Below are 125,298 nucleotides of genomic sequence, written 5' to 3' on the forward strand. Positions count from 1 at the left end.
AGGGAGGAGGCCAGAAAACTGGGTCTCAGACAAAGCAGCTGCTGCCCCGGTTCTGGGAACAAAGGCCAAAGCTTCCGGGCAGCCCTGGAGTGCTCAGGGGCTCTGGGAGGGCCAGCAGGGGGCAGGAATTCCGCCCTACCCGCCATTGTTTGTGCAGCCTCCTGGCCTCATGTCCTGCACGTAGCCACTGGCTCCCTGCAGGCCTCCAGGGGCGGCTGGGACACTCCAGGCCCCTGCTCGCTGCTGCCCCTGCCAGCGGCTCCTCTGGCCTCCGCCTTCTGTCCAAGGCCCTCTGTGCAGCCTTGGGCACCCCGGGCTCCATCCACCCCTTCCTGTGGCCTCTCCTGTGTCAGCCCAGGTGCCGTCCCCAGCACAGAGCCACACGGGAGCCCCTGCCCCGGTCACTCACGTCCCCCAGTGTTCCCTGGAGACTCACTGGTGCCCACACTTTCCCCTGAAAAGCAGCCCCATCTCCAGGAGCAGTCAGTCGGCCCTGGCTAACCGCGAATCCCCCTCCCGTCCCTGTGGGGTCCCCTGTCATTGGAGCCCCTGTGTCTGTGTCTCCACGGCGTGGCCGTGGCGTCCTCGGGCCCCTCGGTCACTGCAGGAAAGGCTGTGGAAGCCGTGGGTTCTCGTCTTCACGCAAGAAAGAATTCAGGCGTGAGACAGAGAGCGGAGTGCTGAAGCTTTACTGGGGACAGGGCACCCGTCAGAACACTGGGGACAGACAGCGCGCGCGCCAAGTCGCTGGGACCGGGGGAGAGTGAGGTTCCGTGGTTGAGTGAACACACCTGGGCAGCCCAGGCGGGCGGGCGGCTCAGCAGAGAGGCAGAGGGCTCCCGAGGTGCTTAAGGAAGTCTGTTTACCCACCTCCCCTCTCCTCCAGGACAAAGGACAAAGGAGAACCCTGGTGGAAGGGTTTGTTGGGTGAAAACTAGCAAATTCCTCACCAGATTTGCTGGGGCCAGGCAAGGCAGAGGGACTTCCCTTGGGGCGTCTGAGAAGGTTTTATTGCCCCGTGTTATCAGGTCAGGTAACCCCTGTGGTCCTGAGAGAGGAGTCTCCTGGGGGAAGGGCTGGGAGTCCGAGCAGGGTCCGAGCAGGGCTTCGAAGTGCAAGGTGCTGGTCTCCAGGCTGTCCCTACACACAGAGGCTGCCTAACACCTCCACACTGTCCCGGGCCAGAGCCTCCCGGTGCATGGTATGCATGGCCCTGTTCCTGTCGATGGCCTGTGACCCCAGGGTTAAGCAGTGGCTCTGCCCTTCCAGGCACCACTTCGTGTCCCCAGCGGCAGGGTGCAAAGGCCCAGCCCGCCCTGCCCCCCGCTGGTCAGACCTGCTGACTGGCTGAGGACGCCTGTTCAGAGCCTTCGTAGACTTCGCACAGGTTTTACTGATTTATTTGAAAGGCTGAGTGACAGACACAGAGACATCTTCCATCCGCTGCTTCACTCCCCAGATACCTGCCACAGCCTGGGCCAGGCGGGAGCCCAATCCCGGTCTCCCGCGTGCGAGGCAGGGCCCCCGGGGACCTGGGCTGTCACACAGGGCTGATGGCAGTGGCATGGAGTGAGGGGACGCCACAGCCCAGGTCGGCGTGCCTGGGGCACACCCCGCTTCCTGCTCACCCACCACGCGGCGCCCATGCCCGGATGGAGCTCCCGGGCCCCTGCTCTGGCCCATCCTCACTCCACCCCTGCCACTCGTCCTTTCAAATAAATAAAATACAACTGAAACAGCAGAGAGCGAGTGCTTTCCGGGTGTACCTGCTGGCGGGGATGGGGGAACCCGTTCTCTTAGCCGAGGAAGAATCCTGAAGGCAGAGGCGTGGCCGGCCAGGCAGCAGCAGAAGGGGCAGGCAGCCCAGGGGAGGAACGGGTGGACCCGCGCCCGCCACCCACCCAGGGAAGCCGATGCCGTGCGGCTACACAGGGACCGCAGCTCATCTGCACCCAGACTGCGGACTGTGCGGCGCTCCTCCCTCCTCAGCCACAGGTGAGGGGTGCAGGAGTGACGGAGGAGGCATCCGCCCCAGGTGAGGGGTGCAAGAGTGATGGAGGAGGCACCCGCCCCAGGGGAGGGGTGCAGGAGTGATGGAGGGGGCATCCGCCCCAGGGGAGGGGTGCAGGAGTGATGGAGGAGGCATCCGCCCCAGGGGAGGGGTGCAGGAGTGACAGAGGGGGCACCCGCCCCAGGGGAGGGGTGCAGGAGTGATGGAGGAGGCATCTGCCCCAGGGGAGGGGTGCAGGAGTGACGGAGGGGGCACCCGCCCCAGGGGAGGGGTGCAGGAGTGACAGAGGGGGCACCCTCCCCAGGGGAGGGGTGCAGGAGTGATGGAGGAGGCATCCGCCCCAGGGGAGGGGTGCAGGAGTGACGGAGGGGGCATCCGCCCCAGGGGAGGGGTGCAGGAGTGACGGAGGGGGCACCCGCCCCAGGTTCCCCGGCTCAGCGCTGTCCCGCGGGGAGCCCACGCAACCCCGGGCACAGGACGGCCTCCTGTCCAGTACTGGGCCTGGGCGGGATCCCGCGGGGTAGAACTCGGGGCGCTTCCCCCGAGGGCTCAGGGGCTCCCCCGACTCCTGGCCCTCCCCAGGCCGCGCTCGCACGCATGCGCCGACGCCTAACTTCCACCCCGACTCCACGGCACCTGGGCGCGCGCGCGGCCTGCGGCCCTCGTCTGGGTCGTGGGGGGTCCCAGCGCCGTCCCCAGCAGGGGTGCGGCAGGAACGTGCGCGTCTGAGCGCGCACCCTAGCCCCCGAGCCCTGCCCGGGGTCCCCGCTACGCCGCGCCGCCCCCGGGGTCCCGTGGCCCGCCCGGAGTCACGTGGCCCGCCCCGGCCTCCGCAGCCTCCGCCCGCCTGTCCGGCGCCCGCGTACGTGCGTGTGTGCGCGTGCGCGGAGCGCCCGTAGCCCCCACCACCACCACCGTGCGCGCCCCGCCCCCGGGGCACCGCCCTGCGTGCGCGCGCCCGGCACGCGCGCCCGGCCGGTCTTATAGGGGCCGTAGCCGGCAGCGGGCACGGCGCTCGGTGGACGGCGGACGGCGGGGACATGGCGGCTGTGCTGTTCGCGCTGCTGGCGCTCGCGCTGCTGCGCGCCGGGGGCGCCTCTGCGGCAGGTGGGCGCCGCTCGGGGGCTGCGGGCGGGGGCTACGGGCCGGGGCGGGGGGGCTACGAGCCGCCGCCGCCCCGGGGGTCCCGGCCCGGGCCCTCGTCGGGAGGGCGGCCACCCTGCAGAGCAGGGCCCCGGGTCTCGGGGGCCGCCGTCCCCCTCCACGGTGCACGCGGCCGGGGCTGACCCCCGCGTGGGACGCCGCTCGTGGCCCTCGGCTGCAGTCCGCGGCCGCTGCCCGGGCAGGCTGGGCCCCGGGATTATCATTCCTGCGGGGATTTGGCCGGCGGCGCGCCCGCGTTTGCGGGGTCTGCGCGGGCGTGCGGGCCCCCTCCTCCTCTGCCTGTTGGGGGTGGGTCTCCAAGGTCACCGCGAGGTCGCCCAGGCCGCTGGGGGGAGCCCCGCGTGGAGCCCCAGGGCCCGGCCGGGAGCTCCCGGGCCGCTGCTGACCCACTTCGGCGGCTTCCTCTTCCCGGTCCCCGGCCTCGACCGAGCGCGGGGGGCGCGAGGGAGCCCCAGGCGGCGCCGGGTTTCCTGCGGGGCCCCCGCGGAGCGCGCTCTGGCCCTGCCGGGCTTAGTCGACCGTACCCCGGGGCCGGGGGCCGTGCGGGATCTCAGCCCTGCGCGGAGCGGCGGTGTGCGTGGGCGCACGGTGCGTGGTGGGGTGTTGCTTCCGACTTGGCTCCCGGGCGCCTTATATGGGTGTTCGGGTCTTGCCCGTGCACGCTTCTGCTCTCTGTGCGGGGCCTGGCCGCGCTGGGTTGGCCACCTCCTGTCCCCCCGGGTCGGGGCCTGGCCAGCTCTGTTCTCCAGGCGCACAGCCGCGGGCCCCCGCGGGGGTTAGCCCAGGAGGGCCGCACTCTGGCCCGCCCCGAGCAAACGCTTAACCTCTGGCCTCCGGGGGAGGCTTGGCTGAGGGTGGGGCGGCAGAGGCGAGGCCCCCAGCGGGTGGGGCCCTTCCCTCCCGAGCGGCCCCGCCTTAGGCTGGGCTTGTTTACCGAGGCCGCGCCTGGCCCCCTGCCCGCCTGGCCGCTCTCTAGTGAAGGTGACTTGAACCTGAGTTGCAGATCACGTGGGCCGAGTGGAGCTGTGGCTTTTCTGAGACTGACCCTGGGGCTGGATGTGGCGTGGACTGGGGCGGCCAGGGGCCTCACCCCAGGGAGCTGGGCCACCAGTGTCCCCCTGACGTCCAGCTGCTCTTGTCGGAGGCTGCGTCTGTCCCTTGGGGAGCGCCAGGTGGTGCAGACCTGTGGAGGGGCGGCCGGTTCCCCACCTTGGACACCGGGGCTGGGACAGCTGCGGCCAGGCTAGTACGGCCTCTCCCGGTACCTGCAGGCGGCCGGGGTGTTCGGGGGGCACCTCGGCTTCACTTCCTGCCTGACTCAGCTCTGCCAGGGCTGTGGGATTTGCAGCTAGGGGTCCTTCTGCTGGAGGCCACCTGGGCTGGTCCAGCGGCCTCCAGGCGGGCCAGGGAGGCAGGTGCCTCGTCCCCAGGGCACCTGGGGCCGGAGCGTCAGGACCCAGGGGAGGGTGGACGGGAGCCCCTGCCCGCCCCTGTCCGCCTAGGCAGTGTCCAGGACCCTCTGTTGTGTTCAAATAAGGAAGCCGATGATGGCCCGGGTGTCCGTGCCAAGAGGGCCCTGCGCCCCTCACTGTCCCCACAGCTGCCTTGTTCGCAGAGCCCAGCGCCCGTCCCGTGACCTTAGGGGCTCAGCCCTAGCTGGACATGCGTGTGCTCCCCCTGCCCTGCCTTCCGTGGGGGCAGCCCGCTCCTGTTCTGCCGTGGGGGCCTCACGCTCTCGCCCTCTCCCCGTAGCTGGCTTTGTGCGGCCCCCACTGTCGCAGGAGGGGCGGGCGGGGGGCAGCGTGGAGCTGCACTGTGAGGCCGTGGGCCGCCCGGTCCCCGAGATCCAGTGGTGGTTTGAAGGGGACGGCCCCGGCGACGGCAGCTCCCAGCTCTGGGACGGCGCCCGGCAGGGCCGCGTGCACATCCACGCTGCCTACCGCGAGCACGCGGCCAGCACCGTGTCCATCGCCCAGCTCAGCGCCGAGGACGCGGGCACCTACGAGTGCCGGGCCAGCAACGACCCCGACCGCAACCACCTGACCCGGCCGCCCAGGGTCAAGTGGGTCCGTGCCCAGGCCAGCCTGGCGGTCCTGGAACGTGAGTGGCAGAGACCTGCCTCAGTGTCCCTCTTGTGCCATCGGCTCCCACCCAGTAGAGCCCAGGCCCTCTCCTGCCCGGTTCTGTCCCTCCCACCCACCTGAGCAGTCTCTGGCCTGGACGCGGGTGGGCCCCTCGCCCCCGTCCTGTCCGCCCATGCGTCCATCGCTCCGACCCGCTCCATCCGTGCTCCCTCCCTCCGTGGGCGCCTGTCTGGCTCTTGTCCTGGTCGGTGGGGCTGGGTCTGCTCCCTGGGTCAGCCCAGGTTCAAGGCTCTCCGGACCTCCCATGGGAACGTGCTCAGCTGACCGTGAGGCCGCTGTGTCGAGCCTGGGGTAGAGCGGGGCGGGGCGGGAGGTGTGGGCGTGCTGCAGGGCTGCTCCTAGCCTAGCCTAGCCGGGAGCTGATGCCTGGGCCACACCCCTGTGCACAAGGGCCCTCTGGAGGGCACCCTCTGAGCCAGGCCTCGGCGTGGCGGGGGGCCGACCCCTCCTCTCCTGCCCCTTGCTGACCTCTCGCCGTGGTCTCCCAGCGGGCACCGTGACGACTTCTGTGCAGAGCGGGGATTCCTGGGTGCAGCTCACCTGTACCTTGAACACCAGCGCCGCGGGCGTCACTGGGCACCGCTGGCTGAAAGGGAAGGAAGTGGTGAAGGAGGACCAGCTGCAGGGCCTGCACACCGAGCACAAGTGAGTGCGGGGGCCGGGGCCGCCCAGGCGGACCCTCCTCCTCCGTCCTGGGGGCTGGGGCAGGGGGCCAGGTCTCAGCCCGGACCCTCCTCCTCCCTCCCGGGGGCTGGGGCAGGGGGCCAGGTCTCAGCCCGGACCCTCCTCCTCCCTCCCGGGGGCTGGGGCTGGGGGCCAGGTCTCAGCCCGGACCCTCCTCCTCCCTCCCGGGGGCTGGGGCTGGGGGCCAGGTCTCAGCCCGGACCCTCCTCCTCCCTCCCGGGGGCTGGGGCAGGGGGCCAGGTCTCAGCCCGGACCCTCCTCCTCCCTCCCGGGGGCTGGGGCAGGGGGCCAGGTCTCAGCCCGGACCCTCCTCCTCCCTCCCGGGGGCTGGGGCAGGGGGCCAGGTCTCAGCCCGGACCCTCCTCCTCCCTCCCGGGGGCTGGGGCAGGGGGCCGGCGTCAGCCCGGACCCTCCTCCTCCCTCCCGGGGGCTGGGGCAGGGGGCCGGCGTCTCAGCCCAGACCCTCCTCCTCCCTCCCGGGGGCTGGGGCAGGGGGCCAGGTCTCAGCCCGGACCCTCCTCCTCCCTCCCGGGGGCTGGGGCAGGGGGCCAGGTCTCAGCCCGGACCCTCCTCCTCCCTCCCGGGGGCTGGGGCAGGGGGCCGGCGTCTCAGCACGGACCCTCCTCCTCCCTCCCGGGGGCTGGGGCTGGGGGCCGGCGTCTCAGCCCAGACCCTCCTCCTCCCTCCCGGGGGCTGGGGCTGGGGGCCAGGTCTCAGCCCAGACCCTCCTCCGGGGGGCAGCCCGGGGTCCTGCACGAGCCCCTCCACGGGCCCAGGCTCACAGCCGCTTGTCTTGTCGCAGCGTGACCGGGGACGACAGGTTTGGCAAGTACTCCTGCCTCTTCCTCCCCAAGGACACGGGCGAGGCCACGCTGACCGTGGACGGTGAGCGGGGGTCATGCTGGGGGCCTCGGGCGGGGCTCCTGCCGCGCCTGGGGTGCGAGGCTCCCTCTGGCTCCCCCCAGGGCCCCCCAGAATTAAGGCTGTGAAGAAGTCGGAGCACGCCAACGAGGGCGATTCGGTCACCCTGCTGTGCAAGTCGGAGTCCTTCCCCTCCGTGACCGCCTGGGTCTGGTACAAGGTGGCCGACTCCGGGGACCAGGTGAGGGCGCGGGGCAGGCCAGGGGGCGGTGGGGGGCCCACGGGGCGCCCTGTGGGGCCGGCCTCAGCCTCCCCCTGCCTCCTGCCCCCAGGTCATCCAGAACGGCTCCCAGAGCAGGTTCTTCATCAGCCACTCGGAGGCCCAGTCGGAGCTGCACATCAAGGACCTGGACCTGACCTCCGACCCCGGCGAGTACGCCTGCAACGGCACCAGCCTGCAGGGCACGGACACGGCGGTGGTCACCCTGCGCGTGCGCAGCCGCCTGGCCGCCCTCTGGCCCTTCCTGGGCATCGTGGCCGAGGTGCTGGTGCTGGTCACCGTCATCTTCATCTACGAGAAGCGGCGGAAGCCGGATGAGGTGCTGGACGGTGAGTGACCCCCAGGGGGCGCCACGCCCGCGGCTCAGGCCCAGCCGCCCCTCAACTGCTCTGCAGGGCCTGGGTGTGCCCAGGAGAGGGAGGGGGGTGGGGACGGGGAAGGGGGGCAGCACTGACCCCTGACCCTGCCCTTCTCTTCCACGTGGCTGTGGTGCTCAGACGAGGACGCCGGTGCCGCGCCACTGTGAGTCCCGCTGTGGGGGGGGCACGCTGCAGGCTCCCTGTCCTCAGAGCTCAGCTGGGCCCTGTGGGGGTTTGGGGGGGGCTTTGGCCACTCAGGGGGCCCAGGCTGCAGGCCCTGTGGGAGTTGGGGGGGGCTTTGGCCACTCAGGGGGCCCAGGCTGCAGGCCCTGTGGGGGTTGGGGGGGCTTTGGCCACATGGGGGGGCCAGGCTGCAGGCTCCCTGTCGTCAGAGCTCAGCTGGGCCCTGTGTCTCCAGGAAAAGCAGCGGGCACCACGTGAATGACGACAAGGGCAAGAATGTCCGACAGAGGAACGCCAGCTGAGCCGGCCGCTCCGGGTTGGGGTGCAGCTGCGAGGAGCTGAGCCCTGCCCACCAAGGGTCCGCCCAGGGCTGGAGGCCACACCCCTACACCTGCCTGCTCCAAGGCTCCGCCCAGGGCTGAAGGCCACACCCTTACACCTGCCCTCCAGGCCCTTGTGGGGGGGGGGGACACCTGCCCTTTGAGGAAGGTCACAGGAGGCCCGGCCTCCAGCCTGTCTGGCCACGCCCTGCGCTTCCATTTTTATTCCTGGCTTCTGAGGGCACAGGACAGCTGTGGGGCCTCAGCTGCCCGCAGGGTGGCAGCCTCGTCCCCCAATAAAGACTGACCCCACCCGTGCACTGTGGCTTTGTCTGCCCCCAGCTGCCCCAGGCTGTGGGGGTTGGGGATCCCAGGCTGGGGCGGGTAGGAGGACTGTGTTGGGCCCTCTGGTCCCTGGAGGGAGGGACAGTGACCACCCTTGGAGCCCAGGCCCCCCACTCCTGCTGGGGATGGTGGGGGACTTCCTGCCAGGCTCAGACCCCTCCCCCACTCCCACACATGGGAGGAACTTCCTGCCAAGCACAGACGCCCCCCACACACGGGGTGGATTTCCTGCCCGGTGCTGGCCCCCCCAACAGGCTTCCTGGGCACGTGGCTGTGGCGCTCTGAGACCTGGTGCCCCCGAGTCCCCTGCAGGGGCCACCGGCTGGGCCAGGGCAAGCGTCCACTTCGGCCCTGAAGGGTACTGTGGGTCCCCAGGACCAGGGGGCCCGCCGCAGCTGCACAGATGCTGGAGGGAACTTGGGGAGCAGGGACTTGGGGTGAAGTTTGGCTGTGGTGGGGGCGGTGATGTGGGGCCTCGGGCCCTCAGCCAGCCTCTGCACCTGTCCCTTGGCTGGCCAGCCCCTCCCAAGTTCACTGGGAAGCCGGAGATCGGGTCAGACAGGGATAGGAGTTCTCCGTGTTGGAGGGATGCCACGCAGGCTGAGGGTGGATGGTGCAGTGGGCTCTGCTGCCTGGGACGCCAGCGTCCTGCGCCCTGCTGTCCTCCCAGCTCGGGCCTGGGGCTGCTCTGAGATGGGGGCTCCATTCCCATTGTCCCCAGAGCCCTGGGCCAGGTGCGCGGCGGGGGCCCTGGAGGAACGCCAGGCTTGGCTGGCTGAGGTTCTGCTTGGAAATCCAGACCCAAGCGGCCAGCGCGGCCGCCGAGGCCCCGCGCTTCCTCCTGGCAACCACCAGAGGGCGCCGCGCACACACCGAGCAGGCGCGGACCCGACAGGGAGCCCTGTGCGTCTCCCCGGCTCCCAGCACGGACTCAGCACCACTCTGTCCTGTCCGGGAGCACCGGCTGCCGGATGCACCGTGGTTTGCGTCCCTCTGGCTCGCCGCCGCCTCGGGTGGGCAAGACGGGTCCCCTCCTGCGTTTGCTGGGCGAGGGGCAATCCTAGGATGCTGGCTTGGTGCGACCAGGGGTCCCACGCACAGGCAGAGAAAGGCCAGTCCAAGAGGCGACGAGGGGCATCGGACGCCCGTCCCCCGGGTACCCCAGCTGGCTGCAGTGAAGGCGCCAGAGGCACTGCGGGGCCTGCACCTGCCCCTCCGCGTGCAGCAGCCTCGGGGCGGGGGCACTGGGGTCCCTGCCGCCCACTTCCTGGCTGCAGCCTGCCTAGCCCTGGCTGTCAGGCTTCTGAGGAGTGAACCCGTCTCTGCCTGCCTGCCTTGCAAATGAAATGAAAATACCAAAACTTGAAAGTTTTTCCTCTTAATTTAAAAACCTTGTCACATGGCCATGCTGCCGGAGGGTCCGTGTTCCTCCAGGAAGCGCCTGCTGTATGCCCCCCGCACCCAGGCCCTGTCGCAGCAGCTGGCTCACTGGGTGCTCAGCAGGGGCGCCCAGTGGGCAGAGGGGCAGGGCTGGGTGTCCAGCAGACAAGGCCCATTCATGGCGGGAGTCCGGCGGGCACAGCAGCTGGCTGCCTGCCTCTCCGGGGCGCAGCCGCCCCTCCCCCAGCACCCTGCAGTGGAGGCCCTGGGGGCCTGGCACCGACATCCTGGGGACGTCCCTTAGGGCTGGAGCACACCGGGCGGTGGGAGGCCATGCCCTGGCCCCCGGCAGAGGTGAGGGGTCACCAGATGCCCGTCCCCATGCTGCAACCCCCAGACCTGGGGCACAGCAACTGAGGGAGCGAAAAGACCCAGGGAGTCCAGCGCCGGGCAAACGGCAGCCGCACCAGCCTTGTGTGGGTCACGTGTGTGCCTCGTGTGTGTGTGTGTGTGTGTGTGTGGACCAGCCGGGAGCTCCTCCGTGGGCCCCGTACCTGGCATGAGCCACGCCCCCTTGCTAAGCAGGAAAAGGGGGTGCAGCTGCTTCGCTGGCTGCCTGGCGCCGGCCTTCCACACGGAAGCCCTCAGGTTCTCGGCACGGATGGGGGAGGTGCGAGCAGACCGCAGGACGAGGCCGGCCTGCTCGGGGCCCAGTGGGCAGGCAAAGCGGCCTGAGGGAGGGACCGGGCAGCCCCCAGAGACGATCGACGTGGCCCCCACCCTTCCCCTGCCCCCATCACCCCCCTGCGGGGCCCAGGACCTAGACCTCTGTCACCCACGCAAGGTGCGACGAGGCCTCAGGACTCTGCTAAGGCCACGCCCCGTCCAGAGCACCTGCTGGCCCCTGACCTGCATGGCCTGCTCAGTGGGTGACCAGTGACAGGGCAGCACCCACCTGGCTGTGCGTCCTGCCTCTGCGGCTCCAGGCCCAGGTGTTGAACCTGCATCTGCAGCCTAAGTGGACGGGGCGGTGGCCCGGCTGGGGGCACAGGCTGTGGTGACAAGAACCTGGTGACCTCTGGGCCCCTGCTGTGGGCATGGCCCGCCCTTGAGCTGGCCATGTCCACCTCCCCTGGTGCCCAGATGCGCCTCAGGGCTCTGGCAGCCGGCCCACCCGGCACATCCCCATGGTAGACATACAGAGCCCACCTCTGCTGGGTGGGCCGTGGCACTGCCAATGCCACCACCGAGAGCCGCCTGGGAGACAGCTGCTCTGTGGCCGGCACAGAGTCCCCAGGGTGTGGGGCAGTTCGGCAGGGCACGGGATGGCACGCCAGCCCGCACACCCTCTGCACCCGGCCGGCGTCTACAGGTGCAGGGACCCCTTGAACCTCTGCCCTTGGAAACAGACCCCAGCAGGTACCACCTTGGTGGCCCAGCAGGACCGCAGGTGGCGGCGGGGGGGGCTCCAACCTGCTGAGTGGCAGACCCCTCACTGCCCCTTCCTCACCCACTCTGGGAGTCGGGGGTGGAGGCCAAGGTCACTGGGGTCCCTGGCTTCAGCCCCAGAGGCTGGGAAGAGGGGGGCACCCAGGGGCCGAGCTCTGGGACTCTCTGGCCCCAGCACCCCGTCAAGGTCCCCGCTGGACTCCAGCGCACCGTGTGGGGGGGTGTCTCCAGAGCCCGTGGTGGCCACGACCGCCACCCTCGTCGTGCTGGACTCTTTCTCGCTTCCCCGCTGCGCAGGTCCTGGGGAAGGGGAGACACACGGGACCCCCAGTGGCCTGCCCTCCCCGCACGCCTCAGAGGTCTGTGCCCAGAGCGCGCCTGATGGCCGCGAAGAACGCACTTTTGTGGCGGAAATCTGCGGGCCGAGCCGTGACCTTGGGCTTGTCCTTCGCTCGGCCGCGCGGGCCTCAGTTTCCCCTCGGCTGCCTCCGCGGGCCCGGGGGCCGCATGACCTTGGGCGTCCGACCCCCCCGGCCTCAGTTTCCTCCGCCAGGGCGCGGCGCGCGGGCAGGGGGCGCGGGCAGAGGCGGGGCGACCGCCCCCGCCCCGCCCCCGCGGTCGAGACTCCGCCCCCCGCCGCGCCCCGCCCCGCCCCCGCGCCCCTCCCTCGGGCTCGGGCCGGCGGCGGCGGCGGCCGCTCCGCTCCGCACTGCCCGGCGCCGCCTCGCCATGGACGCGCGCGGGGGCGGCGGGCGGCCCGGGGAGAGCCCGGGCGCGACCCCCGCACCACCGCCGCCGCCGCCGCCGCCGCCGCCCGCGCCCCCCCAGCAGCAGCCGCCGCCGCCCGCGCCGCCCCCGGGCCCCGCGCCCCCAGCGGAGCCCGCCCGGCCCGAGCCCGCGGCCCCCGGGGCGGCGGACGAGGGCGGCCCGCGCGCCCGGCTCCGGAGCCGCGACAGCTCGTGCGGCCGCCCGGGCACCCCCGGCGCGGCTAGCGCGGCCAAGGGCAGCCCGAACGGCGAGTGCGGGCGCGGCGAGCCGCAGTGCAGCCCCGCGGGGCCCGAGGGCCCGGCGCGCGGCCCCAAGGTGTCGTTCTCGTGCCGCGGGGCGGCCGCGGGCGCGGGGCCGGCGGATGAGGCGGGCAGCGAGGAGGCGGGCCCGGCCGGGGAACCGCGCGGCAGCCAGGCCAGCTTCATGCAGCGCCAGCTGGGCGCGCTCCTGCAGCCCGGCGTCAACAAGTTCTCGCTGCGCATGTTCGGCAGCCAGAAGGCGGTGGAGCGTGAGCAGGAGCGCGTCAAGTCCGCGGGGGCCTGGATCATCCACCCGTACAGCGACTTCAGGTAGCGCGCGCCTGGCTGCTGGGCCCCTGGGTGACCTCCGGCGCGCCGGGACGCGCGAGGCTCCGCCCTCAGGGGCCCCGGAGCGCCCCCTTCCCCGAGCGCGTCAAGTCCGCGGGGGCCCGGATCATCCACCCGCCCGGCGACTCCAGGTAGCGCGCGGGCCGTCCTCGGGGGGCGCCCTCTCCCCCGCGCCCTGTCGCAGGACGCGGCGGCAGAGCCCGGGGCTGCGCGCTGAGGACGAGTGGAGGGCAACGCGGCCTTCCAGGAGGAAGGGAGGGCGGCGGGGAACGGGTTAAGTGGGGCCCGCGGGCCTGAGCGGGGCGGCGCGCGGCGTCTCCGCGAGCCGCGGGAGCTGTGCGGGGTGAAGGTGGGCGTGTAGCCGCCGACGCGAGTGAGAGCGGTTCGTGCGCGCCCAGGCGCCGGGCCGGGTCCAGAGCTGGGCCGCTGTGAGTGGCGTCCTCTCTCCCCGGGCGCGGGGCTCCGGGGGACGCGGGCCCGGTGGTGCGGGAGGCGTGCGCCGGGTGTGTCCGGGCTGCGTGCGCGCGTGCGGGGTGAGTGGGGCGCCTCTGGGGCTCTCCTGGCCCGCGCTCAGGGCGCGCGCGACTTCAGCACCGCGGACAGCGCCCGGGCCCGCCGCGCCCTCCGTCCTGGCTGTCCTCGCCCGCGCCTGGGCCCACCGAGCCGGGATTCTCCTCTGCTCCCGGACGCCCCCTACCCAGGCCTGGGGAGCAGGGTCTGTGGGACCTTCTGGTTCCCGACCCCTCCCCACCCTCAGTGCCTGAGAACTGCAGGCTCTGGGGTCCAGGGCCACGGAACAAAGTCCAGTTCCCAGTGGTGCAGTCAGACCCCGCCAGCAGCCTGACCTTGCCAACCCCTGTCCAGCTCGGGGAAGCTCGGGTGGGTCCTGTCTTGGACACAGGACGGTCAGGAGCCATGGGTTTCCTGCTCTTTGCCCAGCCCCGGTGCCAGCTGGTCAGAGGGCTGCGTCCCCCCTCCAGCCCAGTTCCCTCCAGCATGACCGCCCCACCCCCAGCAGGACGCCTATGGGCGGGGAGTGGGTACAGGGCTGAGGCTGGGCACTGAGCCAGCCGTCCCTTCCCTGGGCAGTAAGAGGCCTTGGGCTTCCTCCTGCTGGGGGCAGCTGTCCCCAGGGTGGGTGGGAGATGCTGTGGGCAGTGGAGGCTCCTCCAACTGCTGTGACCAAGTGAGGGGCCAGCCAGACAGATGAATCGTCTCTGGGGGCTGGGGAGGCACACGTGGGTGGGACCCAGTGGCCACATTATTTTATTATTTTTAAGATTAACCAATTAATTAATTTGAAAGGCAGAGTTACAGAGAGAGAGGTCTTACACCTGCTGGTTCACTCCTCAGTTGGCCGAGGCTGCTGGGGCTGGATCAGGTTGAAGCCAGGAGCTTCCTGTGGGTCTCCCACATGGGTGCAGGGGCCCAAGCACTTGGGCCACCCTCCACTGCTTTCCCGGGCCATAGCAGGGAGCTGTATCGGAAGTGGAGCAGCTGCGACTCGAACCAGCGCCCATGTGGGGCGCTGGCCCCGATTAGCCACATTTTAAAAAGGGACCTAAAAGTTTCCGAGCAAGGTCACTCGGGCCTCAGGCCCTGCTGTGGTCGCCATGTGCCCCCTGACCCTGGGATTCCACAGAGACAGACCCACACTGCGGGCACCCAGCTCAATGCAGGACACTGACTTCTGCCGTGGTGTGGTGGGTGCACGGCCTGTGGGGAGCGGGACGGACAGACCTGGGGCAGGCAGTGGACAGCGTGAGAGCCAGGGGCTGCTGGACCTGAGTGGGACCAACGCAAACACTGAAGTTTGTTCTCCTGTGGACTTGGACAAGAACCTGTGTGTGCTCATGCGTGTGTCTGTGTCTCATGTGTCTCTGTGTCTGCGTGTCCGTCTGTGAGGGGTGCTGGCCAGGGTCCTCTCCATGTCCCCTTCACGTTGTCCTTCCTTCCTCACGGCGCTGTGGGGCGGGCACTGTCTGAGGCCCTTGACCATGGGGCCCGTCCCAGGCCAGTGCTGTCCCCTCCTCGAGCGTGAGGTTTGCTTCCTGCCCCGGATTCCTCTTCAATAAAGCGGCCTGGGCCCACCTAGGACCCTTAGGGCCTGCCGAGCAGGGATGCTGTTCCGGTTCCAGGTCCAGGCAGAGGGGGGCAGGTGGAAGGAGGGGTCCTGGGCAGAGGACACTCGAGGGGCAGGGGGCTCAGGCTAGATGGCCTGATGGCGGCCGCGGCGGTACTCGCTGACTCTCAGGGCCTCCTTCTGGGTAGGGGAAGGTCGTGGCCCCAGCTCTCCTCACCCTGCACCTCTGCATGGGCCTCTTCCAGTCCACAGCACACGTGTGCCACGCTGCTGAGAGACAGGGGGCAGGGGCCACATCCTCCAGTCCCCCACGGTGGCCACTGGGTGGCCATGGCAGGTGTTTCTTCCCTAACTCCCTGCTTGGGAAACTTGCCCTACTGTGACCTAGGGGTCCCCGCTCAGCTTCCTGCTGCCTGGCCTCTGACCCTCACCCCACATCCGGCCAGCCCAGGGCCCCGTGCCCCCTGCCCATGCCCGCAGTGCCGCCCCAGGCTTCTCTGGCCAGTGAGCGTCCCTGGCAGGGGAGCCGGCATCTCTGTCTCTTAATCTGTGACACCTGCTGTGCCGCCCCAGCTCAGACCCTAATCCCTCTAATCCCTCTGGGATTTACTCCCTGATTCCTGGCTGCCTCCCGCTCCACTCCAACCTCACACCCCGCGGGGAGGGCCCCGCCTCCACACTGGGGCCTCAGCAGGAGCTGAGGACCCCTGGGGCTGAGCAGCAGAGCTGCAAGCTGGCCCCTCACAGCCTGACGTGCCTCGGTTTCCCCACCGTCACCCGAGCTGGTGTCTGATCAAGCCGGCTGCCGTGGGACCAGACGACCTTCGGGGTCAGGGAGCTCCCGAGGCCGGACGGTGACCCGGGGGTCTGAGCAGGGAAGTGGCTGGTCCAGCTGCACAGTGGGGGTGGAGGTGGGGCTGGGTCTTCCCAACACCCCAGGTGCTTCCCGGTGGCCCTGTCTCTGGGGCCAGCAGCCCCCGCCCCGTGGTGCCCAGGTCACTGGTGGGCAGTGTCCAGTCCGGGCCAGCCGAGTTGGGCCCTGGCCAGCCTCTGGCTCTCGCAGACAGAGCTGCTGTGCGTGCCTGGGTATAAATTGCTTTTTAATGACTTTCTCTTCCTTTTGGATGATTTCCTCTGGATCCGTTCCCCGAGGTGGACGCCAGGCACCGCGTGGGCCGTGCTGGGCAGGGGCGGGGCCTGTGGGAGCTCCTGCCCGGGACAACATCCAGGCCTTTCTCTGCCTGCATTGAGATAGGGGGGTGGGTTCAGGCCCAGCCCCTCTCATGGCTGCCCGCTCAGCCACGGGACCCCTGCCCTGGGTGGCCTCTGCCCCACCCCCAAGCTCCCACGGAGCTCCCAGCCTCCCCTCCAGTGCTACCATGAAGCCTCTGACCCTCTTCCCCCGACCCCAAATCCTGTGTGGAGCCCCTGACTCTCTCCACCCCCCTCAGTGCTCCCGGAGAGTCCCTGACCCCCCCCCCCCGCCCAGTGCCCCCATGATGCTCCACACCCTCGGTCTCTCCCTGGGTTCTAGGCCCACAGACCGCTGCATGGTCTGAGAGCGACTCGGTTTCCGACTTCTACGCGCGTCTGCTTTACTTAACAACTTTATTTGACTGAAACACAGAGGCAGACAGGTGTTCCCCAGGGACTGGGACCTGCAGAGAGGGAGGACGCAGGCGTCCCACGAGCCTCCTAACAGGACCACCTGCCCTGGGGCGGGGCCTGGAAGGCGGTGGGGCCACTGGGGTGGGGCTGGGGCGGGGCCTAACCTGAGTCTGTGTCTCTGGCTTCCTGGTGTTGGGGCCCGGTTGGGGAAGCCAGACCGGCGCGACTTGGACCTCAGACTCTGGGAGCCTCCTGCCCTCCCGGGTGCTCGGCGGGCATCTCTTCATGCGGGAAAGACTGACACCGCTCACCGGCCCAGAGCCATGGGCTGTAACTACACCAAGACAGGCTGGGCAGGTGGGGGCGGCTGCGGTGGAGGCGAGGGTTCCTGGGTGCCGGACGGCGGGGAGCTTGCAGGGGGCCAGGTGGCCAGGCTAGCAGGCTGCAGCAGGGAGCGGGGGCCGGCCGGAGGGCTGGCCGCCTGGCCCCGCTGAGCTGACACGTCTCCCTGCGCGGCCGCTCCCGCGGGCCCAGGTGTGCTGGCCTCCGACAGCGGGTGTGCAGCGTGCGCTCCCCCCCCCCCCCCCGCAAGAGGCGCGCCGGGCTGCAGAGACGAGGCCCCGGCGTGCGAGGGGGGCAGCCTGGGCCCAGGGTGTTCCTCCTGCCGGCCCTGTCTCCTTGCTGTTTGGAAGCGGGTAGAGACCCCCCCCATCTCTTGGTTCACTCCTGAAATGCCCCCAACAGCCAGCTCCATGCCACACGCCCCCCCGTGGATTTATTTTAAAGATTTATTTATTTATTTGAAAGTCAGAGTTACACACAGAGAGAGAGGGAGAGGTCTTCCATCCACTGGTTCACTCCCCAATGGGCCACAGTGGCCGGAGCTGCGCCGCTCCAAAGCCAGGAACCTGGAGCTTCTTCAGGGTCTCCCACGTGGACTTGGGCCATCCTCTACTGCTTTCCCAGGCCACAGCAGAGAGCTGGATCAGAAGTGGAGCAGCCGCCGGCGCCGCGGCTCACTAGGATAATCCTCCGCCTTGCGGCGCCGGCACACCAGGTTCTAGTCCCAGTCGGGGCGCCAGATTCTGTCCCAGTTGCCCCTCTTCCAGGCCAGCTCTCTGCTGTGGCCTGGGAGTGCAGTGGAGGATGGCCCAAGTGCTTGGGCCCTGCACCCCATGGGAGACCAGGAGGGGCACCTGGCTCCTGGCTTCGGATCAGCGCAGTGCGCCGGCCACAGCGTGCCAGCCGCAGCGGCCATTGGAGGGTGAACCAAAGGCAAAGGAAGACCTTTCTCTCTGTCTCTCTCTCTCTCTCACTGTCCACTCTGCCTGTCAAAAAAAAAAAAAAAAAAAAGAAGTGGAGCAGCCAGGACTCGAACCGGTGCCCACATGGGATGCCGGCCCTGCAGGTGGCGGCTTTACCTGCTATGCCACAGCGCCAGCACCCCCAGGGCCTGTCTTGATTTCTCAGGGTCCCAGCGGGAAGGACGTGGTCAGGGTGGAGCAGAGCAGGATGCCAGACATGGGGGCTGTGACGCAGCCGTGGGTGCAGCCGTGGGTTCCTTGGCCTGGGCAGCCTGGTGTGAACAGAACCTGGCCCCTGAGTGTGTGCAGAAACTTAAACCCCAAAGCTGTGGAGGCGGAGCCCCAGGAGTTTGGGGGGGGGGCAGGGCCCGGGAGGGGCTGGCTGGCCGCCAGGCACCCACTCCTCCCGTGATCGCTGTCCACTGTGTTGTCGGCAGACACCGGGGGCCCCGGGGTTGAACCCTGAACCCCAAGCCACCAGCCGGAGGGAAGCTTCTCCTGGCCAGGCACCTGTCAGGTGCTGTCCGTTGTGAGCACGTGCCCATGCCCAGGCTCCTGTCCTGGCCCATGCCCAGTGCTCTGGGACGCGGTCAGCGGAGTGACCACCCTGGCTCTGGGGGGCTGATGGCCCTGTGCCCAGTGCTCCGGGACACGGTCAGCGGAGTGACCGCCTGGCTCTGGGGGGCTGATGGCCCTGTGCCCAGTGCTCCGGGACGCGGTCAGTGGAGTGACCGCCCTGGCTCTGGGGGGCTGATGGCATTTTCCCCACCGCCAAGGGGCCTGTGCTCATCCCTGCCAGGTGCTCGCTCCCAGCCTGCCATCTGCCGGGGTGGGGGGGAAGGCCTCTTCTGCCCCCAGGTGGAGTCCTGGGGTTGACCTTGGGCTGTCGGGACGCAGCCCATCATTCCTGTGCCTGCGGCTGCCGGAGCCAACGCCAGACCTTGCCAAGTCCCGTGGGCCTCAGCCTCTCCCCTCTCTCTACGCCCTGGACAGGCACCTGGGCTGCACCCGGCGCCTTCTGATCCAGCGCCCAGGCCCCTCCCCACCCCACCCTGGGGGCAGCTGTCCTTCAGGCCTTGGGAGCATTCTGTGTGCACTGAGTGCCCTTGGCCTTGGTGAGGTCCAGGCGTGGTCAGCGCCTCTGGGTGGAGGACTCCCCATCCTTGACATTGTCCTGGGGTGGCCAGCGGCAGCAGGAGAGCAGAGGCCCCGCCTTGGTGAGGTCCAGGCGTGGTCAGCGCTGCGGGGGGGTGGCAGCCCCCATCCTTGACGTTGTCCTGGGGTGGTCAGCACCAGCTGGGGAGCAGGGGCCCCGCCTTGGTGAGGTCCAGGCGTGGTCAGCGCCGCAGGGCGGGGGACTCCCCATCCTGGGTTGTCCAGGCATGGTCAGCGCCGCGGGGCGGGGGACTCCCCATCCTGGGTTGTCCAGGCGTGGTCAGCGCCGCGGGGCGGGGGACTCCCCATTCTTGACATTGTCCAGGCGTGGTCAGCGCCGCGGGGCGGGGGACTCCCCGTCCTGGGTTGTCCAGGCACGCAGGCCTGCCCTTCCTCCGCAGGTTCTACTGGGACTTCACCATGCTGCTGTTCATGGTGGGCAACCTGATCATCATCCCCGTGGGCATCACCTTCTTCAAGGACGAGACCACCGCCCCCTGGATCGTCTTCAACGTGGTCTCCGACACCTTCTTCCTCCTGGACCTGGCGCTCAACTTCCGCACGGGCATCGTGGTGGAGGACAACACGGAGATCATCCTGGACCCCGAGAAGATCAAGCGCAGGTACCTGCGCACGTGGTTCGTGGTGGACTTCGTGTCCTCCATCCCCGTGGACTACATCTTCCTCATCGTGGAGAAGGGCATCGACTCCGAGGTCTACAAGACGGCGCGCGCCCTGCGCATCGTGCGCTTCACCAAGATCCTCAGCCTGCTGCGCCTGCTGCGGCTGTCGCGGCTCATCCGCTACATCCACCAGTGGGAGGAGGTGCGGGGCGGGGCCTCGGGGCGGGGCCTGTGCAGCACCAGTGGGAGGAGGTGCGGGGCGGGGCCTCGGGGCGGGGCCTGTGCAGCACCAGTGGGAGGAGGTGCGGGGCGGGGCCTCGGGGCGGGGCCTGTGCAGCACCAGTGGGAGGAGGTGCGGGGCGGGGCCTCGGGGCGGGGCCTGTGCAGCACCAGTGGGAGGAGGGGCGGGGCGGGGCCTCGGGGCGGGGCCTGTGCAGCACCAGTGGGAGGAGGGGTGGGGCGGGGCCTCGGGGCGGGGCCTGTGCAGCACCAGTGGGAGGAGGGGCGGGGCGGGGCCTCGGGGCGGGGCCTGTGCAGCACCAGTGGGAGGAGGGGCGGGGCCTCGGGGCGGGGCCTGTGCAGCACCAGTGGGAGGAGGTGTGGGGCGGGGCCTCGGGGCGGGGCCTGTGCTCGCTCCAGTGGGAGGAGGGGCGGGGCGGGGCCTCGGGGCAGGGCCTGTGCAGCACCAGTGGGAGGAGGTGCAGGGCGGGGCCTCGGGGTGGGGCCTGTGCAGCACCAGTGGGAGGAGGGGCGGGGCCTCGGGGGGGCCTTGCTCCAGTGGGAGGGGGATGGGGGGCGGGGCCTCGGGGCGGGGCCTGTGCAGCACCAGTGGGAGGAGGGGTGGGGGGCGGGGCCTTGCTCCAGTGGAGGAGGTGCGGGGGCGGGGCCTGTGCACGCACCAGTGGGAGATGTGGGGCGGGGCCTCAGTGCGGGGCCTGTGCTGGCTGCAGTGGGAGGAGGGGCGGGGGCGGGGCCTCATGGGGCGGGGCTTGCAGTTGCACCAGTGGGAGGTGGTGCGGGGCGGGGCCTGTGCACACACTAGTGGAGGAGGTGCGGGGGGCGGGGCTTGTGCATGAACTAGTGGGAGGAGGTGGTCGGGGCGGGGCCTTGCAGCACCAGTGGGAGGAGGTAAAGTTGGGACCTGTGGCATGGGGTGGGGCTCTGACCGTGCAGGGGCCATGAGGGACACATGGGCAGGGGTGGGAGGGAGGGGCGGCCCCATCTGCAGAGGCAGGCCTCTGGCTGTAGGGATGGAGCCATGAGGGCCCCAGGCCAGGTTCTTGGCCTTGATGGGGACCAGGGTGAGGCAGGGCTGGGGTGTTGGGGAAGCTGGGTTAGAAGGGGGACCAGGGACAGTCCCCTCACCCTGTAGTCCCGCCTCCAGCCCCGGACCCAAAGGGACCCCACTCCCACCATGCCTCGCAGGGCCGGGAGTCCAGGGTGCCAGGGTGGCCTGGGAGGCGGCAGGGCGGGGCCGCGTGTGAGGCCTGCGGCCCTGCCCCACCCCCAGATCTTCCACATGACCTATGACCTGGCCAGCGCGGTGATGCGCATCTGCAACCTCATCAGCATGATGCTGCTGCTGTGCCACTGGGACGGCTGCCTGCAGTTCCTGGTGCCCATGCTGCAGGACTTCCCGCAGGACTGCTGGGTGTCCATCAACAAGATGGTGGTGAGCCGGCCCCGCCCCGCCCCGCTGTCCATCAGCAGCATGGTGGGGAGCCCGGGCCCCGCCCTGCTGTCCATCAGCATCATGGTGGTGAGCCCAGGCCCCGCCCCCGCCCCTGGTGTCCATCAACATCATGGTGGTGAGCCCAGGCCCCGCCCCTACCCCTGGTGTCCGTCAAGATCATGGTGGTGAGCCCAGGCCCTGCCCCTGGTGTCCATCAGCATCATGGTGGAGAGCCGGCCCCACCCCCTGTCCATCAACATCATGGTGAGTCTCGCCCCCTCTCATTGGCTGGGCCGTTGCCTCTGCCCCCGCCCTCCCCAGAGGGGTCAGTACCCAGCGTTTTATGTAGGACTCAGGCATTTTTTAGAGAATTACTTGAAAGGTGGAGTGAGCGAGATCTTCCATCCGCTTGTTCACTCCCCACATGGCCACGACAGCCAGGGCTGGGCCAGACTGAAGCCGGGAGCCTCCCCAGGGTCTCCCTCGCGGGTGCAGGGGCCCAGGGACCTGGGCCACCCTCTGCTGCTTTCCCAGGCCACGGCAGGGAGCTGGATCGGAAGTGGAGCAGCCGGGCCTGGACCTGGTGCTCCAACATGGGGTGCAGCGTGGCAGGTGGCAACTGACGGCGGCCCACGGTGCTGTCCTGTCCTGGGCGTTTGTGGCCTGGGACCCGGGTGCTCGTGTGCTGGGGGCGCTGCCCACCCCGAGCTGGTGTGGGCCATTCAGCCGGTGCCATGGGGGCGTAGTTACCCCTTTAGTTACCCGTGCATGTTCACATGATCCCTCCCTCCCTCCCCCAGCGAGAGCAGAGTGGCCCAGCCTGGGGGCCCTGAGGCCAGGATGCAGGAGCCCAAGGCCCACTCCAGCCCAACTGCCCTCCGGTCTGGGTCCGAGCCCCCCAGCTGGCCTTGCCTTGCGGCCCCTGAGCGCCCACGCCCCCGGGGCGCACAGACAGCCCCTGCATCTCTGTCACCTCTGCGTGGGGGTGGGGGAGGGGCATGGCCCACCCATCCGCTGCTCCCCTTGCAGAACCACTCGTGGAGCGAGCTCTACTCGTTCGCGCTGTTCAAGGCCATGAGCCACATGCTGTGCATCGGGTACGGGCGGCAGGCGCCCGAGAGCATGACGGACATCTGGCTGACCATGTTGAGCATGATCGTGGGCGCCACCTGCTACGCCATGTTCATCGGCCACGCCACGGCCCTCATCCAGTCGCTGGATTCCTCGCGGCGCCAGTACCAGGAGAAGGTCGGGGCGGGGTGGGGGCGGCGGGGACCCAGAGGGAGGCAGCCCTGGCCCTAGGGCTCCCCAGAGCTCCGACTCGGTCTACCCCAAGTCCAAGGCCGTGCCCAGTCCCCTCCGGATGCTGTGCTGTCCGCCCTGCCGGCTGGCCCTGGCCCGGGCCCAAGAGCTCCCCCCCACCCCGGCAGTGCCAGCCGGGCCCGGCAGGGTCAGTCGGGTCAGCTGGGCCCCGTGCCAGGCGCCCCGGTGTCCGGAAGCCGGGGGCCTCACGCCCAGACAGGAGCTGGTGCTGCCACCCTCCCGCCGCCACGCGCCCGCTGAGCTCAGGGCAGCTGCGGCCAGGGGGGAGCGGGGGCCGGGACACCCCAGGGTGCCGCCCTGGGACAGCAGGGCCTGGCACCCACACCCCTGTCCTGCTGGGGGGGGGTGGCGCCTTCGGAAGGAACAGGGAGCAGAGCCAGGGCTGTCCTGCAGGTGTTAAGGCTTGGATTTCGGGGCGCCGCGCCCCCCTCCGGAGCTGGGCGGCCCGAGCTGAGCCCTGTCCACGCCCCGCCCACAGTACAAGCAGGTGGAGCAGTACATGTCCTTCCACAAGCTGCCCGCGGACTTCCGGCAGAAGATCCACGACTACTACGAGCACCGCTACCAGGGGAAGATGTTCGACGAGGAGAGCATCCTGGGCGAGCTGAGCGCGCCGCTGCGCGAGGTGCGGGCCGGGCGGGGCGTGCGGGGGCGGGGCGGGCCGGGCGGGGCGCGCGGGGGCGGGGCGGGCCGCTGCGCGAGGTGCGGGCCGGGCGGGACTCGCGGGGGCGGGGCGGGGCGGGCCGCTGCGCGAGGTGCGGGCCGGGCGGGGCGTGCGGGGGCGGGGCGGGCCGCTGCGCGAGGTGCGGGCCGGGCGGGACGCGCGGGGGCGGGGCGGGGCGGGCCGCTGCGCGAGGTGCGGGCCGGGCGGGGCGTGCGGGGGCGGGGCGGGCCGCTGCGCGAGGTGCGGGGCAGGGCTGGGCCAGAGCGGGACGTGTGGGGGCGGGGCGCACGCCGGGGCCTGCGCGGGACGTGTGGGGGTGGGGCACACTCTGGGGCCTGCGCAGCACCGCCAGCTCTGTGGCGCCCACCTGAGACAGGCCTTCCCTGTGCATCGAGGCCAAGATGTGGGGGGGCCGTGCGCCTGCCGCAGGCGCTGGGGGACGAAGGGACCGTCTGTCCTCTCAGGGACACTGCACCTCCGTGGGCTCTGACCCCGGCCGGCCCCAGATGGGGCGCACACCCTCAGGGCTCCCAGGAGGCAGGCGCTGTGGTTGACGTGGCTGGAGGGGCTTCATGGGGACCCTCCGCACCCCCACCCGCCACGCCCCCTGCCTGAGGCCGGGCAGCTCTCGCACGGTCACGGTGCCGCTGTGTGTGGCCGCTGACTCTGTCTTGACGGTTGTCTGCTACTTTTTCTGCGGTACACAGTGAGCGCTCCATGTATGCTCGCTTCTACAGGAGCTGGACACGTGCGCTCACTCCTACTTGTGTAGCTGGGAGCTGGACAAGCCCCGCCTTGTAGTATACACTCAGGGCTTCCTGTACAAAGATCCTGCAGGGTCAGCCCCTACTGTCTGTATACAGCAGGCACCCAGTATACACTTGTGCACAGGGCATACGGCAGGCACACAGCACGCACGTGAACACCGGGCTGGCGGTACGCCCGGGGCCACCCCGAGACGTCTGTGCTCCCGAGTGACCTTGGCGGGCTGGCCAGTAGCAGCCACAGCCCTGCGCGGCCGGGACACAGGAGTGCGGCCGCGGTCACGGCCGGCCCGCAGGGCCCCCCCCCCCCGCCCCCAGGTTTGTTGCCGGCCTCCTCCCGCGGGCGCGGCGGGCAGCCACGGCCGGCGCCCGCCCGATCGCCGCCGGACACTTGCTCTGAGCCGGGCCAGCGGCGCCGCCGCCCGGCCCCACTCCCGCCCCTGCCCGCAGGAGATCGTCAACTTCAACTGCCGGAAGCTGGTGGCCTCCATGCCGCTGTTCGCCAACGCCGACCCCAACTTCGTGACGGCCATGCTGACCAAGCTGCGCTTCGAGGTCTTCCAGCCCGGGGACTACATCATCCGCGAGGGCACCATCGGCAAGAAGATGTACTTCATCCAGCACGGCGTGGTGGGCGTGCTCACCAAGGGCAGCAAGGAGATGAAGCTGGCCGACGGCTCCTACTTCGGGGGTGCGCGCCGGCGGGCGGGGCGGGGCGGGGCGGGGGCGGGGCGGGGGCGGGGGGGCGCTAGGCCCCGCGGCTGTCTGAGTCCGCCGCATCCCCGCAGAGATCTGCCTGCTGACGCGGGGCCGGCGCACGGCCAGCGTGCGGGCCGACACCTACTGCCGCCTCTACTCGCTGAGCGTGGACAACTTTAACGAGGTGCTGGAGGAGTACCCCATGATGCGGCGCGCCTTCGAGACCGTGGCCATCGACCGCCTGGACCGCATCGGTGAGTGCCACGGGCGCCTCCCGTCCAGCCGTACAGGAGGGGCAGCGGCCGGCCTGCAGGGAGCAGGGGGCAGAGGGAGCAGGAGCAGCCACGGGAGTTCTCCGGGGGGGGGGGGGCCTGGGGGGGCTGCAGTCCACAGCGGGGGCAGGGATGGGGGCCCCAGGGTGGTGGTGAGGAGTGTGCAGACGCTGGACAAGCAGGCCCTCGGTATTCAGAAGGCACGCGTGGACAGGACAAGCACTGTACACAGCAGGTGCTCGCACTTGCAGATGGCACGAGCTAGCTGGACTTGCTGTATACAGCAGGCACTCAGTACATAAGTGCACTCGGCAAGTGCGTACAGGGTCGGAGGCTCGCTCCACACTGCAGGGAGGAGCTGCCGTGGGTGCCGGGTGCACGGTGGTGCCAACATGTGTCGGGGTGCACACAGCGGGCGCCGCAGTGCTGAGGGACTGCCCCCGCCCCCACCCCGCCGCGGTGCTGAGGCGCAGCCCCTGCCCCCGTGCCCACGCCCTGCCCCCACCCCGCCGCTGGGGGGCTGCCCCTGCGCCCTGCCCCCACCCCGCCGCTGGGGGGCTGCCCCTGCGCCCTGCCCACGCCCTGCCCCCACCCCGCCGCTGGGGGCTGCCCCTGCGCCGTGCCCACACCCTGCCCCCACCCCGCCGCTGGGGGCTGCCCCTGCGCCGTGCCCACGCCCTGCCCCCACCCCGCCGCTGGGGGCTGCCCCTGCGCCGTGCCCACGCCCTGCCCCACCCCGCCGCTGCGGGGGGCGCTGCCCCTGCGCCGTGCCCACGCCCTGCCCCCACCCGCAGGTAAGAAGAACTCCCTCCTCCTGCACAAGGTGCAGCACGACCTCAGCTCGGGCGTGTTCAACAACCAGGAAAACGCCATCATCCAGGAGATCGTCAAGTACGACCGCGAGATGGTGCAGCAGGCGGGGCTGGGCCAGCGCGGCCTCTTCCCGCCGCCGCCGCCGCCGCAGGCCACCTCGGCCATCGCCACGCTGCAGCAGGCCGTGGCCATGAGCTTCTGCCCGCAGGTGGCACGCCCGCTCGTGGGCCCGCTGGCGCTAGGCTCACCATGCCTCCTGCGCCGCCCACCGCCGGGGCCCGCGCCCGCCGCCTCGCCAGGCCCCGCGCCTGCCGCCAGCCCCCCGGGCGCGCCTGCCAGCCCCCGAGTCCCGCGGACCTCGCCCTACGGCGCCACGCCCAGCTCACCCGCCGGGCCCCGCGCCGGGCCCGCACTGCCCGCACGCCGCCTGAGCCGTGCATCGCGCCCACTGTCGGCCTCACAGCCCTCGCTGCCCCACGGCGCGCCGGGGCCCTCGGCCGCCACAGCGGTGCGCCCCGCCAGCAGCTCCACGCCGCGCCTGGGCCCTGCACCCACTCCGCGGGCCGCTGCGCCCAGCCCGGACCGCAGGGACTCGGCCTCGCCCGGGGCAGGCGGCGGCCTCGACCCGCTGGACTCCGCGCGCTCACGCCTTTCGTCCAACTTGTGACCCCTGCCGCGCCGCCCCAGGGGCCCGGGCGGGCCGGGGGCGGGGTCATCCAGACCAAAGCCATCGCGCGCTGCCGCTGCCCGCCCAGAAGCCATAGAGGAGTCCTAGGTAGCTGCAGCCGGAAGGGCGGGCCGGGCCTGGCCGCACCCCCCATCGCCCCGCGCCCACCCCCATCGCCCCCGCCCCGCCCCCACGGCGGCTCCGCTGCGTGCCGCGAGGGGGCGCCTTCACCTCGGTGCCTGCAGGGTGGGGCCGCCGTCCCGCGGGGTTTCCCAGTGCTGCCCCCACCGCGCTCACGCAATAACCGCCGGCTCTCGCGGTCACGCACCCCACGGGGGCCTCCCGGGCCGAGAGCCGAGGCGGCAGCGCCCCCACGCCCCCCCACCTCCATTCCGCGCAATAAACGACAGCATCGCGCCCGGCAGGGCGGCCGCGGCTTTATTGGGGGGGGGGGCGGGGCGGCGCTCAGCTGAAGAAGTAGGTGGAGTGCTTCACCTGCTCCAGGTCGAAGGCCCCTGCGGAGGGAGGAGGCAGCACTGAGCGCGGGCTCCGGCGCGCACGGGGCGGGTGGGCAGGCGGGTGGGCGGGCCCCCGTCCCCTTACCCGTCTCGGGCACCGCCAGCAGCGTCTCCCGAAGCCTGGTGGCGTGGAGGCGCTGGGAGAGCTTCTGCGACCTGGGGCTGGGGCGGGCGGGGTGAGGGACGAGCGCGGGGGTGGGGTGAGGCTCCGGTGTGTGTGGGGGGGGGACTGGGCCGGGCCTCACCTGGGGCTGGGGCGGGCGGGGTGAGGGACGAGCGCGGGGGGTCTGGGCTGGGTGGGGGTGAGGCTCTGGTGTGGGGGGGAACTGGCCCGGGTGGGGGTGAGGCTCTGGTGGTGGTGGGGGTAACTGGCCCGGGCGGGGGTGAGGCTCTGGGGGGGGGGGCTGGGCCGGGCCGGGCCTCACCTGGGGCTGGGGACCGGCGGGGGGTGGGGGGGTAACTGGCCCGGGCGGGGGTGAGCTCTGGTGGGGGGGGTAACTGGCCCGGGCGGGGGTGAGCTCTGGTGGGGGGGGGGTAACTGGCCCGGGCGGGGGTGAGCTCTGGTGGGGGGGGTAACTGGCCCGGGCGGGAGTGAGCTCTGGGGGGGGGGGGGGCTGGGCCGGGCCGGGCCTCACCTGGGGCTGGGGCAGTACCGCTGCACCAGGAACCGGGACAGGTCCTGCAGGATGGGCTGGCTGTGCAGGTGGACGAACTGCTCGCGGCACACCTGGGGGGGGCGCCAGGAGCCAGGCTCAGGGCACCCGGGCCTGCCCGCGCTGGGGCCCCGGGCGGCGGTGGGCAGGGGCGCAGGGTACCTCGTTCATGACGGGGACGTCGGCCGCGTGTGTCCAGAAGCAGTCGTGGACGGACACAAAGGTCAGGCCCTTCCTGGTGGGGGGGACACTGTTGCTGGCCCTGCCCCCGCAGCTCTGGGTGGGGAGCCCTGCCCCGCCCCGCGCCGCCCCCGGGCCCACCTGTAGCAGTGCAGGGCGGTGAGCATCATGTGGGAGGAGTCCAGCGAGTGGATGAAGTTGGGGGGGAACCCGTTCCTCTGCTTCAGCACGTTGGGCTTCCTGCGGGGCCGTGGGGGGGGGCGTGTGTGAGGGGCCGGCACCGCCCCCCAGGCCGTGTGTGAGGGCCCAGGCCCGCCCCCCGGGCTGTGTGTGAGGGGCCCGGCACCGCCCCCCGGGCCGTGTGTCCCCCAGGGCCGTGTGTCCCCCGGGGCCCTGTGTGAGGGGGGCCGTGTGTGAGGGGGGCCCAGGCCCGCCCCCCACTCACTGGCTGGTGTCCGCACTGACGCTGCAGGAGACGCTCTGGATGCCCCCTTTGACCTGCAGGCGGGGCGGGGCAGGTGCGGGCGATGGGTGAGTCCCGTCCAGGCCCCGCGGGGGTGGGGGGTGGGGGGCGGGCGCGGCGTACCAGCAGCTTGGCGTCCCGGTGGTAAGGCTGCACGACCGGGATGCCCAGGGGCGTGACCCACTCCACCGCCGAGCCCGCGTGGGAGATGAGCCGGGCGCTCTCAGTCAGCCAGTGCTGCGGGACAGGGCGCCGTGAGGAGGGGGCGGTGGGGAGGGGCTGTGAGGGGCCGTGGGGAGGGCCGGGGGGGGCGCGCACCTGAATGGCCCGGGTGCCCGAGAACATCTCCTGCAGGCTGTGGAACACCTGCCGCACCAGGTAGTGGGAGGCCTCCCACACCAGCTCCTGCGGGGGGAGGGGTTAGAGCAGAGGGGCGGGGCCCTGGCCTCCCACACCAGCTCCTGCGGGGGGAGGGGTTAGAGCAGAGGGGCGGGGCCCAGGCCTCCCACACCAGCTCCTGCGGGGGAGGGGTTAGAGCAGAGGGGCGGGGCCCTGGTCTCCCACACCAGCTCCTGCGGGGGGAGGGGTTAGAGCAGAGGGGCGGGGCCCTGGTCTCCCACACCAGCTCCTGTGGAGGAGGGGTTAGAGCAGAGGGGGCGGGTCCAGGCCTCCCACACCAGCTCCCGCGGGGAAGGGGGGATACTGAGGGTATGGGGGACACAGTGGGTGGGGCCGGGCCTCCCACACCAGCTCCCGCGGCGGGGGATGGGTGATACTGAGGGTATGGGGGACACAGGGGGCGGGGCCGGGCCTCCCACGCCAGCTCCCGCGGGGGGCACGGCCGCACCTGGGGGAAGTCGCTGAGTTCGCGGAGGCGCTTCTCGATCTGTAGGCGCCCGCCGTAGCGCGTGACGCCGTACACCACCGTCATCACCGTCTGCTTCACCACCTTGCGGCTGACGAAGCCCTCGAGGGCCCGGGCCACCTGCATGCCCTGCTCCGCGTCGCGCCTGCGCAGTACCTCCACCTGGCGGAGGCGGGCGGCTGGGCTGAGGAGGCTCCAGCGGGGGGGGGGGGCGGCAGGCGGAGGCTGTGGGCGTCACCCTGGGGCCTGCCCCACCCAGGGTCTCAACAGTGAGCCAGGGCTCCCGGGCCCGGCGGGGAGGGGCGGCCGCCCACCTGCACGGCCACCCCGCTGTACACGTCCTGCGGCAGGTCCGAGGGCAGCAGGTTCACGGAGGCGGCGCCCACGCTGTCGCGGCCCAGGGCGGCGTAGTGCTGCAGGCCATTGCAGGAGCCGTCCTGGGGGAGGGGGGGCAGCCTCAGCGGGACCACCACTCGCCTCAGGACAAGAGGTGCCGGGGGTCAGGGGTCGTGGCTGAAGCCGCACCGTGCGCCCAGCACCGTGCTCACCTGGTGCACGGGGAGGTGGGAGATGTGGGCGGCCGGGTCGGGGGCTCGCACGGCGCGCGCCACCTCCATGCAGCAGGCCAGGGTTTGCCAGGGCTCGTCGGCCTCCATCCACCACTTGCGGCCCTGCAGGGGGCACCAGAGAGCTGAGCCCAGGGGTCCCTGCGTCCGCGGGGCTACCCTTGGGCCAGGAGCCAGGGGCCGCGGGGAGGACAGGGAGCCAGGGGCGCCCCAGGAGCTGCCCAGGCGGGGCAGCCCACCGTCATGGGCCGGTCCGCCGAGTCCAAGATGTCGTCCATGACCTCGTCGGCGAAGGCCAGGCGGGCCTGCAGGGACTCGCGCTTCTTGAGCCCGGTGAGGTTCACCAGGTGGATCTTGAGCCAGTCGAGCCCGTGGGGGCCCAGCGGGCGGCCGTGGGCGAACTCCAGCAGGGCGCGGGCCAGGTCGCTGCCCAGGTGGTTGAAGTGGGGCGGGCAGGGGTAGGTGCGACCCCGGAAGTCCATGTTGTGGGGCAGCCAGAAGACGCGGTGCCGCAGGTGCTGGGCCAGCGAGAGGCGGTACAGGGCGTCCGCACGCAGGCTGTGCATCTCGCGGGCCGCCTTCAGGCACCGCGCCAGCTCCCGCCGCAGCTCTGCCTTGCGGGCCGGCGAGCTGCCGGGGGGCAGGCGGCCCTCGGGCGGCCGGGGGGCCTCGGAGGGCGGGGCGGGCACGCCCAGGCGGGGGCAGCCCTTGGCCCTGAAGAGCTGCAGCACCAGGTCCAGCACCGGGCCGTTGACGCGCCAGGCGCAGTTGCCCAGCTGGGTGAGGGCGTCCAGGGCCCCGTGCAGCTGGGCGGGCGGGCAGCGCTCCAGGAGCCGCTGGTGCTGCGTGGTGCCCTCCACCGCCCGCATCAGCTTGGTGGGGCTCAGCAGGAAGGCGCCGGTGTGGGGCGACGTCCAGGGCAGCGGGGGGCACAGCATGGGCACCTCGGACGCCTCGAAGGTCAGCGTGGGCTCGGCCGCGGCCACCAGCAGCTGCGAGTAGGCCGGGTGTGGCTTCAAGATGCCGATCTGGGGGGAGGCGGGGGCGGGTGAGAGCCCGGCCGCCGCGCTGCGGGGGGGGGGGGGCAGGCCTGACCGCGGTGGGGGGGGCCCTCAGCGCACCTGGCGGAAGCTGCGGAAGGAGTACACGTGGTACAGCACCGGGATGAGCCTGCAGGCGCCGTGCGGCGCGGCCAGGCTGCGGGGCATCCGCACCGCCTGCACCAGCACCTCGGCCAGCTGCTTGCCCAGCTGCAGCAGCACCAGCAGCGGCCAGGGCTGCGGCGGCGGCGGCGTGGGCGCCCCCAGGGTCTCCCAGTACTGCCGCGGCAGGCAGGGCTCGGCCACCTGTGGGAAGCTCCGTCAGGGGGCACGGGAGGGCCGGGGCCGGCGGGGGGGGGGGGGGGCGGGCGGGGGCGCGCGCGGCCGCCGCTCACCTGCGTGTCGGAGGCCAGCAGGTGCAGGTACCGCAGGTAGTGGCGCTGGAGCCGCTGCGCCTCGCCGCTGAGCCGCTTGCTCTGCACCGCGTGGCGGCTGAAGGTCCGCAGCCCCAGGTCGTGGGCCAGGGTGACGAGCGACTCCCCCTGGGCGGGCAGCGCCTGCAGGGTCTGGGGGAGGCGGCGGTGAGCCCAGGGCCGCCCGCCCGCCCTGCCCCACCCCGCCCGGGCACAGGCGCACCTGCAGGGTCTGGGGGAGGCGGCGGTGAGCCCAGGGCCGCCCCCCCCGCCCCCCCGCCCCGCCCGGGCACAGGCGCTCCTGCAGGGTCTGGGGGAGGCGGCGGTGAGCCCAGGGCCGCCCCCCCCCGCCCTGCCCCGCCCCGCCCGGGCACAGGCGCACCTGCAGGGTCTGGAGGAGGCCGCGGTAAGCCCAGGGCCGCCCGCCCGCCCCCGCCCCGCCCCCCTCCCCGCCCGGGCACAGGCGCACCTGCATGAGCATCCGCACCAGCTCCCGCTCGCTGAGCAGGCACAGGAAGGGGTAGAGGGACGGGCGGCCCTCGTGGGCCTCCCGCGCCAGGCTGGCCTTGGTCTCCTGCAGTGTCCGCCGCAGGGCCGCCTCCCACTGCGCACGCAGCGCCTTCAGGGTCTGTCGCTGCGGGCAGACGCGGGCCAGGTCACCCCCGCCTCCCTCAGGGCAAAGCCTGCAGGCGGAGGGCGGGCGGGGGCCCTTACCGCGTGCAGCATCTCCTTGGTGGGCGGGAGGGCCTTCTCCACGGACTCCACGTGGACGCTGCTGCCCAGCTCCATGCGCAGCTGCTGCTGGAACAGCCTCTGCAGGGTCTTCAGGGGCAGGGGCAGCTTGGGGTAGGACGCGGGGCCGTCCTGCGGGCGCGAGGGGCGTGAGGCCAGCCCGGCACGGCCTGGCTCGGGGGGTGGGCCCTGGGGCACGGCGGGAGGGGCCGGGGGCCACATCCCCCGTGTCTGCACTCGCTTCCCACACCTGGACCCGCGCGAGCACACGCAGCCCACTCGAACAGGAAGGCGTCAGGCGTGGCCGTGCAGGTGCGGCCAGCGAATCCACGCGGGATCGCTCGGCTCCACTCGCCTCCTGCAGGGCGCGCCCTGTACGCGGGTCCCTGGGCCCGCGCGGGAGCCCAGACAGCTCTGGCTCCCGCTTCCCTCGCAGGCGCCGGGCGTGAGGCAGCGGATAAAGACGTCTCTGAGAGAGGAGCTGACTCTAACACACGAGCTAAAGACACCACTAAAGCCAGAGCGCTGAGAATCGAGACCAAATGTCCACATGGAACCAGAGGGGAACGGACACTCCGGAGGTGTGGCCACTCGGAGCCATGCCACACCCACACGGACACGCCACGTGGTGTGCCACGCAGCGCCACACGGACATGCCACGCGGTGTGCCACGCTGCAGCCACACGGACATGCCACGCGGTGTGCCACGCAGAGCCACGTCGCAGCCACACGGACATGCCACGCGGTGTGCCACGCAGAGCCACGTCGCACCAAGACACACCACACATGAGCCATACAGAGCTGCACCACACCCACATGGACACGCCAGCCTGTGCCATGCAGAGCCAGGCCACACAGCCGGGAGCAGGGCTGCAGCCCTGACCCGTGCTACAGCACAGAGGGCCACGAGGATGGCACGCTCACGAGACGCAGGCACAGAGGCCACACCGCGGGGGACTCCACTGACAGGAGACACCACAACAGAGAAATCCAGACAGCAGTGGATTTGTGGTTGCAGGGGCGGGCGAAAGGGCAGGCTGCCGGAGGCCTCCTGCGTGCCCCCGGCCCCGCCCACCCCACTCGGGCCCTCCCGCTGGGGGCCCTTGGCTGCCGACCACACCCCACCGCGCCCCCGTGCGCCAGGCTGAGGCTCACCGTGTCGTAGACCTCCCTGAGCAGTGTGGAGGTGTTGAGCTGGGGAGTGGGCCGCGGCGCGGGGGGGCTGAAGGCGGGCTCGGCCTTGACAATGGCCCTGAGGAGCAGGGCGCGCTCCTCCTCCGACAGGGCCGTGTCGGTGAAGAGCTGGGCCGGCTGCAGCCCGTCCTGGCGCATCTGCTGCAGACACCTGGGGCGGGGGGCGGGGCGGCGCTGGGACGGCGTCTCCCGTCTCCCCAGAGCTGGGACGGTGTCTCCCGTCTCCCCAGAGCTGGGACGGTGTCTCCCGTCTCCCCGGGGCTGGGACGGTGTCTCCCGTCTCCCATCTCCCGAGCCTCGCGGGGCGGGGGCGGCGCTGGACGGCGTCTCCCGTCTCCCCGGAGCCCACCCGCAGCACAGCCTCCTCCCGCTACCTTCTGACAATGCCGGCGTCCTGGTCCCGCCGCCCCATGCACTGCAGGGCGGCGGCGTAGGACTGCGCGTCGGGGGCGAGGCCGGCGTCTCTGACCATGAACAGCACGTACAGCAGCTCCCGGAAGGCGCCCTGCGGACAGGGCGACGCGGGCCGGTGCGGGGGCCGCCGCAGCCTCCTGAGTGCTTCTGCCCTCCCCTCCCCCCACGGAGCTGGGAGCCCGGCACCAGCGGGCACTCCCCGGTCACTCAGGACACAGGGGCGGGGGCATGGTCTCTGCAGGGGGCCCGGGGCGGGTGGAAGCCACACTGGCTGGGAGCTCGGACCTTCCCCACTGAGTGTCCAGAGGGAGACAACCCAGCCGCGCTGGCCAGCAGCCAGGCAGGGCAGGAAGACACCTCCCAGGGCAGCCTTGGGCAGGAAAACCCCACGCACCCAGCACGCGGGCCGCTCGACCAGCTCCCCGTCCCCGTGCCCAGGGACGGTCACCCGGCCCCACCACAGACCCGACTGCTCTGATGGCCACGTTGCCGCCCAGCCGGTCCCCTGCTGCCACCAAGAACCCGAGCTCCCCCGTGACAGCGTCTGTGCACGGCACGGCACGGCCCTAAGTGGGGACCGGCGGCCAAGGCGCATACCCTGGGGTGGGCAAAGGCGGGGCGGCAAACACCCGCGTCAGGCGGGCAGGCTCCCAGGCCAGACGCCGCGGAGGGCCCGCGGGCAGGCCGGAAACCGTGTGGGACTACCACCCGGGGGTTCCTAAGGTGAGGACGGGACGTGGGGCCGGCCCTGCCGCGCACGCGCGCTCACCTTGCGCGCCCAGCCGAGCAGGACGGCGTTGTACATGGCGAGGGTGAGCAGCGGCTGCCGGCGGGGCCGGCTGTGGTAGGTGACCAGCACGTGGTGCGCCAGGGGCAGGTGCTCGGTGAGGACGCAGCACTCCAGGAAGGCCAGCAGCCTCTGCTGCTGGCCCGAGGGGGGCCCCCGCCTGCGGCCCGGGGCCTGCGCCTCCTCGCGGTTCAGCCTCTGAGGGGCCTCCTGCAGGGCCTGGGCCAGCCGCTCCTCCCAGGGGCTCTCGGGAGCCCCCCGGGCCCCCCGCTGCAGGCAGCTGGCCAGCTGCGCGCTCAGCAGCCGCGGCTCCACGCGCAGGGCCCGGAGCGGCAGCTGCTGGGCGCGCGCCTGCAGCTTCAGCTCCAGCCGCTGGCGCCGCCTCTGCAGCGCCTGCTGCTCCTTCTCCAGTTTGTCCGCCCAGCGGCTGCGCGGCTCTGGCGCGGCGCCCGCCCGGGCCTGCCGGGGTCGCGGGGGGCCGCCATCCCCACCGCCGCGATCCGGGAGCCGGGCCACCTCCAGCCTCTTCACCGTCACCTCCGACACGTTCTCCGCCTGGAGCTGCCGCACCCGCGCCTCCAGCACTGCGGGGGAGGGGGCGGTCAGGGGACCCCCAGCTCTACAAGCCCCTCCTCCCCAGCCTCCCGCCCAGAGCGCCGCACCAGCACTGGGGTCCCTCCAAGAGGGCACCGCCGCTGCCCGGCCGGGCGCGAGCTTTGCGCTCGTCTGCTCAGGCCTGCGCCCCCCAAACACAGAACCTGGGAACGTGGGGCGCTGACCGTCCCCGCCCCCGCCCCCGTCCCGTTCCAGGCACTGGAGCGGAGCCTGGACGGCCCCAGTGCACTGGGCGCAGGAGACGCCGGGGGTGGGCAAAGCCCTGGGCGTCTGCGCTCGCGGAGGGGGACGAGAGAGGGGACGGGGGTCGGGGGTGACACGATCCGCTCTGGGCTTTGCTTTAAAACCGGAGGCGAGGCAGGGGAGAGGCGGCGGCTGAAGCTGGCGGCTCGCCGGCTCCCGCCTGCACCCGCTGCCCGGCCTCCCCGTCCGTGCGGCGGGGAGCCCACGAGGGAACCAGGAACCAGGGAAGGCGCCCCCCAGCCGGCTCACCCTCCAGCAGATGCGCGCGGCCCCAGTCCTTCCGGGGGTCCTGCTCACAGGGGCTGGCCGACGAACTCCGGCTGCGGCCCAGGGCGCCCCTGAGGGTCCCTGCGGGAGAAGGCAAGCAAGCTGAAGGGGGCGGGGGTCGTCCCGCACGGAAACCGCGGGGTCGGCGGCCCTAGCTCAGGGGGCATGGCCGTCGGTCCCAGGCAGGACCCGAGGCTCAAGGCCAAGGGCTCCAACCCCAGCAGGGGTCGGGAACGCCCAGTCAAACCCGCGCCCACGGCCGCAGGACCCCAAAGGGGCAGAGGGCCCGAGGCCAGGGGCGGCAGAGCTCGCGTCCAGAGAAGCCCAAGGCCCCGGCTGCAGAGGCGTCCCCCCACCCCAGGCCACGCGCCCCATCCCCGCGTTACCTTCCTCGGCCAGGAGCGCGGGGCAGCCCGAGGGGCGCAGCGCCTGCCTGAGCCCCGCCGCGCCGCGGCCCCAGCGCAGCGCCGACATGCCGCCCGCCGCGCCGCCCCGCGCACGCGCGCGCGTGCCGCCTGCCGGGTGTTGTGGTCCCGCTGCCGACGGCGGCTGCGCAGAGGCGCGCAGGGCGGAAGTGCGCCGCCGGGACCACAACTCCCAGGGAGCCGCGCGGCCCGGAGACAGGAGGGCATGCGCCGGCGGAGCGCACTGATTGGCCGCACCCTCAGTTCCCAAGGAGAAGCGAGTGTAACCGTGGCAACCCGGACGCGTCTCGGTCCGGCCTGGGGACCCCGGACTATCCTGCGATTAGGGCAGCGCCCTGCAGTGTAGCGCTTCCGCCCGTGGCCCGCGTGGGTCCAAGCACGAATTTTGGGTGGAAACTACTTTTTAAAAACGATGTGCTTCTGGGGCCGGCATAGTAGTTGCGTAGGAGGCTAAGCCTCTGCAGCGCCGGCGTCCCACACGGACGCCAGTTCGACTCCCGGCTGCTCCTCTTCTGATCCAGCTCTTTGCTATGGCCTGGGAAAGCAGTGGAAGATGGCCCAAGTCCTTGGGCCCCTGGCCCCACGTGGGACACCCGGAAAAAGCTCCTGGCTTCGGATCGGCTCATTTCCGGCCGTTGAGGCCATTTGGGGAGTGAACCATCGGATGGAAGACCTCTCTCTCTGTCTCCCGCCCTCCCCCCTCCCTCCCTCTCTCTCTCCCGCCCTCCCTCCCTCTCAGACCTCTCTCTCTCTCCTGCCCTGCCCCTCCCTCCCTCCCTCCCTCTCTCTCTTCCTCCCGCCCTCCCCCCCCCCCCGCCTTTGCTGAACAGGTGCACCGATCTCCTCCTAGCCCCCTTGTAGGCGGTGTCTCCCTGTGTCAGGTGCTGTGATCACAGCTGCATCAGATGCCACCTGCTCTGCAGGAGGCCTGACCCTCTGACCTTTGACCCCTGTAGACCTCGCTGGCCCTGGCCTGGCCCAGCCCTGCCTGCTGCCTCCAATCTCCCAGTGGCTGGGAGATTGATCTCCCCCTCTCTCTCCCTCACTCTCTCTCTCTGCCTCTCTCTCCCTCTCTCCCCCACCAATCTTTGTAACTCCGCCTCTCAAATAAATACATAAATAAATCTTTTTTTAAAAAATGTACTTGTCTGAAAGTCAGAGACAATGCCTCCTGTCCACCACTTACGCCCCAGAGGGCTGGGCTGGGCATCCGAGACCCCCATGGGGGAGTGGGCTGAGCTGGGGTGCCGGGGTGGGGGGCAGCTCCCCGACTTCAGCCTGTGGTGGTCAGGCTGCCTGGGGCCACACAGCCTGACCCTCAGGGGGTGGCTCAGTTTACCCACGAAGCCCTGGGCTCTGAGGAGCGGGAGGAGCGGGTTAACCCCCCTGGGGGGTGGGGTGGACAGTGAGGAATGGGATGGGGCAGCCCCTAGGGTCTGCATCCAGCACTGGCCTCCCGCTGAGCCCTGTCAGGAGCGGGCAGAGCTGGAAGGATGCCCCCGGGGGCCCCCACCAAGACTTCAGCAGGTGCCAAGTCCCCGTGTGAGGCACCGCCCGGGGATGCAGGAGCCTGGCAGAGAGGTCTGGGGGCGGGCGGGCACCCACGCTCCGGAAGGGCTGGGTCCTGGGCCCCCACGGCACATTCCAGACTCGGCTGCCCACGCAGGCCGGGGCTGCTGACGCCAGCAGCCGGGAATGTCTCCAGCAGCCGGCAGCGTCCTCCGGGTCCCGCCCCTGCTCCCCCAGGATGCCCAGGGGCTGTGACCTCAGCACTGGCTCACTCCCGGGGACACCCCTGGAGCCCTCAGTCGGGCAGGGCCAGGAGCGGGGGTGGAAGCCAAGATGCAACTGGCCGTGTCGCCTCCCGGGCCTGGGTTCTCTTCCACGTGTGAGACCCCCACCCGAGTTTCAGAGCCAGCGTCAGGCCCGTGCCCCCTGCCCGCGGCTCCTGGAACCTCCCTTTGTGCCCACAGCCCCGGCCACCCCCATGCGCCAGGCCTCACACCGAGCCAGTCCACGGCCGGCACTGGCTTTGCGCTCCTGAAGCCGAGGTCGAGTTCCCTGTAGCACAAGGGTGCACTGGAGGGCCCGGGACTCGGTCACACGAGCTGCACCCGGACGGCCGGACGGAGCCGCTGGACGTGAGACCTGAGCGAAGCCGCGAGGAGCCGTGGCATTTCTCTGGCTGTCTGCCGGGACCAGTTCCCAAAACTGGGTGCCGTGAAGCCGCACATGGTCACTTCCTCCGGTTCCTGGAGGCCAGGGGCCCACGGCCGGGTCCCCCCGCCTCCTCCAGCCAGGGGCCCGCGCTGTGCCCTCCTCGGCCTGAATTTCCACCAGCGGCTGCACCGAGGGCCTGGGTGCCGACCGCCCCAGCCGCGTGGCCATTGTGTCCACCCGGGCTGTCCCCAGCTGGGGTAGATCTCACAGCTCCCACAGACTGGAGCCAGCCCCAGAGGGGACAGCGCGACTCCCGGCTGAGCCCCAGCTGTCTCCAGCAGAGAAGCTATTGTGGGAGGGGGCGTGTGGGAGGGGGCACCCACCCGACACACCAGTGGGCAGGTGTCCTGAGAGCTGCCCGACAGCCTGGTTTCGGCTTCTCTCACTGGTGGGGAGCGGGGTGGGGCACAGGCGCTGCCCCTTGCCCTCGCCACCGCCAGGCCGGCCACTAACCCCGCAGGTGGGGGACTCGGAGCCCCTAGATCTGCACATTGAACGGGTTTCCTTTCCGAGTGAGGAGAATGTTGGGACGCGGAGGTGGCACGCGCCTGACCGATGCACTCAGCCTGGGCGAACTGCATGGTGCTGCGACTCATGTTCCAGGGAAGCCGGTTCCAGCAAACTCACCGGCACCCGGGGCCGCGCCTGGCCCTCTGCGCGAGTCACCTGGGCTTGCGGCTCGGCCAGGAGCTGACCTCATGCCCGGCCCACGGGGCCGGCCCCGCCCCGCCTCCGTCCCCGGGGCCGACGGGGAGCCCCCGCTGCGTGGAGGCGCCCGGGCGTCCGGCAAGACCCAGGCCCCCGCCTGGTCCCTTTCCAAGCTGCTGCTCGGCGCCGGGCCGCGGGCAGGGGTGGGAGGCGAGCGTCCGCCACTCCGCGGGGCGCACCTGTCGCAGGCAGGGCTCGCGCGGGCAGGTAAGCCTCAGAGCCCGGCGCCACCCTGCGGGCCGGCTGCCGCCCACGTGCCGCCCACGAGCCGTCCGCCCCACGCGTGGCCAAGCCCACCCCGGACCCCAGCACACGCCCCGCCGGCTGCCTCCAGGCCACGGTGGTCGCGGGTGACTCACGCACACTCTCCGCCCCGCCAGCCAGACACGCGCGCGCCCGGGCCGAGCGCCGCGTCCTGATTGGGCCGCGCGCCGCGCCTGGCCCCGCCCCCTGCTCCCTATTGGCCCCAGGGGCCCGCCCCCTCGGGACGCCCCGCCCCGGCCGCTGAGGGCCAAGCCGCGCAGCGCCGGGAGGCAGGAGCGGGCGGCGAGCGGGGCGCGCGGCCATGCGCCGCCGCCTGTGGCTGGGCCTGGTCTGGCTGCTGCTGGCGCGGATGCCCGGCGCCGCGGGGACCCCGAGTGCGCCGCGGAGACCGCGCAGCTACCCGCACCTGGAGGGCGACGTGCGCTGGCGGCGCCTCTTCTCCTCCACCCACTTCTTCCTGCGCGTGGACCCCAGAGGCCGTGTGCAGGGCACCCGCTGGCGCCACGGCCAGGACAGTGAGTGCGCGGGTGCGGCGGCGGCGGGGGCCGCGGCCCGCACGGGTCCCGGAGCGCCTCGCCACTGCCGGTCCGCGGCCTCGGTTCCCTCGGCTGCGAAGTGGGCAGGGCTGCTGGCCGCTCAGGGGACCCGAGGCTGCGGGGGGTCGGGAGGGGGGGAGAGACGTCGGGCTGGGAGCTGGGGCGGGTCGGGCCGGGTCCCGGCCATCAGAGCCGACAGCCACCCTGCCTCCCTGGCGGCGTTCATCTGGGGCTCCCAAGGCCCTCATTAGGCTGCACGCGACCGAGGCAATGACAGGGGACTGGCCGGGCCGGTCCCTCTGTGAGGGCATGGCCAGGCGCGGTGGCCTCGGGCTGGGGGAGAGGCCAGGCGCAGGCAGGTGACCGGGGACGGTGGCCACGTCCCTCTGGGCCTGGGTTTCCCCTCCCGGCTGGCAGCGCTGGGTGGCTGGCGCAAGGGGTTCTTGTCTTTGTTTTCCGTGGGCTGTGCGGGGACCCCAGGCCCTGAGGGGCTCCCAGAGCAGAGGGGTGGCCCGGGAGGAGGGGCCTGGGTGGAGCCTGCACAGGAGAGGCGGGCGGCGGGCAGAGGCCAGGGAGAGGATGGGGAGCGGGTGGTGCTTCCTGGGAGCCCCTCTGCTGGACGGGAAGTTGGCTCAGCAGGCTGGGGCTGCTGCGTCACCTGCTGGTGACCGGGTCCTCCCGCTGCTTCTGGTCCCCCAAGCAGCTGGCGTCCAGCCGAGTGTTGCCCAGGCTGGACACCCTCGGGAGAGAGGCCCCCTGCCCTTCCGATCTGTCAGAGTCCAGGGCGTGGCCAGCGTGACCTGGAAGAGAGGAGTGAGTGGGTGACCACAGGGCGGGCGGGGCCGGGCTCCCTGCCTGACCAAGCCCCCCCTCCAGGTGTGGTGGAGATCCGCTCCGTGCGTGTGGGCATCGTGGTCATCAAGGCTGTACACTCCGGCTTCTACGTGGCCATGAACCGCCGGGGCCGCCTGCACGGGTCGGTGAGTGCCGGCGGGCGGGCGGCAGGTGGCAGGCGGGGTCCCCTGGCCTCACACCCCGCCCTTCCCCACAGCGTGTCTACACCGTGGACTGCAGGTTCCAGGAGCGCATTGAGGAGAACGGCTACAACACCTACGCCTCGCTCCGCTGGCGCCATCATGGCCGGCCCATGTTCCTGGCCCTCAATGGACGGGGGGCCCCTCGGCGAGGTGGCCGGACGCGCAGGCACCACCTGTCCACCCACTTCCTGCCCGTGCTGGTCTCCTGAGGCTCCGAGACACGGCAGCAGCTCAGTGACGGACCGCAGAGGAGCAGGTGGACAGAGTCCGGCAGACCCGGGGTCAGGGAGCAAAGGCCCGGAGGCTGGAGGGCACTGGGCCCCGGCCACGCACCTCTTCTGCGCATGAAGCCAGCGTCTCCTGGGTGCCAGGTGCTGAGGCCTGGCGGGCCCAAGGAGGACCCAGCAGGTACCTCCTGGGCTGCCCGGACTCTCGGGGACACAGAGGCTGTGGTGCAGTGGGCGCCCCCTGCAGGCCGACGGCCTCCACGCTGTCTCTGCCGCGAGGCGCCCGCCGGCTGGACTTGGCCAGCGCCCCTCGCCTCGGTACTCAAGTTGTCCCCCTGCAGACTTCCTAACCCACAGCTCCCACTCTCCAACAAGAACAGCGGCTTCCGGCGAGGGGCTGCGAGACCCGTGGCGGGGCCGTGGGCAGTCAGGCAAGCAGCAGCCCACGCGTGTCTCCTGGGTGCAGTGCCGTCCCCACGCGGGTGATGGCTGCACACGCGGAGCCCTGGAACTGAGGACATCTGTGCCCTGGCCCCCGCCACCGCGCGGGAAACCCCAGGGAGCTCGTGGCTCCAGCGTCGGCCGACCCCGGGGGCCTCGGGAGCGAGGCAGCACGTGGAGAATCTGCGCTCTGCCTTTCAGATAAGTAAACAACGTTGAAACGCAAAACCGGAACAGCGAAGGCAGCATCGCTCAGGGAAGACAACGCTCGTGGATGCCAGGGCCCGCCCCGCCCGGTGACCTGGGCGCTCGCCGGCTTCATGGGGTCCGGGTCGGCCGAGGCAGCGGCGCGGGTGGGGCCGCGGGAGGGATCTTCCCCGAGACCGCCGCCCCGCCCCGCGGCCCGCGCCCACTGCCCATGGGCACTGCCAGGGCCGGGCCCCCACCCCGGGGCGGCGGGGTCCGGGCATCTCGCTGGGTCTCCAGCGCTCACAGCTGTGGGCCCGGGGCCTGCGTCCCAGCCCCCGCCTCCCCGGGATGGACCCCCGGCGCAGGCGCGGAAGGAAGACGCCAGCCCCGCGGGTTTCCAGGGGTATATTTTAAAAGCCCCCCCCACACACGGCTTCCCTAGAGGTGTCCACCGCAGCACTTGGTCCAGGGCGTCGCTGGTCTCCAGGGCTCGCCGGGCGGGAGCGCGGGGCTGCGGGGCCATCCTGGCGGGGCTCGCCTGGCGCCACAGCCGAACCCGTCCTTCCACAGATCACGCACGGCCGCGTGTGAGCTAAAACGTCCATTTATTTCAAAGCAGTAATAATTTAAAATTATAAAAACCTTCCCGCAGTTGAACATTTAGAGGGTGAGGTTAGAGACCGAGGGGACGGGGGTCTGCGACAGCCCTGGAGGGGCCGCGCGGCCGGGGCCCTCCGTCCGGGAGCACCCGCGGCCCGGGCCGGGCCAGCTCCGGCCCCGCCCCGGGGCTCTGCCCGCGCAGCCCGCGGCGCAGCGGGCGCTGCCCACGAGGGCGCCGGCACCTGCAGCCGCGCAGCCGCAGAGGCCGGGAGGGGCGGAGCGCCCCCAGAGGCTTCGGGGTGCGGCCGGCGCCGGGATCACGAGTTGCTGGTGGCGTTCTCGTTGCTGGGCGAGCTGGACGACGAGGAGGACGAGGAGGACGAGAAGCTCACCCCGCCCAGGCCCGGGGGGTTCGTGGCCGTGTTCTGTCCTGTGAGGCTCTTTCGGCAGACGGGGCAGCTGTCGTGCTGTCCGCGGGAGAGGGCGGCTCAGCGGGGGCGGGGTGTGACCGGGCGGGGCGGGGCCTGGGCGTGGCCGGGCGGGGCGGGGCGTGGCCGGGCGGGGCGGGGCGTGGCCGGGCGGGGCGGGGGGCGCTCACCTGCTCCAGCCAGGGCACGATGCAGCCGTCGTGGAAGAGGTGGTTACAGGGCAGCTGCCGCACGCGCTCGCCCAGCGCGTAGTCGTCCTTGCACACAGGGCACTCGAGCCCGGAGCCTGGCGGGGGCGGGGCCGGGCGAGGGCCGTGAGAGCCCTGTGCGGGCAGGGCGGGGCCCCGCGGAGCCCCCCGGGGGGGCGCGTACCTACGTGCTCGGCGGTGACGGGGACGGTGGGCAGGGCCTGGATGCGCTCCTTGTCTGCGGGCGGGGGGCCCGTGCTTTCAAACTGATTGAGGAGCTGAAAGACAAGAGGCGAGAGTGCCGGCAGCTCCTCGGGGGCGGGGCGCTCCTGGGGGGGGAGAAGGCCGCCGTCTGCCCGGCCCGCGGGGCTCTGAGCCGCAAGGCTGCGGGACCTGCAAAAGCACCGAGGCTGCGTTTGTCCGGGGCCGGCGCCCGGGAGCCCAAGACGCCGCGGGGCCACAGGGGCGCCCGCCCCGGACCCGCTGCCCGCCCCGTGCCAGGGCCCAGGACACTCCCAGGAGGCTCCCGGGCCCAAGCGCCCAGCACCGAGTTCCCGCGCGGGGACCTGGGGACACGCCGTGAGGCGGCCGCCGGCGGCTCAGGCCTCGCCCGAACTCTGCTGGTCTGGGTCTGGGGCAGGACACGAAGGCGGCGGCCTGCCCGTACCTGTGTGATGATGGCGTCCAGGCCATTGGCACCCCAGGCGTAGTCCATCGGGTTCGAGTGCAGAACACCCCTGGGCGGAGAGGACGGGTTCAGTGGGCTGTAGGGGCTTGAGGCTCCCCCAATACTCACCAGGGCCCAGGCTGGGGATGCCCCCCCACACACACTCACCAGGGGCCAGGCTGGGGATGCCCCCCCACACACACACTCACCAGGGGCCCAGGCTGGGGATGGCCCCACATACACACACACTCACCAGGGGCCCAGACTGGGGATGCCCCCCCCACACACACTCACCAGGGGCCCAGGCTGGGGATGCCCCCCCACACACACACTCACCAGGGGCCCAGGCTGGGGATGCCCCACATACACACACACTCACCAGGGGCCCAGGCTGGGGATGGCCCCACATACACACACTCACCAGGGGCCAGGCTGGAGATGCCCCCCCCCACACACACTCACCAGGGCCCAGGCTGGGGATGCCCCCCCCCACTCACCAGGGGCCCAGGCCCAGGCTGGGGATGGTGGCCGGGGTGATGATGCCGTTGACCAGCTGCTGGATGATCCTGGGGCAGATGGAGGGGTGGGTCACACAGGCCGGACGCGCTCAGCTCTGGCCAGCGGCTCACACCGCCCGACAGTGCAGGGGACAGAGCACCAGAGGGAGCCGGCGAGGCCGTGCAGGCTCCTGACCCCCATGTAGGACCCAGGGGCCCCCGAGTGCCAGGTGGGGCCTGGGGCCTGCGTGGGCTGGCGAGGGGACCAAGCAGCCACACCTCTCGTGGGCAGCTTTCCCGGTCCAACCTCACCGTGCGGGGTCCTGTCCACCCCCAGGCCCCCTCACCCTTCCAGCGTGGGGACGCCTTCGTGCCGGCCGGTGGCCCGCCGTGCAGTGAGCCGGGCGCGGGGCTGCCGGGCGCCATACCGGTGCCGGGACTGGTGCTCTCGTTCCCGCCGGCTCTCGGGGTCCCTGCCGTCATCAGCCTGTGCCCCAGCGGGGAACGCGGGGATCTCAAAGCTGTCGTCAAAGATGCCGAAAGCAAACTGCCCGTAGCCCTGCGGCAGCGTGAACAGCTGCTGGTCGACGTTCTGGGGAGGGAGAGGGACGCTGACCGGAGGCCGGGGGGAGGGAGAGGGACGGTGGCCGGAGGCCGGGGGGAGGGAGAGGGACGGTGGCCGGAGGCCGGGGGAGGGAGAGGGACGGTGGCCGGAGGCCGGGGGAGGGAGAGGGACGGTGGCCGGAGGCCGGGGAGGGGGGGAGGGAGAGGGACAGTGACTGGAGGCCGGGGTGGGGGGAGGGAGAGGGACACTGACCAGAGGGGAGGGAGAGGGACGGTGGCCGGAGGCCGGGCCTGGCAGCACCGTGGGGGCACGGCAGGTGAAGCCGCCACCTGCAATGCCGGTGCCCACGAGCGACTCCACTCCCACCCAGCTCCCTGCTGACGGCCCCGGGGGGGGGGGAGCGGGGGGGGCAGCAGGGATGGCTCAAGTGCTTGGGGCCCCGCCACCCCCACGGGGGACCCAGCTGGAGGTCCAGACTCCTGGCTGCGGCCTGGCCCAGCCCTGGCCACTGAGGCCACGTGTGGCGTGAGCCCGAGGGTGAAGCTTACGCCCTCGCCAGCTGCTGTCACTGCTGGCCGGGGCTCAGGGCGACGCCAGGGAGGTGACGCTGGCCTTGCTGCTGCCCCAGCAGGGTGGACCGCAGTGGGAGGGGGCGAGTGGAGGGCCCCCACTCCAGCGGGGACGGCCCTCAGGCCAGGGGCCCGCACCTACCTCAAACGGCTGCCGGCTCTGGCTCTGGTCGGTGGGGGCTGTGGACGGGGCAGAACTGTTCTCTGTGTTCCTGGGGAGACAGCGGTGTCAGCGCCGGTGTCTGTCGGGGGCCCCCCAGGGGTCACGCCCTGCCTGTGCCCCCACCTCTGGACCTGAGAGCCAGGGCCCCTGTGAGCCAGGGCGCGGACCCCACCCTGGCCTGGGCTGTGCCAGGCGGGAGCAGCTGCCCCTCCCGCTGTGAGCGCACGTGCGCGGGGCCCCTCCCCTGCACGGCCAGCGTGCCCACCCCCGGCCTCCACGGTCGAGGTCACCTGGTGTCTTCTGGAAGCTCCTCGATGAAGCCGGACTCGCATCTTGGGCAGGTGTAGTCCTGCAGAACAGGGGTCACTGAGGGGGACTGCCTCCTGGGCCCTCCCAGACGCCCCCACGGGGGTCTCCCAGAGCAGGGCGCTGCTCGGCGGGACCAGCGACGCCCAGGGCGGCCCTTCCAGAACACTGCAGAGCCCTGTGCCCAGACCCCCGGAATGCAGTGGTCGACGCACCCCCCACAGCAGGCTGTGTGCCCTCGGCCACGGGGGGCGGAGCCGGGCGAGGGCGGCCCCCACGGGCAGCACGTGCAGGACTCAAACGGACGCGGCTCCCAGGACAGGGCCGGCACCGCGATCACGGGCTCCAGGAAGACGCCGACCACAACCGCGTCTTGCCCTGCAGCCAAGCCCACGAGTCTCCCGAGACGTGGCCGCCGGGCCGGCCCAGTGCCCCTCGCAGGCGAGCGGGCACACAGGGCGCGCGGCCCACGCAGCCACGGCGTGCAGGACCCGAGGACCCCACGCTCAGGGAGACGCGGGCACAGAGGCCACAGCCTGAGCGACTCCACCAGCAGGACGCTCCCAGCGAATCCAGGGAGACAGGAAGTGGATGCGTGGGTGCCGGCTGGGGGAGGCAACCACAAATGGGTGTGAGGTTTCTTTTGGGGCGAGAATGTTCTGGGATTAGACTGCGGTTACGGTTACATAACTCTGGAGACCCTGAGTGCAGGGACTGTGCACCCAGCCTGCGACACGGGAACACGGCCCGGGACCCCTGCTGTGCTGTGCGCAGGTGCGGCGACCAGGGCGGACGCCCCACCGAGTCGTCCTGCTTCCGAGTCGGGGCCTGCGGGAGCACGAGCTGTCTGCCACCCCGGCTCAGGGCGGGCACCCAGCACCCACGCTGCTCTGACTCAGTGCACCTGGACGGCTGCCCAGGTCCTGGCCACACCTCAGCCCGTGCTGGTGGCTGGCCCCGCCATGGACGGGGACGCAGCTCGGAGGCGACTGGCCCTTGCTGACCTGCGTCCACCCCTGGCGCAGCCCACAGCCCAGGTGTGCCCAGGCCCCCAGCCCCCCCCCCCACAGCTCAGGTGTGCCCAGGCCCCCAGCCCCCCCCCCACAGCTCAGGTGTGCCCAGGCCCCCAGCCCCCTCCCCACACAGCCCAGGTGTGCCCAGGCCCCCAGCCCCCTCCCCCACACAGCCCAGGTGTGCCCAGGCCCCCAGCCCCCTCCCCACACAGCCCAGGTGTGCCCAGGCCCCCAGCCCCCTCCCCCCCACAGCTCAGGTGTACCCAGGCCCCCAGCCCCTCCCCCACACAGCCCAGGTGTGCCCAGGCCCCCAGTCTCTCCCCCCACAGCTCAAGTGTACCCAGGCCCCCAGCCCCCCCCACAGCTCAAGTGTACCCAGGCCCCCAGCCCCTCCCCCACACAGCTCAGGTGTGCCCAGGCCCCCAGCCCCCCCCCCACAGCTCAGGTGTGCCCAGGCCCCCAGCCCCTCCCCCACACAGCTCAGGTGTGCCCAGGCCCCCAGCCCCCTCCCCCACAGCTCAGGTGTGCCCAGGCCCCCAGCCCCCCCCCACAGCTCAGGTGTGCCCAGGCCCCCAGCCTCTCCCACCCACCGCTCATGTGTGCCCAGGCCCCCAGCCCCCCCCCACAGCTCAGGTGTGCCCAGGCCCCCAGCCCCCTCCCCACACAGCTCAAGTGTGCCCAGGCCCCCAGCCCCCTCCCCCCCACAGCCCAGGTGTGCCCAGGCCCCCAGCCCCCCCCCCCAGCTCAGGTGTGCCCAGGCCCCCAGCCCCCCCCCCACAGCTCAGGTGTGCCCAGGCCCCCAGCCCCCTCCCCACACAGCTCAGGTGTGCCCAGGCCCCCAGCCCCCCCCCCCCACAGCTCAGGTGTGCCCAGGCCCCCAGCCCCCTCCCCACACAGCCCAGGTGTGCCCAGCCCCCCCAGGTGAGCAGAGCCAGTGCACACAGGGTGCACACACGGTGGCCGCCCTGCCCTGTGCTGCTGCCCGTCCGTGCCCCCCCCACCGCTCTGGCTGTCGTCTTGGCAGAAGTCAGGGCCAGGGGCCACCGCATGCCGGCCACGCACAGGGGCTTGGGCCCCGCCTCCCACAGGGAGGACCTGGGTGGCATTCCAGGCCCCCGGCTTCAGCTGGCCCAGCCCTGGACACTGCGGCCACCTGGAGAGTAAACCTCACTCCCCCCCCCCCCGCCCCCTGCCTCTCAAAAGGAATCCGGTCCCAGAGTGGCCTCGGCACCCCACCTCGTGGGCAGGAAGGAGGCTCAGGGCCAGGCTCTGCCCCCGCCAGCCAGCCCAGCGCTCAGCGCTGCCGGGATCCACGCAGACCCGAGCACAGGAGAGGCCCCTCTGCGCCTGCCCACCAAGGGGCCCGCGGCCCGGCTCTCACACGGCCTGGGTGCCACGGTCAGCTCCGCAGAGACCCCGGGGCCCCGTCCTCTGAGCTGCTCTCCACCCACTCTTGGGGGCCGCAGCGGCACCCGGGCAGAGGCAGGGCGCCCGGGGGTGAGGGCCCCTGCACGCTCCCTCCTCGGCCGGCGCCCGCTCACTCAGCGGGGGGCACTCAGCAGGCTCTGCCCCCAGGCTGCCCGGGACGTCCGCACTAGGGACAGGCCGCAGGGGCGCCCAGCCGGGTCCCCTCCCTGACGGGGGTCAGGCACCGCCGACTTCCCTCCTGCCCGTCCCAGGTCCCGTCCCGGAAGCTGCCGCGGGGGCCAGCTCCAGACCCGCCAGCCGAGGGGGACGGGGCGGGGGCCACGGCGCAGAAGCCACAAGGCGCAGCCCGGCCGGACCCCGGTGACGACGAGCCCACGCAGCCACCGCCCCCAGCGGGGCGAACCCAGACCTCGTGCGACACAGGTGGCGCCGCCAGCAGGGCCCGCGTGCCCAGGCACCCAGCCGCGCCCAGCCGCCGACCCCAGGGCAGGGCACAGGGGACCCCTGCACCACACGGCCCCCACGGCATGGAAGCCAGCCCTGCCCACGCCCCAGCCCCCACACCTCAGCCAGCGGGCACGCCTGCCGCTCCCACACGCCAGCCCCACGCACTCCACCACCGCGACCCCCGCCGGGGGGCGGGTCCGCGGAGCCCACCGCACAGAGCGCGCCCTCCCGGATCAGCCTGCGTGCCCACGGGCAGCGCAGGACCCCCGCAGGGCAGCCGGACACTCCCTCTGCCCGCGATCACCTGTCACCCGCCGGCCAAGGCCACAGGGAGAGGAAGTCGCCCCGGCTGCCCTGGGAGGCAGGCCAAGGCCAGCAAGCGGCCCACCCACGTGGGCCCCCAGGACCGCAACCCCGTGCTTCCCTAGGGCTTCCGGGGCGGGGGGCTCACACCTGCCGCCCCCACCTGCCACCGACGGGGCCGGCCCAGAGCGGGCGGCTCGCAGCTCCCCGAGTCCGCAGGCCCGCGCCCTCCTCCCCCGTGCACCACAGGACCCGACGCGTTCTCCCGTGGGTTCCTCTTCCCTGGGGGGCCCCCACGCCCTCAGCGGCCACGGCGAGACGACACGGAGAAGGCACACAGCCAGCCTCCGGCGCCCCCAAGCCCTCGCCCGCGGGCCCGGCCCCCACCTTCTCACGGCAGCCGGCGGCCCGGCGACCCCCCGCTCGGGAGCGTCCCCCGAGGTGCCCTCCGGCCAGCTCGAGGACCCAGCGGCCCGGCTGAGCCCGCAGCACCTGCCCCGCGCCCAGCCCGCAGCGCCCCGGCCCGGCCCGGCTGCAGAGCGGAAGCTGCACCTGGGCCCGCACCTGGCGCCGCCGGCCGCCCCGGCCACGCGCTCCGGGGCGTCCTCGCGCCGCGCCGCGGGGCCCGGCTCTCCACAGCCGCCCTCCGCCCGGCCGCCGACGCGCGGCTCGCGGGGCCTCGGTCTCCCCGCCTGCACGCCCAGGTTCGAGGGAGGCAAGCGCCCGCCCCGGGGCCGCCGCGGCCGCGGAGGTCACCCGGCCCCGCCTGCCGGCCCGGCCTCAGTTTCCCGCCGGGGCCAGCGCGCGCCGGCCACCCCCGCCTCGCCCGAGGCCCGCAGCCGCAGGCCCGCCGCCCGCCCCCGCCCCGGGCCTCACCGGCAGGCGCGGCACGATCTCGACCGAGCAGCAGTGGCAGAAGTACCGTCCGGGCTGCGGCGACGCCTCGGCCATGGCCACCGCCGCCTCCTCCGCGCCCGCCCCCCGCGCGGCGCCGCCGCCGGCCGTTTGCTGCTCCCTCGCCGGCCGACGCGCCCGCGCCCGTTCACGCACGGCACGCACGCTCACGCACGGCGCGGGGCGGAGCCGGGCGCGGAAGAGGCGCCGGGCGCACGCGCGGCGAGCGACGGTGGCCGCTGAGGGGCAATCTAGGGGCGGCCGCTGGGGGCGCGCGGGGCAGGGGGCGGGGCCAGGCCCGGAGGCGGGGCCCGGGGCGGGGCCTGCGTGGGGCGGGGGTGGACCTGCGGGTCGCTCCGGCAACCGCGGCCAGGGGCGTGGCCAGGCCTGGCGGCCGCGGAGAATTCACACGGAGCCCCGCCTCTCCCCTCGCCGCCGCGGAGACTGCGGTCTGCCCTTGTCCTCGCCGCCTCGCCGCCCGCCGCGTGCCGGCTGCGCTCCGTCCGCGGGGCCCCCACGGTTCCCCCAGGCGCTGGAGGGGCCGGCCGGGGCGCCGTGCCCGCCGCGGACCCCTACTGGGCGGGACCCCCGGGTCCTTCCGGCCCGCGCCCGTCGGCCTGGAAACCTCAGCCCCTCGGGCCCGGCGCCACGCGGCTTAATGCGGGGCGTGAAACCCGCGCGCGGGACCCTGGGCTGGGTGGGAGCGCGCGCGGGGCCCGGCTGGCGTCAGGCTACAGAGACCGCAAGGTGCGGCTCTGCGGTGCGGAGCTTGCGTGTGCGGGCCTCGGGGTGCGGGCGGCCGACAGAGGGCGCGCCGGCCTCGGGGCTGGGTCCCCGGAACGCCCCTGCGCGGTCTGCGCCGCGGCCCCGCCGCCCCCATCCCCTTCCCCGGCCTCTTGTCCCCCCCCCGCGGGACGCCCCACCTCTGGGGGTGTCCCCCGGATCCTGGAGCGACACGGATGCCGGGGGCGCCCGCACCCTGACCCCTGCCCCGTCCCCATGTAGGCCGGCCTGGGACTTGGGGCCTCAGGCCATCTGTCCACGTGCGGGGACACGGATGTCCTGGGCTCCTCGCCCCTCGGTGCCCGCACCAGGGCTGCTGCTCTGCCTGGCGTCCTGTGCCCTGCGGGGTCACACAGACCGACCCAGTGCCCCTCGGACGCCCTGCTGGTCCCCTGGGTGAGGGACCTCGGGACGGGGTGGGGTGAGGGCTCTGGGCGACACAGGTGCATTAAAAGGCAGAAGGCAAGAGGTGGGGGCGTGGTTTCCATCGGCTGGGTCACTTCCCAAATGCCCACAGCGGTCAGGGGTGGGCCAGGCCAAGGCCAGCAGCGTCCCGGGTCTCCCACTGGGTGCAGGGGCCCAAGCGCTTGGCTCCCACTGCTGCCTCCGCTGGGTGGAGCCTGCGCCCCAGCTGGGGGCTGGGTCAGAGCTGGTGCGCTGATGCCCCGGCAGGGTAACCCCGAACCCCCCCACCCCGCACCGGCCCCCCCATGGCCGCCCCCGCGGCGCAGGCTGCTCTCTGCTTGGTCTGTTGCCCTGGGTATTTGATCTGTCTTCTGTTGGAGTTTCCTACTTTGTTCCGGATACTGTTTGGTTTGTATCTTTTGCTTATTTTTCAGTCTTCTTGTATCTGTGGCGTGGGCTTCCCAGTGAACCCCTTGTTGCTTTGTCTCTGCAGCTCATGGCTGTGGATAAAGGCCCCGGTCCCCCTCTCGTGTCGGCGCCAGCGACCGGGCACTGCCCGGGCAGATTCCTCCACGCCCCTTTAGATTTTTGTGTTTTTATTTATTTGCAAGGCGGAGAGACAGAGAGCTTCCGTCTGCCCGGCTGGGGCTGCAGCCAGGAGCCAGGAGTTCCAGCCCGGCCTCCCCCGTGGGTGGCAGAGGCCCCAGTGCCTGGGCCCCCACTGTTGCCCCCAGGGTCTGCCTCCGCAGGAGCTGGAACTGGGAGGAGCTTGTGCTCTGCTGACTTTATCCTAGAGTTTCCAACCAGCCGAGAAGCTGCAGAGCGAGGCCCCGGGCGGCCTTGACCCAGCTGCCCAGCCGCCATCTTGCTGTGCCTGTCCCTAGGGGGCCGCCCAGCACACCCAGGGGAGCTCCCTCTGTCCACAGCTATGGAGCCGATGCCCGGGGACCCGGGCCTCCAGGCAGCACTGCTGGAACTGCCCCCTGGGCCCTCCCTTCCCCCACTGCCGTCTCCAGAACACCTGGAAGTGGGCAACGGGCAGAGAAGGGAAGGAAGCCGTGAGAGTTGGGCGTCCAGGCAAACGCTGGCCCAGCCTTCTGATGCCCACGGCGCCGAGAACCGACTTTAGCCCGGAGACCAGGGCGTCGGGTGGCGGGGCTGGGCTGCACGCACTGGGACCGTGGTGGCCCAGCCTGGCCACCTGCAGCTTCCCCAGGTGCCACTGGCCGGGGCAGGGTCACATGGCTGGGTCCAAGGCAGTGGCGAGTAAAAGGAATGACCTTGGTCAATGCGAATTCACCCCGGGGCTCAGCGGGGGAAGGGAGGTGGCCTCCGGGGTCCCAGGATGCAGGGGGCACCATGGGGAGGGGTCCTCAGGTCCCGGGAGCCACGGTGGGGCTGGGGCTGGGGTGGGGACACCTGCCACACCAACCATCACCTGGTCCAGGCTTCCGAGCACCACACACTCACACACTCTACCAGGCCTTGCTGCCCGGGCCCAGGGGGTCCCCGAGACCCCGGCCGGGGCCACGACCTGCAAACTGGGGCAGAGGTTGACGGTGCCTGCAGCCGCGGCCTCCCCGCTAGGGAGAGGTGGGAGGGGCCTTCTGGGGAGCTGGCGTTGGGGCTGCAGGGGTGGAGGTGCATTGTAAACTGTCTTGCTGGGGAGAGGCAGGGGGGGCGATCGAGCACGGCCCGCATCCACCTCTCTTGGCCTTGTGTCTTGCCGGGCGGCGGCCACGGCCACCTGCCGCTCCAGGTGCCCGGGAAGGGTCCCAGGGCTGCTCTCTGTTGCTTTGCTCAGGGTCAGAGGCTGCCCGCTGATTGGCCAGGGCTGGGCGTGTGCCCACTGCGGAGGCTTCCGGGGCTGGAACACAGGAGGCGACAGCCCCCCAGGACCAGAGGGGCCGGCCTCAGGGTTCCGTCAGAACAGGGCCTGGTAATCCTTTCCGGGCCGACCCAGCCCCAGCGCTGTGGGGTAAGCGGCTGCCTCCGCACCGGTGACCAGCAGGGAGGCCCACCCGGCGCCTCCACCCGTCAGCCCTGGCACTCGGAGGCCGGGGTCTGTGCCCGTTTTACAGGTAGGAGAGCAGAGGTCCCGGGGCCTGGCCCTCAGCTGTGGGCTGTGCTGGCGAAGCCACACTCCCCGGGACAGTTCGCTCTGTGCTGTTTCGGCTTCCAGGGGCCACCCACATTCCTTGGCACGGGTCCCCTTTCTCCATCTTCAGAGCCAGCAGCGGTGGCCAAGACGGCCTCACGCCCCCTCTCACTGGACGCAGAGGGACGGGCCTCCAGTTTCCAGGGTCCGGCTCCGGCCCTCAGCCCCCTGCCCTGTGACCCTGTCCGTCTCCCTTGGCGGGCTCTGGATGGCGGGGGCTTGTCCAGCACGCACCGAGGGGAGTCATCACTCCATGTCCACCTGTCAGGGCCCAGGCAAGGGAGCAGAGGCCCCGGGGAGGACATGGGGCTGGGCGGGGAGGGCCAGGCCAGGGGACACAGCTGCCTCTGGGTGGCCCAGCCCATGGCCTCGGGCCCGGCAGGCCACTGGCCCGGGACCTCGGGTTCCCTGCAGAAGCCCCGAACCCACGCCAGCCAGACAATGACCCTTTTATCTGCACAGCCCAGGCCACGGCAGCATGGTCACGGCAGGGTCAGGCCTTGGCCAAGGTCACCATCCAGCCCCGGACACCCACGGTGGGGACACCCTGCCCCGTCCCGGGCTGGACAGACTCCCCGAGGACTGCCGGGGGCCAAGGCCAGGCCAAGACGGCCGCTGTCCTGCGCTGGCCAGGAAGGGGTGTGGCGCGGCCTCGGCCGTCCTGGGAGGCAGGGACATGGGATCAGAGGTGCCCCCGCCCCCTGCGCCCCTCCTTGCTCCAGGTTAATTTGTTGGCGCTCGGCTCTCAGTGGCCCCTGCAAGCCCTGAGCTGAGTGAGGGTGGCCAGGGTCTGCCTTGGTTGCCATGGCACCCAGCACCCCCACACCCACCTGTCCAGCTCCTCCTTGGAAGCCAGAGCTCAGCCTGCAACGGGAAGGCGCCCCACCAGCCCTAGACCCCGCAGGCCCTGCAGCCCTGAGCCCTGAGAAGCACCTCCTGGCTTGCAGGGGCTGGGCTGGGGGGAGGGGAGGGGGCCCGGCAGAACAGCCAAGCCCCCCAACCGCCTGCCCCCCACCCAGCCGTGCGCCGGCTCCAGCCTGCAGCAGGGCAGCGGCCGCACCAGCTGTGGGGACTCAGCGGGACCCAGGGCACCTGTGGGCCCCACCAGCGGCCATGGCTGCCCCCTCAGAGTGGCTGTCAGACCCCTGAGCCTACAGCCACCGGGACACCTCAGGGGCCCCCTGACCCCGGCCCCCCAGGGCTGCCACCCCCGCGGACACAGCCTCACGCCCGCCACTCGCGGGCCCCGCCCCACCCGGCCCCGCCCCGGCCCGGCCAGCGGGTCCTTTATAGGCAGCGCCGGCCCCCTGCGCTCTGGGAAGTCGGTGCCGCCGCCCTCCCCGTCGCCCGCGACCGTCTCGGCTCCGCCATGCGTCCCGGGGCGCCGGGGCCACTGTGGCCGCTGTCCTGGGGTGCCCTGGCCTGGGCTGCGGGCTTCGTGGGCTCGGGGGACCCCGCGCCCGGTGAGTGGGGCTGCCGGAAGCAGCGGGCGGCGGGCGGGGGCGGGCCACCCACGTGGGGCTGCCGGGCTGGGGGGTGCTGAGCCCTGGAAGGCTTGGGGCTGAAGCAGGGTCGGGGGGGTCAGCGGGGGCTATGACCACGACTGAGCCCACACGACAGCCCCGTGTTGTGGGCGGGCTTCTCATCCACGTGTCCCAGATGGGGAAACGCTAGCAGAGCCCAGAGGTGGCAGAGCTGGGCCGAAAGCCTGGGCGGCCCCAGGCGGGTCCTGATGCCCTGATGGGGGGAGGAGGGGCAGGCAGCCACGCGGGGGCCGGGGGCTGGGCACTGACCTGAGCGCCCGCGGACGCAGAGCCAGCGACACCCCACCCCCGGCCTCAGTTTCCCCTCGCACAGGATGGGCGCCGGGTCCCAGACAGGCGCGTGGGGTCGGGGGGCTGCAGCTGTCCCCGCCCCCGCGCACGGTGAGGAAGCTGAGGGCCGGCCGCGCCCCCTCCCCGAAGGCCGCGTCCCCGGGGAGACAGTGAGCTCATGCTAGGGGAATGTTCCCAAGTTGCAGTGAGTAAGAGGCGGGCCAGGCGAGGGGGGGCTGCCGGGAGGGGCTCCACGTGCCCCCGGGCGCTGTCTAGACAGAGGGCAGAGGCGGGAGACGCGGCCCCTGCCCGCTGACCCTGGCTTGCCCAGCGCCTGGCGCTCGCCGTGCTGGGCAGGGTGCCAGCCCCAGGCCTCCTGGGATGGCGGGGCGGGGAGGGCCGAGAGAAGGGGTGTGGGGAGGGGGACACCTGCGCAGTCACCCACCGAGCACGTCCCCGCAGCCACGGCCGCCCCGCCTGCAGGAGGTGTGTGCTGGCTCCAGCAGGGCGGGGAGGACACGTGCAGCCTGGTGCTGAGGACCGACGTGAGCCAGGCGGACTGCTGTGCCTCGGGCAGCATCGACACCGCCTGGTCCAACCTCACCCACCCCGGAAACAAGATCAGCCTCCTGGGCTTCCTGGGGCTGGTCCACTGCCTCCCCTGCAGAGGTGAGCGCCCGGCCCGGGGCCCCACGGGAGCCGGCGGGGCGGACGCGGGCCCCTCTGCACCTGCCGCACCTGGTGGAGGCACCCTGGGAGGTGGCTTTTCCCGTGGGTCTGCCCTTCTGCCCCTCTCCAGGGCCCGGGCCCGGATTCGTGGGTCTGTGCTGGGCACTCAGCAGCTGACCAGGCGCCGTCTGGAGGACGCGCAGCCCTGCGGCGGGGAGGCCTGGGGCCGGCCAGCTGGCCACGGTCCGGCAGGCAGCACCCGCAGAGGCCGCGGCTTGACTGGGGCGATGGACCCCGGCCGGGTGGACCCCGCAGACCCCGCCGCAGGTGGCCCCGTTCCGCTCGGCTGCAGTGGGAAGCGCGCTGGGGCGGCCCGCGTGCCCTCCGGGCGCGTGTCCTGCCCCAGCCCCGCTCCTCACACGGGGCCCCCGCTGCGCGGCCTCGGCTTCCCCGTCGGTGAAACGGCCGCGAGCAGGGCAGCCCGGGTCGGCGCGGTACGGGCGCGGGCTCCCCGGCCTCGCTGCGGTGGGCTGCGGGGGCTCCGCGTCCCGCGAACCTGGCCGCGCCCGGCCTCCTGTCTCCGCAGACTCGTGCGACGGCGTGGAATGCGGCCCGGGCAAGGCGTGCCGCATGCTGGGGGGCCGCCCGCGTTGCGAGTGCGCGCCCGACTGCGCGGGGCTCCCGGCGCGCCTGCAGGTCTGCGGCTCGGACGGCGCCACCTACCGCGACGAGTGCGAGCTGCGCGCCACGCGCTGCCGCGGCCACCCGGACCTGCGCGTCATGTACCGGGGCCGCTGCCGCAGTACGTGGGGGCGGGGCGGGGCGGGCTGGGGCGGAGCCAAGGACCTGCGTGTCCGCGGCAGCAGGATGTGGGGGCGGGGCTGGGGGCGGGGACTGCAGTGGGCGGTGCGCGGAGTCCAGTCCAGCGCATCTGTATTCTGTCACTGGATCGGACTCAAGAGAGGTCGGGAACGAGGAAGAGGAGGCCTGGGATCTGGGAGATCTGGGGCTCCCGAGGGGCGAGAGGTTGAGAGAAAGGTCAGGGACTGTGCAGGGGCGGGGCTTGTGGTCCGTGCGGGGCGGGGCGTTCGGGAGGGGGTTGCCCTGGGGTGCAGAGGCGGGGCTTGTGGACTAGGTGGGGCGTTTGGGAGGTGGATGGCCCTGGAGTGCAGGGGCGGGGCTTGTGGCCCGTGCGGGGCGGGGCGTTCGGGAGGTAGGTGGCCCTGGAGTGCGGGGGCGGGGCTTCTGGGCCGTGCGGGGTGGCGCGTTCGGGGGGGGGGTAGATGGCCCTGGGCTGCGGGGGCGGGGCTTGTGTGTTGTGTCAGGAGGGTGCGGATGGAACCCGGCGGGGTGCACCGCTCCGCCCTGACCAGCCCGCGCGCCGCCTGCAGAGTCCTGCGCGCACGTGGTGTGCCCGCGGCCACAGTCCTGCGTGGTGGACCAGACGGGCAGCGCGCACTGCGTGGTTTGCCGGGCGGCGCCCTGCCCCGCGCCCTCCAGCCCCGGCCAGGAGCTGTGTGGCAACGACAACGTCACCTACGTGTCCTCGTGTCACTTGCGCCAGGCCACCTGCTTCCTGGGCCGCTCCATCGGCGTGCGCCACCCGGGCAGCTGCACAGGTGCGGGCGCGCGAGCCAGGCCCAGCCCCGGGGGCTCTGCAGCCGCGCGGCCCGCGCTCACGTGCCGTCGCCCCGCCCCGCAGGACCCGCAGGACCCGCAGGACCCGCACGCGAGCCTCCGGGCGCCGAGTCCGAGGAGGAGCCGGAGCCGGAGCCGGAGCCGGAGGAGAACGCGGTGTGAGCCCGACTCGCTGCCTCGCGGAGTCCGTGTTCCGGGCACGGGGACCCCGGAGGTCCCGCCGTCGCGGAAGGAAGGCGGAGACGAGGCCTGGCGCGCGGAGCACGGGCCCGGGAGACGCCGGTCCCGCCCCTCTGGGGATAAATCTCTCCGTCGTCGCCGCCCCGCCCGCCCGCCCGCGCACCCGCGGGGACCTGGGGCCCGGAACACGAGGCGAGGAGGGGTCTAGCCCAGGACGTGGGGACGAGAACAGGACGGGATGGAGGCTCCGGCGGCCGCCCCTTTCCTCTGGACCGCCTGGGGGCGGGCGCGGGCGGCCTGGACCGGGCCACGCAGCCGCCCCGCGCAGCCTCGGACTCAGCGCGGGGTGTGCAGCGGGCGGGGCCGGGGCGGGGGTGCGGACTGCAGGACGTGCCGGACGTGCGTGGCCCCCGGGCTTGCTGCACAGCGCACAGGGCCCCGCACCCCCCGCCGCTGCTCCCAGCCCCTCGGCCGCGCCCGGGCACCGCTCAGCGTCCGCAGCCTGCGTGGGGGGCCACAGGCTCAGGCCGGATGGAGGGGGCGGGGAACCCCGCAGGGAAGCGACCCGGTGCCCCGAGTCTGGGGCGCGGGAAGACTCCGTCACCCCCCGCACCCCAGAAGTGCTTACTCTGGAGCGCCCGCGCCCCTGGCAGCCGCCCCCGACCCTCGGGGCCCTGCCCTGCCGAGGCAATAAAGACCCGAAAACCACGGCGGGGGCTCCCGGAGCGCCCTTTACTGCCTCTCGCGGGCGGGCCGGCCAGGGCAGGGTCTCCGGGGAGGCTGAGACCCTGGGTGAGGTGGGGAGGGAAGGAGACGCCATTGCGGGTGGGGTGGGCGGCAGCATAGCTCAGGGAGTCCCCAAGACGCTGGGTGGCTTGCGGTCCAGAAACGGAGGCTTGGCCTTGATGGGTTAGGGGTGCGCCGGTAACAATACGATTAATAAGTGACATTAATAGAAATGTGCTACCTACCACTGGGTGCCCCAAGCCGCTCTGAGCAGACTTAAGAGGTGAGGGCCAAGGCCAGTCCCTGCCCCCCACCCCGGGCCGGGGAGACCCCCACTGGTGTCCCAGCTGTCCCCACCTCAGTTTCCCCACGGGGATGGCAGTGCGGTTGGTTCACCAGCATTAGGGCGGGGGAGGAGGATGGAGTCTGGACCGAGGGGTGGGGTGGGGGCAGCCGGGCTGTCGATGCCCTGGCCTCCCACCCACCGGCTGACCAGGCCCACTGTTGTACCTGTGGAGGCGTGGCTTTGGCGGCTCCTCCTAGGGGCCCAGGGGGCCGGGGTGCAGGGCCGGGCTGCTGAACCACCTCCCAGATCCAGGCCACGAAGGCTGACACCTGTGTGTACACGTCTGGGGTCTTGGGGTCCCCACACCAGAGGCCTGAGAAAGAGACCAGGCCGTGGGCCCGGCTCCTGCATACCAGAGGTCCCCCGGAGTCCCCCTAGGGCAGAGGGAAAGGAGGAGTTAGAGGCCTGCAGACCTCGGCCCCAAGGGAGCTCCCACGTGGCTTCCCGGTGCCCTTTAGAGAAGGGGGCTCTCTCATTCCAAGGTCACCTGCTGGCTCACTTCCCAGACAGCCAGGGGCTCCCCGATCTCCCCTGTGGGTGCAGGGTCCCAAGCGCTCGGCCATCACCTGCTGCCTCCAAAGTACGAATTGGGGCAGCTGGGACCGGGACCGGTGCACAGCGGGACGCTCTAGGCTGTGGTTCTGCCAGCTGTGCCACAGTGCCAGCCCCCTCCCAAAAGCTACAGTCACTCAGGACCCGGCCTCCCAGGCCAGCCCTGCCCTCCCTGGGGACCTGCTACTGCACACACACACACCCCCACTTATGCTAGCGGAGGCGTCTCCTAAAGGCTCCAGGAGTGGAGGAACAAGGCCTGGGCTCGCGGCGACACACGTTGTGTTTTTTCTCCATTTTTCCACGAGCATTGTGACGTCTAGGGGGCTTTCTGCAGTGCACAGCCTGCACCACTGACCAGGGCTGCTTCTGTGTGCCTCCCGCACCTCGCAAGGCCCCTTCCAGCCCCGGCTCCTGGTGGGGAGGCCTCCTGCACGCCGGGCCCCACCGCCCCTCCTCCCCACCGCCCCTCCATCCCCTTCCTGTGAAGCAGCCAGACAGCTGCACAGGTGGACACAGCCAGGCCAAGGGAGAGGGCACTGACCTGGGGCTGAGACGCCCAAAGTGGAGTCTGGACTGGGCCCGGGGTTCAGCTCTGAGCCTCCCAGGCCCCCCCACCCCGGGGCTGCCTGTAGTGCAGACGAGGAACACGCTCCAGGCGTGGGTGGGCCAACCTCCTGGGGGGGGGGCTCCACTGCCCCCTCCTGGACTCGGCCTGTGCCACACACAAGTCTGGGGCAGGTCGTGCAGTGGGTGACCTGCACAGCTGAGCCTGGCCTGGCAGCCCCTGGGCCCCCTCCCCCTACTCCACCCTCCAGCGCCCCGCGGAACTCAGCCCCCACCCCCTAGGCCTGGCCGGTTCCGGCTGGCTCGGGCCGGCTGTGGTGCCAAGGGCATCTCACCGTGCAGAAGCCACGCCTCCGGCGGTCGCCGCTGCGGGTGCAGAGCATGGTGGGGCCGAGCTGACCCTTCCAGGAGCTGTTGCAGGCGTCCAGGCCCAGCACACGCACCTCGGCCTCCATCAGCCCTGCCGGCGACTCCTCGAAACTGGATATGGAGCCCCAGCCGGCCACCCGGCACCGCACCCCGGCCGCGGGGGGCCTGGCGCCCGTGCGCGGCAGACGCAGCAGCCCCACGGCCGGGCCCAGGACGGCAGAGCGGTTCAGCTGCAGCGAGAGCAGGGGGGTGGGGCGAGCCTCTGCCCCCCACGTGCCCTACGCCCCTGCCCATCAGGCCTGGGGGCTCTCCCAAACCCCCCTCCCTCCCTGCTCCCAGCCCTCCCGTGGCTGCCCCCCATGCCCTGCCGCCGGCCCCCGCAGCCCCGTCCTATTTGGCTCCACCTCCGGCCTTTCCCAGACACCCGCTGGTCTCCCCATGGCCGAGGCCTCTGCCCGCGGCCGTCCCTGCTTCTGAGATACGGGGGGCACTCAGCCCTGGCCGCGGGGAGAATGGCTTGGGCCTGGTTCCCGGCTCACTCGGGGGTCTTGGGTATCACCCCCCTCAGTCTCCCCACAGCGGACCCGGCGACCCCTAGCAGCAGGTTCCGGGACCCGGGGCTGCCTTGGCCCCCCCCCCCCCCCGAGCGCTGTGCGCGGCTCTGCGGGTGCTGTGGCTGGCGGCGGGTTTGGGAAGCAGGCCCAGGAAGCGGGCTCGGGTGCGGGCGTGATGCCCTGAGCAGGAGGGGTGTGGGGCCCCCCACGGGCGCACGCACGCGGGCAGGGGAGAGCCTGATTCACCAGGGAGCCACTGTCCCACCCAGGGTGCTCCACGCGGGGCAAGCGCCTCAGCGTGTCCCCCCCCACCTCCTGGGGCGCCCCCCCACGTTGAAAAGCGGAAGTTGCCCCCCGCCGCGCTCACCCGCAGCAGGCAAATGTCGTTGGCGTGCGTGGAGGGCCGGTACTCTGGGTGCCCAAAGGCGGCTGCGATGCCAAGCACCTGCTGGGTGGGCTCCGGGGTGTGCAGGGCGTGGGCCCCCAGAACCACCAGGCCCGAGCGGGGGTCTCTGCGGGCGGACGAGCGATGCGGCTGTAGCCCAACCCGGTGACCCGGGCACTGGGAGCTGGCCCGGGGGTCAGGTCCCGGGCTGCTATGTGAGCCCGGATCCCGACGCAGAGCCTCAGCCACCTCCGGCTCATACTCCCCCCCCCCCCATTCCCGACTTCTCCTGGCCCGGCTCGTCCAGCCCGGCTCAGACGCCCCCTCCCAGGTGCCTGGGAGACGCTGCTTGCTCACCTGCCGTGGAAGCAGTGGGCTGCCGAGACCACCCAGCCGGCTCGTAGCAGGAATCCCCCACAGTGCTGCTGGCCCTCGAAGCTCACCGCAGCCATGAAGGGCCGGGAGTGCGGGGTCACCTCGCGGCCCCCCACGATCCGGGCCCCCCAGGAGCCTGTGGGGGCAGGGAAGGGCCCATGGGGGTGACCGTGGCAGTGGGTGGGGGCCAGGGATGTGGCGCAGGGGGAGAAAGGCAGAGACAGAGGGGCTCGGGGCAGCCCCACCAGTGCTGGGAGGGGTCTTGGACCCAGGAACCTGGGCCTGAGCAGCTGGGCCCTCCCACGTGGCTGGTTCCCCAGGGCTCCAAGGCGGGGCTTGGTGGGGGTCCCGGGGGCCTCACTGGGGGGCCTTGCGAGCAGCGTCAGCACCGTCAGCAGCGGGGGTCCCCAGAGCGCCATCCCTGGCCCCATGGCTGTGGCAAGCCGGAGAGTCCTCTGGGCCGTGGCCTCCCTAGAACCCAGCGCCGGGAAAGGGGGAACCAGCCTGCAGCCTGCGGGTGGGGGGCCCAGCACCCAGCGGGTGGCTCCGGCAAACGCTGGCTGGGTCCTGGTGAGGGTCTCGTGCAATTGAGAGCCTGGGGCGGGGCTCCAGGGCTGCCACTCAGAGCCGGGGCCTCTCATTGACTGCGTGGCTAGCCGCTTCCTGTCCCTCGGATCACAGGCGCAGAGCCTGGCTCCAGCTGAGCGGCCGCAGCTCGGCTCCTGCACTCCCCCAGCTGTGGGAAGCCCACCGCCCTCCTCCCCAGCTCTGGGGCGGCCAACCCCAAGGGGCAGCTCCCGAGGACAAAGGACCCGGGCACCGCAGCCAGCGCTCAGAGCCCGCTCACAGCTCCCTGTTTGCACGGCCACAGCTGCGTCCCCAGGGACCCTAGAGAACGTGGGGCCCCCTGGCCTGGCCCAGTCCCCGCCCTCCCCAGCGGCCCCTGGACTTGCAGCACGAGACAGAGACCCAGATGCCCCCAGCGTGGGAGCTGCAGCCGTGCACTTTGCTGTCTGTCCCTGGGTGGCTGGGTGGGGGGACGCGGCCGAAGTCAGGGGCCGGGGGCCAGGTGCTTCCTGCCCTTTGGTGCACAGTTGCGAAACAAGCAACGGCCTCGCCTGACCCGAAGCCCAGTGGGCTGTGCCTGCAGCTGCACACAGATGGCCGGGAACCCGGAGCTGCTGGACCGAGGGCCCGAGGAGGAGCTGAGTGCCTCCTGCCTCGCAGTCCTCCCAGGACCGGCGGAGGGGGAGTGGGCTTGGCTACAGCTGGGGTCCCTGGAGCTGCTCCCACAGCTCTCCGGCCTCACTCTGTCCCGAGGAGCTCTCGGGACCGGCGACAAGGCAGCAGGTGCAGTGGGCACTGGTAGCACAGAGGCCCTGGGCACCGTCTGAGGGCTTCCACCTGCCGGGCTGTGCACTGGGCACGCTCACCTGGGCACTGGCTGTGCACTGGGCATGCTCACCCGTGTGCCCTCCTGCCCTTGGTGTGCAGTGGGCACACTCACCACCCTCCCTTCGGGGCCAGCACTGTGGCGGGGGGGGGGGGACAGAGCATCTGACTGTCCCAGCACCAGCCTGTGTCCAGGGAAGATAGGAAGCCCCTGCCAGTGTGGGGTTCACAGGAGCACCGGGAAGGAAGGACTTTACACACAGACGGAGCCACCTGTCAGGGGTCCCGGGCAGCAGCCTTGAGCCAGCACAGGGGGACAGCACAGGGCTGGGGCTCCGGGCGGGCACCGGGGCACAGGCGGACTGTGTGGGTGTGGGCAGGGTGGGTGAGGGGCAGCAGGCTGCCTGGCTCCGCTCAGCCTTGAGATTCAGGCCAAGGGCACCAGGGAGCCGTGGAGGGTGAACGAGCAAGGGCAGGATCTAGCGAAAAGGAGAGGAGGCCGAGAGACCAGGGAGGCTGTGGCGGGTGGGGTGGGGGTCCCTGAGACCCCCCACAAGCAGGGAAGCCCAGGGCTCAGAGGGGTCCCCCTCGCCCCCTCGCCAGAGTCCAAGGAGTCCAGAGGATGTCCGGGCGCTGGCCAGGTGTGCAGGTGGGCTGGGCAGGACTGGGGTAGTGGGCAGAAGCCTGGGTGGGAGGACCTCATGGAAGCCACGGCTTCCGGGGTCCAGGGAGGGGGCCAGCAAGGGCGCAGGACAGTGTGGGGTGCTTCAGGGCACTGTGGGTGAGCAAGTGAACAGTGAGGAGGCTGCCCGGGCACAGGATGTCCACCTGCCCTGCCCCCACAGCCCCCTGTGGCCAGGTGATGTCATTTAGAGCTGCACCTGTGGTGTTGCTCCTACCTCAGTGCCCACCAGATGCTGAGCGAGGGGACATTTGGGGCTGGGGCCAGGACAAAGCTTTGCCCCCCGTGCTCCCCCGCTTCTCCTGCTTTTGGACAAAGGGCACCACCACTCCCCAGCCCTGAGCCGCTGAGCTTGGGAACGGGACCCACGGCCTGGCCTGCTGCTGCGGGTTCCACCCCACACTGGCTGGGCTGCAGGCAGCCAGCCGGCAGATCAGGAGCCGCCCACGGCAGACTCCGCCCCCCCCCCCCCCCCCGCCTCTGTAAGTCCACTTTTACTGCCAAGTCCAGGGACAGGGGCTGCCTGGACACCACTGCCGGCAATGCGTACCATCGACCCTCGCCGAGGAGGGGGCGTCGCCTAGCCGAGGGACACGGGGACCTGAACCCAGGGGTTGGACCTGAACCCAGCCTGGGGTCCAGGGTTAGGGACTAGACCCCCGGGACACCACACTGACCCCTCTAATAGCAAATTTCTTATGAAGAGGGGTCGGCGCCGTGGCAGAGCAGGTAAAGCCACCAGCTGCGGCGCTGGCACCCCTTATGTGAACGGGTTCAAGTCCTGGCTGCTCCACTTCCCTAAGTGCTTGGCCCCTGCACGCGCGTGGGAGACCCGGATGGAGCTCCCGGCTCCTGCCTTCAGCCTGGCCCAGCCCTGGCTGTGGTGGGCATTTGAGGAGTAAACCAGCAGATGGAAGACTGGTCTCTCTCTTTGCCTTTCAAATTAGTAAATCTTAAATGTTATCTCTTTGCCACCCCAGTCCCCAGCGTGTTCAGTAGATATGGGAAGAGGGGACCCGCGCCCTCCACCCCTTGCTCAGGCCCGCACCAGCGGGAGCACCCCGGGAGCAGCCCAGGTCCAATCCCCGGGCCGGCCCCCAGCTCAGCCCCGCCTCCCGGCCCTGCACCTGCGGGGACCCTCCACCTGGCCGCACAAGTGGCTACTCCCAGACCTCTTCCGGATGTGGGGGCAGCTCCTCGGGGTGACCCCTCACCCTCTTCGCAAGACCCCGTCCGCGCCTGGCGCGCAGGGGAGGCCCCGCTCAGGCTGCTCCCGGGCAGGGACGGGACTTTGGTCACAGCCTGTTCGCAGGCCAGCGCCCGAGGCCCGGGCTATCTCGGGGTGCCTTGGCGCCCGCTGCTCTGACCCGGTCGCCTCTTGCGGGCGCGCGGTGCTGGGGGGGCTGAGGGGCGGGGCCGGGGCGCGGGGCCGGAGGCGCCGCGGGGTGGAGGTAGGCACTGATGGAGGCGCTGCGGGGCCGGCGGCGCTGCGGGGCGGGTGCGCGCTGGTGGAGGCCGCGCCGAAGCGCAGGCGGCCGGCAGGAGGCGCAGCACAGCCTCGCGGCGCAGGGAGGCGGGGAGGGGAGGGGAGGGGAGGGGAGGGGACCGCAGCGGCGACGCGCGCGCCGAGCCCACCCTCCGCGCCTGCCGCCGCCCGGACAATAAACAGCCGCGCGCGGGGCGATGCCCGAGTCGGTGCCGCCGCCCCCGCGCCGCGCAGCCCCGGCCGTCAGGCCCTAGCCCGCGGGCCGCGCCCGCCGCCGCCCCCCGCCCGCGCGCCCGCCCGGCGCCCGCCCCCGCCCGGCCTCCAGGACCCACCCGGACCTCGGCGGGGACATGGAGTGAGTAGGCGCGCGCGGCCGGGGCCGGGGAAGCCGGGGCCACGGGCGGCCCGGGCGCCCAGGGAGGGCGTCCGAGCCCCGGCGGGAGGGGGCGGAGAGCGGCGCCGGCTCCCAGGGCCGCTGGGGAGGAATCGGGCCGGGCCGGGCCGCGCCGCGCGCGCCGGGAGACTGCTCTTCCCCGGCCCCGGCGATGCTGGGGCGGATGGGGGCTGTCGCCGGGCGCTGGGGAGCTGGAGGCCCGCGCTACCTGCGGAGCCGGAGCCGCGGCCCCGTGCCGCCTGTGGGTGGTCCCTGGGAGTCCGAAGGACCCCTCCCCAAATTGCGCTGGTCTGGTCTGGGGCTCTCCCGCCCCTCCCCCGCCACACCCGGACGTGCGCCAGGGACAGGCCTCCCTCCGCCCTGCGCTGCCCCTCCAGGGCCACCCAGGTGTCCAGAGGTGTCCAGAGCCCGGTGCTGGGGCCCAGGGGGGGCGGCCAGCCCCAGCTGCGGCGGGGGTGAGAGGTCTCCGGAGGGTGAGGAGGGGGCGCCAGATCTTCTCCATTGGCGGAGGTGCGTCTGGGCCCCGCCGGGGACAGGGTCTGCGCGTTGGGGCGCCAAAGCTGTCCCGGCTGGGACCCTGCTCCCTCTCCTGCCCAGCGGTGGGCGCGGGTCTGTCTGTGTGGAATCTGTGCACCGGTCTTGTACACAGCAGGTGCCAAAGGAGTGCGCGTGGTCTTTCCCGGCATTTGGTCCTCTCCTCGCATGCCCCTCACTCCCACAGGTGGGCGTCGGAGGCCCTGGGGCTGTGTTTGCATGGCCAGGGGTCAGGAGGCGCCTGGGGTCAGCCGCCTGCCCCGCTCGTGGTAGGGCCAGCAGCCGCCCCGCTGAGGGCCCCTGGCCCTGCCCGCAGTGGAGGTGCAGCCAGTCCTGCCGGCTCCCCCTGCCCTCCCCACTGGGTGTGTGCCCTGGCCCGCAGCTTCCCCCAGGGATTCACCCGTGACCGCCACACCCTCGGCTGGGTGGGGGCCGCCTGCCTCGCTCGCTGGGAAAACCAGACACCCGCATCCTCTGCCTTTGGGAACGCAGACAAAGGCCTGGCCGGCTCTCCACCCCGCCCCGGGAGCCCAGCCAGGGGCTCGGGGAGCCACAGCCCAGACTTGCCTGTGCCAGGTCCCCCACCCCATGAGTCCTCTCCTGTGGCCCCCCCCCAGGGGGGCCTGGGCCAGGTGTGGCCCTGAGGAGGGGGCTGCTCAGGGGAGCTTCTGGCCGGGCTGTGCTGTCTCCTTCCTGCCACCTTGTCCTCTGGCCCAGAGGACAGCTGCTGCCCAGGGCGCCGTGGTCACAGGGGCAGGGCTCCCGTGGGGCAGCTGGGGCTCCCATGGGTGCCCTTGCTTTGGGTGCAGGCGGACACTTGGCTTTCCTGGCTGCTGCCCGGTTCCTGGGCGGGTCCTCCCTCGGTGAGGGGCTGTGCAGGCTTCAGGCTGGGGGCGGCAGCCCCTTCCCCTCTAACGGCCCCTGGGGATTCCTCGTGCAAATCGCCAGGAGCTGTCAGAGTGCACGGTGCCCTGCGGGGAAGTTTGCAATTGGGAGAAAATTGACAGGCGTTAACTTGAGGCTTCTCTTCGGTGGATTCAAGGGTCTGATGGGAAGCACAGTGGCTTCTGGGTGGGGTGGCTGGGGGAGAGGCTTCCTGGGAAGTTGAAGACCTGCGCTCTGGGGCAGGGTCCAGCAGGCCAGCTCAGGGCTCCGGCCAGGCCAGGAGCAGCAAGGCTGGAACCGGGAGGGAGGAGGGAGGTGCGCACCAGCCTGCGCCTGTGCCTGCGCCTGCACCGCGGCCTCTGGGGGCCGTCCTGGTGCACCTGCTCACCCCCGACGAGAGGCAGAGCCGGCAGGGTCCCCTGGCAACTGGAGTGGGCCTCGGGCTTTTCCCTGTTCTGCCTCCATGATCCTGCGGCAGCCGCTTCTGGCTTTCTTAGTCTTGGTAACAACCTAACGTGTCCTGCTACAATGCAAGGTGCCGCCCGCTGACACTGGGGCCACTGTGGCCCCGGGGCAGGGGAGTGTGATCGGCCAGCACCACTGCCTCCCCAGCGCTGTCCCGGGTGCCCTCTGACCCCCACAGTAACACTCTGATGGGGGGAGATGGGGGCAAGGAGTGGGCAGGGGCCCAGCTCGCTGGTGGAGGCCGCTCGGCTCAGCGCGTGGGCTGCCCTGGGGGTCCTGTGTCCTGAGGCTGTGGTCCGAGGGTCCCAGCATCAGCTTTGCAGCGTGGTTGTCTCCTGGCCCTGCCCAGAGGCTTTGCCTGCTGCTGTGGGTAGGGTGAGGCTAGGAGGGGAGCCCTGACCTTCGGAGACCCTGGGCACATCTCTCCTGTGATCCTTGCTTTTCTCCACGTCCGGCCAGTGGGGACAGGACAGCCCCTTCCTGGGGAGGGGCAGGTGCTTAACAGACGAGCCCCACCCCAGCCAGGTGTGTCCGCAGCCTGGCAGGTTCCCGGGGAGGGTCTTCGAGCTGTGGGGAAGTCTCCTAGTTGCTCCATCGTGGGCCTGTTCTGAGAAGCGTGTGTCAGGGTGTGCCCAGGCAGGCAGAGGGCACATGCTCGGGGTGGGAGGTGCTGCAGGAGGAGCCTCTGGCTTACGCTCTGGGGCCTGGGTGTCCCAGGACGGACCCTGCCCCAGACAAAGGCTCTGGCAGCAGAGGGGCCAGGCAGGGGAATCAGTCTGGGCTCTACCTGGACGGGGCATCCGGGGCAGCTCAGGGCGGTCTCAGAGACAGGGAGGACCCAGGGCCTGGCGGTGGTCAGAGAGCTGGCCTGAGCCCTGGGTGCAGGGCGGGGTAGACACAGCCACCGTGGGAGTGAGACGGCCGGGAGGCGTGCCTGACTCCTGCCCAGGCCAGCGTGGTCGACCCACTTTTATTTTTTAAAGACTTTATCTATTTATTTATTTGAGAGGTAGAGTTACAAGGAGAAGGAGAGATTTTTCCATCCGCTGGTTCACTCCCCAGATGGCCACAATGGCCAGAGCTGGGCCAGACCAAAGCCAGGAGCCAGGAGCTTCTTCTGGGCCTCCCACGTGGGTGCAGGGGCCCAAGAAGGACTCGAGCCATCTTCCACTGCCTTACCAGGTGCATTAGCGGGGAGCTGGGTTGGAAGTGGAGCAGCCGGGACTTGAACCGGCGCCCACAGGGGATGCTGCTGCCGCAGATGGCAGCTGCACCCGCTGCGCCACGGCGCTGGCCCCTCGCAGGCTGTTTTAGTCGTGGGCACACCCGGGGGCTGGCGCTTCCCTCGTGAGTGGGAGGGGCCCAGGCCCTGCTGCAGGTGACCGGGAGGGAGCCGGCGAGGCTGTGACAGAAGCAGCGTGGGCGCGGTGAGGAGGGGAGGCAGTGGGCGGCGTGAACAGCGCTGCTGTCTGCCCAGGATTCGTGACGTTTGGTGTGGAAGGATTCTGGAGCTTCGAGCTTAGAAATCAGCCGAAAACTAGGATGTTCGTTCATTAGCCCGTTTGTCCAGACACACACAGCTCGGGCACCTGTGATCCAGAACTGACAGGCTCCCAGGTCCACAGCTTGTGTGACGGCAGCCACGCGTGTGGCCTGGGGGCCCGCTCCCACGACCCTCGCCACGGACGCGGGGAGGTCTCAGCACGCCCGCTGGGCGGAGGCACCCGCTGGGGCTTCACGGGTGCTTACGGAGCACCTGGTGTGCACCAAAGCCACAGACAAGCAGGGAGGCTGGAAACAGTGGGGGTGTCGGGTGGTGAGGGTGGGTGCGTGGGACCGGGAGGGGCCGGAGGAGGTCCCGTGGAGAGCACCAGGGCTGGGGTGGCCTCCTGCAGGCCCCACTGCCCTCCCGCCTGAGGGGCCAGGGCAGGGTCCACTCCCCCTCCCCCTCCACAGGTTAATAGGCAACAGGTTTGCTCCCTGGGGCCCCTGGCCTGCCCTGGCCTCCAGGCCAAGGGGGTGAGGCTTGTCTGCCTGGAACCTTCTGGAATTCCTGGTGGCCCCAAGTGCCCACCTCCACCTGTGTGGGTGCTGGTCCTGCGGGGCCGATGCGGGGTGGGGGGGGCTCCGAGCAGGGACCCGGTGGGTGGAGGCGCCCCCGGTGGGGGCGGAGTTGCTGGGCTGCCAGCCCCCGCGTGACTTCCGCAGCCCACGGCCAGGGCCGCGGTCAGCGTCAGCTGTTTGCTTTCAGCCCGCAGCTGGAATGTTCTCTGCCAGCTGCCAGTGCGACCCCCGCCCCGCCCGCTGAGTGGCCTGCGAGGCCAAGGGAGGCGTAACGCCCCCAGCCCCCTGCCCATGGCCCCCTGCCCTGCTGGGTGCCCCGGGTCGTGCTGGGGGAGACCCCGCGGAGGCAGGTGTGGCGGGCGCACCGTAAGTTCTGCATTTTTCGTCTTTCTCCAGGCGCGCTCGCTCCGGCGCCCGGGCGGTCCCGACCCTCCGGGCTGGCAGCTCCGAGCACGCGAGCACGCGTGCTCCGGCCGAGGCGGGGCGGGTGGGGGCGGGCGGTGCTTGCTGCGGGCCCCACCCCCGCGCCAGGCCTCCCGGTTGCCATGGGGACTGCGCGGTTGCCAGGGCGACCGCCTCCCGCGGGCCGCCATCCGTCACTCGCGCGGCAGCGGCGGCGCCCCCAGGCCTGGGCGGGTGCGTGGGGCGGGGGCGCGCGCCTCCTCGGAGGCCGCCTCGGGGAGGGATGGACACTGTCCCGCCTGACCTTCCCTGTCCGGGCCCAATCAGGACACTGCGGGCCTTGTCTCCAGCCTGGCGGGCCGGCCGCACAGCCGTTCCTGTGCGCGCCCGAATTGCCACTGTCCGCCGGGGAGGGGACAGAGCCCTGGCGCTGCCCAGTGTGGCCTGGGGACCCCGGAGCTGCAAGAGGACGGGGCGCGGCGGTTCCAGGCTGACCCTGCCGCCGGGCGCTGCCCTGTCTGGACCCCGGCCACAGTGGCTGGGCCGGGCCCTGCCCACCTCAGCGGTCTCTGTTGGGGAGGGGGCGCCAAGCCAGGGAAGTTTTATTTTTGTATTTGTGTCTTTTTAAGCGGCTGCACTACTTAAGTTTGTTGTTGGGGCAGCGCTGTGGCGAAGCAGGTAAAACCTCTGCCTGCAGCGCTGACATCACAAATGGGTGGGGGTTCAAGTCCTGGCTGCTCCACTTCCCGTCCAGCTCCCTGCTAGTGCCCTTGGGAAGGCAGAGGAAGACGGCCCAAGTGCCTGGGCCCCTGCACCTGCGTGGGAGTCCCAGGAGAAGCTGCTGGCTCCTGGCCACAGCCTGGCCCAGCCCTGGCTGCTGTGGCCATCTGGGGAGTGAAGCACAGATAGAAGACACCCCCCCTCTCGGACTTTATATTAAATAAATCTTTTTTAAAAAAAGATTTATCATTTATTTTAAAGGCAGAGTTACAGAGAGGCAGAGAGAGAGAGAGAGAGAGGTCTTCCATCCGCTGGGTCACTCCACAGATGGCCACAACGGCCGGAGCTGAGCCGATCCGAAGCCAGGAGCCAGGAGCTCCATCCGGGTCTCCCACGCGGGTGCAGGGCCCAAGGACTGGGGCCATCGTCCACTGCTCTCCCAGGCCACAGCAGAGAGCCGGATCGGAAGCGGAGCAGCCGGGTCTCAAACCGGCGCCCACATGGGATGCTTCAGGCCAGGGCGTTAACCCACTGCGCCACAGCGCCAGCCCCTCAAGTAAATGCATCTTAAGAAGTTTGTATGTATTTCTGAGAGACGGAGACCAACAGGGAGACTCTCCCATCGCCGGCTCACTCCCCAGATGCCCACGACAGCAGGGGCTGGGCCAGCGGACCCTGGAGCCAGGAGCTCTGGCCGGGGCTCCCTCGGGGGCGCTGGGGCCCAGGCACCGGAGCCGGACAGGGAGCGGCGCTGGGATTCAGAGATGGGATTTCGGGCGCGGAGATGGAGGATGTGGGCGTCGTGGGGGGGGTCTGTGTGGTTGTGCCCACCCCTAACCCTGAGGGGGGTGGAGACCTGGGCCTGGGCAGGAGGGCGGGGCCTGAGGTCAGGACCCAGCTGACCAGGCCGAGGAGGGGTCTCCGGCCAGCACGCTGCCTCCTGGCCCTGGGAGCTGCACTGGGGGCAGACTGAGCTCCTGGGGGCACTGGGGGGCTGGGGGTCCCCAAGAAGGCAGGAGCCAGGAGGGGCTGCACTGAGTGGCCTCAGGAACCTTGGCGAGACTGGAACCCAAACCCCACGGGGGAGGCAGAGCTGGCGTGGTGAGGCTCTGGGCCCCAGTACCCCCAAACCTCTGTGGGCAGCGAGGGGAGGTCTCGGTCCACCCTGTGTGTGAGGGGACCCCAAGGCCCTGGTGTGAGAATGGGGCGCTGGGCGTGATTCCAGTCCCAAGAAGATGCAGGGGGGCCGGCGCCGCAGCTCACTAGGCTAATCCTCCGCCTGCGGCGCTGGCACACCGGGACCTAGTCCCGGTCGGGGCGCTGGATTCTGTCCTGGTTGCCCCTCTTCCAGGCCAGCTCTCTGCTGTGGCCCGGGAGTGCAGTGGAGGATGGCCCAAGTGCTTGGGCCCTGCACCCCATGGGAGACCAGGAGGAGCACCTGGCTCCTGCCATCGGATCAGCACGCCAGCCGCGGCGGCCATTGGAGGGTGAACCAACGGCAAAAGGAAGACCTTTCTCTCTGTCTCTCTCTCTCACTGTCCACTCTGCCTGTCAAAAAATAAAAATAAAAAAAAAAATAGAAGATGCAGGGCAGGGGGAGGGGCGGGGTCCCCTGCTGTGCTGCCCAGAGTGCCCCCCCCCGCCCTGGAGTTTGGTCAGACGCTGGGAGGAGCCCCCTGGAGCTCAGGACCCCCCATCCGTGTCCCTGCCGCCAGCCGTTGTCCCCCAGACCTAGCCCCGCCCAACCAGGGCCTGCTCCCCCACCCCGTGCCGACCTTGCTGCCCACACAGTGCCGCCCTGCTCCCTGGGGAGGGTGAGTGCCTGCGGCCCCCTCTGCCCCGAGGTGGGAGAGGACGTGGGGGGTGGGAGGGCTCTGCACCTGCTCCCCAGCAGAGCGGTGCATCCCGGGCCAGCGCCGTGTGGGGAGCAGACTGGGCGGGGCTGTGTGTCAGGGACCTCCTGCTGTCCCCTCCCCTGCCCTTCAGGTGTGCCTGGCCGCCTGCTGTGTGCATTCCTGGGGGCGACACTGGGGGCCCCCCGGGACCCTGGCTCCACAGCGTTGGGCTCTGCCTCCCTGGGGGAGGCCAGGGGGTGGGACGTGGGGTTGCTCCTGGGCTCAGTGGGGCTGGGCGGGGAGGTCAGGGGTCAGCGCTTCCTCCCTGCTGAGCTCCTGGGGAGGAGGACGGCCGGGGTGGGGGCACTCAGGGCACAGGGGCCGCGCCCCCCAGGAAGCGGGGTGGGGGCGCCCAGCCGGCCTCATCTTGTTCCCAGGGTCCTGGTGGCAGGCACCACGTCCCAGCACGAGAGGCTGCAGGCCATCGCGGTGAGTCCCGCCCTCCGGTCCAGGGACAGTGGGGGTGGGGGCCAGCAGAGACCCCTCCGCACCTCCCCGGCCCGTCGCTGGAGAACCCCAGGCAGGCGGCGGCTCCGAGGTCGCTGATGCCCGTCTCTGGGGCCCTCCGCTTTTTCTGGCTGAGTGTGTCTGGAGGGGCCCCTGGCCGCGTGGGTTCCAGGGCCCGAAGGCCGGGTCTCCCGGCGCTGACCCGGCTGTGCCGCCCACCCGGCAGGAGAAGCGGAAGCGGCAGGAGGAGATCGAGGCCCGGCGCCGGCAGCTGGAGGAGGACCGCCGGCAGCTGCAGCACCTGAAGGTGTGGGCGGGGCAGGGGCGACCGCGGCCGCGACCCCGACCTTGACCCCTGGGCCGCACTGACCGGCGCCTCTCCCCCAGTCCAAGGCGCTGCGGGAGCGCTGGTTGCTGGAGGGGACGCCACCCTCGGCCTCGGCCGGGGATGAGGACATGCGGAGGCAGATGGAGGCGGACCAGCACAAGGCGCAGCGGCTGGAGGTGTCCATCTGCAGGTGGGAGGGCCCGGGCCCCAGGGCGGCGTCGCGGGAGGAGCCTTCCCACGGAGCACCGGGAGCCCTGTGGGCAGCCCCCCCACGCTGGGGCCACTGCAGCCGGGGGCGGGGAGGGGCCGCGGCCTGCGCTGGTCAGGGGAGGGCCCCGAGGGGGACCACGCCCGCCCAGGCCTGGCGCACTGGGCTTCACAGGGAGGGGGGCGCCCCCTGGGCTTTCCCGGATGGCAGGCCCAGCTGCGTCCAGCCCAGCGGGCAGCCTGCGAGGACACCTCGGGCGGGGCCTTTCCTGCCTCTCCTGCCCCCAGGCCCACTTTCCCAGCTTCCTGGGGAGATCACATTTCCGGTCAAAGGGAGCGGGCGGGGGCAGGCGGCTGTGCCAGGAACCCCGGGTGGACGCGGGAGCGGGCCTCAGCCTCCCCAGGGTGTGGGGGCCGGCACCCAGCAGAGGGCCCCCCCCGAGGCCCGGGGGCCTCACGCCTGCCCCTCCCCAGGCTGGAGAAGGAGATCGAGGCGCTGGAGAATGGAGACGCAGCCCCCGGCCCCCCCAGGGAGAGCTCAGCAGCCCCCAGCCCCGCCCGGGCCCCGGCCCCCAGCCCGGCTAAGGAGCCGCCCGAGGCGGAGGTGGTGTTGAATTCACGGCAGGTATGGGGCTTCCAGGAAAGGCGGGTGCGGGCCCATGGGGGAGACGGCGCACGCACAGCCGGGCGCGCCGGGCTGGACTCCGGGTCACCCGGACCCCCATGGGGAGGGGGAGGGACATGCCGGACCCGGCAGCCTCTCACCTCTCCCTCTTCTCTCTTGCAGACCCCGCTGGGCACGCCCAAAGGTAGGGCTTCGGGAAGGGCCGGTGGGGCCCTGGCGCCCTCTGGTGGCCAGAGAGGGGATGGCGGGGCCCCTCATTTCCAAGGAGGCTGGCTAGCGCTCGGCCTGTCCACGCGTGTGCACCTGTCCGTGGGTGCCGCGTCTCTGAGATGAGGCAGACAAAGGCCTTCGAGCCGGGTCTGTGGGGAGGAGAAGTTGCGTTTCCCGCGGAGAACAGAGGAGTGGGCCTAAATGGGGGGGCCCCAGGCGAGATGGAGCTGGGGGGAGCTGGGGGGACAGTGTGCTCAGCTCGGACGCCCGGCCCTGGCGACCAGGTGGGAAGTGGGGAGACCAGGTGGGAAGTGGGGAGGATAAATAAGCCTCGGCCGGCGTCTGCCTTAGCGCCTGGGTGGGACCCCCCCGCTTCCCACGTCCGGCCCTGGGTGCGAATCCCGACTCCGGCTCCCAGCCCGGCCGTTGGGGGCGTGCGGGGAGTGAGCCCCCCGTGGGAGCTCAATTTGTCAGAGGGGGGCCCTGCCGGGCCTGGCGTGGCAGGCGTGGGGGCGCCCTCGCCCTGAGCGGCCGAGCCCTGGCCTGATTCGCGGCGCTAACTCTTCCCAAGGGGAGCGTCTCCTCGTCTTGCCTACCGCGGAATTAAACAGTAATAATTAAAAAAATCCACGCAGGCTCGCAGGGATTTGGAGAAAATTGTGCTGGGAAATGAGAGGCAGGGGCCGGGGCTCTGCTGAGGGGGTCAGCGGGCGTGGGGGGCCCGAGTGCCCTGTCCCTGGGGGGTCTGAGTACCCCGGGTGGGGCCCCGAGTGCCCCTGGGGGGTCTGAATGTCCATGGGGGCCCCGGGGGCCCCTGGGGGGTCTGAGTGTCCACGGGGGGTCTGAGTGTCCATGGGGGATCTGAGTGTCCCGGGGGGGTCTGAGTGTCCCTGGGCAGGGGCCCAAGTGTCCCTGGGGGATCTGAGTGTCTGTGGGGGCATCTGAGTGCCCCTGGGGGGTCTGAATGTCCATGGGGGCCCCGAGTGCCCCTGGGGGGTCCGAGTGCCCCTGGGGGGTCCGAGTGTCCATGGGGGGTCCGAGTGTCCCCAGGGGGTTCCAGTGTCTGTGGGGGCAAGGAAGGGCACTCCGGGGTCCCCTGTTCTGAGTGACCTCTGACCTCACCGCCCCCAGCAGAGCAGCGCCTCTCCTGCACGCCGGTGAGGACGGCCGATGGCTCCACCATGATGAAGGCAGGTGAGTCGGCCCCAGTCCCACCCACGTGTCCCGCCGCCCACAGCCCAGGGCTGTGTCTTGGTCCTGGGGGCCACGGGACGGGGCTGGGCAGCGGCTGTGACCTCACATGGCTTCCACCTTCTTCCCCGCCACTCCCGCGCCTGGCCACAGGGGTCCCGCTGCTCCCAGCCTCTAGACGGGGGTGCACAAGGCTGCCGGGGCCCTGCGAGGGTCGTGGGCGTGCGTGCGTGCGTACGTGGGGGCGGGCCGCACTGCTTGGAGTGAGACCCGCTCAGGCCAGGCGCCCAGCTGTCCCATCAGGCTCTGTGGAGGGGCGTCGGGCTGTCATCCATCCACTCACTCACCCGTCACGTGCTTGCGAGCGCCCACCAGCTGCAGGTGCGGGGGTCGCAGCCCCGGGAGCTGCTGTTCTGGGGGTGGCGCCGGGCGCCAGCCTGCAGGCGCTACAGCCAGGGCGTGGCTGGCGCTGGAGCCGGGCAGTGTGGGAGGAACAGCCGGGGGTCCTGGGCTGGTGCAGGGTGGGCCGGAGGCGCAAGCCAGGGCCAGCGGCGGCCAGATGGGGCCGCCAGAGTCGTGCCCGCGGGCGCCCTCTGCTGGCTGCGATCAGAACTGGGACCACCAGAATCAGTGCCCGCGGGCGCCCTCTGCTGGCTGCGATCAGAGCTGGGGCCGCCATAGTCGTGCCCCCGGGCGCCCTCTGGCGGCTGGGATCAGAAATTGGACCCGGATTCTGTGCCCGCGGGCGCCCTCTGGCGGCTGCGATCAGAATGGACCACCAGAGTTGGTGCCCACAGGCGCCCTCTGGCGGCTGGGATCAGAAATGGGACCACCGGATTCCGTGCCCACAGGCACCTTCTGCAGGCTGCGATCAGAACTGGGATCGCCAGAGTTGGTGCCCACGGGCGCCCTCTGCCAGCTGGGATCAGAACTGGGACCACCAGAGTCTGTGCTCACGGGCGCCCTCCGCTGGCTGCTATCAGAACTGGGGCCGCCAGAGTCTGTGCCCGCGGGCGCCCTCTGCCGGCTGCGATCAGAACTGGGACCACCAGATTCTGTGCCCGCAGGCGCCCTCTGCCAGCTGCGATCAGAACTGGGATCGCCAGAGTCGGTGCCCACGGGCACCCTCTGCCGGCTGAACTGGAGCAGTTCCCTGGGCTCAGAAGGGAGAGCCCACCGGGTCTGCAGATGGTGTGATGTGGCCAGGTGGCCAGTGGCTGGGGTGGGAAGGTGGAGGAGCAGACCTGGAGTGGGATCTTGGTGTGGTCAGTGTGGGGCTCCGGAGGGGGGCACAGAGAGGGGTGGCCAGGGAGAGGTCTGCACGCCCAGTGGTGTCCTCAGCACCTGCTGGAGGTAGGAGCCAGGAGTGCGGGGGAGTCTGGAGCCAGGCTGGGCAGGGAGAACCCGGTACCATGGGGCTGAGGGGCAGTGAGAGGACACAGGCGGCCGCGCCTCCTCGTGGAGTTGTGGTCAGCACCAGGGCGGTGGCTGCCGGCATGCGGTCTCTGTTGTTTGGGAGATGGTGCCAAGGGGCAGTGACCGTCGTCCGTCTCAGGAGGGAGCTGCTGTCCCCGTTCGGATCTGGGCAGCTGGGGCGGCCCGGAGGTCGGAGCTCGGCTGCGGCCCTCGGGGCTTGCGCCGGGCGCCCGTGGGGCCCATGTGGAGACAGGGGACGTGCGAGGAGCTGGAGGGGAGGCCTCGCTGGCCTCGGCGCTGGGGAGCTGGACGGTGCTGAGCGGGGCCCCCGCCGCTGCTTGGCTGTGCTGCTGGCTGCTCCCTGCTTGGCCGCGGGCTGGCGGGGGGCACGGGGGCGGGCGGCCGCCGCGTAACCCGGTGCCTCTCGTGCCAGCCATGTACTCGGTTGAGATCACGGTGGAGAAGGACAAGGTGACGGGGGAGACCAGGGTGCTGTCCAGCTCCACCCTGCCCCCTCGGGGGCCGCTCCCCCAGGGCATCAAAGTCTACGAGGACGAGACCAAAGGTACGAGCCCCAGTCCCGGCCCCCGCCCGTGGTCTGCGGGGAGCTGCCCTCTGCGCCAGGGAATTCGTCCATGTAGCGGCTTTTGAGAGGAGGCTGCAGGAGACGTGGGAGACGAGGCCCGAGCGGGTCTCACGGGGTGCGACGCTTGGGTGCAGGGGACGAGGTGCTGGGGCGGGGAGGAGCTGGGGGGTCTGGAGGCGCAGCAGGGGTGGCGTGAGGTGGGCGGAGCCGGCTTCGCAGCTGAGAGCCGGTGTAAGCGCTCCCTCTGGTGGCCGGCATGAGAAGACGCCGTGGGCGGACAAGGGCGGCTTTGGGCAGAAGCCCCAGGGTCAACCTCTTTTCCCCTTATTTTAAGATTTATTTATTTGAAAATCAGAGAGAGAGAGAGAGACAGAGAGCTTCCATCTGCTGGTTCATCTCCCAGATGCCACGGCAGCCAGGGCTGGGCCAGGCTGAAGCCAGGAGCCAGGGGCTCCATCCGGGTCTCCCCATGGGTGCAGGGGCCCAGGACTTGGGCATCGTCCACTGCTTTCCCAGGCCACAGCAGGGAGCTGGGTTGGAAGTGGAGCAGCCGGGACTCGAACCCGCGCCCACGTGGGAGGCCGCCACTGCAGGCGGCTTTAACCTGTCACACCGCAGCACCAGACCCCCCCCCCCCCCCATGAAATGCACTCCTTTGAAGAGTACAGTCCACTGGGCTTTGATACGTTCACGATGTCCCAAGCATTCCTCATCTCTATCCAGTCCACCACCCCAAAGGACGCCCTGCCCCTGCCCCAGCCCTGCCGGCCGCTGCTGTCCCCGTGGAGCCCCTGTCCCGAACGTTTCCCGTGGGTGGAGCCCACGCGTGTGGCCTCTGTGTCAGCGTCTCCGTGGGTGTGGCGGTGCCAGAGCCCGGCCTCTGCTCGCGGCTGCTCCCCGTGACGTGGCCGTGTGTGCACACACAGCTGCAGGGCCGGGGCTGTTCCTCTTCACCTGGGCACACACCTGGGCACACACTGGGCGTGGGAAGGGTGAGGGTCCGGGCTACACCCCCTGCTGCGTCACTTACTCCGCTGGCCATGGGGGGTGGCGTCGTCCCATGGGGTTTTGCTCCCCGAACCTCACGTTTTTAGGGGGCTCCCCCCGGTGCCCTCTCTCCAGGACAGGACCCTCCCCTTGGCCGCTCCGCCCCGCTGGCCTGACTGGACTGTGGTTGCTTAGCAACGGAAGGCAATCTGAGGCTCGGATTCCGAAGCTGGGCCAGCGGCCAGGGGGAAACGCTGCCTGACTCCGTGTGACCCAGGCACGCCCGCCACTCCCCAGGGGTGGGGCTGACAGTGGCCAGGGACAGGCAGCCTGACCGTTGCTCCCGAGGAGCCGTGTCCTCCTCTCTCTCCCGGAGGGTGCGGGCTGTGGCCGAGGGCGGACCTGGGAGAGCGCTGGGGTCACGGGTCACGGGCATCAGGGCGCCCGGGCTGCGGGGAGGGCGAGCCCCTCCCTGATCCTCGACCACGGCCCCCATTCCTCAAAGTTCAAAACACTCTATTTGAAAGACGCCTTGGCCTAGGTGCTAGTTGACCCCAGTGAAACACAGAGCAGTAAAATCTCACCTGGGTGCAGCCAAGGCAGGGCTCAGAGGCGCGCGGATAGCCTCGGGCACAGACGGGGAAAACGAGATGAGTGGGGCTTCGGGAGCAGCCGGGGGGTCCGGTCCCTGCAGCCCCTGCCCTCCGTTGCCCGCGAGGGGACAGGGCTGCATGGCACGCCCTGGCCAGCTGTGGGACCCCGCCGGCCCCTCCTCTGAGTGTCTGTTCTCGCTCCCTGTGCCGTGGACAAGCACGGGGAGGAACAGGCCCGTCCACAGGGGCCCTGTGCAAGGCAGTGGGTCGGGACACTGGGGCCCCCATGTCCACCCCGCCCATCCTCTGCGTTCGGCTGTCGCCCCGCCACACCAATGTGGGGAGTGGCTGTCACTCAAGCTGAGGTCGCAGCCCCCCCCAGCAGCTGTCACTCAAGCTGAGGTCGCAGCCCCCCCCAGCAGCTGTCACTCAAGCTGAGGTCGCAGCCCCCCCCCAGCAGCTGTCACTCAAGCTCTCGCACTCTCCCCCCCCCCCCTGTGCAGTGGTCCACGCTGTGGATGGCACCGCTGAGAACGGGATCCACCCACTGAGCTCCTCCGAGGTGGACGAACTCATCCACAAAGCAGACGAGGCCGCGCTGAGCGAGGCGGGGTCCGTGGCGGGGGCCGCAGAGACCCGGGGGGCCACAGAGGAGGCGGCGCAGAGCACGCCGTCCCGGCGGGAGATCACCGGGGTGCAGGCGCAGCCAGGCGAGGCCACGTCCGGCCCTCCGGGCGCCCAGCCCGGCCAGGAACCCCCGGTCACCATGATCTTCATGGGCTACCAGAACGTGGAGGACGAGGCTGAGACCAAGAAGGTGCTGGGGTTGCAAGACAGCATCACCGCCGAGCTGGTGGTCATCGGCGACGCCGCTGAGCCCGCTCCGCCCAACGGCAGCGCTGCGGAGCCGCCGGCCGCCGCCGGCCCCGGCGAGGAGAGCCAGGCGGCGCCCGAGACCCCCGCCAGCGACCCCCAGGACCTCGACATGAAGAAGCAGCGATGCAGATGCTGCTCCATCATGTAAGCCGCCCGGCCCGGCCCCCGGCCCCGGCCCCCGCCCTCCCACCCAGACCCCACCAGCCCGGCCCGCCCGGCCCCTGCCCCTCGCGGGGGAGGGGGCAGGGGCCCCGCCCGTCACACCTGACACGCGCCCCAACCACTGCCCCGTGCACCTGCACCTGGGAGGAGGCGGGACAGGCCCGCCCTGGCGGCTTCACAGACGTGGCTCCCCACCGGGTCCCCCACCTGTGCCTTTCTGCCACCCCTGAGCGGTCTGGGGGCTCCCCAGCAGAGGCACTGGCCCCCCAACCCAGGGCATTGGGGTGAGGCCGTGGCTCTTCGGTGGCTCTGGGTCTTGGAATGCAGGGTGGACCCTGGTGGACACCCCCAGCCTGCTGGGCCCCCCCACTCTCTCTGGGCCTGGCCAGTGCACAGTGGGGCTGAGGGCATGGGGGAGCCCCCCAGAGGGTCTGCAGCCCCCAGGCTGCCTTCCAGATGGGCAGGCCCCTGCACAAGGCAGGGACCACGCAAGCTCCCGCCCCATGGGACCGCCCCTCCCTCCTGGTGCTAATTTGGAGACCCCGGGGGGGCTGCGCTGGTCATTCCTTCATTGCTTGGACCAGGGTCCTGGGCCCCACCCTGGGCCGTGCTGGGCTTAGAGTTTCTGGGCCGTGGGGGGGAGGGACCCACTCGCCCCCGCCCCTCCCCGCCCCTCCCTGGGGGCCGCGGCAGACACTCAGCTGTGCACAGCCACACCCGTCCTCAGAGGCACATTCATGGCCCTGCTCACCCCCTTATGCAGGCTGGCTGTGGACCACCAGGCCCCGGGCGCCGCCCACAGCCTGGGCAGGGCCTCGGTCCCAGGCTCAGCTGTGCTCCTCGGAGGCTGGGAGGAGGGGCCCTGTCTGGGGTGGCCCGGGGGGAGGCCGTGGGCCCCCACCTCTTGCTCCCAAGCCCGCCCCGGGCCCCTCGAGCCCTGAGCCCGCCCTGCAGCGCCCTTGCGACCCCTTCTGCTTTGATGTGTGCGAGGCCCTGCTGTTCGTGACTTCCCAGAGACGCGAATAAACAGCGTGAACAGCCCTGGCTCCTGGCTTCTTGGGTCTCGGCGGGCTGGGGTGGGGCGGGGCGGGGCGCCGGCCGCCGGGGTGGGGCCTGCGGGGGCGCCGGCCGCTGGGGGTGGGGCCTGCGGGGCGCCGGCCGCCGGGGGTGGGGCCTGCGGGGTTGGCCATAAAACGGAGGCAGCAAGAGGCCCAGGCCAGGGACGTCCTCCTGCCTGCCGCCGCTCAGCTCCGGAGCCCACCCGGCCGCTGTGGGCAGTAGGTGCTGCAGCCCCACCCACACCTGTGCCTCGGACAGCACCTGGGCAGGTAAGGCCTGGAGCCGGGGGGCAGGGTGCTGCCCCTGCCTGGGCCCGGGCTCGGTTCTCGTGCCCTGGGGAAGAGGGTCCCTGTGGTGCCCCACATGTGCTGTGGGGGGCGGGGGGCTCAGGGGAGGGGGCAGCCCACCCCCACCCCAGGCGGTGCCCCTGGTGAGCTGGGTGTCGTGTCCCCATCTGTGGAATGAGCACCCTGAGCCCTGAGCCCTGGCCCGGGAGGAAGGACGTGGGGACCTAGGCCCACCGCAGACGTCCGGGGTCCCACGCCCATAGCCCCCGGTGCTCGGACGGAGCCTCTGGCCTGGGCCCTCCAAGCCCCCGTCCTGGCCGCCCACTGCGGGCAGAAGAGACGGGTTCAGAGGGGCAGGGTGGGGCCGGGTCTTTCGGGTCTCTCTGGTGCCATCCAGCCCCTCAAGGGCGCGCCTGCCGTGGCTCTCGGGGAGGTCAGCGGGATTCGAACCCGGGCCCGGCAGAACCCCCACCCAGTGGGGCATGCGGATTACTCAAGGAGGCCACCGGGGGCTGCGGCAGAGGGGGGCGGGGCTCGGGAGGCCTGTGGCCGGACTGGGCATCCTCTCCGGGAAGCGCGGGGGGAGGGGCAGCGCTGGAGCTTGGGGCAGCCACAGTGGGCACGGCGCCCGCCCTCTGCCCGGCCGGGTATCGCCTTTCCCCCTCCTCTGGACTTTGTCTCCTGCGCCCGGGCGGGGCTGGAGGGGCACACCTGCTCCCAGGTGGGGCCTCTGCCCTGGCAACCAGGCCCACAGGGCGGAGCTGGAGGCCTCAGCGGCCACGGGCAGGGCTGCAGAGAGGCCGGAGCCCACGGTAAGGCTGGGAGCGCCTGGGGGCCGGGCCGGGGGTCCCGCCTGGGGTCGGATCTGGGTGTTTGCGCCATGGGGCTGTAGGAGAGCCCCGTGCCCACCCTGTGCCCCTCTGAACATAGCTGGGGCCTTGGACTTGGGAGCCTAGGGGCCTGTGCCCCCAAGGGCCCTTGTCCCAGGCTCTGGGCCCCCAAGTCCCCAAACCCTACCCGCAAGGGAGGGGCCTGATGGGCGTCCCACAGCCAGAGGCCCCAGGGGTCCCCACCGGCTCTGGGAATTCGGGGTGGGAGAGAAACCGCGCTCTGGGAGGCTTTGGGCTGTGAACCCCCCCCTGGGGCCCCCGCGGCTGTCTTGGGGAATCAGGAGGGAGGCCTGGGGTCTGGGGTGTGCGAGGTTAGGGCGGGGGTGCAGGGGGCTTAGCCAGGAGCACCTCCCTGCTGCCTGCCCCAGCCCAGGGCCCTCCAGGGAGCCCCCGCCCGGCGGGCAGGCAGGGAGCCAGGCAGGGTGAGGCGGGCACAGGCGTGCGAGCCAGGGCCATAAACCCGGTTTCAGTCTGGTATCTCTGGGATGCGGGGTGGGGCCGCAGGGCAACCTGGGTGCTTCCCAGGAGGGAACTGAGAACCTGGGGCCGCGCCAAGGCCGTGTGACCCCCGGGGGGCTGCTCCCCGCCAGGTGGCCCGGGTGGGGACGCCGAGGCGGAGGGGTGTGTGCGGGTCACAGGCAGGTGGGCCACCTCGCCCTTGACCGCACCAGCGGGCCTGGGTGAATCACCCGGTGGAAGAGGAAGCCCCAAGGGTGGGCGGGGCAGGGAGGGGCCCTGTCCCCAGTGAATTCCAGCTCCTTCGTAAATCCTCTGGGCAAACTCCCTCCAGCTCCGCGCGGCTGCCTCATGGGTGGCGGGGGGGGGGGGGGGGGAGTCCAGAGCGGCAGGGAGGGGCCCAGCCTCCCCCATCCCAGAGCTCACCGGGCAGAGTCCTGTTAGCTTAGCAGGTCCTGGTTAAGCACCTGCTGTATGCCGGGCTGGGGGTAGGGGTGCTCATCTGGAGCCTTGGGAAGAGGGGGTCCCAGAGAGCTGGCCCGTGCCGTGGTAGCCGGGCTGGGGCTGGGGGCTGCGTGTCCAGGGCCCCCAGACCGGGTCCAAGGCCGAGCTGGTCTGGGATTTGTCACCCAGCTGCTTGCTCTCGGTCTATTTACTTCCAGGACTATTCCATTTATTTAACAGGCAGAGAGAGGGAGAGGGAGCAACAGACACACAAGTTCCGTCCGCTGGGTCACGCCCCAGATGCCTGCGACAGCCAGGGCTGGGCCAGGCCGAAGCTGCAAGCCCCGAGCTCCAGCCGGGGCTCACAGGCACTTGGGCCGTCACCGCTGCTCCCGGCCGGCAGCAGGGAGCTGGACGGGACGGGGACGTGCGGGGCCCGCCACAGGCAGCGCGCCCAGTGCCAGTCCCCAGGGCCGCCTGCCCTCGTGTGTGACACCTTGCTCGTCCAGGAGGCTGCAGGCCACGGGCACCGTGTGGGTTCCATTGCTCCAGGCAGGGCCCCCCGGGGCCCAGGGAGAGGCTACGTTGTCCTTGTGGGCGCTCCTGGGGAAAAGCAGCAGGACCCCCAAAGCTCTGGGAGCCAGCGGCATCGAGCGCTGTCCCCCAGTGTCCACTGTGCGTCATCGAGACCAGACGCTCCTGGGCAGGCGCGCCCCGGGGGCCTCATGGAGGAGGCATCTCCTGGGCTCCACAAACAAAGCCGGGGTGGGGGCAGAATGTGGAGTGTGAGGGTCTGGTGGGGGCGTAACGCACCCTGGAGCCGCAGCAGGTGTGGGACCTACCGCCTGGGAGAGGGCAGGGACAAAGCCCAGCAGGACAAGGTTCGAGGCATTCCCCAGCCCATCCTGGCTTTCTGGGACGGGACGTTGGGCCAGGGTGGTGCAGGGCGTAGGTCAGGGTATGGGAGCCTGAAGCAGGCGTCCCCACCAGGGCCACCACCCCTGAATGCCAGGTGACCAGACGGCAGGGCAGGCAGCTGTGTGCCTGGGGAGGTGGGCGGGGGTCCCGGGCTGGGGCAGGCAGCTGTGTGCCTGGGGAGGTGGGCGGGGTCCCAGGCTGGGGCAGGCAGCTGTGTGCCTGGGGAGGTGGGTGGGGCCCCGGGCTGGGGCAGGCAGCTGTGTGCCTGGGGAGGTGGGCGGGGGTCCGGGGCTGGGGCAGGCAGCTGTGTGTCTGGGGAGGTGGGCGGGGCCCCGGGCTGGGGGTGTGCGAGGGCGTGGCTCCACACGGCAGGTGACGGGGTCTGGAGCGGGAATTTGCTGGGCCGAAGGTGTCAGCCACAGATGAGGCAAGCTGCCGGGCTGTTGGCGGGACTCCTGGGGACTCAGGTGCGGTTGGATCCAAGAGCTGAGCTGGGGTCAGCGTCGGGCTTACCCTAAAGCCGCTGCACCCCTGGGGGACCAGGCACAGCCCTCAGCGAGTCCCCGCCTCCAGCATCGGCATCGCAAGGTCCCAGAGTTCATGTTATTGGCCAGTCTGGGTCACTCATGTGTCCATGAACCAATCACAGAGGCCGCAGCAGGTGGAATGCTCTGATTGGCCAGTCTGGGCCATTTGGCCACCCCTAAGCCAATCACAGGAGCCACTTGGCTGAGGGCTCTGACCTGGGCGTGGTTTCCTTCCCCCTAGGGAAGCAGAGGTCTCCATCCCCTGGGAAGATGGCGGGGGCCAGGATGGACAGCGTGACCAGACACCCCATCTTCGGCATCCCCCGCGTCACGGGCCTGGCTCTGGACGAGGGTGCCAGCTACACCATCCAGCTGGTGGACGTGGGGCCCGAGGCCAGCGGCTGGAGCCAGGGTGAGCCACAGGCGTGGCCTAGGGACCACCAGGCCCAGCTGCAAGACACGGGCAGCAGAGGGGCGTCCTATGGCCTGCGGGCCTTCCCCGGCCAGCCTTCCCCACGGCCCCTCTATCTGGAGGAGGAGGAAGAGGAGGAGGAGCTGCGGGCCTACTACCTGGAGGCCAGGGGTGCCCGGCCCAGGCAGCTTCGGGACTTGGAGCAGGAGCGCTGGGCGGTGGTCCAGGACCAGGCGGTCAGAAGGAGCGGCACAGTGGCCACACTCCAAGGCACCCCGGACCACGGGGACCCCAGGCCCCCCGGCCGGCCTCCGACAGCACAGCAGGAGGACAGCTCCGTGGACAGGGAGCAGATCGACTTCCTGGCAGCCAGAGAGCAGTTCCTGAGCCTGGAGCAGGCCAACGCGGGGGTCCCGCGGACCCCCCTGCCCAGGGTCAGCACGGCCCCCAAGGCCCTGAATGGGCCCCTCCTGGCCAACGGGTATGTCCCTGGCCAGCCCCTCGCCAAGGAGGTGGTCCGAGAAGACCAGAGCATCCGTGGTTTGTCCAGCGGACCCCGGGCCCAAGGCACCGCCGGCGCCGGCCCGGGGTCCCTGGCGGAGTCCTCGGAGCCTCCCAAGGAGACGCCCATTGAGCGGGAGATCCGCCTGGCACAGGAGCGGGAGGCGGCCCTGCGCGCACAGAGGGGGCTGCAGCCGGCGGGGGGCCCGCAGGAGCTGGTGCAGGTCCCCTCCCGCCCACTGCTGACCAGCGTGAGCCTGAGCGAGGCCCCGCGGCGGGACCGGCGGCGCCCCTCGCTCTACGTCCAGCGGGACCTGGTGCAGGAGACGCAGCGCGAGGAGGATCACCGGCGCCAGGGCCGGCAGGCCGGCCGGGCGGCCACCCCGGACGAGCGGGGCGCGGACCACCGGGCCGGCCTGCGGCGGGTCCTCAGCTCGGATGCCATCCTCAGCCCCACCCCGGACGCCCGCGCGGCGGACCCCCCGCCGGAGGTGCGGAGGGTGAACCGCATCCCGCCCGACGCCTACCAGCCCTACCTGAACTCCGGGGGCCCCCCGCTGGAGTTTTCCGCCTTCGGGGTGCCGCGCAAGCCTGCCGGCCGCTCCTCGCAGGAGACCAAGGTTGTGGCCCCAACCATGACGCCGCCGGGCCCCGGGGCGCAGCGCACGGAACCGCCCGGACAACCCGGGCCCGCCGTGCGCTCCGAGTACTTCCTCCTGCGTCCGCTGCGGTTCCGGGCGCCCGAGGAGCCCCTGGCGTGGGGCCGGGAGGCCGAGACGCCCCCGGCCTGGCGGCTGCAGCGGTCCCAGTCGTCGGAGCTGCTGGAGCGTGAGGTGGAGCGCGTCCTGCGCCGCGAGCGGGAGGTGGAGCAGGAGCGGGACAGGGCGCGCGCCGCCGCTGGCCGCTCCCCGCCGGCGGACGAGCGCCGGGGCCCAGGCTCCAGGAGCTCCTCCTGGGCGTCCGGTGAGGAGGGGGAGCGGGTGGGCGGCCGCTCGGGCTCTGTCCGCTGGGGAGGCTCGGCGTCTGCAGCCTGTGCCCTTGGCCCTGGTCAGCCTCGCTGCCAGCCTCGGGCCGCCTGGCTCCCTGGCACCTTCCGCCCTGGCTGAGGCCCCCTCCTGCCCCTGCCCCGCCCCCCAGGCATCACCGGGAGCTACTCAGTGTCCGAGTCGCCCACAGTCTCCCCCGTCCACCTGCACTCGGACCTGGTGTGGACGGCCGAGGCGCCCGGGGACCAGGCTCCTCGGCAGAGAAGGAAGGAGTGGGTGAGTCCAGCCAGGCCCACTGGGAGCCATGTCCGCCCGCGGCCCCATCGGTGCAGAATATGGCCCCCTGGGCGGGGTCAAAGGCTAAAGGGCAGGAGGCAGTCCATCCCCATCACCGCATGTCTGTGCCTGTAGCCCCTCGGCGGTCACTCGTGCCCGTGGCCGTGCTGCCCAGAAACCCCACGCCAGCGACCAGCCACAGGCCACGCTGCTCCCTGGTAGGGTGTAGGGGCCTCTCCCGCCAGCGCCCGGGCATGGGGAGAGAGCAGCCACCACCTGCCAGCATGGCAGTGGTCCTGAGTCCAGGACCCCCGCACTCCGGGCAGAGCGCCCTGGGCAGGGGGCATGGCCACTGCTGCCCCGCCCAGTGACAGAGCCGACTGCGGGCCTGGGGCTGACCTCTGTGCTTCTCCCCAGTACGCAGGCATCAACCCTTCAGACGGCATCAACTCCGAGGTAAGCGTGCTCTGGCCAGTGCGCAAGTCCCTCCCTCCCCACCCGAGGCGGCAGGGCCGGGCCGCCCAGCCACGGAGTCCCTGGGTGGATTCTGCCGCGATCTGCTTGTGATGCCTGCCACGGCCACCGGCCACAGCTGGGGGTGCATAGGGGGTCCGTGGCCATCCCTGGGCTTGGGGATGAGGCCACGGCCCAGCCTAGGTCTGCAGCTTCCTTGCCCACACTCCCAGGAGTCAGGGGTCCCCTACGGAGGGCGGGAGGGTCCGGCTTCCCCCTGTTCCAGTCCGCTGGGCACTGAGCCTCCTCTTGTGCAGGTGCTGGGAGCCACGCGGGTGACCCGCCACAAGAACGCCCTGGCGGAGCGCTGGGAAGCCGGCATCTACGCCAGCGGGGACGAGGACTGAGCCTGGCCCGCCCCGCCCCGGGACGGCCCACCCTGGGAGTCAGCCCCGCCCCCCAGTACTGCCCACCCTGGGAGTCAGCCCCGCCCCAGGACTGCCCACCTGGGAGCCAGCCCCGCCCCAGGACTGCCCCCCTGGGAGTCAGCCCCACCCCAGGACTGCCCCCCTGGGAGTCAGCCCCGCCCCCAGGACTGCCCCCTGGGAGTCAGCCCCGCCCCAGGACTGCCCCCCTGGGAGTCTGCCCCACCCCCAGGACTGCCCACCCTGGGAGCCAGCCCCACCCCCAGGACTGCCCACCCTGGGGGTCAGTCCCACCCCAGGACTGCCCACCTGGGGGTCAGCCCCGCTCCCAGGACTGCCCACCTGGGAGTCAGCCCCGCCCCAGGACTGTCCACCTGGGAGCCAGCCCCCCCCCAGGACTGCCCACCTGGGAGTCAGCCCCGCCCCAGGACTGCCCACCTGGGAGTCAGCCCCACCCCCAGGACTGCCCACCCTGGGAGTCAGCCCCGCCCCGCGACTGCCCACCTGGGAGCCAGCCCCACCCCGGGACTGCCCACTGGGAGTCAGCCCCACCCCAGGACTGCCCACTGGGAGTCAGCCCTGCCCCCCGGACTGCCCACCTGGGAGTCAGCCCTGCCCCCCGGACTGCCCACCTGGGAGCCAGCCCCGCCCCGGGACTGCCCACCTGGGAGCCAGCCCCACCCCAGGACTGCCCCCCTGAGAGTCAGCCCCACCCCAGGACTGCCCACTGGGAGTCAGCCCTGCCCCCCGGACTGCCCACCTGGGAATCTGCCCCACCCCCAGGACTGCCCACCCTGGGAGCCAGCCCCACCCCCAGGACTGCCCACCCTGGGATTCAGCCCCGCCCCCCGGACTGCCCACCTGGGGATCAGCCCCGCCCCAGGACTGCCCACCTAGGAGTCAGCCCCGCCCCAGGACTGTCCACCTGGGAGCCAGCCCCCCCCCCAGGACTGCCCACCTGGGAGTCAGCCCCGCCCCAGGACTGCCCACCTGGGAGTCAGCCCCACCCCCAGGACTGCCCACCCTGGGAGTCAGCCCCGCCCCGGGACTGCCCACCTGGGAGCCAGCCCCACCCCAGGACTGCCCACTGGGAGTCAGCCCCGCCCCCAGATGGCCCCCCTAGGAGCCAGCCCCACCCCAGGACTGCCCACTGGGAGTCAGCCCTGCCCCCCGGACTGCCCACCTGGGAGTCAGCCCTGCCCCCCGGACTGCCCACCTGGGAGTCAGCCCCACCCCAGGACTGCCCACTGGGAGTCAGCCCCGCCCCCAGATGGCCCCCCTAGGAGCCAGCCCCACCCCAGGACTGCCCACTGGGAGTCAGGGGCTGTTCACTCCTCGCGCTGTGCTCTAAGCCCTGGCCCCGGCGGGTGTGGCGTGGGCTGCGGTGGAGGGTCTGTCCCACTTATTTCCCAGGGGATTCTGCTGCTTTGGGGTCTGCAGGTGCTGGTGGTTCCAGGACTCTGCCAAACTCTCTGGGGTCCTTGTTCCTGCCAGTCTGAGGGTGGAGTCACAGTTCCAGAGAGCTTGGGGGGGCTGCAGGTTGTGGGGGGAACACTCACTCCCACTCTGACAGTCTGTGGGGGGAGACTGGCACCCCAAGCCTGCCGGGGGGGGCAGTGCTGCCCCCACGCCCCTTCCACAGGGCACCCAGAGCCTGGCATGGAGGAAGCCCCCTGGCCTGACAGAAGAAGGTCAGCTTGGGGCTGAAGGGGGCTCCTGTCCACCCCACACTGCCGGTGCACCTGCACCAAGAAATAAACTGGGAACCGCCAGCCCCGCCTCCTGTGCCTCCACCATCCGCCTGGCCCGTGTTTCTGGGTGACTTCAGGCCCCATCCCACTGGGCTGTGCGCCCCAAGTCGGGCTGAGGCCCCCACTGGGCGTTCCCGGCCTGCGCACACAGCAAGTGCTCGGCTGATGCCTGCCTGGGGGCTGAAAGGGCGCGAGGCCCTCAGGGGCTCCCCGACTCCCACCCCCGCCTGTCCACTGTTGAGCCCCCCCACGGAGTGGACCGTGTTCTCCCCAGGGGCAGGGGTGTGGGTGCCGGACGGCCCAGCACAGCCTGGCCTCGGCTCCCCCCGCAGAGCCTGGTGGAGGCAGCCGGGCCCCAGCACACGGGGCCATGGACGCACCACTGCCCAGGAGTGTCCCCGGGCCTCCTCGGCCCAAGCCAGGCTCAGGTGGGCCCTTGTACCCCAAACAGTGGGGGGACCAGGCTGTGGTGCGAGTGAGGGTCTTGAGCCCACCCGGAGCCCGCCCCCACCGCCTCCCCTTCCTCACATCACCAAGTCACCAAGCGGCTCCAGGCTGGAGATCAGGGCCCAGGTGGAGGTGACCTCCCCTCCCCCACGGCGACCTCACCCCACCTCACAGTGACAGCACCCCCACCGGCGGCTCCCCCCTCGGGCCTCCCCCCAACCCCGCGCCCCTGGCGGAGCTCCGGGGACCCCAAGGCAGCGCCCTGGGGGCTCCGCCCGAATGCCCGCACCATCCGCACGGTCATGGAGAGTGTGGCATACAGTAGGAGCCAACTCAGTGCTGGCTCGGAGGAGCCCAGGGGAGCGGCCACAGGGGGCGGGAGGGGGAGCGGGGGCGCAGCAGCCGGGGGCGGCCCCGGGCTCTGACCTGAGGAAGCAGGGAGCCACGGCGAGACCCCACCCCCCGCGGCCGCGGGTCGAGCAGGCGTGGGCACAGGTGCGCGATCCGGGCTCCCTGCGCTGGCTGTCACAGCCGCTCAGGCCCGGGGCTGAGGCTGACCGTGGCGGCCGCCAGCAGATGCCCAGAGCAGCCCGCGCTGGCTCCCAGAGCCCCTCCCCGCGCTGTCGTGGACTGACTCCCAGTGTCCACAGAACCAGGACGAAGTCCGCTTCCTGGGGCTGAGCCCCGCGCCGCAGGCTGGGCGCGTGGGAGGGCTCGCAGCAGCCGGGCCCAGCCGGATGACCTGATGGCCAAATGACGGACTGGGCAGGTCCGGCCGCCGTGCGCAGAAGCCCGGTGTCTCCCACACCTGCTCCCCGATGGAGTGGCCTGGGAGGCGCCGGCCCAGAGGAGGAGGTCCCTGGCCAGACCCACAGAGGCAGCAGGCAGGGCGGTGCCCTGAGCCCCCAGCACCCAAACCTTTGCTGTTTCCTGCGGGGATTCAAGGCCTGTGGGATCTGACCATGCGGAGGGCAGAGGGTGGAGGGGGCCTCCCCCATACCCCTCGCAGGGCAGAGTGAACAACAGAGGGGGAGAGAGAGAGAGAGAGAGAGAGAGAGAGAGGGCTTCCATCTGCTGGTTCACTCCCCAGATGCCACAATGGCCCGTGCTGGGCCAGGCCAAAGCCAGGAGCTGGAAGCTGGGTCTCCCACGCGGGTGCAGGGACCCAAGCACTTGGGCCATCGTCCACTGCTTTCCCAGGCCACAGCAGAGAGCTGGATAGGAAGTGGAGCAGCCGGGACTCGAACCAGTGCCCATATGGGATGCCGGCACTGCAGACGGCAGATTAAGCAGCTGGATCACTGAAAGCACTTGTCTAATAAATAGAAAAACAGGATCTGGCCTGGGATTAAGACCCCAGCATCCCACAGGGGAGACCCTGGTTGAGGTCCCAGTTCTGCACCCAGTCCCCACCCCCAGCTCACAGGCACCCAGGAGACAGCAGTGACGGCCGAGGGCTTGGCCCCTCCCACCCGAGGGGGACCCCCAGCCGTCGTGGCCGTCTGAGGCCTGAACCAGCGGGCGACCACCTCTGTCACTCTGCCCTCCAAATACATGGAAATTCTAAGAGGTGGCCTCGGGGCGCCAGCAGGGGGCACTGCGGAGCACTTTCCTAGTTCACTAACAGATCCCCCTCCGTCACCATCTCTTTCCCTCTCTGCGGGCAGCGTCTGAGGCCAAGGTGCAGGCCCTGCGGTCAGCTCCCAGGGCTGCTGCTGGTTCCCCACCTCTTGGTCTGCAGCCAGCTGGAACTGCAGCCTCGAACCTGCTGGCCAGCTCCTGGCTGCCTCGCCCAGCTCCCCGGCCCCCGCCTCTGGCCCCCGCCTCCAGTGACCTTTCCTGAAAATAACCTGTCCAGGGTGGGGCCGTGGGGGGACTGAGGCCCACAAGGTCCAGGAGTGGCCGAGCCCAGCGTCCCAGCTCGGCCTCTCGCCCTTCCCCCCCCCCCCACCCCGGTCCTCCCATCCAGTTTCTCTCTGTGCGCGGAAGGCAGACACATTCATATTAAGGGGATTTCGCCAAGGCCGCCAGGCACCTGGCCCAAAAGTGCTGAACACTGGGTCTGTCGCCAGCCAGGGGTGGCCTGGAGCCAGCGCATGCTGCCACCAGGGGGCGGCAAAACACCGCGAGTGCCCGGCCGGCCAGGGCTGTGCCTGGGTGTCCACTCCCCCTGCCCTGCCGGCCAGCTGTGGGCGTGGCCCCCTCCGCCTGCTTCGGCGGATGTCACCGTCTTGGTCTATTTTACTACACAAATGTTCAGAGTAGTGAAGCAGTGGACAAAACAGCCCGAGGCCCCGGGGGTCTGAGCGCACGTCAGCTCCGATTCCTGCTTCTGTCCCAACAGAGTGACTGCAGCTTTGTCACCAGGGCACGGAGTCTGCTGTGCCTGGGGGACAGCCTGCCGGGTGCTGCACGGCACTTCCTGGGGCTCCCCAAGCCTCCAGCAGGCGGACGGTGCGCCCTGGGGCTCCCCAAGCCTCCTTCAGGTGGACGATGCGTCCTGGGGCTCCCCGAGCCTCCGGCAGGCAGACGGTGCGTCCTGGGGCTCCCCTGCTTGCTTGGTGGGTGCACAGCACTTCCTGAGGCTCCCCAAGCCCTGGCAGGTGGACGGCATGTCCTGGGGCTCCCTGAGCCTCTAACAGATGGGCAGTGCATCCTGGGGCTCCCCGAGTCTCCAGCAGATGGACAGTGCGTCCTGGGGCTCCCGTTTGCCTGGCGGGTGGACGGCATGTCCTGGGGCTCCCCGAGTCTCCAGCAGGTGGACAGTGTGTCCTGGGGTTCCCTGCTCGCCTGGAGGGTGGACGCCGTGCCCTGGGGCTCCCGCTCACCCTCAGCGTGGGGACGCTCCCCGTGGTGTCCCAGGGCCAGACAGTGGGGTTATCCACCTCTCTCGCCTCCTCCCAGGGCTCCCTGGGCCCAGGGCCAAAGCTGTGAGAGGCGCAGCCTCCACCACGCGGTCACTCACTCAAGACGCCAGTGCCGACGGTGCTGGCCACCGCGCCATCGGTGCCCGTGTTGACAGCTCGGGGGAGCGGTTAAACGTGCACACTGCTGAGGCCCTGGAGACCAAGCCCGCCCTGCCGCAGCCTCCCGGGCCCATCCAGCGTCCGCCCCGTGGTCTTCCTCACCTCCATCAGCCCCCCATCGCGGCCTCGCATGCGCCCAGCTCTCCCTCTGGCGTGGGGTGCTCCCTGGTCCGCGGCACCATGCGGACACTGTGCATGGGTTCCCAGGGCCATCGCCCATCCCGAGTAGGCATCCCACCACCGACCCTGTGGGATGGGCATCACGTCCAGCCTGCCCGCCTGTGTCCCTGTGCTGAGACCCCAGGCTGAGGGACCCTGGACCAGGCCCCAGCCCGTGGCTCCTGGGGGGGCGGCTCCGGGAGCCCAGCAGGGACCCCCCCAGGTTCACCCTAAGCTGACTCACAGCAGGGGTGCCCCAACCTGCCGAGGTCCCCAAGTCTCCTCATGGGCATGAGGCCCTGACGTAGCTCTGCCCAAGCCTCCGGCTGACCCCGGAATTCAAAACAGATAGGACCCTCCCCCACCCAGCGGCCGTCACGGCGTGGTGGACACACACTGTGGTCCACACACACGGGGAGCACCACACAGCCAGGAACAGGGGTGAGGCTCTGGCAGGCACCACGCGTGGAGGGCCCTGAGGACGTCACGCCTGGGGAGCCGCAGACAGAGGCCACACGCGTGGGCTCCGCTGGTGGGAAACGTCCAGGACAGGGGTCACCGGGGGCCGGGGGTGACTGCTCCTGGACATGGACTTCTTGGGTTTTTGCTTTTGCTTTTAAAGACTTATTTGCTTTACTTGAAAGGCAGTTACACAGAGAGAATCTTCCATCCACTGATTCACCCCCCAAACAGCTGCAACAGGTTGAAGCCGGGAGCCGGGAGCTGCACCCAGTCTCCCTCGTGGGTGCAGGGTCCGAGCGCTGGGGCCGTTGCTGCCTTCCCAGGTGCAGGAGCAGGGGGCTGGACGGGGCTGGAACCAGGCAGTCCAGATGCAAGATGCTCGCATCACACGCAGCGCCTGAACCCTTAACCCCTCAGCGGCACGCTGGCCGCCAGAGAAGCAAGCAAGGCTGCGCCGAGCACAGGGATGTGGCGTTCGCGCCGCTGCCCCCAGGACAGCGAAAAGGACGCTGCTCCCGACCAGAGCCGCAGGAGTGGGGGCTGCCCCTGCCACGGAGACCTCCACTCCGGCTGAGGCCCGGCCAGTGTCCAGCTCCGCGAATCCTGTCCCTCCCACGAGATCCGTGTGCCACTGCTGGGGCTCTCAGCAGGGGGTCTGTGTGTGTGTGTGTGAGAGAGGACCCACATGGCTGGGCTCAGCCGCCAGCCGGGAGGCCCTGGGGGGCCTCCACCCTCTGGGGCGTGGCTGCGTAACCGGGGTGGCACCCCTGTCTCCTGCCCCGGGCCCAGGCCGTGGTGTCCATGGTGGGGGGGCCTGTGGCCAGCTGGCTGCAGGCTCCCCAGAAAATGCAAGGTGCAGATGGGGGCGGCGGGGCGCGGGGGGGGGGTCCGGCCGGCTCCCATCCAAACTTTCCGCTGGAATTCCTGGCAGAATCTGACTTAAAACAAGCAAGCAAACAGCCCGCTGGAGGACCGGGCGGAATGTGGGCGGTCCAGCTCCAGGGTGGGTCTCCCGGGTCTCCAGAGGGAGGCAGGAGGCCGCCCCGGCCTGGTCACGCCGCGGCCACCGGTCCTGAGGAGCAGCGCTTCCTGGAGGGGTCATGGCCGGCGGGGGGGGGCAGCCGGGGTTCTCGGGTTGCCTCTCTGAAGCCCAGCCCTGTCACCTGGGAGCTCCGCCCTTGCCCCCTTGCCCGCGGTGGGGGGGGGCCACAATATCAGGAAGTGACAGAGAACATTCCAGAGCCCAGAGGCCCCCCTCCGTTGTCGGGACCGAGGAAAGAAGCCGCCCGGAGACCCGGCGTGTGGGAAGCTGGGGGATTGCAGTCTTCCGGCTGCTTCTGCCGGGAACTTTGACCCTCCTGGCGGGCAGGGAGCCGGCGGCCGGGGGCAGGGTCCCGGGGCTTCCTTCAGGAAGCCAGGGTGTGGGAGCAGGCAGCTGGCGCCCTGTGGGAGGACCTGGTCCACTCCCCCCTGCTCCATGCTGCCCGCGGAGGCCTCTGGGGACGGCTCAGGTGCTGGGGCCCCTGCACCCAAGAGGGAGACCCGGCCTGGCCCAGCCCGGGCTGCTGTGGGCATTTGGGGGCTGAGCCAGTGGATGGGGACTCCGTGTCTGTGTCTGTCTCTCCGCCTTTCAAGTAAAATGAAAGTAAACAAATAAACATTTTAGAAAACGAAAATAAAGGGGACATCACTCACCAGAAAACCCTGGAGTGTGGAGTGGGGGGTGGCCCCGACTCCCTGGGCCCCCTGGTAGCTCGTGGAGCTCGGCCGTTGTGACCTGGGGCCGGCCAGACTGGAGGTGCTTCCGGCACGTCTGGAATGCGGGGTGCGGCCGGTCAGACCCTGTGCTGACCGCTGGCCGCCAGGCTGAGCCGGTCACAGGGACCCAGGGCGGCTGGGGTAGGGGCACAGGGCCCGGCACTGCAGCCGCCGGCTGGGGAGGCCTGCCCGCCATGGACACCCACCACCCCCGGAGGGTCAGGGCAAAGCCAGGCCCGCTTTGCCACGGGACAAATAATGTCTCAGGAGCCATCTAAATCGCAGGGGGGGTTTCAGGCAGGGACGGGGAACCTGGGCCTCCCAGCAAGGATACAAAATCTTCACTTTATTAGGTGAAGACAGATACAAAGTAGAAAGGGAACTGGTGCACAATGTAGCGAGGCGCAGGAGGGGCGGCGGGCGCCAGGCACCTGCGAGGGCAGATTCCGGGCCTTGCAAAGCCAACACAAAGGCGCAGCAGCTGGAGCCCGAGGTGCTCATGTTTATTTCACAGCCCTCCGGGGGGGGGGGGCAGGGTCTGCGGCAACTTCTGGCTGATGCCTGAGTACCCCGTGTGTGCCCGTGCACCCCTGGGCTGAGGTAGACGCACCTTCAGGCCTCTCGTGTCTGGTCTGTGGCTTTGGGGAAACAAACAAACCCCAGAAGACTCCGGACAGGACGCTCCGGCCGGCCTCAGGGTGGTCACTGTTGAGCTCGGCATTGTTTACAGCTGTTTTTTATTTTTATTTTTGAATGGCAGACAGTGAGGGGGAGAGACAGAGACAGAGAGAGAGAGATCTTCCATCTGCGGGTTCACTCTCCAGCTGGCTGCCCCGGCCAGGGCTGCTCCAGGATGGACTTAGAGTCAGAGCTGCTTCCAGGCCTCCCCGGTGGGCTCAGGGGCCCGAGGAGCTGCCCGGCGCTGCTGCTCTCCCGGGAGCACCGCCAGGGAGCCGCGTCGGAAGTGGAGCTCCCATCCCGGAGGCACCCCGCGCTGCCCTGCCTCCGGGGCGCTCCCTGCTCCTGCACCTGGGAGGCGGCAGTGCCGGCTCCAGTGCTGGGACCCCTGCGCCCGCGCGGGAGACCTGGGAGGAGCTCCTCGCTCCCGGCTTCAGCCTGGCTCCGTTCTGAGGGCGCGCACCTGTGGGGGTTAAATGGTACGTGGGAGGGCTGTCTGTCTCTCTGCCTTCCGAGCATAAACGTATAACTACGTAAATACACGCATTTTAAAAACCGGGAACACACTGGCGGACGTGACAGGACACAGCCAGGCGGCACGTGGGGGCCGCACATCCCAGGGCAGGTGGGCGGTGCTCGGCACCTGAGCCACCTGCGCCCCGCTGGCCTCGAGGGCTCAGATGTCCCGTTCCCGCTATAAAGTATTGATGCCAGCACTGCCGCCACCCGGGTTTCAGGTGTTCCATGTTATGCAAGCCGGGTGCACAGGCAGCCTGACTGGGGCTTCTCCTGTGTCCCTGTCCTACCCCAACCCCACCCCGCAGGCCTGCCCCACTCACTGCTTTACAGCAACCCTGGCCCGGACGAGAGCCAGCCAAGCTGGGGCCCAACCCGGCGCACCTGCAGGCCCTGGGTTCTTCATTGCGCTCCAGTGCCGGGTGCCCGGGGGGCTTCCCTCTGCCCCAGTGCCAGGTGCCCGGGGGGCTTCCCTCTGCCCCAGTGCCGGGTCCTGGGGGGGGCTTCCCTCTGCCCCAGTGCCGGGTGCCCGGGGGGCTTCCCTCTGCCCCAGTGCCGGGTCCTCGGGTCGGAGCTTCCCTCTGCCCCAGTGCCGGGTCCTGGGGGGGGGCTTCCCTCTGCCCCAGTGCCGGGTCCTGGGGGGGCCTTCCCTCTGCCCCAGTGCCGGGTCCTTGGGTGGGGGGCTTCCCTCTGCCCCAGTGCCGGGTCCTGGGGGGGCTTCCCTCTGCCCCAGTGCCGGGTCCTCGGTGGGGGGGCTTCCCTCTGCCCCAGTGCCGGGTCCTCGGTGGGGGGGCTTCCCTCTGCCCCAGTGCCGGGTGCCCGGGGTGGGGGGCTTCCCTCTGCCCCAGTGCCAGGTCCTGGGGGGGCTTCCCTCTGCCCCAGTGCCGGGTCCTTGGGTGGGGGGCTTCCCTCTGCCCCAGTGCCGGGTCCTGGGGGGGCTTCCCTCTGCCCCAGTGCCGGGTCCTTGGGTGGGGGGCTTCCCTCTGCCCCAGTGCCGGGTGCCCGGGGTGGGGGGCTTCCCTCTGCCCCAGTGCCGGGTCCTCAGGTGGGGGGGCTTCCCTCTGCCCCAGTGCCGGGTCCTCGGGGGGCTTCCCTCTGCCCCAGTGCCGGGTCCTCTCAGGTGGGGGGCTTCCCTCTGCCCCAGTGCCGGGTCCTGGGGGGGGCTTCCCTCTGCCCCAGTGCCGGGTGCCCGGGGGGCTTCCCTCTGCCCCAGTGCCGGGTCCTCGGGTCGGAGCTTCCCTCTGCCCCAGTGCCGGGTCCTGGGGGGGGGCTTCCCTCTGCCCCAGTGCCGGGTCCTGGGGGGCCTTCCCTCTGCCCCAGTGCCGGGTCCTTGGGTGGGGGGCTTCCCTCTGCCCCAGTGCCGGGTCCTGGGGGGGGCTTCCCTCTGCCCCAGTGCCGGGTCCTCGGTGGGGGGGCTTCCCTCTGCCCCAGTGCCGGGTCCTCGGTGGGGGGGCTTCCCTCTGCCCCAGTGCCGGGTGCCCGGGGTGGGGGGCTTCCCTCTGCCCCAGTGCCAGGTCCTGGGGGGGCTTCCCTCTGCCCCAGTGCCGGGTCCTTGGGTGGGGGGCTTCCCTCTGCCCCAGTGCCGGGTCCTGGGGGGGCTTCCCTCTGCCCCAGTGCCGGGTCCTTGGGTGGGGGGCTTCCCTCTGCCCCAGTGCCGGGTGCCCGGGGTGGGGGGCTTCCCTCTGCCCCAGTGCCGGGTCCTCAGGTGGGGGGGCTTCCCTCTGCCCCAGTGCCGGGTCCTCGGGGGGCTTCCCTCTGCCCCAGTGCCGGGTCCTCTCAGGTGGGGGGCTTCCCTCTGCCCCAGTGCCGGCTCCTGGGGGGGGCTTCCCTCTGCCCCAGTGCCGGTCCTGGGGGGGGCTTCCCTCTGCCCCAGTGCCTGGTGCCCGGGGGGGGCTTCCCTCTGCCCCAGTGCTGGGTCCTTGGGTGGGGGGCTTCCCTCTGCCCCAGTGCGGGGTCCTGGGGGGGGCTTCCCTCTGCCCCAGTGCCGGGTGCCCGGGGTGGGGGGCTTCCCTCTGCCCCAGTGCCGGGTCCTGGGGGGCTTCCCTCTGCCCCAGTGCCGGGTCCTGGGGGGGGCTTCCCTCTGCCCCAGTGCCTGGTGCCCTGGGGGGGGCTTCCCTCTGCCCCAGTGCCGGGTCCTTGGGTGGGGGGCTTCCCTCTGCCCCAGTGCCGGGTGCCCGGGGTGGGGGGCTTCCCTCTGCCCCAGTGCCGGGTCCTGGCATTGCTGAGGTTTGGAGCTGGGATGCTGTGTGGAAGGGGCCATCCTGGCCCTGCAGGGTGTGGGGCAGGGTCCCTGGTGTCCCCCATCCACGGTGGACGCCCCCTCAGTCCTAGGCATCCCCTGCCCCCGTAGCCGGGGCGCTCCCAGCCCTGCAGGGCGGTGCTGGACGAGGCTGTCCCAGGTGTGTGGTCGGCCCCCCCGCCCCCACCTGCACAGGTGACCCCGTGGGCAGGCGATGACCCTGTGCCGGGCAGGGAGCAGGCACCAGGGTTCTCTCAGGGTGGGGCTCCTGCTCCCACTCCCTGTGGAGAATCTTCCTTAAATAAATTGTGCAAGGCCAATGCGCCTGGTCAGGGGCCGGCGCCGGACGTCTCCCTGGCCCAGCCCTGCCCTCACGCACAGGCTGGACTGGTGTCCAGGCCGCTGTGACCATGGCTACCAACGGGCAGCTTGGCACCCCACACCCCAAGCCTCTGGTGTTGGGCCCACAAGTGGAGACCAGGGTGTGTGGGCAGGGCCACACCTCTCCTGAGGCATCTGAGGGAGGATCCTCCGGCGCTCTCCCGGCTCCCGGGGGCCCCAGGCTCCCCCAGACTCGTGCCCTGCTGCTTGGCTGAGGCGCCCTCCCCAATGGCTCTCCTCGCCCAGCCCCTCGCCATGGCCATCCCTACCCCACCCCCGTAGTCCACAGCCTCCCCTCCTTTGCAAGCTGCAGGGGAGAAAAGCCCGGGTGTCTGGGCCCTGCGCGTGGCCACGCCTGGGTTCCAGCCCTGACTCCAGCCCCCGGCTGGTGCACACCAGGGAGGCAGCGGTGGCCCGTGTGCTCAGCTCCTGCACCCACGTGGGGGACCCGGATGGAGCTGGCGGCTGCTGGCTTCAGCCTGGCTGTTGTGGCCATCTGGGGAGTGAACCAGTGGAAGGAAGACCTCTGTCTCTGTCTCGCAAGGAAATGTAAAAGTAAATAAGTGACAGCCCAGGGCAGCAGGAGCGCGTCTGGGGTGCTGCAGGCAGCGGGACCTGGCGGGAGGCCGGGCCAAGGCCAGCGCGGGGCTGGCATCTGCTTGCTCTGTGTGTGCCCAAAACACGGCCAGGAAAGCCGCGGTTCCCGCAACAGCCTCATTGACACTGAGAGGCAGAGTTGGGGGTGGGGGAGAGGGAGGGAGGGAGAGAGGAAGGAAGGGAGGGAGAGAGAGAGGGGGAGAAGGGGGGAGGGATAGAGGGAGGGGGAGGGCGGGAGAGGGAGAGAGAGACCGCCATCCGCTGGGTCACTCCCCAGATGCTGCATCAGCCAGGGCTGGGCCAGGCCCCAGCCAGGAGCCCGGCGCTGCCTCTGGGTCTCCCCGTGGGTGCAGGGCCCAGGCACCCTGCTGCTTTCCCAGGTGCATTAGCAGGGGGCTGGGTCGGGAGTGGGCCAGTCCCTCCACCGGCCCCCTGCGGGCCCCGTGGAGCCCCATGTGTGGGCTTCCGTGACGCCCTCGGGCTCCTCCACACCACAGCCCGTCTGAGACTCGCCCCCGCGCCTGGCTGCGCTGCGCTCCAGGGTGCCCCCACCCCCCCGCCCCGTGCGGGCTTGTCCGGGCTTCCGCAGATGGACGCGCCTCCTGGGGCCACTCCACAGCCACTCACGCCGATCGCCCAGGAATGGCCACACTGCTGCCCCTTCCAAGCCCCCCAACTCCCCTTGAGCAGCAGGGGTGGGGTTCTGGGGGGGAGGGTGCCTGCTGCCTCCTGGGAGCAGGACTGGGTGTTTGGGTTGGGGCGGGGCTGGGGCTGGGGGCTGGTGGGTCAGGCAGGCAGAAGCCCGGGGCAGGGGAGGGAGGACGCCACCTCCTGCCCCACCCCTTCTCACCCAGATCGGAGGGTGGGGTTGGCCTGGGTTCCCGGGGCTGAGCCAGGAGCCGCCCGCGGCCTCGAGGGCCCCCACTGGAGCTGGGAGATGGGCTGAGGGCCTGGACGCCTGCCACGGCCACACCCTGGGTTCCTGCCCGGCCGCTTTCTGGGATGGGCGCAATAAGGAAGCACAAATTCTGAACCTGCAGCTGCACGGCCGCCGGCCCACGGGAAGACCCCCGGGACCCCGGCCCCGCCCCCAAGTTTGACACGGGGTAAACTGAGGCAGGCCCGCCCTCCCGTCGTGTCAGCAGCGCGGGGCGCACACGGGGCAGGGCCCCAGGTCTCCGGGTCTCCCCGGCTTGGCTCCCGGTACCGCAAGGTGAGCCGGCGGCCCCTGGCTGCTCAATCATTCACGGGCGGCAGCTGGCAGGGCCGGGAGTCGGATGACACCCGCGCCGCCCTGGGGGGGTCTGGCCCGGGGCTCTCTCTGTTCCTTATCTCAAAGGCTGCTGTTCATCCCCCAGTGAGCGCAGTGGCCAGGGCTGGGCCAGGCGTCCACTCTGCTCCCCCGCGGGTCTCTGCCCCCATCCCTGGTGGTCCAGCGGGCGGGGGCGCCCGGAGGCAGCTGGCCGCAGCCACCCCGGCGGCCGCACCTTCCCCGGCAGGGACCCCGGGCGGCCCGCGCGCCGCGGCAGCCGCCCCTAATCCCGGCCGGAATCCTCTGGCGCCGGGCCCGCGTCGGGGCTCCAAGGCTGCTGGGCCCCGGCCAGGCCCGGCCCTGGAAGCGACGCCGCTGCCACGACGACGCCCACGGGAGGGGCAGGGCGCCCTGGCTGCAGCCGGGGGGCCTCCGCGCGGGGCGAGGCCCGGGCTCCACTGCTGGGCCGGAGCGGGGCCAGGTCCCCGGGCCGGCGCCCCGTGCGCGCCCAGACAGCGCGGAGACCCCGTGCGCCTCCGCGCGGGGCGAGGCCCGGGCTCCACTGCTGGGCCGGAGCGGGGCCAGGTCTCCGGGCCGGCGCCCCGTGCGCGCCCAGACAGCGCGGAGACCCCGTGCGCCTCCGCGCGGGGCGAGGCCCGGGCTCCACTGCTGGGCCGGCGCCCCGTGCGCGTCCCCGCGGCCCGGCTTCAATTCTTGGGCCGTCGGGCAGCGGCTCGTGCTGGCGGCCGTCACCCAGCAGGGCCCGGGCCTCGGATTCCCCGCGCCCCTGCGGCCGGCCGGGCGCACCGCGCTCCAGCCTCGCTGCTCCGAAGCCGGACGGGACAGTCCAGGCTGACCGGGATCGAGCCCCGGCCGTAGGCTCCGTGGCCGCGGGCGGGCACAGCCTCGGCGGCTCGGCCCCGGAGGGACAGCTCGTAGAGAACTCAGCTTTTTGGCCACGTGCCCACAAGCATTATGGAGCCCCCGGAGTTTTCGTGCCCGACTCCAAGATGGCGACGCGCCTTCCCTGGCCCTCGCGCCCCGGGCGGCCTGTGCCCGCTTGCAAGATGGCGGCAGCCTAGGGCAAGCACGCTTCCTGCCGCCTGACTCGCCACGTACCCACTCTCAAGATGGCTTCTTCCGCCAAGGCCCAGGCCGGGTGGCGGCCAGATCATTGGCTCTGAGCTCGTCACGTGCGTCCGTACTCTCCTCCCCTCCCCCGATTCCACAGGACGTTTCCGCCTCGGCTCTGACGGAAGGCCGCCTTCTCCAATAGCGTTCTGGTATCCGCCTTGCGCCCACCCCCCTGGCGGCCCGGTAGCCACTGAGAGACGCCGGCCGGGGCCCGCGAGGCTCTCCCCGCCCCCTGACCGCCGAGGGAGCCAATGGGCAGCGCGCGCGGGGGACGTGTGCGGGCGTCTCCGCCATTTTGTGAGTCTATAACTCCGAGCCGTTGGGTCGGTTCCTGCTATTCCGGCGCCTCCACTCCGTCCCCTGTGGGTCTGCTCTGAGTGCCATGGACGGGTGAGTGGCGTCCGCCACGCGCCGCGCCGCGATCCCCGGGCTCCACCCGCGTCCCCGCCGCCACACGGGCGGCCCCGGCCGTCGCCCCGCCGGGAGGGGTGCGGGCTCCCCTCCCCCCTCCGCGTGGCGCGCGGGATCGGGGCTTCGGGGCGGCCGGGGCCGCGCTCTCGGGCCGCGGGGCCCTCGGACCCGCGCCCGGCCCACTTCCGGGTCCGCGCGCCCGCAGCTCCCGGCGCCGGGCGTCTCGCCGTCCCGGCGGCGCGCGGCCCTTCCCGCTTCCCGTCGGCGCCGCGCGCGTGCGCAGACGCGGGCGCGGCCCTGTGCGCGTGCGCGGGCCTCGGCGGGGGCGCGCGTGTTTCCCGCCGCGCGGCCGCGGCCCGGGGGCCGGGGCCGGGGCTGGGGGGCGGCCCGGGCCGCGGGGGCCGGGTGCGTCGCGGCGCGCGGGCGGGAAGCGGGGCTGCGCTCGCCGGGGCGGGGCCGCGGGTGGAAGCGCTTCCTGCGTGCGGGCCCCGCCCGGCCCGGGGGCGGCCGCGGGCGGCTCTGGGGCGCGGGTCTCTGCAGACCCCCGGCCACGTCGGCGCGCGGGTGGATGCGGCGCCCCGGCTGTCAGCGCCGCCCGAGGGCGCGGGGCTCTTTGTCTGGACCTCGGGAACTCGGTCCAGAGGCGGGGCCTGGGGTCCCGCTGGGAGGGAGGGGCCCTCAGGACAATGGTGGCCCCTTTCCGGGCCGAGCGGGCCTGCGCGGGTGGGGGCCCGCGCCCCCGGGTCGGCGCTGCAGCCCGGGGCGCTGATCTCTGGCTTTCTCTCCGCAGCATCGTCCCAGACATAGCAGTTGGCACAAAGGTATGGCGGTCTCCGGGCCGGCGGGGGCCGCGGGCGGCGGCGGGGTGTGCGGGTGGCGCGGGCCTGAGCCGCCGTCGTGGGCCCGGCCCGCCTCGGCGCCGTGTCCGGTGCGGCGGGGCCGCGGGTGTTCCGGGAGGCGGGCGCTCGGCGGTTGCTGGTGTGTGGATGTCAGTGCGTCCCGCGGTCACGCGTGTGCCTGCGCGCTGCGGGCCGGCTGGCTGCCCCCCGGGCTGCGTTCCGCCCGTGTGCGTGCGCGGGGCAGCGCAGGCCTGGGCGGCCGCGGCTCCAGGACAGCCCTCGCGGGCTTCCCGTGCTGCGTCAGCGCGGGCTGTCCCGGGCCGGCAGGGTTTCCTGTGCGGCCGGGCGCCCTGCGCAGCTCTTCCTGTGGGCGCCGGCGGGCTGGGGGCCGGGCCGCGTGGGCGGGAGTGGCCGCGGTCTGCTGGAGCGGCCTGGGCTCCGGGGCCTGCTGCCCCGGTGGGCTAGAGCGTGCCCGCCAGACGGCTGTGGGCGCGCCGGCCGCCTGCCGTGGGAATGCACACGGGGCCGGCAGCCAAGGAGGCCGTCCTGGGCGGCCCGCCCGCCGCTCTGGGCGGAGGCCGGCGCCGCGATGCCCCTTTTAAGGTTCGTGCAGTTAGCACATGGGAGCCGCATGGGTGCCTGGACGCGGTCCAGCGGGGTAAGGCCGGGCGGCTTCCTGTGGATCCCACGGTGCCCCCGGTCCCCCGTGGGCATGGGGCGCCGGCTTCCTGTCTGCGGCACCGTCCAGTTACAGGAAGGGCGGCTGACGCTGCGGTCGGCGTGGTGGGGGCCGGCTCCCGGCCGAGGGGCTGTGGAGGGCTGGTGGGGGCCGCTCGGCTCCGCCTTCTTCCCGGCGGCTGGCGGTGGGCTCCTCCCACTCCGGTCTGCGGGAGCCTCTCGTGGGGCAGCGTCCTGGCATGGCCTGGAGGGGGAAAGTGGAGAGGCCACGTTTCCCTGCCCTGGTTCTGGGGGGCTGGGTGGAGCTGGGCGGGGGTCTGCAGCCTGGGGCGGGCTGCCTGCGCGGCTGCCGGCATCCTTGTTTCGTGTAACCGAGTCGCCCTGTCGCCTGGGGCTCCGGTTTCAGCTCTGAACAGACCTGCTCTATGCACGGGAGGCCCCGCCCCCTGCCCGGACGGGCTCCGTGCTGGCCCGGGGCACTTGGGCTGGGGGGGGAGTCAGCCCCCACAGAGGGGTCCTGGCCCCAGGGGGCTCTGTTCACAGCAGGGCTGGGGTGGGGGCAGGGGCGTGGCGGGTGTTGGCACGGGAGCAGGGCTGGGGGTGTGGGTGGGGTCTGGCCACTGCCTGTGTTGTGGAGCTGGGGCATGGCTGGGGGGTGGGAGCAGGGGGTGGGTCTGTTGTGGAGCAGGGGCGTGGCTGGCAGGGCGCAGGGGTGTGGGTCTGTTGTGGAGCAGGGTGGGCGCAGGGGTGTGGGTCTGTTGTGGAGCAGGGGCATGGCTGGCAGGGTGGGAGCAGGGATGTGGGTCTGTTGTGGAGCAGGGGTGTGGGTCTGTTGTGGAGCAGGGGCGTGGCTGGCGGTGTGGGCGCAGGGGTGTGGGTCTGTTGTGGAGCAGGGTGGGTGCAGGGGTGTGGGTCCTGTTGAGCAGGGGCATGGCTGGTGTCCTGGGATGGGGCGTGGCTGGGTGGCGCAGGGGCGTGGCTGGCGGGCAGCCCTGCAGCTCTGTTCTCTGGCAGCGGGGATCTGACGAGCTCTTCTCTACCTGCGTCACCAACGGCCCCTTCATCATGAGCGGCAGCTCCGCCTCTGCAGGTAGGGCCTGCGCCCAGGGCGGGCGGGCGGGCGGGCTCCCGGGCGGCGGGTGGCGCCGGATTGGTGAGCCGACCGCCCCCTCCCCCAGCAAACGGCAACGACAGCAAGAAGTTCAAAGGTGACAGCAGGAGCGCGGGCGTGCCCTCGCGGGTGATCCACGTGCGCAAGCTGCCCGGGGACGTCACGGAGGGCGAGGTCATCTCCCTGGGGCTGCCCTTCGGCAAGGTCACCAACCTGCTGATGCTGAAGGGGAAGAACCAGGTACCCGGCGGGCGGGGGGGGCGGCAGGGGGGCGTGCGGCGGGGGGGGGGGGGACCGCCATGCTCACACCCCCCCCCCCCCCCGCAGGCCTTCATCGAGATGAACACGGAGGAGGCCGCCAACACCATGGTCAACTACTACACCTCGGTGACGCCGGTGCTGCGCGGCCAGCCCATCTACATCCAGTTCTCCAACCACAAGGAGCTCAAGACCGACAGCTCCCCGAACCAGGCCGTGCGTGCGCCCGCGGGCGGCGGGGCGGGCGGGCGGGCGGGCGGGCAGGGCCGGGCCCGGGCTCACACGGCCTCCTCCACAGCGGGCCCAGGCAGCCCTGCAGGCCGTGAACTCCGTGCAGTCGGGAAACCTGGCCCTGGCCGCCTCGGCCGCGGCGGTGGACGCGGGGATGGCGATGGCCGGCCAGAGCCCCGTGCTCAGGATCATCGTGGAGAACCTGTTCTACCCGGTGACGCTGGACGTGCTGCACCAGGTGAGGCGGGCGGGGCCGGGCGGCCGGGGGCGGGGCCAGGGCGGAGCCGGGCAGCCGGGGGCGGGGCTCAGGCTGCCTGTGGCCCTGCAGATCTTCTCCAAGTTCGGCACCGTCCTGAAGATCATCACCTTCACCAAGAACAACCAGTTCCAGGCGCTGCTGCAGTACGCGGAGCCCGTGAGCGCCCAGCACGCCAAGCTGGTGAGGGCCGGGCCGGGGCTGGGGAGGGGGCCGGGCGGGCCGGGGTCCCTGGGCGCCCCTCACGCGCTGCTGCCCCCAGTCCCTCGACGGGCAGAACATCTACAACGCCTGCTGCACGCTGCGCATCGACTTCTCCAAGCTCACCAGCCTCAACGTCAAGTACAACAACGACAAGAGCCGCGACTACACGCGGCCTGACCTGCCGTCCGGGGACAGCCAGCCGTCGCTGGACCAGACCATGGCCGCCGCCTTCGGTGAGGCCCCCTCCCGGCGCGCCGAGCACCAGTGTTAGGATGCGCGGGGGTCGCCCCGGCCCGCCCCAGGCAGCACCCAGGGAGCCGGCTCCTGCCGCTCCGCGCCCCGCCCAGCACGGCCCCAGGGCCCTCCGGGAGCGCGGCCGCCCGCCCGCCCGCCTGCCCGCCCGCCGGCTGTGGGTGCGATGGTTAGTGTCTCATTTGTTTCTAGGTGCACCTGGTATAATCTCAGCCTCTCCGTATGCAGGAGCTGGTTTCCCTCCCACCTTTGCCATTCCTCCAGCTGCAGGTACTCAACACGCGGTCTTGACCCCACAGCCGGTCGTGCATGCCCACGCAGCGGTCAGCAGGGAGAGCCAGCCCGCGGGGCCGCCTCCCTGGGAGGGCGCAGGCAGCCGCAGGGCGCCTGCCCCGGGGGCGTGGCGTGGACAGGGCCGGCCTGAGCCCGCGGCCGCAGCTGTGTGTGCAGGCGACTGACCGCCCAGTGTTTGGTTCCCTTCAAGCAGCTGCAGGACGAGGACCGGTGCCTCTGAGGGGCTTGTCCCTCGCAGGGTGACGCTGGCCTGGTAAGCTGCGGCCCCGGAGCATGCGCGGCGGGCGCAGGTGTGCGTCGCCTGGGCGCCGTGTGGGCGCCGCGAGCTGTCCTGTGCAGGCCCTGCTTGCCGAGGGCCCGTCTGCCTTCCCGGACCCAGGCTTCTGTGCTGCTGCCGCATGCGTCGGGCCGGCCGGCGGGCCGCGCCGAGCCGGGAGGAGAGGGCGTGCCCGCCGAGCGGCGGGCGGGGCCTGGAGCGAGCGCCCGGCTCGAGCCGCCGCCGCCGCCTCCCGCGGCTCCTCTGCATGAGGACCGGGCGTCTGCACTGCCCGCGAGGGTGCTCCGGGCTCGTCTCAGCGCTGACCTGCTCTTCCTCCCCAGGCCTCTCCGTCCCCAACGTCCACGGAGCCCTGGCCCCGCTGGCCATCCCGTCGGCAGCGGCCGCAGCGGCGGCGGCAGGCCGCATCGCCATCCCGGGCCTGGCCGGGGCGGGCAACTCGGTCCTGCTGGTCAGCAACCTGAACCCTGAGGTACGTGGGCCTCCCTGGCCGCCCCGGGAGCCCGGGAGGCCGTGGCCGGGTGGTGGTGGCACAGGCCCGCCCCTCCGTGCCTGCACTTCCGTCTGGCTGGCTGTCGTGGTCTCCCTGTGCTCCTGTTCTGTGACACCCTGGCTGCGTTTCCAATCCCACGTGTTGAGAGTTGCCGTGTCTGTGCCGCACGCGAGGTCGCCTAGCGCTCAGCTGGGGGCGAGCAGGGCCTGGGGCGGGCGCCAGGTGTCCGGCAGCCCATGGGAGAGCCTGGGTTCCGTATCAAAAAGGCCCCACCCACATGGCCCTTGATTGGCGGCTCTGACCTTGGGGGGGCAGTCTCCCTGCCTCTGCCCCGCCCCCCAGCTGGCCACTGTCCATCCCGTGATTCCTGCTGTCTGGGACTCCGCCCCGGTCATGGGTGACCCTGCTGGGCCGCTGTCTGGGCGGAGTCCCAGAGCCCCCTGCGGCCTGCCGTGTGGAGTGTGCGGGAGCGCGTGGCTGTGTGGCTGTGTGGCTCGTGGCTGGCGTGACTGGCTGTGTGGCTCGTGGCTCGCGTGGCTGGTGGAACCTGCGGTGTTTCTTACGTATTTACTGACCTGTGTTTTTGCTACTTTTTTCTTTTTTCTCCTTCCCTCCCCCTTTTTGTTCTTCCTGGTCCGGAATTTCTTTGCCAACTGACTGCACGGTACTTCTGCTTCCTGTTGTTGCTTGAAACAAAACAAAACATACATAAAATCCCCCCCAAACCCTGCTCCGGAAACCAACCCTTGAATATTAACATCCTGGCAACTCATCGCGGCGGCCGGTGGCGCCGGCCCCCCTCTCCCCTGTCCCTCGCTGCCTTGCTCTGCTGTCCTCTAGAGAGTCACACCCCAAAGCCTCTTTATTCTCTTCGGTATGTGACATTCGCTCTTATTCCTGCGGGGCAATTGCGGTTCGGCCTCGCCCGCGGACCCCAGGCGGCAGGGCGCCCGCATGCTGCCCAGCGCCCAGCGTGGCCGGCCGGGGCCGCGCGGGCCTGGCGAGGGGGGCGGGGCCTGCGGGCTGGCGGGAGGCGGGCCGGGCGCGCGGGACTCAGCGGCCCCGTCCGTCCCGGGCTCTTGAAGGCGTCTACGGAGACGTGCAGCGCGTGAAGATCCTGTTCAACAAGAAGGAGAACGCCCTGGTGCAGATGGCCGACGGCAGCCAGGCGCAGCTGGGTGAGGGCCGGGGGCAGGAGGGCGCTGGGGGCGGGAGGGCGCCGGGGGCGGGGCGGGCTGGGTGAGGGCGGCCCCGCCCCCGCCCTGCTCAGCCCCGCCCCCCCCCCAGCCATGAGCCACCTGAACGGGCACAAGCTGCACGGGAAGCCCATCCGCATCACGCTGTCCAAGCACCAGAACGTGCAGCTGCCGCGCGAGGGCCAGGAGGACCAGGGCCTGACCAAGGACTACGGCAACTCGCCGCTGCACCGCTTCAAGAAGCCGGGCTCCAAGAACTTCCAGAACATCTTCCCGCCCTCGGCCACGCTGCACCTGTCCAACATCCCGTGAGTGCCGCCCGCCCCTCACGGCGCCCCGCCCTCCTCGGCCCCGCCCCTCACGGCGCCCCGCCCCCGCCCCTCCTGGGCTCCGCCCCTCACGGCGCCCCGCCCCGCCCCTGCCCGCAGGCCCTCCGTCTCCGAGGACGACCTCAAGATCCTCTTCTCCAGCAACGGCGGCGTGGTGAAGGGCTTCAAGTTCTTCCAGTGAGTGCGCCCCCCCCGCCCCGCCCCGCCCCGCCCCCCACCCCCACCCCGCCGCCCCCACTCACCCCCACCCCCACCCCCAGGAAGGACCGCAAGATGGCGCTGATCCAGATGGGCTCCGTGGAGGAGGCGGTGCAGGCGCTCATCGACCTGCACAACCACGACCTGGGCGAGAGCCACCACCTGCGCGTGTCCTTCTCCAAGTCCACCATCTAGGCCCGCGGCCGGGCCGCCCACTTCCGTCATTCCAGAAAAGCCACTTTAACGCAGCTGAAGTGACCTTAACAGACCAGAGAGTTTATTTTTTTAAAGAGAAATCAGTTTACCTGTTTTTAAAAAAAATTAAATCCAGTTCACCTTTGACCGTGCGGTGGCGGGTGACTGCGGCGGGGGCGCCCCCCTGGCCGCGCGGGGCCGCCCGCACCCTCGGCTTCCTCGTGCCTTAAACCTGCCTGCCTTGGGGCCGCCCCCAATCATGTGCCTGAGGCCGGCGGGGGCCCGGCCGACCCCCAATCAAGTGACGTGATTCTCGCTCGCCCCTCCCCCGCGCTGCGGGCCCGCCTGTGCCTCGCCGTGTTCCACGTGACCAAATAGCCCCACGTATATGCAAGAGCTAGCGAGTACCCAGTACCTTAGCCCAGGGCGCAGCGCTGCCCGCCCGCCCCGCCCCGCGCCCGCCGGCCCCCACCGGGCCGCCCCCGCCCCGCCCCGCCCCGCCCCGCCCCAGGTTTGGACCAAAGTTGCGTTTCGTCTCTGTGCCTGCTCCGCGCTGGGCCCGGGCGGCGGGACTGACTGAGTCTTAGCGCCCCCGGCGGGGGGCGCCCAGGGTGTACATATTTATGGTTTTTTATACCTGTGAGAGCTCGGGGCGCGGTTTTCTATGGCGACAGATGTATATTTTGTCAGCGCGGCCCTGTACGGCGCGCGCCGAGAGAACTCAATTAAACGATTTTACAACAAACTGCACCTGCCTCTTCTTCCGTCCACGCGCTCACGCGGGCGCGCCCTGGCCCGGCTGTTGTGGGGTCCGAACTGGCCGCGTGGGGTCCCCGCCCGCGCCCTTCCCCCAGTGACCAGCGAGCCCGCAGTCCACATCTGCATCTTTATTCCTGGTCCACGACCGGATGCCCCGGCCCGCCCCCCCCCGCGCCCCTGCCCGGCCCCGCGCTCAGTCCTGGAAGCGGCGCGCCTGCATCCTGCGGTAGTAGCCCTCGGCCTCCGCCTCGCCCGCCTCGCGCTCCCCCAGCGCCGCGCGCCGCAGCGTGGACTCGCGGCTGGCCGGCCCCAGCGCCCCCTCGGCCGCGCCCGGCGGGGGCAGGCCCTCGCCCGTGGCCAGGTTCACGGTGGCCACGGCGGCGAACCGCGGCTCCTCCTGGTCCACGTCGCTGACGGAGGAGCCGGGGGACACGCCCGCGGCCTTCCACTCCCAGGACGCGGGGGCGGCCGACAGGTGCACCACGGGGTGGTGCGGCGCGTGCGCGTCGATCGTGACGATGCTGGCCGAGTCGCGGTCGGACGGCGAGCGGTACTGCGACGAGTCGGAGCTGGCGCTGGACGACGACGCCGTCTCGGCCGCCTTGGGGCCCGGCGCGCCCGGGGCCTTGGACATGGCGATCACCTGCAGCAGCCGCGGTGGGTTGGCCACGCGCGGCTGCGCGCCGGGCGCGGGCACGACGGCCCCGCCCTTCTCCGCCATGGCCAGCCACTTGGCGCGCACCGCGGCGCTGCTCTTGGGGGACAGCCCGGCCGCGGGCGGCGCGCGCTCCTCGGGGATGTGCAGCAGCGGCGGCGGCCCCGCGCGCGGCGGGAGGACCACGCGCGGCGCAAGCCCCGGCCGCGCCTGCACTGCGGGGTACAGCGAGGGAGGCGCGGGGCCGCCCTCCTCGCCCTCCCCCTGCCCCTCCTCGTCCTCGTCCTCCTCCTCCTCCTCGTCCTCGTCCTCCTCGTCCTCCTCCGCCATCGGCTCCGCGGGCGCGCGCAGGTGTGCGGGGCTGGCCTCGTCCGGCAGCCCGGGGCCGCGGCCCTCCAGCGTCTGCTTCCACTCGCGGATGAGCTGTTTGGAGCGGGTGGCGTCCAGCGGCACGTGGATGGTCATGTGGCGGCGCGCGGGGTCGTCGAGGGAGGGCGCGCTGGCCCGCGGCAGCGTGTTGCTGAAGGTCACCATGTTCTCCTTGACCATGGGGCTGCGGGGTGCCAGCAGGTCGGCGTCCACGCTGGCCCGCTTCAGGCTGCCCAGGGACGTCTTGTCGCGGGCCACGGGCCGCGGCACGCCCTCCAGCCGCCCGGGCGGGCCCAGCTCGTCGGTGCTGGCCGACTTGCTCTGCTGGTACACGGAGTCATGGCCGCGCTGCGTGAGCGCGCGCAGGGCATCCTTGGCTGGCGCCGGGGCCGCGGGCTTCTCGGCCGGCGGGGCGCGGAAGTTGCCCACCGCATGGCAGGCCTGCGGAGAAAGAGCGGGGTGAGGCCCGAGCCGGCCGCGGCGGGTGCGGCCGGGGTCCCGCCCCGCCCCCGCGCTCACCAGGTAGGCGGCGATGCCGGCGCCGATGAGGAAGCCGGCGTACACGTCCACGGGGTGGCTGCGGTACTGCGTGACCTGCGTGAGCCCGCACACGCCGGCCGCGATGGCGAAGGCAAACACCAGCACGGGTTTGAGCAGCTTGGTGGCATCCGAGATGACGGAGTTGAAGTACATCTAGGGAGGGCGGGGCGGTCAGCGGTCAGCGGGAGGCCCAGGCGGCCAGAGCGGGGGCTGCGGGGGCCGCACTCACCGAGACGTAGACGGCCGCGAAGGCGGACAGCGTGGCGTGCTGGGACGGGAAGGTCTTCCTGCAAGACGCGCGCCCGTGAGCCCCCGGCCGGAGCGGCCTCCCCGCCAGGCCCCGCCAGGCCCGGCCAGAGCCCCGCCAGAGCCCACCCCGCTCACCGTGCAGACAGGATGGCGTGGGTGTCGTGGCCCGAGCAGATGTCCTGCGTGATGTAGGGGTTGGCCTCGCACGACGTGCCCAGCAGGGTGTAGTTGGGTTTGCAGACCGTGAGGAAGAAGGGTGCGTGGTAGCCTGTGGCCAGCTGAATGATGTCTGTCACCAGGGCCGTGGCACACAGGCCAAACACGTGGACGCCTGGGGGGCGAGAGGAGCTCAGGGCCAACGTGTGGACACGTGGGGGGGAGTGGGCCTCAGGGCCATCGTGTGGACGCCTGGGGGGGGAGTGGGCCTCAGGGCCATTGTGTGGACGCCTGGGGGGGAGTGGACCTCAGGGCCAGTGTGGACACTTGGGGGGAGGGGACCTCAGGGCTAATGTGTGGACACGTGGGGGGGAGTGGGCCTCAGGGCCAGTGTGGACACTTGGGGGGAGGGGACCTCAGGGCTAATGTGTGGACACCTGGGGGGGAGTGGGCCTCAGGGCCATCGTGTGGACGCCTGGGGGGCGAGAGGAGCTCAGGGCCAACGTGTGGACACGTGGGGGGGAGTGGGCCTCAGGGCCATCGTGTGGACGCCTGGGGGGGGAGTGGGCCTCAGGGCCATTGTGTGGACGCCTGGGGGGGAGTGGACCTCAGGGCCAGTGTGGACACTTGGGGGGAGGGGACCTCAGGGCTAATGTGTGGACACGTGGGGGGGAGTGGGCCTCAGGGCCAGTGTGGACACTTGGGGGGAGGGGACCTCAGGGCTAATGTGTGGACACCTGGGGGGGAGTGGGCCTCAGGGCCATCGTGTGGACGCCTGGGGGGGGAGTGGGCCTCAGGGCCATCGTGTGGACGCCTGGGGGGGGAGTGGGCCTCAGGGCCAGTGTGGACACTTGGGGGGAGGGGACCTCAGGGCTAATGTGTGGACACCTGGGGGGGAGTGGGCCTCAGGGCCAGTGTGGACACTTGGGGGGAGGGGACCTCAGGGCCATCGTGTGAACACTTGTGGGGAGGGGACCTCAGGGCCAACATGTGGACACTTGGGGGGCGAGTGGGCCTCAGGTCAACATTGGACACCTTGGGGGGTGGAAGGGACCCCAGGCCCGACACCTGGATGCCCGCAGAGGACACAGTGGTGGGGGCCCCAGCAGGGCAGGGCGGGCCAGCCTGGCCACTCACCCACGAACCGAACGGTCCGGCGCAGGAAGGAGCTGAGGCGGCAGCCGCCGGCGCTGATGGTGCCCTCGGCCCCGCGGGGGACGCCCCCTCGGCCCCACGGCCGGGACTGCACGCAGTACAGCAGGCCCTCGCCGATCATGATCTGCCGACAGGGGGGTGCTCAGGCCGCGGCCGCGCTGCCCACGGGCCGGCCGGGCCCCGGGGCGGGCACTCACCGAGGCGGCGGGGGCGGCGAAGGCCAGGCTGAGCAGCATGAGCAGCGGGATGAGCTCGTCGCTGGTCTCCACGTAGGGCATGGAGAGCGAGCGGTCATAGCACTGGAAGCCCACCCTGGCCGGCCTGAAGACGTCCGTCAGCTCCAGGAAGTACAGGGACACCACGGAGGACGCCACGATGGGCAGCTGCGGGCACACGGCCCCCGCCGTCAGCCCCGGGCGCTGCGCACCCCGACAGCGAGGGACCCCGGCAGCCGGGGAGACCGAGGCTGAAGGCCTGCGGGCCAGGACAGGGGCTGGGCCCAGGCAGGCTGACCAGTGCGCTGGGGCCCTAGGAGGGGGCAAGGCAGACGCGGCGCCGCCAGCCCCGTAGCTGAGCGCAGGCTGAGTGTCCGGGAGCGGCTGGGTTCCCGTCCAGGGAGCCTCCGTCCAGCACTGGCCCGCTCGGCCTCTGCCTGGGCTGCAGCCCCTGCTCCACGGAGGGGCAGGTGTGGGCGACCCTGATGCAGGTGGACTCCTGGCCAGGCTGGGGGTCTGTGAGCCCCTCCCCCAGCCCCTGTGAGCCCCTCCCCAGCCCTGTGAGCCCCTCCCCCAGCCCCTGTGAGCCCCTCCCCCAGCCCCTGTGAACTCCTCCCCCAGCCCCTGTGAGCCCCTCCCCCAGCCCCTGTGAGCCCCCAGCCCCTGTGAGCCCCTCCCCCAGCCCCTGTGAGCCCCTCCCCAGCCCCTGTGAGCCCCTCCCCAAGCCCGTGACCCCCCCAGCCCCTGTGAGCCCCTCCCCCAGCCCTGTGAGCCCCTCCCCAGCCCTGTGAGCCCCTCCCCCAGCCCCTGTGAGCTCCTCCCCCAGCCCTGTGAGCCCCTCCCCCAGCCCCTGTGAGCTCCTCCCCAGCCCCTGTGAGCCCCTCCCCCAGCCCCTGTGAGCCCCTCCCCCAGCCCCTGTGAGCCCCTCCCCAGCCCCTGTGAGCCCCTCCCCCAGCCCGTGACCCCCCAGCCCCTGTGAGCCCCTCCCCCAGCCCCTGTGAGCCCCTCCCCCAGCCCTGTGAGCCCCTCCCCCAGCCCCTGTGAGCCCCTCCCCCAGCCCTGTGAGCCCCTCCCCAGCCCCTGTGAGCCCCTCCCCCAGCCCTGTGAGCCCCTCCCCAGCCCCTGTGAGCCCCTCCCCCAGCCCCTGTGAGCCCCTCCCCAGCCCTGTGAGCCCCTCCCCCAGCCCCTGTGAGCCCCTCCCCCAGCCCTGTGAGCCCCTCCCCAGCCCCTGTGAGCCCCTCCCCCAGCCCCTGTGAGCCCCTCCCCAGCCCTGTGAGCCCCTCCCCCAGCCCCTGTGAGCCCCTCCCCCAGCCCTGTGAGCCCCTCCCCCAGCCCCTGTGAGCCCCTCCCCAGCCCCTGTGAGCCCCTCCCCCAGCCCTGTGAGCTCCTCCCCCAGCCCCTGTGACCCCCCCAGCCCTGTGAGCTCCTCCCAGCCCCTGTGACCCCCCCAGCCCCTGTGAGCCCCTCCCCCAGCCCCTGTGAGCCCCTCCCCCAGCCCCTGTGACCCCCTCAGCCACCGTGAGCTCCTCCTCCAACCCCTGTAAGCTCCTCCCCCAATCCCTGTGTGCTCCTCCCCCGCTATGGGGGTGGGGCGGGGCGAGGGGGTGGTCCTGAGCCCAAACCAACATTGCGGACTCCCCGGGAGGGCGTCCTGCAGCTGCAGGTTCCTGGGAGCTCACACACGCCCGTCTGACCCAGTGGCCCCCACACAAGCACTGGTTCGCGTCCCGGCTGCTGCACGTCTGATCCAGCAGCAGCAGATGGCCCAGGCCCCGCACCCGAGGGGGAGGCGGATGGAGCCCGGCCCAGCCCTGGCCGTCGCAACCATTTGGGGAGTGACCCAGCAGGTGGACGATCCACCTCTCTCTCTCCTGTCTGTACCGCTGCCCTTCCGACAAATCGATAAATAATTCTGTAAAATAAACTTAATGTCGACAGTCCCCAGTGCACGGCGAGCCCACTTCAGGCCTCTGCAGGCTCCGCAGACGTAGACGCCGGCGCCCGCCGGCCGCGCAGTGAGGCTCAGCGGGCCGCGGGGGTGGTCGCGGCGCCAGGCGTGCTGGGGGCGTTGCCCGCGGAGGTCGTGCACCCACCGTGTGCTCCTCCTGCCTCCAGAGCGCCGCTGGCCCACAGGGGTGCTGCTGCGGGCCCAGACCTGCCCGCCCAGGGCGCTGTCCCACAACGGCCTGGCGGGGGCTGTGGGAGGGGCCGGAGTCCAGCCCCGGAGCTCTAGGCGTGCATGAAGAAGGGGGGGCGCCGCCGGGGCGGGGAGCAGGAGCCCTGCCCCCACACGGCGCGATGGAGCCGCCGCCCCGGCCCCCGGCCCCGCACCTGTCCATTCCCGCTCTACAAAGGGGCGGGGGCGGGGCGGCCTCGCAGCTGGCAGAGGAAGGCCCGGAGCGCAGACCCCCGCACCGGGAGGCATCCCGCAGCACCCGGGCGACCCCGCGGGCCGCCCGCCCCAGCTCCAGGCCCCCGCCCGCCCCGCCCGGCCCCCCCTCACCTCCACGAAGTAGAAGCAGGGCAGCAGCGTCATACTGTCCTTCGGGGTCCTGCTGGCCTTGGCCGGGATCATGGTGTTGCGGGCGCCGCAGGCCGCGGCTGCGGGGGCACCGAGCCGCGCGGGCGGCAGGGGCGCCAGGCTGAGCCCCGGGGACCCGCGCCCGCGGGGGAGGGGCGGCCGGGGACGCGTAGCGGCCGCCGAGGGACACTGAGGCTGGGGGGGCGGGGGTCGCCTGGGCACCAGGGTCGGCTTCCGCGAGGAGGGCGCGGCCGGCGCGGCGGGAGCTGGGGGTCCCGGGAGCGCGCAGGGCTGGGTGGGCCCAGCCCGCAGCCCCTCACCTAGCGCTGCGGCGCTCCGAGGACTGCGCTGGGCTGCGGCGAGGGGCGCACAAAGGCGGGGCGCACAAAGCGCGGCCCCTCCCGGCGCGCGGAGCGGCGGCAGCCGGGGGCTCGGCCCGGAGACCCCCGCGCTGGCGGCGGCCTGGACGCGGCGCGAGGGCGAGGGGCGGGGCTCTTTGTCTCCGCGGCCCGGGGCGCCGCGCGCGTCCCCGCCTCCCGCGCGGGCGCGGGTCTCAGGCTCCGCGCCCCCGACGCCCCTCGCGCCTCTCACCCGCTCGCGACGTCCCCGGCCCCCGCCCCCGCGCCCGCCGCAATCGCGCGCGCGTTTCCATGGCGAGCTCCCGGGCGCCCGGCGGGCGGGAGACAAAGGAGGGGGTGGGCGGGGCGGGCCCCCAGCCCTCCCCGCGTCCCCGCCCCCTGCAGCGTGGGGGTCCCAGCTTTCGGGAGTGTGCGGGGTGTGCGGGGCGGCAGGCGGGGCCCAGGTGTGCGTTAAGCTAATGCGCACTTAGGTTGTGCTTGCTGTTTGCGTGGGGTTCCTCCCCAGCCGCGCTGTGGATTCCCACTGACCCATCTCACAGATGGGGACATCGAAGCCTGGGGCACTTAAGTCACTGCCCAAGGTGCCCGGACCCAAATAGCAGGGTTTTTTATTTTTATTTTATTTTTTTATTTTTTATTTTTTGACAGGCAGAGTGGACAGTGAGAGAGAGAGAGAGAGACAGAGAGAAAGGTCTTCCTTTGCCGTTGGTTCACCCTCCAATGGGCGCTGCCGCCGGCCCACCGCGCTGATCCGATGGCAGGAGCCAGGTGCTTCTCCTGGTCTCCCGTGGGGTGCAGGGCCCAAGCACTTGGGCCATCCTCCACTGCACTCCCTGGCCACAGCAGAGAGCTGGCCTGGAAGAGGGGCAACCGGGACAGAATCTGGTGCCCCAACCGGGACTAGAACCCAGTGTGCTGGCGCCGCAAGGCGGAGGATTAGCCTAGTGAGCCGCGGCGCCGGCCTTAGCAGGGTTTTAAAATAATTTTTTGGGGATGTCGGTTCAATTCCCACCAGCTCCACTTTTTTTTTTTTTATGTATTTGAGAGGCGGAGTTATAGAGAGAGACAGAGACAGAGAGAGAGGTCTTCCATCCGCTGGCTCACTCCCCAAATGCCTACAGCAACCAGAGCTGCCAGGAACCCATCCCGGTCTCCCACGTGGGTGGCAGGGACCCAAGTACCTGAGCCCGCTGCCGCCCCGGTGCACGGACACAGAGAGTGCGCCTGGGGGGTGCATGCCTCCTGGGGCTGCAGGTGCCTCACTCAGGAATGGGCACCTCGAGGTCCCAGCCCCACAGAAAGCGGGGTGGCGTGGCCACCGCTGTGCATGGGAACGCAGAGGTGGCCCAGCCGGGAGGGAGGTGGGGCCTCTGCCCGGGGCGGCCGCCCGGCCCCAGGCCTTCCCAGACCCGGCCTGGATGCCGTTGGAGTCTTGGTGTTGAAAGGAGACCGCCAACGGCCCGGGGCAGGTGGGGAGGGGGAAGTGGGGCAATCGCCGCTGGCGCCTTTTGGGGGCCACGAGGGGTGAGGGGTGCTCTGCCCAGGGCCCAGGGGACTGACTGCAGAGTCCATGGAGAGTGAGGGCAGGGCAGGGGCCGAGCGGAGCCCATGTAGCCTGGCCCCACTGCACAGGCAGAGAGACGAGGTGGGGGGCAGGGGCCAAGCGGGAGCCCAGGTAGCAAATCCACCCTGGCCTGCGCAGGGAGAGGGAGGGGCCCCGGGACCCCACACCTCGGTTTCCCCTTGGAAATGAGCCCCCCTTAAAGAAAGAACCTGAGGTGGGGGCTGTGGCACAGCTGGTAAAGCCGCCTCCTGCAATGCCACATGGGTGCTGGTTCGAGCCCCGGCTGCTCCATTTCCCATCCAGCTGCCTGCTGACGCGCCTGGGAAGGCAGCGGAAGATGGCCCAAGCGCTCGGGTCCCTGCACCCGCGGGGGAGACCCGGAAGCAGCTCAGATTCCTGGCTTCGACCTGGCCCAGCCCCAGCCATTGCGGCCATTTGGGGAGTGAACCAGCAGATGGGAGGGGTCCAGCGGACGCTGGCCGGCTGGGAGTTGTGCAGACACCGGGCCCACGCTGCAGCTCCTCCAAGGGCGACCGACCTGCTCCTGCCCCGGGCGGCAGAGGCGAGGTCATGGTTGGAGTCGCGGGTTGGATGGGGACCGCGTCCCAAGGCAGCGGAGACCCCAGTGGGTCCAGTCCCCCGAGCTCCCTGCACTCCAGGTTCACGTCCTCGGACAGACGCGCCCCAGGGTCCCTGCCCCCACCCCTGCTGTGCCAGCAGCACCCCAGCCACGGCCCAGGGCGTGGGGCCCCAGAGCTGGGGGACACACAGCTCCGTGCCCTTCCTTCCCTCCTCCCTGTCCCCACCCTAGACGAGCCCTGCTCCGTCTTGGTTCTGGGCTCACAGCAGCCGCTGGGCTGGACGCGTGGCTGGGGCCTCAGGACCGGGCGGGGCGGCATCCCCCAGGCGCCAGGCGCTGGGGTGGGCGGGAGCTGCCTCCCCTGTCTCCAGGGAGAGCCGGACCCCCAGGTCCAGCAGCAGCACCGGCCGCGGCGACCCTGAGCCCACCACGGCCAGGCGTCCACCTGTCTGTCCACCTGCGTGGCGGGGGTGGACGAGGGCAGCGGAGCCCTGGGTGTGGGCCAGTCTGCCTGCCTGACCCACGCCGGGGCAGGTGTCCTGGGAAGAAATGAACCAGTGAGCGCTGGCGGTGGACGAATGAGTGAGGCTGCCCGGAGCCGGCGGGGGGGCGTCTACCGCTGACCAGGGTTCCTCCAGCCTCAGTCTGTCCACCTGCCAATGGTCAGATTGTGGACCCTCGTGCTGTGGCTCCAGTCTCTCTGACTGGTCTCAGTCCCCGTCCCCCGGCGGCGGTGGCACCCCCGGCCCTGTCGCGGGGCACCCAGCGCCGGCAGTGGGCGGGGGCCGCCTGGACCCCTGCCTGCGTGGGACTGACCCACCACCCCCTCCAGGCTCCGCCACCGGCAGTCCCGGACTTGCTGGCTCGCGTGTCCCTCAGTGGACAGGGTCCCTGGAACCTGAGGCTGGGTGGCTCCCTGCCTCCCGCGTGGGGGCGTGGCCAGCTGGCCCTGCCTCCTTGGGAGGCCCCAAGGTGCGTGGTGGGGCAGCCTGGGCCAGCTGCCACTCATTCCTGCCTCGCTGTCTCCTCTGGGCATGGACCCTCCCCAGAGCTGGAGGCTGCCGTAACAAGGGGGGAGATCAGGACCGCCTTGTCGGGGGGCTTCCTGGAGGAGGCGGCAGTAGTTGAGCCGAGACTGGAGGTGTGGAGAGAAGAGGCCAGGGGCTGGGCTGGGGGCATTGCAGGTGCAAAGGGCCAGGGGCAGGAGCAAGACTGGGATGTGAGGTGAGGGCACCCGGAGCCAGGCCAGCGCAGGGGGCAGTGATGGGCAGTGATGGACAGCAGGGGAGGCCCGGCGAGGGCGGGCCCAGGGCCAGAGGGCAGTGGCCTGGGCAGTGGCCTGGGCAGCGGCAGGTAGAGGCAGCTCCTGCCTCACTGCCCATTCTGCTGCCACCTGGTGGCCGCGTACCTCAAGTGGGCCCCAGAGCCCCCCCGCCTGCCCCTGGTCAAGGCTTTAAACCCAGCCGGCCCCCAGCGGGAGAGGCCATTGCACCCGCGGTTTCGGTGACGACGCCGGGGTGGCTACTGGAGAGCACTCCGCGCCCCAAAAGCCCCTCGTGTGGGTTCCTGAGGAGCGGGAGGCGGGGAGGGCCCGGGGGTGGGCTGGGAGGGGTGGGTGTTCGGTGCGGCGGCCACCACACCCCCTGGGCTGTCCCCATGCCACATCAGAGCGCCTGGGTACCAGTCGCAGCTCTGCTCCCCGCTGGCGCACGCGGGGGCAGCAGTGGCGGCTCAGGCGCTGGGGCCCGGGGGGAGTCCTGGCTCCTGGCTCCGGCCATTGCAGTCCTGTGGGGAGTGGACCAGCAGAGGGAGGACCCCTCTCTCTGTTCCTCTCTGCTGCTCTGCCTCTCAGAGAGAGAGAGGGAGCGAGAGTGAGAGAGAGAGCACCCCGAGCCTCTGGTTCACTCCCCGATGCCGGCCGCAGCCAGGCCCTGGCGCAGGCTGAAACCGGGAGCCAGGGGCTCGCGGTGGGCGGCAGGGACCCAGCATTGAGCCGCCCCTGCTGCCTCCCAGAGTGCACCAGATGGAGCCGGAGCCAGAAGCAGGGCCAGGACTCGAACCCAGGCCCTCGGATAGGGGATGTGGGTGTTTCAGGCAGCGGCTGAACGGGGAGAGCGAACAGTCCCCCCCCCCCCCCGCTTCCGTCTTAAAGAGGAAGAAGTGGAGTCGCAGGGATGGGAGTCAGGACGGGGGTCCACACTCAGCCACCAGGGCTTGGGCTGGCCCGGTATACAGGTGGCGCTCAGCAAACGCAGCTGCATTTACTTATGCGGGGTGGCGCTGTGGCCACCGCCTGCAGTGCCGGCTGCTCCTCTTCCCATCCGGCTCCCGCCGTGGCCTGGGAAAGCAGCGGAAGACGGCCCAGGTCCTCGGGCCCCTGCACCTGCACGGGGGACTGGAGGACGTCCTGGCTCTGGTGATCGGTTTGTCTGGAGAGACACAGAGAGACAGACAGAGAGGTCTTCCATCCGCTGGCCACTTCTGATGGCCGCGAGGGCCGGGGCTGAGCCAGGCTGGAGCCAGGAGCGTCCTCCGGGTCCCCCACGCGGGCGCAGGGGCCTGAGCACGTGGGCCGACCTCTGCTGCCCTCCCAGACCACAGCAGGCAGCTGGATGGGAAGCGGAGCAGCCGGGACTCGAACCGGTGCTGCAGGCGGAGGCTGCATCCCCACCGCGCCCCAGCCGGCCCCAGTCAGCCTCAGTGCAGCCGCGTGGCCGCCACGGCTCTCCCCACGCCGGGGAGTGTGTATGCAACAGACGCTCACTCACGGTCCCATGCTGGCAGCCGGAGCCAACTCAGCGCGTGGGTGTCTGAACCAGCCGAGGAGGGAGAGCTGCCCCAGTGAGCGCCTGCTGTGTGCCAGGGAGGGAGCCCAGTGAGTGCCTGCTGTGTACCAGGGAGGGAGTCCCAGTGAGCGCCTGCTGTGTGCCAGGGAGGGAGCCCCAGTGAGCACCTGCTGTGTACCAGGGATGGAGAGCTGCCCCAGTGAGTGCCTGCTGTGTACCAGGGATGGAGAGCTGCCCCAGTGAGCGCCTGCTGTGTACCAGGGAGGGAGCCCCAGTGAGCACCTGCTGTGTACCAGGGATGGAGAGCTGCCCCAGTGAGTGCCTGCTGTGTGCCAGGGAGGGAGCCCCAGTGAGCGCTTGCTGTGTACCAGGGAGGGAGCCCAGTGAGCACCTGCTGTGTACCAGGGAGGGAGCCCCAGTGAGCACCTGCTGTGTACCAGGCTGGCTGTGAGCACCTGCTGTGTACCAGGGAGGGAGCCCCAGTGAGCGCCTGCTGTGTGCCAGGGAGGGAGAGCTGCCCCAGTGAGCGCCTGCTGTGTGCCAGGCTGAGGTGCAGCCCCTGTGAACACCTGCTGTGTGCCAGGGAGGGAGCCCAGTGAGTGCCTGCTGTGTGCCAGGGAGGGAGCCCAGTGAGTGCCTGCTGTGTGCCAGGGAGGGAGCCCCAGTGAGCACCTGCTGTGTACCAGGGATGGAACCCCTGTGAGCACCTACTGTGTACCAGGGATGGAGAGCTGCCCCAGTGAGTGCCTGCTGTGTGCCAGGGAGGGAGCCCCAGTGAGTGCCTGCTGTGTACCAGGGAGGGAGCCCTTGTGAGCACCTGCTGTGTACCAGGCTGGCTGTGAGTACCTGCTGTGTGCCAGGGAGGGAGCCCCAGTGAGCGCCTGCTGTGTGCCAGGGAGGGAGAGCTGCCCCAGTGAGTGCCTGCTGTGTGCCAGGCTGGGGTGCAGCCCCTGTGAGCACCTGCTGTGTACCAGGGAGGGAGAGCTGCCCCTGTGAGCGCCTGCTGTGTGCCAGGCTCCTGTGAGCACCTGCTGTGTACCAGGCCCCTGTGAGCGCCTGCTGTGTACCAGGCTGGGGCCCAGCCCTTGGGAGCGCCTGTTGTGTGCCCAGCACCCCGCCCACCCGTCACTGGCCTGGAGCCAGGGGGACGTTGCCCTTGCAACAGCCTTGGCGAGCGACAGTTGGAGTGGGAACATCCTGGGGGGTGGGAGAGGTCGGGGCCACGGAGCGGGCTGGCTGGGGCTGGGACCCCTGCCCTTGGGGGGCCTCAAGTCCTCCCCAGTCCCCTCACAACATGGGAACTTTTCCCAGAACCCCCGCTGCAGCCCAGGGACCAGCCTGGCCCGGGTGGGGGTGGGGTGGGGGTCCAAGTGCCCCTGTGAGAGGTGGGAGATGAGGCCCTGCAGGGGGCCTGGCTGCAGCCCCCGGGGTCTGCGCTAAAACTGCGGCCAGCGGGAGGTCCTGGCTGGGACCCGGCCCCACTGCCCCCGGGGAAGGCTGGGCAGTGGTCACGTGTGGCCGCTCCAGGGCCCTGGGTAGGTGATGCGCGGGGCCCAGGGGGAGGGGACCTGGCCCAAGTCAGGCCTGAGCACCAGATGAGCAATGCTTCTGCAGGCAAGTGCGTCGTGGGACACGGCTCGGACATGGCTGGGCCACGGCTGGGCCACGCTGGGCCACGGCTGGGACACACTGGGCCATGGCTGGGCCACGCTGGGCCACGGCTGGGACACACTGGGACACGGCTGGGACACACTGAGACACGGCTGGGACACACTGGGACACGGCTGGGACACACTGAGACACGGCTGGGCCACGCTGGGCCACGGCTGGGACACACTGAGACATGGCTGGGACACACTGGGCCACGGCTGGGACATGGTTGGGCCATGGCTGGGCCACACCTGGGCCACTGCTGGGACACACTGAGACACGGCTGGGGCACACTGGGACACGGCTGGGACACACTGAGACATGGCTGGGACACACTGAGACACGGCTGGGACACACTGGGACACGGCTGGGACACACTGGGCCACGGCTGGGACACACTGAGACATGGCTGGGGCACACCTGGGCCACGGCGGGGACACACTGGAACATGGCTGGGGCACACCTGGGACACACTGGGACACGGCTGGGACACGGCTGGGCCATGGCTGGGACACACCTGGGGCACGGCTGGGACACACTGGGCCACGGCTGGGCCACGCTGGCACTAACGATACTGCTCACGGACCTGGCACTGAAACGTCAGTGGCTCCTGGGCGTTGACAGGTGCCCCTGCCGGAGCCAACCCGGGCTCCTGCTCCCCTCACCCCGCCCCGGGAGGAAGTGGGGGCACTGCAGGCCGTGGGGCAATCAACGGCCTCTCCCGGGGCCATAAAGAGGGCAGGGCGGGCTCGGGCTCAGAGACAGCAGCGCCCCCACCATGACCCTCAGTGGCTGGGCCTCGGGGGCCGCCCTGGCCTCTGCCCTGCTGGCTCTGCTGCTGGGCGGTGAGTGGGGCCACAGGTCCCTCTCCCTCTCCCTCTCCACCTGTCCACCTTCCGCCCTCCACCCTCCCACCCTCCACCTGCCCACCCCCACCCTCCACCTGTCCACCCTCCTACCCTCCACCTGTCCACCCCCACCCGTCCACCCCCACCCTCCACCTGTCCACCCCCCACCATCCACCTGTCCACCACCTGTCCACCCCCCCACCCTCCCGCCCTCCCCCCTCCACTTGTCCACCCTCCGCCCTCCCGCCCTCCACCTGTCCCTGGGTGTCCACCCTCTGCCCTCCTGTCCTCCCCCTGTCCCTGGTGTCCACTTGCTCAGCCAGGGCGGCCCCTCCACCGCGTGGGGACTGAGGGGGGCAGAAGCCAGGGCTCCAGGTGAAAGGCTGCAGCTGCACCCACGTCCAGCCCTGACCGTGGCCCGGCAGGGGGTGGTGGTGGGCCCCTTGCCCATCACCCGCCCGTGTCCTCACTGGCCCCACGGGCTCCCAGAGGGGGCTCCTGGCAGACCCTCACCGCACCCCCGTGTGTCCCCAGGCCCCGCGCTGGCCTCCGAGATTGTGGGGGGGCGGCCAGCCCGGCCCCACGCCTGGCCCTTCATGGTGTCCCTGCAGCGCCGCGGCGGCCACTTCTGCGGGGCCACTCTCATCGCCCGGAACTTCGTCATGTCGGCCGCGCACTGCATGAACGGCCGGTGAGTCCCGCCTCGGACGCACGGTTTCCATGCCTGCCGGGTGGGAGGGGAGAGGCTGGGGCCGGGGTCTGTCCTGTGCCCACCGGGCCGGCAGGGCGCAAGGCTCCCTGGGAGACCCCAACTGCCCCTTCTCCACCCACAGAAACTTCCGGTCGGTGCAGGTGGTGCTGGGTGCCCACGACCTGCGGCGGCGGGAGTCCAGCCGACAGACCTTTGCCGTCCGGCGGGTCTTCGAGAACGGCTTCGACCCCGTACGCCTAGTGAATGACATCGTGGTGCTCCAGGTGCGTGCGGGGGGCGGAGCAGGGGCTGGGGACGCGGTGGGGCACAAGGCGGGGTCCTGGGCCACTCCCAGGGCTGCGGCTGGGGCAGGGACAGCCCCCGCGGGCCGGCTGCAGGGCTGGGTTGACAGGGAGAAGCACCCGCCGTCTCCCAGGGGGACTTGAGGCTTGGGGTCAGGAGCGGCTTCAGGGCGGGTGTGCAGGCTCAGCTGGGGACCCCAGGCCCCGAGGGCAGGGGCCGCCACCCACCGCCTCACAGGTCGCCCCTGGCGTGCTGTCCACAGCTCAACGGGTCGGCCACCATCAACGCCAACGTGCAGGTGGCCCGGCTGCCGTCCCAGGGTCGCGGCGTGAGCAACGGCACGCGGTGCCTGGCCATGGGCTGGGGCCGGCTGGGCACGAACCGGCCCCTGCCCAGCGTCCTGCAGCAACTGAACGTGACCGTGGTGACCTCGCTGTGCCGGCGCAGCAACGTGTGCACGCTGGTGCGGCGCCGGCAGGCCGGCATCTGCTTCGTACGTCGGGCTCCCGGGCCCCCGGGAGGGGGGCTCCCACGCGGCGGGCGGGGCGGCCTCTCGGGGCAGCTCCTGACCCCCCGCCTCCGCAGGGCGACTCCGGCGGCCCCCTGGTCTGCCAGGGACTGGTGCACGGCATCGACTCCTTCATCCGGGGCGGCTGCGGCTCCGGGTTCTACCCAGACGCCTTCACGCCTGTGGCGAAGTTCTCGAACTGGATCAACTCCATCCTCTCGCGCAGGCCGCCCCGGCCCTAGCGGGTGGCCCGCCCCTGCCACCCCCCAGCCCCCCGCACGTGCTACAATAAAAGCCCTGACCGTTATCTGGAACGCGCTGTGTCCCGAGTAGGCCCCCACCAAGTGGCTGGCGGCACAGTCAGGTCGCCGGAGCAAGAGCCGAGTCCCCTCCCCACGCGCCGCAGAGGGGACTCGGGCCCCCTGCCCGCCACTCGGCGCCCTCACGCAGGGTTGGCCAAGTCTCCCGGCGTGGCGTGGGGCACGGGCAGAGCGGTGTGAAGCCCACACCAGCAGAGGCTTTGGGGCACCAGGCAGTGGGGAGCCGCCGCCTGGGAGGGGCCGTCCTGCCCCCCCACTTCCCCTCAGCGGGGGGCGGGGAGCACACAGGCCCCAGCCCTGATGGAGGGAGCCTGCGGTGGGGGCCCTGGCGACAGGGTCTGACCGGGGAGGAGGGGGCAGTGACGCCGAGGGTGCGGCCCCCCCACAGGCTTGGCGCCACCTCGGCCCCCAGGCCGCTCCCCGCCCCCGCCCCCGCCTCCCACTTGGGTCGGCTGCCAGGGAGCCTTGCTGTTTTTTTTTTTTTCCCTGCAATTTTGAG

At 71.4% G+C, this 125,298-nt stretch overlaps 12 protein-coding genes across 33 annotated transcripts; 8 read left to right on the top strand and 4 right to left on the bottom strand.

The window, feature by feature from the left end:
* Positions 1-3,019: 3,019 nt before the first annotated feature.
* On the top strand, positions 3,020-8,324 carry BSG (basigin (Ok blood group)). 2 transcript variants are annotated; one of them, XM_070058400.2, is made up of 8 exons: positions 3,020-3,118; positions 4,928-5,275; positions 5,808-5,964; positions 6,806-6,888; positions 6,969-7,105; positions 7,197-7,473; positions 7,642-7,666; positions 7,922-8,324. In XM_070058400.2, exons 1-8 carry the CDS (start codon positions 3,052-3,054, stop codon positions 7,986-7,988), a joined length of 1,161 nt encoding a protein of 386 aa, XP_069914501.2. In that variant the 5' UTR covers positions 3,020-3,051; the 3' UTR covers positions 7,989-8,324.
* A 3,534-nt stretch (positions 8,325-11,858) lies between these two features.
* Positions 11,859-26,655, top strand: HCN2 (hyperpolarization activated cyclic nucleotide gated potassium and sodium channel 2). 2 transcript variants are annotated; one of them, XM_070058447.2, is made up of 8 exons: positions 11,859-12,517; positions 19,087-19,510; positions 20,819-20,980; positions 22,010-22,228; positions 22,782-22,928; positions 24,182-24,422; positions 24,520-24,684; positions 25,526-26,655. In XM_070058447.2, exons 1-8 carry the CDS (start codon positions 11,910-11,912, stop codon positions 26,653-26,655), a joined length of 3,096 nt encoding a protein of 1,031 aa, XP_069914548.2. In that variant the 5' UTR covers positions 11,859-11,909. The 2 variants fall into 2 exon arrangements, with proteins under 2 accessions (XP_069914548.2, XP_051686094.1); XM_051830134.3 differs by having other exon boundaries at positions 25,497-26,606.
* Positions 26,600-35,672, bottom strand: POLRMT (RNA polymerase mitochondrial). Its single transcript, XM_070058441.2, has 21 exons — positions 35,519-35,672; positions 35,115-35,213; positions 33,990-34,591; positions 33,181-33,311; positions 32,768-32,957; positions 31,595-31,744; positions 31,350-31,514; positions 30,863-31,033; positions 30,549-30,773; positions 29,667-30,455; positions 29,410-29,532; positions 29,176-29,298; positions 28,844-29,023; positions 28,315-28,401; positions 28,120-28,233; positions 27,979-28,031; positions 27,675-27,773; positions 27,516-27,588; positions 27,336-27,427; positions 26,786-26,862; positions 26,600-26,697 (listed from the first exon to the last, which is right to left on the bottom strand). The coding sequence occupies exons 1-21, from the start codon at positions 35,604-35,606 to the stop codon at positions 26,648-26,650; spliced, it is 3,681 nt and encodes a 1,226-aa protein (XP_069914542.2). The 5' UTR covers positions 35,607-35,672; the 3' UTR covers positions 26,600-26,647.
* A 3,305-nt stretch (positions 35,673-38,977) lies between these two features.
* On the top strand, positions 38,978-41,820 carry FGF22 (fibroblast growth factor 22). 2 transcript variants are annotated; one of them, XM_089316129.1, is made up of 3 exons: positions 38,978-39,264; positions 40,162-40,265; positions 40,360-40,528. In XM_089316129.1, exons 1-3 carry the CDS (start codon positions 39,051-39,053, stop codon positions 40,375-40,377), a joined length of 336 nt encoding a protein of 111 aa, XP_089172255.1. In that variant the 5' UTR covers positions 38,978-39,050; the 3' UTR covers positions 40,378-40,528. The 2 variants fall into 2 exon arrangements, with proteins under 2 accessions (XP_089172255.1, XP_069914562.1); XM_070058461.2 differs by having other exon boundaries at positions 38,982-39,264; positions 40,337-41,820.
* On the bottom strand, positions 41,768-49,413 carry RNF126 (ring finger protein 126). Of its 6 annotated transcripts, none has more exons than XR_016223092.1 (9): positions 49,230-49,413; positions 45,147-45,205; positions 44,836-44,905; positions 43,907-44,151; positions 43,560-43,628; positions 43,063-43,132; positions 42,580-42,788; positions 42,378-42,493; positions 41,768-42,246 (listed from the first exon to the last, which is right to left on the bottom strand). XR_016223092.1 is itself a non-coding variant. In XM_089316128.1 (9 exons), the coding sequence occupies exons 1-9, from the start codon at positions 49,302-49,304 to the stop codon at positions 42,168-42,170; spliced, it is 792 nt and encodes a 263-aa protein (XP_089172254.1). In that variant the 5' UTR covers positions 49,305-49,413; the 3' UTR covers positions 41,768-42,167. The 6 variants fall into 6 exon arrangements, 4 of the variants coding, with proteins under 4 accessions (XP_089172254.1, XP_069914558.1, XP_069914557.1 ...); XM_089316128.1 differs by having other exon boundaries at positions 42,584-42,673; positions 43,988-44,151; XM_070058457.2 differs by having other exon boundaries at positions 42,580-42,673; positions 43,988-44,151; positions 49,230-49,412.
* Positions 49,414-53,887: 4,474 nt separating this feature from the next.
* On the top strand, positions 53,888-57,613 carry FSTL3 (follistatin like 3). 3 transcript variants are annotated; one of them, XM_051842304.3, is made up of 5 exons: positions 53,888-54,056; positions 54,891-55,076; positions 55,663-55,878; positions 56,468-56,695; positions 56,779-57,613. In XM_051842304.3, the coding sequence occupies exons 1-5, from the start codon at positions 53,963-53,965 to the stop codon at positions 56,874-56,876; spliced, it is 822 nt and encodes a 273-aa protein (XP_051698264.3). In that variant the 5' UTR covers positions 53,888-53,962; the 3' UTR covers positions 56,877-57,613. The 3 variants fall into 3 exon arrangements, with proteins under 3 accessions (XP_051698264.3, XP_051698263.3, XP_051698262.3); XM_051842303.3 differs by having other exon boundaries at positions 53,889-54,056; positions 54,870-55,076; positions 56,788-57,613; XM_051842302.3 differs by having other exon boundaries at positions 53,890-54,056; positions 54,870-55,076.
* PRSS57 (serine protease 57) lies at positions 57,606-61,654 on the bottom strand. Of its 2 annotated transcripts, XM_051842301.3 has the most exons (6): positions 61,130-61,654; positions 60,751-60,904; positions 60,376-60,520; positions 59,421-59,684; positions 58,131-58,340; positions 57,606-57,795 (listed from the first exon to the last, which is right to left on the bottom strand). In XM_051842301.3, the coding sequence occupies exons 1-6, from the start codon at positions 61,407-61,409 to the stop codon at positions 57,742-57,744; spliced, it is 1,107 nt and encodes a 368-aa protein (XP_051698261.1). In that variant the 5' UTR covers positions 61,410-61,654; the 3' UTR covers positions 57,606-57,741. The 2 variants fall into 2 exon arrangements, with proteins under 2 accessions (XP_051698261.1, XP_089172256.1); XM_089316130.1 differs by lacking the exon at positions 58,131-58,340.
* A 2,790-nt stretch (positions 61,655-64,444) lies between these two features.
* Positions 64,445-80,356, top strand: PALM (paralemmin). Of its 4 annotated transcripts, none has more exons than XM_051842297.3 (9): positions 64,447-64,683; positions 72,065-72,116; positions 72,361-72,441; positions 72,522-72,652; positions 73,144-73,294; positions 73,457-73,478; positions 74,636-74,698; positions 76,545-76,676; positions 78,781-80,356. In XM_051842297.3, exons 1-9 carry the CDS (start codon positions 64,679-64,681, stop codon positions 79,299-79,301), a joined length of 1,158 nt encoding a protein of 385 aa, XP_051698257.1. In that variant the 5' UTR covers positions 64,447-64,678; the 3' UTR covers positions 79,302-80,356. The 4 variants fall into 4 exon arrangements, with proteins under 4 accessions (XP_051698259.1, XP_051698257.1, XP_051698260.1 ...); XM_051842298.2 differs by having other exon boundaries at positions 64,448-64,683; positions 74,639-74,698; XM_051842299.3 differs by lacking the exon at positions 76,545-76,676 and having other exon boundaries at positions 64,445-64,683.
* Positions 80,357-80,486: 130 nt separating this feature from the next.
* Positions 80,487-87,780, top strand: MISP (mitotic spindle positioning). 2 transcript variants are annotated; one of them, XM_051842306.3, is made up of 5 exons: positions 80,487-80,643; positions 84,138-85,772; positions 85,947-86,071; positions 86,489-86,527; positions 86,842-87,780. In XM_051842306.3, the coding sequence occupies exons 2-5, from the start codon at positions 84,167-84,169 to the stop codon at positions 86,929-86,931; spliced, it is 1,860 nt and encodes a 619-aa protein (XP_051698266.1). In that variant the 5' UTR covers positions 80,487-80,643; positions 84,138-84,166; the 3' UTR covers positions 86,932-87,780. The 2 variants fall into 2 exon arrangements, with proteins under 2 accessions (XP_051698266.1, XP_051698267.1); XM_051842307.3 differs by lacking the exon at positions 80,487-80,643 and adding an exon at positions 81,339-81,473.
* A 13,811-nt stretch (positions 87,781-101,591) lies between these two features.
* On the top strand, positions 101,592-109,316 carry PTBP1 (polypyrimidine tract binding protein 1). 6 transcript variants are annotated; one of them, XM_051842294.3, is made up of 15 exons: positions 101,593-101,739; positions 102,551-102,581; positions 104,292-104,367; positions 104,456-104,628; positions 104,716-104,862; positions 104,945-105,115; positions 105,206-105,316; positions 105,396-105,570; positions 105,803-105,859; positions 106,484-106,632; positions 107,494-107,527; positions 107,739-107,831; positions 107,941-108,157; positions 108,278-108,355; positions 108,439-109,316. In XM_051842294.3, exons 1-15 carry the CDS (start codon positions 101,732-101,734, stop codon positions 108,569-108,571), a joined length of 1,653 nt encoding a protein of 550 aa, XP_051698254.1. In that variant the 5' UTR covers positions 101,593-101,731; the 3' UTR covers positions 108,572-109,316. The 6 variants fall into 6 exon arrangements, 5 of the variants coding, with proteins under 5 accessions (XP_089172259.1, XP_051698254.1, XP_051698253.1 ...); XM_051842293.3 differs by having other exon boundaries at positions 101,594-101,739; positions 105,782-105,859; XM_089316132.1 differs by lacking the exon at positions 101,593-101,739 and adding an exon at positions 102,063-102,165 and having other exon boundaries at positions 105,782-105,859.
* PLPPR3 (phospholipid phosphatase related 3) lies at positions 109,036-115,857 on the bottom strand. The gene is made up of 7 exons (XM_051842292.3): positions 115,173-115,857; positions 112,652-112,837; positions 112,437-112,578; positions 111,279-111,474; positions 111,124-111,181; positions 110,874-111,047; positions 109,036-110,795 (listed from the first exon to the last, which is right to left on the bottom strand). Exons 1-7 carry the CDS (start codon positions 115,242-115,244, stop codon positions 109,524-109,526), a joined length of 2,100 nt encoding a protein of 699 aa, XP_051698252.1. The 5' UTR covers positions 115,245-115,857; the 3' UTR covers positions 109,036-109,523.
* A 6,936-nt stretch (positions 115,858-122,793) lies between these two features.
* LOC127490148 (neutrophil elastase) lies at positions 122,794-124,949 on the top strand. Of its 2 annotated transcripts, XM_051842308.3 has the most exons (5): positions 122,794-122,974; positions 123,512-123,668; positions 123,811-123,952; positions 124,234-124,464; positions 124,557-124,811. In XM_051842308.3, the coding sequence occupies exons 1-5, from the start codon at positions 122,908-122,910 to the stop codon at positions 124,719-124,721; spliced, it is 762 nt and encodes a 253-aa protein (XP_051698268.3). In that variant the 5' UTR covers positions 122,794-122,907; the 3' UTR covers positions 124,722-124,811. The 2 variants fall into 2 exon arrangements, with proteins under 2 accessions (XP_051698268.3, XP_089172263.1); XM_089316137.1 differs by having other exon boundaries at positions 124,234-124,949.
* Positions 124,950-125,298: the final 349 nt, after the last annotated feature.

The sequence above is a fragment of the Oryctolagus cuniculus genome, chromosome 16, assembly GCF_051225735.1.
Source record: "Oryctolagus cuniculus isolate XC-2025 breed Fujian yellow rabbit chromosome 16, ASM5122573v1, whole genome shotgun sequence".
In the NCBI taxonomy this organism is placed as follows: domain Eukaryota; kingdom Metazoa; phylum Chordata; class Mammalia; order Lagomorpha; family Leporidae; genus Oryctolagus; species Oryctolagus cuniculus.

Excerpts from the sequence above, each read along its gene's own strand:
- BSG (XM_070058400.2), top strand. The coding sequence starts at position 3,052 with ATGGCGGCTGTGCTGTTCGCGCTGCTGGCGCTCGCGCTGCTGCGCGCC. Across the intron at positions 5,276-5,807 it reads CAGCCTGGCGGTCCTGGAAC|CGGGCACCGTGACGACTTCT; the intron begins GTGAGTGGCAGA and ends GTGGTCTCCCAG. Across the intron at positions 5,965-6,805 it reads GGCCTGCACACCGAGCACAA|CGTGACCGGGGACGACAGGT; the intron begins GTGAGTGCGGGG and ends GTCTTGTCGCAG.
- HCN2 (XM_070058447.2), top strand. The coding sequence starts at position 11,910 with ATGGACGCGCGCGGGGGCGGCGGGCGGCCCGGGGAGAGCCCGGGCGCG. Across the intron at positions 19,511-20,818 it reads ACATCCACCAGTGGGAGGAG|ATCTTCCACATGACCTATGA; the intron begins GTGCGGGGCGGG and ends CCCCACCCCCAG. Across the intron at positions 22,929-24,181 it reads TGAGCGCGCCGCTGCGCGAG|GAGATCGTCAACTTCAACTG; the intron begins GTGCGGGCCGGG and ends CCCTGCCCGCAG.
- POLRMT (XM_070058441.2), bottom strand. The coding sequence starts at position 35,606 with ATGTCGGCGCTGCGCTGGGGCCGCGGCGCGGCGGGGCTCAGGCAGGCG. Across the intron at positions 32,958-33,180 it reads GACGCCGGCATTGTCAGAAG|GTGTCTGCAGCAGATGCGCC; the intron begins GTAGCGGGAGGA and ends CCCCCGCCCCAG. Across the intron at positions 30,456-30,548 it reads CCTTCCGCAGCTTCCGCCAG|ATCGGCATCTTGAAGCCACA; the intron begins GTGCGCTGAGGG and ends GCCTCCCCCCAG.
- FGF22 (XM_070058461.2), top strand. The coding sequence starts at position 39,051 with ATGCGCCGCCGCCTGTGGCTGGGCCTGGTCTGGCTGCTGCTGGCGCGG. Across the intron at positions 39,265-40,161 it reads CTGGCGCCACGGCCAGGACA|GTGTGGTGGAGATCCGCTCC; the intron begins GTGAGTGCGCGG and ends CCCCCCCTCCAG. Across the intron at positions 40,266-40,336 it reads GGGGCCGCCTGCACGGGTCG|CGTGTCTACACCGTGGACTG; the intron begins GTGAGTGCCGGC and ends CCTTCCCCACAG.
- RNF126 (XM_070058455.2), bottom strand. The coding sequence starts at position 49,304 with ATGGCCGAGGCGTCGCCGCAGCCCGGACGGTACTTCTGCCACTGCTGC. Across the intron at positions 45,206-49,229 it reads AGATCGTGCCGCGCCTGCCG|GACTACACCTGCCCAAGATG; the intron begins GTGAGGCCCGGG and ends CCTGTTCTGCAG. Across the intron at positions 42,494-42,579 it reads CGTCACCGCCGAGCACGTAG|GCTCCGGGCTCGAGTGCCCT; the intron begins GTACGCGCCCCC and ends CGCCCCCGCCAG.
- FSTL3 (XM_051842302.3), top strand. The coding sequence starts at position 53,963 with ATGCGTCCCGGGGCGCCGGGGCCACTGTGGCCGCTGTCCTGGGGTGCC. Across the intron at positions 54,057-54,869 it reads CTCGGGGGACCCCGCGCCCG|CCACGGCCGCCCCGCCTGCA; the intron begins GTGAGTGGGGCT and ends ACGTCCCCGCAG. Across the intron at positions 55,077-55,662 it reads CCACTGCCTCCCCTGCAGAG|ACTCGTGCGACGGCGTGGAA; the intron begins GTGAGCGCCCGG and ends CTGTCTCCGCAG.
- PRSS57 (XM_051842301.3), bottom strand. The coding sequence starts at position 61,409 with ATGAGAGGCCCCGGCTCTGAGTGGCAGCCCTGGAGCCCCGCCCCAGGC. Across the intron at positions 60,521-60,750 it reads GCCCACTGCTTCCACGGCAG|AGACCCCCGCTCGGGCCTGG; the intron begins GTGAGCAAGCAG and ends GTCCGCCCGCAG. Across the intron at positions 57,796-58,130 it reads CCAAAGCCACGCCTCCACAG|GCCAAGCCTCCGTTTCTGGA; the intron begins GTACAACAGTGG and ends TAACCCATCAAG.
- PALM (XM_051842297.3), top strand. Across the intron at positions 73,295-73,456 it reads TGGTGTTGAATTCACGGCAG|ACCCCGCTGGGCACGCCCAA; the intron begins GTATGGGGCTTC and ends TCTCTCTTGCAG. Across the intron at positions 76,677-78,780 it reads CTACGAGGACGAGACCAAAG|TGGTCCACGCTGTGGATGGC; the intron begins GTACGAGCCCCA and ends CCCCCTGTGCAG.
- MISP (XM_051842306.3), top strand. The coding sequence starts at position 84,167 with ATGGCGGGGGCCAGGATGGACAGCGTGACCAGACACCCCATCTTCGGC. Across the intron at positions 85,773-85,946 it reads GAGCTCCTCCTGGGCGTCCG|GCATCACCGGGAGCTACTCA; the intron begins GTGAGGAGGGGG and ends CCCGCCCCCCAG. Across the intron at positions 86,072-86,488 it reads GGCAGAGAAGGAAGGAGTGG|TACGCAGGCATCAACCCTTC; the intron begins GTGAGTCCAGCC and ends GCTTCTCCCCAG.
- PTBP1 (XM_051842293.3), top strand. Across the intron at positions 107,832-107,940 it reads CGGCAGCCAGGCGCAGCTGG|CCATGAGCCACCTGAACGGG; the intron begins GTGAGGGCCGGG and ends CCCCCCCCCCAG. Across the intron at positions 108,158-108,277 it reads CTGCACCTGTCCAACATCCC|GCCCTCCGTCTCCGAGGACG; the intron begins GTGAGTGCCGCC and ends CCCTGCCCGCAG.
- PLPPR3 (XM_051842292.3), bottom strand. The coding sequence starts at position 115,244 with ATGATCCCGGCCAAGGCCAGCAGGACCCCGAAGGACAGTATGACGCTG. Across the intron at positions 112,838-115,172 it reads CCTGCTTCTACTTCGTGGAG|CTGCCCATCGTGGCGTCCTC; the intron begins GTGAGGGGGGGC and ends GTGTGCCCGCAG. Across the intron at positions 112,579-112,651 it reads TCGCCGCCCCCGCCGCCTCG|ATCATGATCGGCGAGGGCCT; the intron begins GTGAGTGCCCGC and ends CCCTGTCGGCAG.
- LOC127490148 (XM_089316137.1), top strand. The coding sequence starts at position 122,908 with ATGACCCTCAGTGGCTGGGCCTCGGGGGCCGCCCTGGCCTCTGCCCTG. Across the intron at positions 123,669-123,810 it reads GCGCACTGCATGAACGGCCG|AAACTTCCGGTCGGTGCAGG; the intron begins GTGAGTCCCGCC and ends CTCCACCCACAG. Across the intron at positions 123,953-124,233 it reads ATGACATCGTGGTGCTCCAG|CTCAACGGGTCGGCCACCAT; the intron begins GTGCGTGCGGGG and ends TGCTGTCCACAG.